Raw genomic sequence first — 125,009 nt, 5'->3', positions numbered from 1 at the left:
CTTTTTTTACATCCGTTATTAGACAGTGGCAACGATGATGATTATGAACATGGTCTTTTGCCTGCAATATAGTGAAGAAAACGATGACAACAATAACGTCTAATGTAACTGGCCCCTCTAACAGTACAACTGTCCCCAGCTAGGCCACCCCAGTTGAAATGGTCTAGAACCGCCACTGGAAGGTAGATGAGTTTCTCTGAGCTGTGAGATAAAACATCCTGTCAAATGGATCATTTCAATCAGTCTAGTCTCAATTTCTGTGTCGAGCACAAGAATGTTTACTTTAGATGTGTGCTGTTATGAATGCTATTTTATGGGTAATTGTCACATTCTGACCTTTATTTCCGTTTTGTGTTTATTTAGTATGGTCAGGGCGTGAGTTGGGGTGGGCAGTCTATGTGTGTTTTTCTATGTTGGGGTTTTGAGTTCAGCCTAGTATGGTTCTCAATCAGTGGCAGGTGTCATTAGTTGTCTCTGATTGAGAATCATACTTAGGTAGTGTGGGTTTCACTTTTGAGTTGTGTGTGTTTGTTGCCACGCGGTACTGTTTCGGTTTCGTTCGTTTCACGTTTATTGTTTTGTAGTGTTCAGTTTATGTCTTTAAATAAACGTTATGGACACTTACCACGCTGCGCATTGGTCCTCCGATCCTTCTCGCTACTCCTCCTCAGAAGAGGAGGAAGAATGCCGTTACAGTAATAACCTACATTTATTCTGTGGGCTTAGCCACATACAACCCTGTTGATGTAGCATTTATAGAACAGGCGGAATAAAACCGATGTTGTCAGATGTCCTCTGTAATCTCCATCTGAGATGTATTGTTTTTTAAAGATGAAATAAATGGTCACAAGTTCCCTTTATTGCAGTCCAAGACTGGAATATGAAATATCAATTCAGATTTCACTGTAATTTATCTCCCCTTAAATATCCCCCTTTGTGACAAAATCTTTAAAATCCAGTAACATTTTCCCATTCTCTCATCTGACCGAATTAAATGGGGTTACATAATTGTTCAATTGACACCTCTACAGTCCTTCATTCATGTCCTGGACATCGGTTGTAATGATACGACCTAAGGGAGTTGAATGCCCATCTCTAAAGACTGCTCCAGGATACTGTGGCGGGGAGCGTTCCACAGCTGGATCAATCATTCAGTTTCAGTGTCAGGTGCCCTTGTCTGGCTCCACGGGGCTGTGTGACATCATCGCCCACTGCCCGCCCATCTCTAAAGGAGGCATCGACTGGTGAAGGGGCTCGTGAATAATTTAGGAGCTCTGGTGCACTTTATAACCTGGCCTGCAAGGCTGCTTGGGACATTCATTGTAAGTGCATTAGTATGATAGTATTAGGGGGAAACAAGCCTTTATTGACTAATATAATCAATAGCACCACTTCTGTTGAAAAGGACTGGGGGTGCGCTGGACAGATGATTATATAGGATAAGATTAACGACAGAGCATTGGTGGCAATGAAAGAAACACAGTTCTAGAATACTTTTCTAATTGAGGTGAATTAGTTTCCTATATTCTGTTGAATAGTCCTACCAATGAACAGATGTTGGCTGCAAAACAGACAATAAGAAAAGTTATTCGTGTTGATTCACACTGAGTAATTTACCATTCATTTCCTTGTCTGAGCAAAGAGCCATCTGTGACAATATCCACACACAACATCCTCATGGCAAGGAGATTACTTTTTCCAACAAGATAAAATCAAATCAAATGTTATTTGGGCTCCCGAGTGGTGCAGCGGTCTAAGGCACTGCATCTCAGTGCAAGAGTCTACAGTCCCTGGTTCAAATCCAGGGCTGTGCACAATTGGCCCAGGTTTAGCTGCGGTGGGCTGTCATTTAAAATAAGAATTTGTTTTTAAATAGTTAAATAAAGGTTCAAACTAAAAAACATTTTTAAAATGTGCTTAATACAATAGGTGTAGAACTTTACAGTGAAATGTTTACATAGTAATTTACCATTCATTTCCTTGTCTGAGTGAAGAGCCATCTGTGACAATATCCACACACAACATCCTCATGGCAAGGAGATTACTTTTTCCAACAAGATAAAATCAAATCAAAATAAACAAAAGTAAGAAAATAGGTAACACAATTAAATAACAATAACGAGGCTATATACAGAGGGTACTGGTACTGGGTCAATGTGCAGGGGTACGGGTTAGTCAAGGTAATTTATTAATGTAGGTAGGGGTAAAGTGACTATGCATAGATATTAAACAGTGAGTAGCAGCAGTGATAAAAGCAAAGGGCCGGGAGTGTCAATGCATATAGTCCGGGTGGCCATTTGATGAATTGTTCAGCAGTATTAGGGCTTGGGGGTCAAATTTGTTAAGAAGCCTTTTGGACCTAGACTTGGGGCTCCGGTACCACTTGCCATGCGGTAGCAGAGAGAATAGTCCATGACTTGGGTGACTGGAGTCTTTGACAATTTTTTGGGCCTTCCTCTGACACCACCTAGTATAAAGATCATGGATGGCAGGAAGCTTGGACCCAGTGACGTAACGGGCTGTACGCACTACCCTCTGTAGGGCCTTACGGTCGGATGCTGAGCAGTTGCCATACTAGGCGGTGATGCAACCGGTCAGGATGCTCTCGATGGTGTAGCTGTAGAACTTTTTGAGGATCTGAGGACCCATGACAAATCCTTTCAGTCTCCTGAGGGGGAAAAGGCATTTTCGTGCTCTCTTCATGACTTTCTTGGTGTGTTTGGACCATGATAGTTTGTTGGTGATGTGGACACCAAGGAACTTAAAGCTCTCAACCTGTTCCACTACAGCCCCGTCGATGTGAATGGGGGCGTGTTCGGCCCTCCTTTTCCTGTAGTCCACGCTCATCTCCTTTGTCTTGCTCACTTTTAGGAAGAGGTTGTTGTCCTGGCACCACACTGCCAAATCACTGACCTCCTCCCTATAGGCTATCTCATCGTTGTCGGTGATCAGGCCTACCACCGTTGTTGTCAGCAAACTTAATGATGGTGCTGGAGTTGTGCTTGGCCACGCAGTCGTAGGTGAACAGGGAGTTCAGGAGGGGACTAAGCATGCACTTCTGAAGGGTACCCCCGTCAGGAAGTCCAGGATCCACTTGCAGAGGCAGGTGTTTAGTCCCAGGTCCTTAGCTTAGTGATGAGCTTTGCGGTCACTATGGTTTTGAACACTGAGCTGTAGTCAATGAACAGTATTCTCACATAAGTGTTCCTTTTGTCCAGGTGGGAAAGGGCAGTGTGGAGTGAGATTGAAATTGCGTCATCTGTGGATCTGTTGGGGCGGTATGCGATTTGGAGTTTCCGGGATGATGGTGTTGATGTGAGCCATGTCCAGCCTTTCAAAGCACATCATGGCTACTGACGTGCCAGGGGTCGGTAAGCATTTAGGCAGGTTACCTTTGCTTTCTTGGGCACAGGGACTATGGTGGTCTGTTTGAAACATGTAGGTATTACAGACTTGGTCAGGGAGAGGTTGAAAGTGTCAGTGAAGACACTTGCCAGTTGGTCCGCGCATGCGCTGAGTAATGTCTTGGTAATCCATCTGGCCCCGCTGCCTTGGGAATTTTGACCTGTTTAAAGTTCTTGCTCATATTGGCTACGGAGAGCATGATCACACAGTTGTCCAGAGCAGCTGGTGCTCTCATGCATGCTTCAGTGTTGCTTGCCTCGAAGCGAGCATAAAAGGCATTTAGCACGTCTGGTAGGCTCAGGTCACTGGGCAGCTTGTAGCTAGGTACGTAATAGTTTGCAAGCCCTGCCACATCCGATGAGCGTCAGGGACGAGTCGTCGATGCACTTATTGATGAATCCGGTGACTGAGGTGGTATACTCCTCAATGCCATTGGATGAATCCCGGAACATATTTTTTTTATTTAACCTTTATTTAACCAGGTAGGCCAGTTGAGGACAAGTTCTCATTTACAACTGCGACCTGGCCAAGATAAAGCAATGCAGTGCAACAAAAAACAACATAGAGTTACACATGGGATAAACAAAATTACAATCAACAACACAATAGAAAAATCTATATACAGTGTGTGCAAATGGAGTAAGGAGGTAAGGCAATAAATAGGCCATAGTACCGAAGTAATTACAATTTAGAAAATGAACACTGGTGCTAGATGTGCAGATGATGATGTGCAAGTAGAAATACTGGTGTGCAAAAGAGCAAAAAAGTAAATAAAAACAATATGGGGATGAGGTAGGTAGTTGGATGGGCTATTTACAGATGGGCTATGTACAGCTGCAGCGATCAGTATGCTGCTCAGATAGCTGATGCTTAAAGTTAAAGCGATTTTTACAATTTGTTCCAGTCATTGGCAGCAGAGAACTGTAAGGAAATACTTATTTTCCACCATAATTTGCAAATAAATTCATTAAAAATCCTACAATGTGATTTTCTGGATTTTTTTTTCTCATTTTGTCTGTCATAGTTGAAGTGTACTTATGATGAAAATTACAGGCCTCTCTCATCTTTTTAAGTGGGAGAACTTGTACAATTGGTGGCTGACTAAATACTTTTTTGCCCCACTGTATCTGAGGCTTTTGAGTGGGGCTAGGGGCTCCGCAATAAAATAAAACAATGATAACTACCCTAAACAGTATACAAGGCATATTGACATTAGAGAGGGACATGAAGCGAGGCATAAAGCAATCACAGGTATTGATTGGGAGAGCTAGCTAAGACAACAACGTGTAAGACAGCAACAGCTAATCAGCTAAGACAACAACAACAGGTAAAATGGCGATGAATGGGAAGTGAGGGTCAGTTAACTACACACAGGGCCTGAGTTCGAAGGCTGGGGCTGACAGATAAACTAAATAAACTAAATGGAATACCGTGATTAATGAACAGTCCAGCAGGCATCAGCTATGTAGCCAGGTGATCATAAGGTCCAGTGAACAGCAAAAGATGAAACAGGGAAGTTGTTACTACACTAGCAAGCGGGAGACACGGCGTTCATAAAGTTAGCAGGCCGCTGATAGCAGAAGCGTTTTCACCGACATCCGACAAAGGCCGGTTGAGGGCACATCGGAAGGAATTACGTTGGCAGACCAGTTGTGATGGATCGGCGGGGCTCCGTGTCGACAAAGGGTCCAGGCCAATTGGTAAAAGAGGTATTGTAGCTGGAGTAATTTTGTTTGTTAGCCGGGAGATGCGCCTGGCTCGAGGCTAACTGGTGCTAGCTTTGGGACAAGGGTGTTAGCCACTATAGACACTCGGTAGCAGCTAGATAGTTGCGATGATCTGATGCAAAGGTCCAGAGTTTACAGCAGGAATCCGGCGAGGTAGTGGCTTCTAGTCGTGTTAGTGAAGAGTGCGGGAGGCATCTGCTGTGTAGCCAAGTGATCATAGGGTCCACTGAGCAGGCCGGGAGTTGGGCCTGGCTCAAAGGCTAGCCTTGGGGCTGGGTCACTCGGTAGCAGCTAGCTAGCTGTGATGATCTGGAGTAATGGTGGAGAAAAGCAGTCCGAAATTCTCGGGTTGATATCGCGCTGTGCAGACTGGCAGGTATTATCCAGGGAAAAAGCAGCTGGTGTCTGAGCTAGAGGTAAAGGCCGCTAACAATGACTAAATAGCTAGTAGCTAATTAGCTGGTTAGCATCTGATGACTAGCTTCTGATGGAGGTTCTAGCTATAATAGCAGATTCGCATCACATTGGGTGAGGCGGGTTGCCGGAAGGTATATTTAATTTAAACATGGTAAAAGAGATTGAAATATATACAAAAAAAGAACAAAAAAAAGACTCAATTTACGCCATCTTGGATAGGGTATTCAAGTCTGTGCTAGCAAAATAGTCCTGTAGCGTAGCATCTGACCAATTCCGTATTGAGCGAGTCACTGGTGCTTCCTGCTTTTATTTAACCGGGCAAATCAGTTAAGAACAAATTCTTATTTTCAATGACGGCCTAGTAACAGTGGGTTAACTGCCTGTTTAGGGGCGACAGATTTTGTCAGCTCGGGGGTTTGAACTTGCAACCTTCCGGTTACTAGTACAACGCTCTAACCACTAGGCTACCATGCCACCCCTTTAGTTTTTGCCTATAAGCAGGAATCAGGAGAATATAATTATGTACAGATTTTCCAAATGGAAGGAGAGCTTTGTACGCATATCGGTGTGTGGAGTAAAGGTGGTTTAGAGTTTGTTTTCCTATGGTTGCACATGTGACATGCTGGTAGAAATGAGGTAAAACGGATTTCAGTTTGCCTGCATTGAGGTCCTCGGACACAAGGAGTGCCGCTTCTGGATGAGCATTTTCTTGTTTGCTTATGGCCTTATACAGCTTGCTGAGTGCCGTCTTAGTGTCAGTGTCAGTTTGTGGAGGTAAATAGAGGGCTGAAATGAAAATTCTCTTGGTAGATAGAGTACCTTATGATAAGCTGTAGACCACACTATCTGAGACGAGCAATACCTTGAGACTACCTTAATATTAGACATCGTGCACCAGCTGTTATCGACAAATAGACACACACCCCCACCCCTTAGCTATTCTCTCCTCCCGATGCACGGAAAACCCAGCCAACTGTATCGTCGTTCAGCCACGACTCGGTGAAACATAAGCTATTACAGTTTTGATGTCCCGTTGCTAGGATAGTCTTGAACGGAGCTCATCCAGTTTATGCTCCAGTGACTGCACGTTGGTTAGTAGAACAGATGGCAGAGGTGGGTTACCCACTCACCGCCAAATTCTCACAAGGCACCCTGATCTCCACCCCGGTATCTCCTTTTTTCATGTGAATGATGGTGATTTGTGCCTTGAATTTCCATCTTTTCTTCAAGCGAACAATGGGGATTTGGGCTTGGTCTCAGAGAAGCAGTACATCCTTTGCGTCCGACTCATTAAATAAAAAATCTTAGTCTAGTTCAATGTGAGTAATCGCTGTTCTGATATCCAGAAGCTCTTGGTTGTCAGACAGAGAAATCCCAAAAATCAGTCTTCTTACAAAACCATCTGAATGGTTTGGCCTACAAACTATTATGACCCCTCTATGGAAAGACACCATGGTCTACTCGTCTGAAGTCAGCACAACTGATCTGCCAACTTCTGTCTGTAGAAGTCTGAACAGTTTGGGTTACACACTAATATGACCCCTCTATGGAAAGGTGAGACTCTCACAAACATGTACCCAAGGCGTCACAAGACTTGTCTTAAAAGTCCTGGTACCAGTTTTTTTTTTAATTAATGGAAGTATACATGGAGACAGTTTAGTGCCAAAAAAATAAAATACAAAATCCTGATCTTTCATAGAGCTCTCAGATATAGGACAGACACTTCAGAACAAACTTCCTTTAGGTTTTGGGGGGGAACTATCTGTTTTTCCATGTAGTTAAATCAGTTATTCAATGCATTTGTATGAGCTAATAGCAGTAAAATAACATTTTAAAAGTATCAACTATTTGTTTTAAATATTATTTTTATACTTCACAGGGTCTTGAAATTCAAAATCAATTAGCTATATGATCATCCTATGAAATTCCATATAGCTTAGTATAGCTTGAAACTCAAACAAAAGAGCGAAGAGTACCTTGAATAAATAACACTAGCGGACAATGATTATCACATAGGACGAGACCCGTAATCATCTGCGCAATCCACAAGGGCACGAAAGCCAAAACACACAGCACAGGTACTCCCACGCACCAACAGACATTGTAAAAATAATCGACAGCACCATGGTGAACAAAGGGAACATATATACGAATGCAATCAGTGGGAATAGGGGCCAAGTGTGCACAATGAAAGTTCCAGAGGGATCCGTGACAGTAACACTAAAAATAACAAGGTAGATCAAAACACACAAGATATAAAAATAAGAAGAACACAAAGTAAGTAAGCATACCATAGACGGGGTCAGTTCCAGCACCATATTTACAATGTGCAAGGATACTTGATCGATAGAGGTAGATATGTATAGGGGTAAGTCGATTAGGCATCAGGATATGCACTATATATACAAAAGTATGTGGACACCCCTTCAAATTAGGGGATTTGGCTATTTCAGCCAAACCCTTTGCTGACAGGTTTATAAAATCGAGCACACAGCCATGTATTCTCCATAGACAAACATTGGCAGTAGAATGGCCTTGCTGAGGAGCTCAGTGACTTTCAACGTGGCACCGTCTTAGGATGCCACCTTTCCAAAAAGTCAGGTCGTCAAATGTCTACCCTGCTAGAGCTGCCCCGGTCAACTGTAAGTGCTGTTATTGTGAAGTGGAAACACTAGTGGCCCTAGTGTTGTACTGGGCTGTCAGCACCACCCTCTGTAGCGCCTTGCGATTGAGGGCGGTGCTATTACCATACCAAGCAGTGATGCAGCCAGTCAAGATGCTGTCAATTGCACAGCTGTGAACTTTTTGAGGATTTGATGGCACATGCCAAACCTTTTCAACCTCCTGAGGGGGAAGAGGTGCTGTCTTCACGACCTTACGAGTGTATTTGGACCATTTTAAGTTCTTAGTGATTTGGACACCGAGGAACTTGAAGCCCTTGACCTGCTCCACTGCAGCCCCATCGATGTGGGTGTGCTCGTCCCCGTTTCCTGTAGTCCACGATCAGCTCCTTGGTAATACTGACGTTAAGGGATAAGTTGTTGTTCCGGCCCCACACTGCCAGGTCATTGACCTCCTCCCTGTAGGCTGTCTCATCATCGCCAGTGATCAGGCCTACCTTCGTCATGTCATCAGCAAACTTGATGATGGTGTTGGAGTCTTGCGTGGCCATGCAGTCATGGGTGAACAGGAAGTACAGGAGGGAACTAAGCCCACACCCCTGTGGGGCCCCATGTTGATAATCAGCGTGGTGGAGGTGATGTTGCCTACCCTCACCACCTGGGGTCTTGTCGGCCGGTCAGGAAGTCCAGGATCCAGTTGCAGAGGGAGGAGTTCAGTCATCCCAGGGTCCTAAGCTTAGTGACGAGCTTGGAGGGGACAATGGTGTTGAACGCTGAGCTATAGTCAAAGAACAGCATTCTCACATAGGTATTCCTCTATAGGTGGGTGAAGGCACTGTGGAGTGCAATTGACATTGCGTTGTGTATGGATCTTTTGTGGCGATGTACCCAGGAGTACGGAGATCTGACTTACAGAATGGCGGACGAGGGAGGGCCTTGTATGCTTGCTTGTGGGTAGAATAACAATAATCTAGGACATTATCGCCCCTAGTAGTGAGAGAAATATGTTGATGGAAGTTAAGCATCACGTGCCTTAATGACACAGAATTCAAATCTGTGGCAACCAGAAAAGCATCCTCTGGATGTAAGTTTTTCTGCTTGGTTATAGCCTCGTACAGTTTAAGTGCCAGCCTGTTCTTGTCCTGAGGCGGAATGTATACAACAGTTACGATAACAGCTGAAAACTCCCTCGGGAGGTAAAAGGGTCGGCATTTGACCATCAGGTATTCGAAGACAGTTGAACAATGGGTTGGCTCTTCCACCAAGCTCGAGTCAGTGGTTTGAGGCTAACCCCCCCCCCCCCCCCTTTCCCCGACTCCACTGTCCTGTCGGCATGGTGAATGGAGAGTCTATCGAGTTGGATAGCCATGTGGTGTATCTTGTCCGACAGCCATGTTTGAGAAAAGCAGAGAATAATTGCAGTTTCGAGAGTCCCATTGGTAAAAAATCCTCGAATGGAGGTTTTCCCTTCAACTTAATCTTGCCAGGATCCCCCTCTCTTGCCTCTGTAACGTCGTCGTTTCCTCTTGGGTAGCCCGAAAATTGTCTGGAATTACAGAAAGAGCCCAGGGCAGATGAATCGAAGTTGAAGCCGGAATTGAGGTAAGTAAAAGTAAGAGAAAATAAAGTAAAAATGCACAACAAAAGAATGACAAAATAGCTAAGTTACTAAGTTGCCAAGGAGCTTGCATAACAACGGCCATTCAGTATGGCTCCATTTTTTATTTACATCTCGCATTCCAGTGTTCGAACTTGTAAAAAAGCATGGGATTTCTATCAATGTGACTATTTGCACCCAATGGCAATGTCCGGTTTAGGTATAATGCCGGGAGTCACTTATGGATTTGTAAGGTCTAATGCAATTCCACCTCCGACACAGCCAAAACAACCACCTTGTGGATGTCGGCTGAAGCAGATCTGATTGAATAGAGCCCATAGTAGGCTACCTCTATACTATCCACAGCAAACTCAGAGTCATTGAGGGAATGATTTATTAGTTGATTTATTTTTTATTTCCCCTTTATTTCACCAGGTAGGCCAGTCGAGAACAGGTTCTCATTTACAACTGCGACATGGCCAAGATAATGTAAAGCAGTGTGACAAAAACAACAACAACAACACAGAGTTAGTGGGACGTATTGGGATAGAAGCTCAAGGTAATTTCTGAGAGAATGATGAGAGATGTAGAATATAGAAAATCTCAAGAGCTTAATCATGTTGATAGTAATGGATTGTCTCTTGAAGGGAATTGCCTACTGTTCTTGTAAGGTGAAAGTAAAAGAAAGTGAGGCTCCACACCATTCTAATTTATGGATATGCTTACTCAGCAGTGTGCGTCCACACAGTGTTTTGGCGAGCTCTACGTTACAAATGCACTACACAAACACTCTGCTCTTACAATTAGGTCATCCCAGCTGATGCTAGTAAACTTTTACTGACATTTTGTTTTACATGGACATATTCATCAATTTAATTCTCCATCATGTTAGGTAGGGAAACAGGTAACGGATAGGCATGTGTTATCTCCATTCCGGTTAATTGAAACACAATCAAAGTCATGATTGAATTATGATGATGCATGGACAGCTGTTCTCTAAAGAATGCATTTTAGTTGGTAGAGAGGTGAACATACTCACAGGAACAGTGTCCAGGTGCAATGGCCTTCTCGGGGAATCTACTGCCACACACACTCACCAAAAACAAAGGAAACGGCCAAGTGACCCCAGAGGTAGATTTACAATGTGTCAGCAGCAGCAATCCCCCCCCACACACCACTGAGGATTTATAACATGACTGGAGAAGTTTTGGCTTGGCTGACTGATTTACCGAGGTCAAATTACAACATCTTGCAGCCTGCTCTAGCCACATGATGAAAGAGTAATCATACAGAATCCTAACGTCACTCTGTAATATCTACCCATAGACTTCCGGCTACATCTGGGGACTTTTACACTATGGTTTCAATGTTGGGTAGACTTGAAATCCTACGAAGTCAGAGCCAATAGCTCCTTTGCATTGTGGTGTATGTGTCTAAGTCAGTCTGGAATATAACCAGTCTGGTATTAATAAATTGTGTATAGGGATTGGGGTGGAAATATGGTTTTGGGAATCAAGAGTGGAGCTATCTTGAGCTTAGATTACAGTACAGGACATGGTGGGGATAGACTGATAGTATAGAATGATATGCTTTGGAAATCGGCCATTTTCTGTCAGATTTTGCACTTCCTTCCTGGTTGAAGGACATTTTCCACAGAGGGTTCTACATTAAACTGTCCCTGTTGCTACAAATCTTGTTGTATCCTATGTTTTACATGAAATGTTTGTTGATGTAGGCATACTGAGAAAGCCAGTGGTTCCAAGAATGAAGGGGCAAAAATGTTTGTTTAAAAATAACTAAATAAAACAAGACTTACGGGCAATCTTGGTCTCATTATTTCACATATCGTAAACTCAAAACATCAACAAAGTACATTGGCATTAATCCCTCAAAAATGTGACTATTACTTAGAAGGGTGTGATTCAACTCATGATAATAATGGAGTAAAATGTTAACTTACAAAACAGGCTCTAGCACAACAACACCGTGTCTTATCTTATCCAGAGCAACTTGCAGTAGTGAGTGCATAAATGTTTAATACTGGTCCCCATGGGAATCAAACCCACAACCCTGGCATTGCAAACTCCATGCTCTACCAACTAAGCCACACTGGACCTGTGTGTTCCACTCACTAAATTGGAATGAACCAATGAGTGATTCCTTTTCACACCTGGTTGAAATAGACCAGTGTTCAGGCCACAATAGGAGCCTTTCTTTCCTTCATGTGCCATTGAGCAGCAAAGGTTGGTAAAGTTCAGGAGGCACACCAATTTTTATTTGAAAATCTATAAATTGTGAAAATGAATGCCCCTGTGTTTATTTGTGCTTCACTTTCAGGGCCAGAGACTTCAGTCCGGTTGCCAGCTGCAGACCTATTAGTACCCCACAAAAACCCTAACATCACAGCTGTGGCGTTGTGTTTGTTTGACTTTGTCATTATTGAATTGAGACATGCAGGCACAGTGGATGTGAATTGAGAATGTGTATTGACTCATTTTGAAGGGTGCACTTGTTAAGTCCTGGCCATCTCGGATAATGTTTAGACTGAGAAACACTTCCAAACTGTTGACTCTGGTCTTGGACAATTCAACTTTGGGTGAGTTATGTATCTCAGAAATTTGAAAGGTGTTTCTGAGGCCAAGTTTTCCATTCTTTCTGGACCTCAATGCTGACTCTTGAATTCATTTATTGAGGAGGGCTTGAATAAACACAGAATATGGCATGAGCTTGTGTGCCTTAGTGTTGATTGAATATGTTTGAATAAGGATTATCCCAAAGTTGCCTTCAAGCTGTCATCAGAGAGTGTGTAATTTGATGTAATTCTTCACGAATCATAAATACAGTTTTGACATATGGTATATGGTTGTTATTCAATATTCAAACAATAGCACACAGGGTAATGAGAGCGGTCATTCACCACTACGGTTGAGTGGTCACTCCTGTTTTCTATCTGCTATTCCACTATGTCATATGACTGGTTTCTATGAAACTTCAAAAAAAAAAAAAAAAAAACTAAAGGCCAAAAATCCAGTGTTCCTGGCTGCTTCAACCATACGGCTTCAAGCTCCACAGGAGGAATCTGTCTTGTAAACTGATCTGGCTGGCCAGTCATGACCTCAGCCTTCAAGCATGAGTTCTCAGCAATGGTCTGGGTTTAAAAGAACAGCTTTCCAGTGTAACTGAGACTAATTAGCATCTGTCCCTACGGAGAGCAGCAGAAGGTACAGTAGAGCTGAAAAGATGAACCTATAGAGACACCCTTTAAGCAACATCCCCTTGTGCCTATGATGACAGAAGGTAGGCTAAAGAAAATAGGCTGAGGAGCCATTTGTTTAATTTTTCCCCACTTTGCATTTATTGTGCTCTTAACGCAATTTACTAAAGCAACGTTTTTGTTTTTTAATTCTGCAACAGATTCATATTTCTCTGAGTGCTGCAATGTTAACTGGTACAACTACAATAAACCAAGTTTTCAATGCCAAATAAAAACGTATCTTTGTAATATTGCTCATTTGGTGACAGTTTAATCACAGTATGTCGCCAAGCTGTTGTCCAACAAACAGGTTGAGAGCCGTCAGCAGATCTGTGAATGATGGTCTGTGATCATGACGGATAGAGGGAACTCTGTGAGATGACAGGTGGCCGTGAACAGCATTAGCTCTCTGAGAATCCTCTTGGGGGTCTCATGGAACAATGTTCCCTTGGCCCTCAGCTGTGGATGGGCTAAAGTGATAACTTTTGCCTCTGCTGTGTCCATTAGCTTGATGTGATGAATTGATGCTGCTTGTTCCAGGACAGATTGAGTCCTGTTCTTTTAATGGGATCCTCATATTTCTCTTGAGAATAAAGGTCTTATTCTACAGCTTTGCTTTACAATGGAGCCCCAGAGCAAAAATGTTCACTACAGTGCCTGAAATAAAGCAAGGTGACATTGTTCCTAAACCAGAATGTGGGTTCAGAGGGTAGGCTAAACTCATTAGAATGGCTGTTAGCCTCACTGGAAGTGTAGGAAACATGTTATTTTGAAGGTTGAACAACAAAATGAATGTAATTTCAGAGCATACAGATCAATGGAAAGATCTACATCCTATAGGAATAAAGAGTCCAGAACAGTTAAGACTACAGGTGGCAGATAGTCAAGTGGTTAGTGTTGGGCCAGTAAGCAAAGGTTGGTTTGAATACCTGAGCAGACATGGTGAAAATGGGCGACGTACCCTTGAGCAAGGCACTTACCACCAATTTGCTCCAGTTCTATGGCTAACCCTGTAAAAAAAAAAAACCCAGCTGGTGTGACAACACATTTGAGATTACCAGGTCATTGTTACCTTGGGTTCAGATCCCAAAATGGAAGGGTCTAGGTTACAAAAGCAGAGTACTTAATGAGATGGACCAGAGGCTGGCCAACAGCAGAATGGCTCTGACCTGAATAATGTCTGTGCAGATGCTCCTTAGAGTGCAGTGAGAGGCCTTGAAAAGGAGCAGCTCTGAGCAACTGGGTCAGCCCAGCCATGTTGTCCGAAAAATAAAAAGCGTAACAGCGTGAGTGTCTTGAATGCATGTGAACAGGCCATGCTCAGAGTTGCCATTTCCCCTTTAAGCCAGTCAAAATATCATACCTCAAGCAGTTAAATGCCGACCAGAATTTGTGCTCGTAGGCAAATGTACAAGTGATGGCTAGAAAAGGGCCAATTGTAAATGTGCCATGCATGCATGCACTAATAAAGGAAACTAGCTGCACGTCACATGAAATTGCTAAGACAGAAACTAAAGCACTAGCTCCTTCTAGTGGACAAGATGAGGCATTACAATATTAATAAAATAAAAGTATGAAACAAAAACAGGAATTAAAAGTTTATAAAATGTTTATTGGCATTAATATGTCTTGATCATACATGCAAGTTATTGATTGCCAGGCAGAACATACCTACTTTAGGTCAATGCATTTAATTACCAGGAAGTCCAACACCCAGGTGTTGGAACACAAGCTGTACACTTCAACACTAACATTTCTCCCAGTTGTTAAGACTTAACTAAAAAAATAAAAACATATAAGTCATACATTCTGTACAGTACAAGCAGCACATAGCTCCAGCAGGCATCTCATAGGGTGAGTTGTTTTGCAAGGTCCTTGATCAGCGAAGACTTTAGCTGTGAAATAGTTGCAATTCTCATCTGCTTCTGACTAGAGTACTTGTTCTTGACCGTCTGAAACAAAGAATTAAATCAGGGGGACAGGGGCCATTTGGTAGAATAATTTGAACTAATCATTGGTGCATGGAAAATCACAAACAAAGTGACATTCAAAGCAAGAGGCAGTACTTTGTATGATACTCACCATATGCTTAGTTTGTCCCTCGTTCACCTTCAGAACATTTTTAGCGATGTGCTGCATGGCATGGACCAGGCTGTCTTCTGTGTAGTTCATGTAATGCTGTAGTGTGGAGCTCTGGGGTGAGGACACATAGCAAGTAAGACTAAGCAATAGCGAACAATGACCTAGTTTCACTGGTCAGAATATCTTACAAAAAAAAAAAAAAAAAAAGTAGATGCCATTCAGAAAAGTGAAGAGAACTAAACAAACTGATGACATCTTACCCATTCGCCGCAGTTGAAGACCTTCAGGGTGAGGGCAAAGGCTGCACTGGCCACCTGGGAGGGAGGGAAGTGCACCATCTCGTAGTCCACCATGGTGAGCTCCACAAAGTACTTTGCCAGGGTGTGGTGCTCAGCAGTCACCTGGGGAGATTTTAATTGGTGTGAATATAGGCCAGGGCTGTCCAACCATCTGCCAAAGAGCTACAGTCCTATAGATTTGTTGCACCAAGGCCAATCCAGTGCACCAGATTCTAATTAGCTGGTTGATAAACTAAGAAAGTTACACCTATGGTTGGAGCAAAAACCTACAGGAAGGTAACTTTTTGGGAACAGGTTTTGAGCAATATAAATTGAAGTGTATCGGTGTTCAAGGAGGTTGGCATACCTCGCCAATCTTTGAGGCCCTTCTGAGGAACTGGAGGGGGAGAGGGCGGCCAAAGCTGAACTTCAGCACCCGTAGGATCTTCATCTCCATGTCCCTGATCTGTGCAGTGGTGTAGGCCTGGTCGGTAACAAAGGCAAAGTCTACGATCTCCGGAGGGTACATCTCCTCATATTTGGAGGCAATGAACATGGCTGTCACACCAACAAGCTGGAGCTGCTTTTTGGGCACTGGGTTATCCTGGTGAACGAGATGTCAATCAATTGGGACCACACACAGTAAATGGGAGCAAATTATTTGTGGTTGTGTCAAACCCATTTTGTTGCTCTGCCCAAACTTGAAATCCTGGATTGGCAAAAAATAAAATAAGCCTACTAGCAGGTTAAATGAAGTGTCTGCTACATCCCCACCATGTGGCCTCCCGAGTGGCACAAGGCACTGCCACTAGAGATTCTGGGTTCGAGTCCAGGCTCTGTCACAGCCGGGAGGCGGTGCACAATTGGCCCAGCGTCATCCGGGTTAGGCCAGCAGTGATAGCCTTGTCTCATCACGCGCAGTGCACACTGACACAGTAGCCAGGTGGTTCCTCCAACACATTGGTGCAGATGGCTTCCAGGTTGGATGGGCATTGTGTCAAGAAGCAGTGCGGCTAGGTTGTGTTTCGGAGGACGCGTGGCTCTAGACCATCGGCTCTCCCCGAGTACATACGGGAGGGAGTCACAGCGATGAGACAAGACTAACTACTACCAATTGGATATCACAAAATTAGGGAGAGAAAAAGGGGTGAAAATACATTCCCACCAAACTTCAAATGGTTTCAGATGAGGATGTCTAGGATAGTTGGTCAAGGGAAAGTTCCCACTGGCTTATTACCTGAAGGAAGCGATCAATGATTCCCACAGTCATGAACATGGTCTCCTGCAGCAGGCGGAACTTGATTTGGACCTGGACAAGCCAATCGATGAGGATAGCACGCATGTTGCCTGTAATTTCCTGTCCCTCCAGATAGTTGGGTTTGACAGCCTGATCAATCTGCAAGGGGAGATGACAGAGGGCCATGTAGGCAACAGGCACATGCAGTAAGACAATGCATTTGATGGACATAGTTGCTCAATTTCAAAACCAACCTCAAGTTTCTGGAGATATTTGTAGATGTCCTTCACATAGTCACTGCAGAGCATGGGGTTGTCATAGTCATCAGCATCTACATCCTTGATATTAAGTAGGACATCTGAGAAGGCCTGGCACAGCTCGTTGGGAGCACAGCCAGAGGTCTCCATTGGTGTGGGAGACATTGGCTCAGGCAAAACCTGTCAGATAAACACCAACGTTTGTATTCAATATGGGGTATATTAGGTGAACAAGGTCCAAAACGTGAATGGAGAGTTGAGCAGATTGAAGGCAAACAAAAAAAATGAAGCAGGCAAATTATTGCCCATCACTCCAGAAGTCTCACCTGAACAGGGGCAAAAACTACTATTTTTGGTGGTTGAACCACCTGGGCTTTTTCAGCTCGCGTGCTGATCTTCCTGTCAACCACTTTAGTGGTTTCTGCCTTTGCATTCTGTAGAACAATTGAATCGCAGTATTTTAGTACAAAAACATGGCAACTAGATCGTAAGCAATACATAGAGAACACGTTTCCGGAATCGCACCTTTTTCAAAGTCTGTCTGGGGACTCCAACATTTCCGATTTCGCCGAGCGCAGCTCGTGGTCTCAGTGTAGGCTTAGCTCCCAAAACAGCCTTGCCCGGCAGAGTAGTTTGGTTCTCTGAGGAAGCCAGGCGACTCTACAGCAATAAAAGACACCATGTAGCGAAATTTATTCACATAGGCAAATAAAACAAGGGATGTCGAATACTGAATGACTACAGTACGCAAGAATGTCACGAGAAGGAAACATTTTTTGCAGATGCACGAGGCGATTTCACTTATCGCCATCTGAGCTCCAAAACTAATGCATACAAGGAAAAAAAATCATATGCCACGACTACATTACAACAAAGAGAAATTCAGCAAAATATAAAACTTACTCTGGTCATAGGGAGAGCCATTTCGAAAGATGAGTTGATTTGCTGAAGACAGAAAACACTGCACTGTACAATACCAAAGAGTGAATCACCGTGGTTTAAATGTAGGCTTACTCGAATCCCATTCGCTGCGTTCCAAAATTAATTGTGATCTGATTGGATGATACGGAGCCACTTAGAATGCGTTCCTAGGACAACCAGTAATGACGACAGGATTCATATTTTTTTTAAGACTTCCGCCTCCTTATAAATAAGAAAAATACGTTTTGTTTCAGTTGAAAACAAAGGCACTTTATTATACTTAATTACGGGTTATCAACTTGTTTTGTTTGTTTGTTGATGTTTTCTATTATGTAATGAATTATATGTTTGCAAAGATATTTTTATTTATTTTATTAGGCAAGTCAGAAGAAGAACAAATTCTTATTTACAATGACGGCCTACCGGGGAACAGTGGGTTAACTGCCTTGTTCATGGGCAGGACAAAAACATTTCTATCTTGTCGGCTCGGGGATTCGATCCAGCAACCTTTCGGTACTGGCCAAACTCTCTAACCACTAGGCTACCTGCCGTGCCTAGGAGCACCATCAGCTGCTAATTTCCCCAAAGATTCTTAAAAACCTTTGATTTTGGCTCTGTTTTCTGATAACTCCACCATCACAGTTGCATTTCATGTAATAAAGTGTACACTTGTACACACTGTTATTTGACTATTTACGGTCTTCTTATTACTGCATTTGTGCTAGTCATGTAGGAAACAGGACATCATGACCATACAACACACATTTCCTATATTGTGTTAACCTCTGATCCCATAAATGTGCTCTGGAGGCACATCAGGCTCTGCAGTAGCCACATATCTAGTGCATAATTACTCTTCTAAAAAAATGGAGAAAGAATAATAGAAGAACATAATAAAGACAGTGGTTGTGGTTGATAAAAGTTATATATTCAATTTTTATTTCACATGAACCGCGCACACACACACACAAATGCAAAAAAAAAAAAAAATGTTATTTGGTACCACAGAATAAGTTACATGATACATGTTCCATCTTTCAGATAATTCATGGACTCCATTTGTTGTGTCATTGCCAGAACATCATGGAATCCAGTAGTGAGGCCAGACATGTGCTGGAAATAGGCCTCCTTCTCCACCTGGACAGATAGATTATTCACCCCGGCATCTTTCAGAATAGCAGTCACCTATAAAGAACAACATGAAAATGGTTTGAGATGTATTATTCATGAAAAACACAATTAACTTAACCCCAAAAATAATCAAGAAATTGTTTTTTCCACTCGCCTGCTGTATGATTCTCTGCTCCACAACGTCTGACATCAGCTGCAGGTGAATCGTTCCTGCGATGACACTGGCTGAGTGTCTCCAAAAGTGAGGGTCGCGGTAAGATAGCACACCTTCTACTTTCTCAATCTGAAAGAGCACAAAAATACCCAACCTGATTATTCATTGTATTGTCCGCTCTTCAAACACTATCAATCAACTGAATACAAATCTAATGTACTTAATTACAATCTTTCAATTTACTTTACTATGTAAGTAGAGGTTTTGCTATCCAACCTTTTCCAGGGCGATGTTGAGGTCCTTCTCATGTTCAGGAGGCGTCCTCAAGAGGAGGACTTCAGCTGCATCTGTCAGCAGCGGGATGACACTGAGGAAGATGAGGGTGGAGATGAAGAGGGAACAGATGGGGTCAGCGATCAACCAGCCAAACTGACGAATGAGGATTGTGGAGATGATCACACCAACACTGCCCAGGGTGTCAGCCAACACGTGCAGAAAGACACCTGGGAAAAAATATGCATTTAAAGCCGTGATTAAACACTGACTGTGGTCCGTCATACAGTTGAAAACAACGAAGAGCAAATGAGCACCTAATTTGGACGTACATTCATAACACCTCTCTTCAGCTCAGCTCTACAAGGAATTATGAACAGTTTTTATAATGTGGATCACTCACCTCTCATATTGGCATTCATGCCCCCGCCATGGGAGTGGCCATGGCTGCTTCCATGACTGTGTCCATGGCTGCTCTGCCCATGCCCGTTTCCACCGTGCCCATGTCCCCCATGAGAGTGCCCGTGCTCGCTGTGCCCATGCCCGTGGGAGTGGCCATGATCATGTGATGAACAGTTGCTTTTAGCAGCACCGTGGGAGTGGGCATGGCTGAAGGCACAGATACCCACTAGGTTGACGAGGAGCCCTCCAACTGACACAGGCTGGGGAAAAAACAGATGCTGTGTTATCAGGGTTACCAAACGAACATTTGTTTAAACTCTTTTGGACAACCTACATATTATTAGGCAGAGAAACTTGAATATGTTTGATACAAATGTTAACATGATGAACATAAAGAGGCATTATGAGAAGCTGTAGACATGGTTAACTTACTGTCAGCATGTCTGTGTTAATGTTGGGAGGGTCTACGAGTCGGGTGACCGACTCCACAAAGACAAAGAAAGCTATGACCATGAGGAACAAGCCATTGATGAATCCAGAGAGAATTTCAACCCGGCCATATCTGCAAATTTAAACAGAACATTGATCAATCACATTTGAATTTCTCAACTTGACAATACTAGCTCCAGATAAGAATGAAGACGTCCAATTAGGGCTGGGCGAAATGACGATATATATCGTGTGACGACAGAAAAACTTCTATAATTTCGTATTATGCTCCATCGTTTATTTCGTTGTGTCGCAAATCACACTCTTTACAGCAATATTTTTTGTTCGATTGGACGACACTTTGCGTTCTTCCACACGTGCGGAAGGAAATTTGCAACACAAACAAACATGGAGGAGAGTGAACGTGACACAGAGCACGAAGAGGAGCTCGTATCTAAAAGTGGGGCTACTTCGGTCGCTTGGACGTGGTTTGAGTATCAAAAGTCTGACACAGGCCAGAAAACCGTCCTCTGCAAAATATGCCGCAAGCCGGTCCTGACAACAGGCTCAAACACCACTAACCTCTTTCACCACCTATGCAAGAATATTGTGATGCATGGAGAGTCTAAGGATGAGACCCAAAACAGTACAGTCGAGTGCTCAAAACAAACCCCCGACTCAGACGTTGAAGAGGCTTTTGCCCGTGGCACACCATATGGCAACGAATCACAAAGATGGAAGGAGATAACAGCTGCCGTTACAACTTACATCTGCAAAGACATGGCCCCAATTTACACGGTCCAGAAATGGGGGTTTTGTGAGTTGGTGCTAACACTCGACCCAAGGTACCAAATGCAAATTGATAACTGACAAGTATTAATGCCAAAAGAACATGCAAAACATATATATATATAATTTTTTTTAGGCCTATATTTATTTTGTTTGCAACTATAGTTGAAGTGTTTTCTATTTATCTTTTTAGGTTTCATAAATTTGGTTACATTCTTAATTGGAAATGTGCACAAAGGTTCTAAATAAAAGGAGAAATAATCATATGAGTAAGTACCTTTTATTTATTGAGTATAACTCAAAATGTAATAAGAAATAGGCCTTTACATGTAGTCATTTCATATAAACTATTTATTCATTGAATTTACAGAAAATGTGCTATATCGTGATATGTATTGTTATCGGGATACGAAATTACTTATAAATCGGGATATGAGATTTTGGCCATATCGCCAAGCCCTACATCCAATACCTCTTAGAGCAGCTTATCTCCATTATACTGAGCTTACCCATAAGAGTATATCCTGGTTGCTTTCCAGCGTGTCATGAGAGCTGCAAAGAGGCCCAGCACTAGAGCAGAGCAGTCAAACAACATGTGGAAGCCATCAGAGATCAGGCCCAGGCTGTTGGTCCACACACCGTAGAAGAGCTCCACAAACGTGAAAGCCTAGAATGTGGAAAACAAGAAGTAACAAGCAATTTAGTCAACTAATCTTAATTTTTAGCCACCACAAAAAGCTCTGTAGATAAGACATGGTACTGAAATCCTCAAGTCTAGATCACCCAGTCCAGTCATCTGATATTCAGTCCTATGTATTCTCACACCTGAGGTTCTACTTACCAGATTGAGACAGAGGAAGTAGAAGATCTGTCTGGAATCATACTCCTCCAGAATCTGTTTGAGGGAGTCTTTGATGAAGCGGGGCAGAGACTGGGACGTGTGCTGCAGGGCGTCCCCCATGAAGTTATACAGAGGGGTTCCCTCTGGGGAATACCCCACCAAGGTCCCCTTCTGACCCTTCTTCGATGGTGACGACAAGATGCTGTCAGCTGAAAACAGTGAGAGGGGCATTTATGGTATATGACATGCTCAATGAATGCCACCTGAAAGTTAGACTACTTAATGTCACAGTCCTTACTCTGACGAAAACTGTCTAGCCACCATGAAGTCAGTCATTACTACTGCCGGTACTCTCACTCACCCATGATGAAGAAGACTGCACTGACCAGCACCCCCCCAGAGAGCACATGCTCGGTCTCTGTGCTCTCTTGCTGGGGGGTCTTGCTCATGGTCCGGAGCTGTTCCGTCAGCGGGTGGGTCCAGAAGTTGGCCAGCAGCAGCCCGCTGAGGAAGAGAAAGATGGAGCCGTAGCGGGCACACCTGGGAGCCTCCATCTTGGTGATGCAGATGGACTCTACATAGAACTCCAGGATCATCACAGAGAAGATGATCATCCCAAATGGCAGGATAAGAGCCGACCATGACTCCACTTTGCTCTGGAAATTTAGAATCACAGTTTAGGCACTTTGTACTCTTTATGCAGTAACAAATACCCAATTGTTTGGGCTCTTAACCATACTGAGACAAAATATTTGTAAGAAATCTGATAAACATGCATTATAGATGTCTTAGAATTGTGCTTTCCCATATTATCCATCTCTTACCTCTGTGGTGGCTGAGAGCACTATGACCCAGGGCAGCAGGACTATGGAGGAGACCAGGTTATCCAGGGCGTACAGGCGTTTGGCTCCCCCGATCTCCACAGACAACTTCCTGGAAGCTGTGTGGAAGCCAATCTTCAGGCAGAGAGACACCACCAGCAACACAACCCCACCCTGAGAAAGAGAGCATTAGAGGCTTAACTTTTCTAAAAGGTTGGAGAAAGGAGAGAAGATGGAGTTGAGACACAGGGAAGATTACATCCACTAGACAAGCAAATACTGTACTTGTGATGTGATTGATTTCCTTACCTTGTGATCTGCTACCCCCAAGAATGCAATAGCAGTATAGAGAGCATGAGTGAGGGCACTGTCATGGTGTCCTTCAGCTAGAAGAGCAGATGATTAAGGGAAAGACTATAGAGGTTAGACATTATGATCACCCATTCAGAGAAAAAAATGCACTTGTACTTCTATTCTATCGTGCATTTCAGAAAGGATACGATGTTCCGCCATCTTTGCCATGAGGTCATCATTGTCAAAGAGAAGGAGACAGATGACAGCGATAATGAAAAGAGCAGCACCTCTGGTCTACAACACAAACAGACATGTTGTCATTCACCACATCCACGGGGTTTTGGAAGACATTGAAATGAAGATTGATAAGACTGTTTAGAAAGAACATAAAAAAAACAGATGCACACGTGTGCTTACCTTGGAGGGGCCACCTCCTGAGCTTGTGAATATAACACTGAGGAGTGCGATGACCACCACATCGCTGTGCTCAAACAGTAACAGCGTCCTGAGCAAGAAGGGAAAAAATAGGATCTTATCAAGGAGTGTCTGAGGTCGTACAAGTAATGACATCAAGAAACCAGACCCTCCATTCAATCAGACGGTCACACGGATGACATGACATCTTACCTTAAAGGTCCACAGAGAGTGAGACCAAAGAAACCCAGGAGGGAAATGATGCAGCTGATGACCGAATGTTTGAGAAGCTTAATCCACTGCAATAAAGATGGGTGAGGGTCACGTGATTACTCCTGGAGTGCATATGCTGTCTATGACACATTATTTGTGTCTCCGAGTAAGACCTGAAAGCAATGCAAAAACATACCTGTCTCTTTGAAATTGCTTTCCCAGAAGAGAATGGTTTTTGGAAGAAAACCAAAATCACTGCACACCTACACAGGAACAAAAGACAGATGTATTTTCCATACATAACAGAATAAACTCATATTTTAATCGGAGGAGAAAAGGGTAACCAGGAGCTACTCACCCCAATTTTAGTATGAAGATGAACTGAACAATATGGACAACTTTGAGGAGGTCATATGATTCAAAGATCCCAAGTGCCTTCAACACCTTGGACACAAGCAGTAACACTATGTACCTGGTTAGCCTGAAAGAGAGAATAACAAGTCAAATTCAATCTCAGAACATGATCTTGCCCACCTAGCTAGGGAAGACTAGTGATGACAATCTGTGACATAAACACAGCCATGATGTAAACAATAGCCTCACGTCTACCGTAGGCTAGCACTGAACAGAACATACAAGCAAATACTCTGAATTCATCAACTAATCTGGTACAATCGTCACGGGATATATAGTTAGTCAGCGAAGACAGCAACTGACCTAGCTGAGGAACGCTCAACTCTGTTATATCTTGAGCATTCCTCAGCTACAGCTAACCTAAGCTGCCTAACCACAACAATTGAACATTACTAGAAAACTAGAGGGCTTACCTGGCATTCGGTACTTCAACCCTGCCAAGCTGTCCACTGGAAAGTACATTGCTACTGTATTTGTCATCCATTTGTATAGCTAGGCTGAAATTCAACAAATGTAATGATCCATGCGACCAGGCTGGTGGTTGCTAGCGAACGTTGGCCTTGTAAAGTTGTGTCAAAGAGATTACTATAGTAGCTGTTGTTAGCCAGCTAGCCGGCTAGCTTATCATATAATTCAACAAGACATCGTAGCTAGCTAGTTAGCAAGACCTCCCTCTTACAATACAGATGCAGACCATGTTCGTTCAAATATCCGGCATAATTAAGAATATGGTATCATAAACTATTTGTAAAATTGCTTCCAAAGGAAAGAATACCATCCCAGATGGTCGCGGCCACACTTCCGGATACTGTAAACATTTCCACGTCACAAATTCTCGAACCTAATGCCGCGTTCAAAACAGCTTGGAATTCGGAAAAATACGAGGTCAAATCATGACGTTAGTGAACTTCAGGTCGGAAAGTCGGAGCTCTAGGGATAGGCCCGAGTTCCCGAGTTGAATTCCGATTTGGATGACCGTTCAAATCGATATTTCTCAGTCGGAGTTCGTTTTTTCCGAGTTCTCAGTGGTTTTGAACGTACTAAAGTTCCCAGGTCCGAGTTCCCACCAGTTCTGCTTTGTGCAGCCAAAGTGAAATTTTAGCCTTTCCCCAAAAAGTTTTCTATTTAGACTTTGGATTACATATTTTATACTGCTGTAGGGTACCTAAACATATACATTGATTACTGCTCTTACAAATAGTTTTATGAATACATAATTCCAATATACTTATTTTACTAACAAACCACATATGAAGGCAGCACAAGCTGTCATGCTCTTATCTATGCTTTATGTATGCAGCTATTTGTAAACAGGTAAGCCTTCAATATTTTCAATAAGTTTTATTTATTTTAGTAATGCAGGAACATTTGGTATGTACAGTCTTCAGAAAGGTCCGCACAGTAAAAGCAGGATTTTCTCATAATATCCCTTGTGTCCTCCTGTTTCACAAAGGAAATGGGGTAATGAGTTAATGTCCACATCATTTAATTCAAGGGATATTATTCGCCCTGGAGAGGAGTTTTATATCTTTAAATATCTTTACCAAGTACACCATCTAATACAGGTAAGCACCAACGCACACGCATGGTATTCTCTCCTGCCTCAAAGACAGCCTAGGAAACCATTTTACCACATTAGAGACTGACTATGTGCCCAGACATTATCATTGAGTTATATTATTGCATCTACTATGTTGTTAAAGGTTGTGATGAGTGCTATCCTACCCTTGTGCCCTTTTTGGCAAGATCGATGTCCACGTCAGTGTCTTCACTCCTGTCAGTCTTCAGAAGGGCCAGAATTGCGGGGGTGAAGTCTTAACATTTAATGACCTTGTCCAAGTCCTTCTGGTATTCTGTAGGAGAAAGCGAGAGAGACATTTATAACGCTTCAATACATCCTTACACTCATGATAGATCCTGAAATGAACACATATTCACACTATCCATGAAGGACCTCTTTCTGCCAAATCTCCTCGTGTGTCCTTAATGCCATAATTTCTACCAGAATATCCTAATTTGTGCGCAAACTCTATTGTTACAAAACAAGAACAATATCGAATAGCAATTGAAGCATAGACCTGCCCCAGAGTACATGATAATATTGGTCACAATTGGTCATCAAATAAAAGGGTGTTTGTGAACATTTGCAATTTCTTTCAACATGGAGCAGGATAGACAGCAAGGGAGAGGAAGAAATCAAAGTGTTTGTAGACAAAGGGCCCGTCAAAGAGGTGGGTTTCAGAGAGAGGGAGGCAGACGGCAGGGAAAATGTGTCTAAAGTCCAGGTCATCGTCGTTGACCATGTGGTAAACAGAGGCCTTACCATGGCAGAGGCTGCCAGATTAATTCACCTCAATCTGAAAAGGTCAACTGTCAATTCAATCATGAGATCATTTCGCCAAGAAAGCCAGTAAGTCTGCAGAATATGCACTCTGCTTTATCATTACATTTACAGTACATGACATGTTATAGTAAATGACATACAGTAAAAACACACGTTAGTGTTCTTACAGTAGGATCTATTGACAGAATACACTGTTCTGCCCTTTGAATTGACAGAAGACCCCGTGGCCGTGTGCTGACTGACCAGCAGGAGTGGGCAGTGGTGGAAATGGTGAGAGCCAGCAATGACATACGGCTATTCAAAATAAGGCAGGCCATTGAGGAGACCGATGACACCTTTACCAATGTGGCATCCACCAGCGTAACAACAATCATCGGCCTTTCGAAGAGGCACCAGGTATCTATGGAACACATTTACCGTGTGCCTTTTGCGAGAAACAACAACTGGGTGAAACAACTGCGGGCCGAGTATGTTCAGGCACTATATTGTAAGGTTCTGTATTTATTTTCTTAGTCAACCTTGTGTTCTGTTTCTTTGTGTTCTTGAACATAGCCTCGTTTCTTTATGTTCTTGAACATAGCCCTGTCTTTCATTTTTGCTGTTGATTTCACCTGTGTTAGTTACTCACCTGGTCTCATCAGCTCCTTATTTGGTTCAGTTCATTCTGTTTGTGCCTTTGTGAGGTATTGTTCGTTTTGACTCTACTAAGCCTTTTCCTAGCTAGTTTGTGAGAACCAGTTATAGCCTTCAGTCCTAGTTTTGATTCACCTGCCTGTTTGCCTACCTGTGTATGACCATTGCCTGCCTGTGACCACGATTCCTGAAAACATCTGCTGCGATCTGCGCGTGAATCTACACCTTTTTCTCCCTGAGTATTCATTACATATGTACTGTATTACTGTTACTATTCGATGTACACGTTACTTTACAATATCATATTGGAACTATACTGTAAAAATAACTAACCATATATACCATATATTTTAGAGGGTGATAGTGCTTGATGCTGCTGTGAACTATCACAAGTATATCTTTGATGATGAAGCGGGCTTCAACCTGGCCAAAGCTCGGTCCAAGTGCCTGGACAACGTGGGGGAAACATCTCCATGTACGCAGCTATCTCTGAAGATGGTGTGGTAGAACGTAGGTCATTACTTGGATCCTACAACGCTGCACACCTCATTGTGTTTCTCAATGAAATTGAGCAGGTCTGTCAAGGTGGAAGGTCACCGATGACATTGTGTGGGACAATTTCAGGTTCCACCATGCAGAGTGGGTTCAGGCATGGTTTTGGGCCCATCCCCGATATATGACCCTGTTACTGCCCCCATGCTCTTCTGTCCTCAACCCTATTAAGGATTTTTTTTCAGCATGGATGATCGCCGTCCTCATGAGCGTGTATGAACACCATCCCCACGAGCTTGCCACCTTCCTTCTCGCAATGGACGAGGCTTACGACGACATCAATGCAGACCAAGGTCAAGCTTGGATTTGCCAAGCCAAAAGATTTTTCCCGCGATGCATGAACAATGAGATTCACAGTGATGTGGATGAGAATGTACGGCCAAATGCTCAAGACAAGCATGATGCAAATGAATGCGTGCTAAATGTTATTTTATTTTAATTAATTAAATTTGTTTCATTTAAACATGTATCTTGCATTGGATGAATTATGTTGTGTTTTGGTGATTAAACCAATGTTCTCATTACATTTCACAATAAACTTATATTTTTAATCAATGGTTGTGTGGTGAGAGATGTTTACAATCCAATTGAATGCACAATGAGAAGTTTTGAATGAAAGACTGGCTGTGTTACACGTGTGACCAGTTTGGAGTTTTGTACTAAGAGTTGTGAAAATATACCAAAAAACTGTATTGCTGTTTACCTTTGTAGCTTGTCTGAGCTGGTGGGCATCAAATTAGTCAGGGGTCATCAGCAGGGCCAAAACCACATCCTTCAGATCTGACCTCAGAGCTGAATTCAGGTCATCAGTCAGAGTCTGAAACAAGATAGAGGGGAGGGGGTTATTAAGGTGGTAACAGTTTGGGGAGGGGACGAGATGTGTAAGGGGCAGTTAGGAGTAGGGATTGGCTGAGGGGACAATGTTGTGACTCATATGCCCAGTAGACTGCTCATAGACTATTTAGATTTTTTTGTCTCTGCCCATTGCTCCTCTTCACCAGAACTGTCATAGTCATATCCTCATCCACTCCTGTAGAGGTAATATTGATCATGAATAAAAACACAATAAAACCGACTGAGTGAATAGTTAAGTAAAGGTTAAATAAAACATGTAAATTAAATAAAAATAGAAGCCCATTGGACAGAAACTGGTTGAATCAACATTGTTTCCACATAATTTGAACCAAAAATGTAATGTGAAGATATTGAATCAACGTGAATGTGGAATTTGTCATTGTTTATTTCACGTTAAATTCACGTTAGTTGACAACTCAACCAAATGTAAATCAAAACCAGACGATGAACTGACGTCTGTGCCAGGCGGAAGGGGGGCTTGGAGGTTGGAGTATTCTGATACATGGTGTTCTTACCTTTGGCTTCAATGGCTTTCTCAAGAGCTGCTGCATTGCTACTAGCACTAAAGTGTGGATATGGGGCTACGGTCCCATAATATACAGACGTTGATTTACCAAAAATTTGTGAGGTGTCTTCCATCTTTCCAGCTGTTATGTCTGTTTCCATCTCTACAGCTGACGCGACGGTTTCAATCTTTACTCTTTGCGACCGTTTCCATCTTTACAGCTCGGGAACCTAGTTATATCTGTCAAAATAATGCCTGTAAGTACAGTGTAACAGGTGTTGTAATTACTGATTGTTACACTGTACTTATCTCAGTCAACTTTAACCCTATCACTAGTCCTCACCCTAATCCTAAGTAATAGCAGTATAATTACAGTGTACTTGTTACACTGTACTAAATGGAATAAGTACACAGTAATAAGGGCAACTCTAATGTAAAGTGAACAAACAATTTCATAAACAGAATTGTAATTAAAGCTTCAATACGTAACTTTTTTTGCGACTTGACCAAATTCACATAGAAATATGAGTTATAGATATGTTATTCTCATTGATAGCAAGTCTAAGAAGGGGAAGACCAGCTGAAAATACAATATTCTGGGTTCTGGAAAATATATTTCACAGATGGTACAATGACTATCTACACTGTACTTCCTTGATTTGTCACATAAACTGAAATTAAGCAAACGTTTAGAATTTTAGCAACCAGGAAGTGGTGGAACGATTTCTGCATAGTGCACCTTTAAAGAGAATGAGCACAAGTGCATCAATACTTCTTATACGTTCCTTATGGTCACAAGGCCGCAGAGCCAGACGGATTACCAGGACGTGTACTGAGAGCATGCTCTGACCAATTGGCAAGTGTCTTCACTGATATTTTCAACCTCTCCCTGTCCGAGTCTGTAATGCAAACATGTTTTAAGCAGACCACCGTAGTCCCTGTGCCCAAGAACACTAAGGTAACCTGCCTAAATGACTACAGACCCTTAGCACTCACATCTGTAGCCATGAAGTGCTTTGAAAGACTGGTCACGGCTCACATCAACACTATTATCCCAGAAACCCTAGACCCACTCCAATTTGCATACTGCCCTAACATATCCGCAGAGGACACACTCTATTGCACTCCACACTGCCCTTTCCCACCTGGACAAAAGGAACACCTATGTGAGAATGCTATTCATTGACTACAGCTCAGCGTTCAACACCATAGTTCCCTCAAAGCTCATCAATAAGCTAAGGACCCAGGGACTAAACACCTACCTCTGCAACTGGATCCTGGACTTCCTGACGGGCCGCCACCAGGTGGTAAGGGTAGGTAACAACACATCCGCCATGCTGATCCTCCACAGGGGAGGTCAGAGACCTGGCCATGTGGCGCCAGGACAACAACCTCTCCCTCAACGCCCCCATTCTCATCGACGGGGCTGTAGTGGAGCAGGTTGAGAGCTTCAAGTTCCTTAGTGTCCACATCACCAACAAACTAACATGATCCAAGCACACCAAGACAGTCATGAATAGCGCACAACAAAACCTAATTCCCCCCTCAGGAGACTGAAAAGATTTGGCATGGGTCTTCAGATCCTCAAAAGGTTCTACAGCTGCACCATCGAGAGCACCAACAATGCACTTTTTTTAAACAAACAAAAAGGGTGGCTGTAGTCTTTGACAATTTTTGGGTGCATGACACCGCCTGGTATAGAGGTCCTGGATAGCAGGAAGCTTAGCTTGTACATAGGGCTAAGCTTCCTGCTATCCAGGACCTCTATACCAGGCGGTGTCATGCACCCAAAAATTGTCAAAGACTCCAGCCACCCTTTTTGTTTGTTTAAAAAAGTGCATTGTTGGTTAGAGGCTTGTAAGTAAGCATTTCACTGTAAGGTCTACACCGGTTGTATATGGTGTATGTGACTAATACAATTTGATTTGATTTGATTGATTTGAATGTTAGAAAACCTCACCTGTTCAGCTGAAGAGATTGTTCTGGGCCACAGATGTCTTGATTGTGTTGTTCACTACTCAACAACACACCTTGCAGTGTCTCCACCATTCACTTCTCAAACCCCTCAGAGCCTGACAATCGCTCAAGCGAACCTTGTTCAACCACAACAGATTTAGCATACTAGTGCCTGTGTTAAAGATTACAGTAAGAAGCATAAATGCTGCAAATCAGTGGTTATGTAGTGGGTTTGATTGCAGTGATGTCTGATGTTCTCCTCCAACACAATAAAAGTGATGAGTATTTCACGACATACCATGAAGACGTGTTGTGTTAATAAAATGTTAGGTCAAAGTCAGATTCATTGAGTGAAATACGAAGTCAGTAGGCATGTGCAGTATGTGAATAAAAGGTTGAAATGTGTTTTCCCAAACCTTTCCAAACACAACCATTCCAAATCTGTTATTCCAAACCATTTCAAACACAAGGCAAACTCAATAAAGACACAATAGCAGTTGAATAATTGTATATCGCTTTATACACTGAGTGTACAAAACATTAAGAACACCTTCCTAATATCGAGTTGCCCCCCCACACATGGATGCCGGCCCACGTTGTCTTCAATGCTTGTTGTCTCCAATGCTAACCACAGTTGTGTCAAGTTGGCTGGATGTCCTTTGGGTGGTGGACCAGGCTTGATACACACAGGAAACTGTTGAGAGTGAAAAAACCCGTTCTTGACTCAAACCAGTGCGCCTGGCACCTACTACCATACCCCATTCAAAGGCACTTAAATCTTGTGTCTTACCCATTCAACATCTGAATGGCACACACACACAATCCATGTCAAGTCTTAAAAATCCTTCTTCAACCCATCTCCCCCCTTCTCTACACTGATTGAAGTGGTTTTAACAAGTGACATCAATGAAGGATCACAGCTTTCACCTGGATTCACCTGGTCAGTCTATGTCATGGAAAGAGCAAGTGTCCTTCATGTTTTGTACACTCAGTGTACAGTCCCCAACCTAATCCAAAATGTGAATTTGTTCTTAAGCAATAGTAGCTCAAATCCAACACTTTCTTGTACAATTCAATACATTTGCAAATTCTTTAGTTAAACAATTGTTAGATTTACAAAAAATCTTGACTTTTATTTTTCATCTGGGTGCTAGCGCCTTGGAGGTGGCTGTCCTCTCCCCCGTCCCCGCCCTGGTCCCCCTCCTGGCCCCTGCTGACCATTTCCAGGCAGAGGTCCAGGCCCCCGGGGACCCGGTGGGCGGGTCACTGCGCCTCGAGCGTTGGGATTTGGTGATGACAGGGACACGTCTTTCTGCAGGTTCACATCCTTGCCTGCAGTTCCTGGCCTCACCTTTGTAGACTTTCCACCTTGGTCTGCTTTATTGTCTGGTCAGGGAATAAATAGAGGGAGTGCATTGCCTCAAAGTCTAAACAAGTACAACCATATTTTTGCTCATGCAACCTGGACATAACATAGTAAATCCAGGACTCTCCAATTAGTATGATATGTTATGTTCTGTATGGTATGTATTCATTTGTGGATGTCCATCATCAATTTCCTATGATATGTTACGAATTCCAACTTGCACATTGTACAATATGTTACGAATTTGCTAAACTTATGATATGATACAAATTCAATTTGTGGTGGCTAACATTATCTAGGTGGCTAGGTGGTTAACGCTAACGTTGGCTAGGTGGCTAGAGTTAGCTATGGTTTAGAGGTTAAGGTAAGGGTTAAGGTTAAGGGTAGGAGTTAAGTTAAAGGGTTAAGGTTAGGGAAATGGCTAGCTAACAGGCTAAGTAGTTGCAAAGTAGACAACAGTTGTAAGTAGTTGCAAAGTTGCTAATTAGCTAAAATGCTACATTTCCATCCGTGATGAGATTCGAACACGGAACCTTTGGGTTGCTAGATGTTTGCATTATAAACCTACCCATCCACCCCAACCAACCACCCTATTTTTGTTTTTGCCTTAAAAGTAACTTTCTGTTTTATGTAACCATACCAAACAGAACATATCATATTCATTTGAGTGTCCCCGGAGTTACGTTTACCATGTTGCGTCTAGTCTATGAGACCAGACTGGCTCATGATATCATTGATTTCAGCCATATTTAACATTAGGTCAAACAAGATCACCTGCGTTGCACTATCGGAGCTAAGGTTTCATACACATTTGAAGTGAAGGTATGATGCTCACCTGCACCTGTCTCTGGTGGGGGAGCTGGGGGCAAGAGAGAGCGGTTGGGGAGCAGGTCCTCCAGGTCCTTCATGACCTGGTCTGTGCTTTCAGTGTTGTTCCTCCTGTTCTTCTCCTCATCTCTTGCCTAAAGAGAGACAGAGAAAGTGTGTGTGTGTGTGTGTGTGTGTGTGTGTGTGTGTGTGTGTGTGTGTGTGTGGTAGATGAAAGACAGATATATACATGTAGATAGATCGATGATAACGAGCAAATTAGTATTATTTAAATACCGGTCAAAGGTTTTAGAACACCTACTCATTCAAGGCTTTGTTTTTTTATTTAGTATTTTCCACATTGTAGAATAATAGTAAAGACATCAAAACTATGAAACGGTTGGAAAAGCATTCCAGGTGAAGCTGGTTGAGAGAATGTCAAGAGTGTGCAAAGCTATCATCAAGGCAAAGGGTGGCAATAAAATATATTTTCATTTGTTTAACACTTTTTTGGGGACTACATGATTCCATATGTGTTATTGTATAGTTTTGATGTCTTCACTATTATTCTACAATGTAGAAAATAGTTTAAAAAAAGAAAGACCCTTGAATGAGTAGGTGTCCATCCATGAGTGACTGGTAGTGTGTATATTAACCACATAACATTTTTTACGTGAGACTGAATTAATTTGAAAAACCCTCAGACTCACCATCTGCATCTTCTTCTTCAGCTCCGCATTGGCATGTTGGTACGCCTCAGATACCGAGTTCAAATAGTAGATAGCCAGTCTGTGGGGAAGTACATATCCATCTGTTTACAAATGTAGATATGCAGTATCCTAATATATATATATATATATATATATATATATATATATATGTGTGTGTGTGTGTGTGTGTGTGTGTGTGTGTGTGTGTGTGTGTGTGTGTGTATGTGTGTGTGTGTGTGTGTGTGTGTGTGTGTGAACGTATGTGTAGCTATATACTTTTCTACTCACACCATCAGTAGCACAGCTGGTATAATGAGGCCAGGGTTGGCTGCGTAGCCCATCAGTGTTCCCAGAAAGGCAGGCAGGTCCAGGTCTATCGTCTCCATGATGACATCAAACATCTTGGCCTTCCCACTGTGAAGATCACAGATTGTGTGAGTCTGTATTTGTGATTTTTTTTTTTGTGAGTATGTAGCGACAGGTATGTGTCCTTACATATTGTATATTGTTTGTCTGTGTTTATGCGTAGAGATGTGAGTGCATTTGCAGGGATTCTCCTCTGTGAATGTGTATGTCCTACAGAACAGTAAACATGCCTGTGTGTATGTGTGTGTTACCTGAATGGCCCACAGTCAAAGGAGGGTGGCAAAGTCATGATGGTGTAGACCACAGGCAGTAGACTGAGAAAGAGGATGAGAAGGAGGAGGCCCATGTAGAAGTTGTTGGATTTGGAGGCTTTGAAGACCCTCTCATGGGGCACGTTAGTGGCCATTACGGCCCAGCACTGGTAGTACATGGAGGAGAGGAGACGCAGGACGTTTATCCCTACCAGCCCTGGAGCATAGAATGCACCCATCCTGAAAGAGAGAGAGCGAGAGAGAGAGAGAGAGAGAGAGAGAGAGAGACACGCACGCACACACACAGGGTCAGCGAAGGGAATATACGACATGAGTTCTATAGTTCTACAACCAGAATAGAAATATCTCTTACCAGATCATTCCTTGGTTGAAGACCAGACCAAGAACGTTGCCACTGATGTCAAACTCTCCATACGATGGCTACAGAGGGAGAGACAATCCATATCACAAACAGTGGTTCAAACTTCTGCCTGGCAACAAAAACGTAGACCTCATCCCCGCCAATAGACAAGATAAGACATTTGTAACAATGACCAGTGGAGCACGTACATATGTGGCTTCGAGGTCCCAGCACCAGCAGTAGTTGAGGAACCTGACAATGACAGCCCGCGCAAAGTCACCAATCAGGATGGTCAAGTAGGTCACCTGGATGTCTGACACGGTCAGCTTCACAAACTCCTGTCGCATGATGAACATCACAGACAGGGCTTCACAAAGGTACATTGCATACAACAGAAACAATTACCATATCACACCAGAGATGAGGATATCAGTAAGGTGTCAGTACTATGCCGACGGCGGTCTCCCAGCATGGCCCCCTGATGACGTCAGAAGGGTCCATGGGGGGCGGGGTGGTGTCCGTGTCATTGTTGTAGAGGGTGAAGTTAGCGTAGTATTCCTTCTGGGCCCAGATGGACGCATTCCTAATGGACACCTCCTCATCAAGCTGAGTGGAAGGAAGGAAGCCATCGAATCACAGGTCATCCATTACAATGCACTACCCATTCATCCCAATGACAATGCACCTCTCTGAGGAACATCAGTCCTGAGTATGAAACCAATCCCTCACTACAGGATGCACTGGGTTGTTTACAGAATACGGAACTCAACCGTCCCAGTATTAAACCTTATCCTTCTCGTTGACGCTTTCTTATTATCCTGAAAAGGATCCTGTAATCCCGCTCTCAGTGTAGATTTAAGATGAACAAGAAAGAGCTAACGTCTGGTAGTGGCCTAAAGAAGTCTGAGGCAGCCTTACAGTACCTTGTTGTTGACCTCATCAAACAGGGCAAACAGGAAAGTGTAGAGGTTTCCCAAAAAAAGGGCAAAGATGCGCCCCAGCTGCCATTTGAGGGCGATCCGGGGGTGGTACTCCTCCAGCTCAGCGATGGTCTCAAACAGGGGAGGACACACCAGGCCCAACAGGGACATGATGAGCTCCAACTACACAGTGGGACAATGGGAGGAATCATACCATCTCTCCACTACACCACCACTTTACACAACACCATATGATCAAACATATTTCGGTGATGAAATAGAGAGGGAAGTTTGTTTAGTCATTAATGAATGAGATTTTAAAAAATGCTACACTATTATGACATAATATCACTATAATTTATTCCAAATAGAAACGGATTCCATTGGTTTCAAAGGATGTACATGGCATCAACACCATTCTCCAAGCATTACCTCGTTTTTCTCGTACCAGCTCAGGTCGTCCCTGTTGGCAAATTCCTGGGACCTCTTCACCACAAAGAAGATGAGGTAGCCACTTCCTCCCAGGCAGCAGATGATCATGAAGTTGGCCAGCACACGCAGGAACCTCCTCAGGTGGATGTTCTCATCTTTTTGGTTCTCCTGCTCATCCACGATGGACTCCTGCACTCAGACAGACAGAAAGACAGTTAGCTTATGGGCCACTAACATGTGGTGCTGTGTAGTTAGTGGGAAATAATCTATGTAATTATATTGGATTTAATACAGTAAAGAATACTCAGAAGAACATCATTCAAAAGATCAGACATTGTGATGAAGTTGCGAAAATAGTACACAGGTCTCCATGGTTACCTTGAAGCTGGTGGTGATGGAGGCGTACTTGTTGTCAGCCGTCTCGGCGTTGCCGATGAGGTAATCCCAGCTGGTGAACATCTTCCAGGCAAAGGTGAACTCCCCGTCATCTCCGTCCCCTCCCCCCACGTCAGCATTCTTAGCCATTCTATCAAAACATATATGAATGACAGTGGGGAAAGGCCGTCATCCATTTTCAGATCAAACACCATGAACAAACAAAATGATTTGTATATATTTCTTTAATTTGATCCCCATGAGCTTTTGCAGAAGCAGCAGCTACTCTTCCTGGGGTCTATCTTGATGTGTTAAGCTGTGTTTGACATATGCGTGACATGGGATCATATTTTATAAGTGGGGGATTGGGTGGTGACTCACGTTCGTATCACCACCATCAGGCTGTAGCCAAAAGTCCCCACTCCTACCATGAGGTAAGACAGCGGGAGGCGGAACTTCAGCAGCCCAATGGTCCTCTGGTTGTTGTAGTAACCATAGAAGAGGACTGAGTATTTGCAATACCCCTGAGAGAGAAAGAAGTGATCGCAGGTGATGAACTGCGCTCTTATAGTGTACCGATAAACTGTGTCTTCTGATCTTCACGGGTGTCTCCAGACCCATGCTGATCATTTAAATAGTACAATATGAAATATCATCACATCATATGAGCCTGAACTCTTTGATATGGTAATATTTGATAGGCTTTCATGCAGAGTAAATAGAGGGTAGCCTATCTCGACTGCATGTTTTAACCCACGTTGAAGTCCATGAGGACAGAGTAGTCTTGAGCAGTGGGCTGCTCAGCTCTGGGCACTGTCTTTCTGGGAATGGATCCATACGGAAGTCCCATCAGAACCTGGAGCCATAAAACATTTCAATAATGATTGATAGACTGCTAGAGTATACATTAGAGTTGTATCTATGTGTTAAGACTCTTTGTGAGGCGGTTTTACCTCTGGGATCACAACCAGTCCGAAGGTTAAGCCAAAGAGGACCATGTTCATGCCATACATCCAGCGCAGGAAGATGAAGTAGGAAGCAACTGAGGACCCAAAGTGACCTGAGGGGAGAGAAGTGATAGTGTTTCTTCACTAAGTTGTAGCGTTCAACTGTCATTCAACTGGCCTTTGTCAATCAGCTCAGTATATTACTTTATCTTGTGTTGTGACCTGTGTTCAGGAATATTTTCAGTATGTTGGTGTTTCTAAAGTGTGGAGTATCAGGTAACTCACTTTCAACCTCTTTTATCTTTCGTTCCCATGGTATGCAAGTCGTTTTGAAATTTTCAAAATCTCTTTGGAATTTGATCCATTTCTGGCAAAAAAGAAAGACAATCATTATTATAGCCTCATATTTTGACAACCACAAAAAGCTAAGTGGCAGAAAATCCTATATTGTGCTCATGGTTCCATACCTTCGTCATCATGACTTTATAAGCATAAAACTTCCTGCCTTTTCCTTTTCCCAGAGCCCCTTCAAATTTATCCACAAATTCTTGACATTCTCTGAGAATAAATCATAAGGTTAGCAACAGAACAGTCAAGCTCAAATAAATTGATAAAAGTAACAAAATAGGGAAATAATTCTGACAGGAGGTGTAGAACATACTTTAAAATGGGGTAAAAAAAAACACAGCTATGATCAATGAATAGAGTTAATTATTATCTGAAAGTGTATCTCAACTTCATCCTGACAGCATATGTCATTTTTCCAGTAGCCTATGCGAGTGCAATCAGTCAACTCGTTCATTACTTCAGATGTACCAGCCTCCTCTTCATTCGCCAGGGCTTGTTCCTCATAATAGCTATGACCTTCTTCTTCTCCTCCACCTCCTCCTTCAGTCGTTCCATCTCTCCCTCTGACATGGACTCTTCCTCTGAGTCTGTGTTAGAGTCTGTGTCTGAGCTGGGAGTTAGATAGAAGATAGAGGAAGGGAGACCGAGTGGAGCAGAGAGAGCGGAAGACAGATTGTTAGGAGAGAGCGATCGAAGAGAAAGAGAGGTCAGTGATGGAGAGAGACAGAGAGAGAGAGAGTTGGAAGGGTTAGAAAGGATGTCCCTCTATTTCTCTTGGTGCAAGGGTAGCAAATATTGTATAATACAGTTAAATAAGGTATTTGACCCATTATTTTGATTCCTGCGCTGTTTAGTACTACGTTTAGAATCTTGGGCCCTGATTTCCACTCAAGATACCTGCTCTCTTTCTTCTTCTTCTTCTTCTTGTCCTTCTCGTCTTCCTTCTCCTTTCCTTTGCCCTTCCCTTTGGCATCTCCTTTCTTATCTTTGGTCTCCTCTTCTTTCCCCTTCTTTCCCGTGGCTCCCTTCTTGTTTCTCTTGTTCCCCTTCTCCTCCTCGCTGTCCTCGTCATTGTCCTGGGCCTTTCCTCCTTTCTTTTTGTTTGCTGCTCCTTTATTTGCTGCTCTTCCTTGTCTTCTCTTGGGGGTGTCATCCTCACTTTCGTCGTCGGTGTCACGTGACTTAGCAGCCTTCTTCTTGTTGGCTCCTCTGCGGTTTCTGGGGGCCTCCTCTTCCTCCTCGTCCTCATCATCCTCATCAGCTGGCTTTTTGCCCCTGCCGCGGGCTCCTCCTCTGCCAGCTGCCGGTCTTCTGTTCCCTCTCCTTCGACTGGTGTCATCTGTATACACACACACACACACACACACACACACACACACACACACACACACACACACACACACTCACACTCACACTCACACACACGCACACGCACGCGCACGCGCACACGCACACACACACACACACACACACACACACACACACACACACACACACAAATGTATGCGCGAGAACACACACACAACAGCTCAACACATGCAGGAATATACACTTTTAGCACAATGTAAAAAAACACACTAATACAGATAGAGCTGAAGCTTTTTAAATATCAGGTCAATTCTAACAGCCGGTGTCAGTAGCTGTCCTCCTCCTTCACAGAGAAAGACACCACTATAAGCTCTGCTTTATACGGGTCAGGTGAGAACTCATCTCCGCTTACCCTCACTGTCACTCACGTCCCCATCGATCTCGATTCCAACTAAATGACAACGCAAACAAATAAATGTCCACCACTCATTCAAACATCTCTAAAATGGCCCAGCATGAATCTATAAAGGCATTTTGATTTGCATCTCATATAAAGTCTTTATATCACCTCAAAGCCAGAGCATAAAAACATTAACAACTGAGATGCTGAATCTCAACTCACCATCCTCAATCTTCGCCGCCACATCACTCTTCCTAGGCATGGTGGTTGGTGTGAGATATTCTCTGAAGGTACTGGGACTTTAACTGGACTGAATGCACCAACCCCTCCCCAGGTACACAGAGCCAGAGCTCTACCGGGACCTGTACCTCGCTCTAGTAACTAACTCCCCATCACTATGACAACTACAGCATGTGACCTGCCTCCATAGGTGTTATATTGTTTTCCTGAAACAAAAACATGATATCATAGCGGCAGACATCAAGGAGTGTGTAACTTAATCACAGCAACAACGACAAAAAAGTTCCAGCATGATCTGGTGTTAGTTTTCTTAAATAAAACCCAGAGAACCTGAGGAACCATTTCAGTGGACAGCACCTGTGTCAGACAGAAGGTTAAGGGAGTGGACCTTCTCTACGGTCCATATAGCAGCAGAAGGACAAGGACATTTAAACAGTTAGAGACACTCTCACTCGTCTGGACATCAGACACCATGACCACACACAGACCAAGACGAACAGCCTTAAAGATTTAATGAAGGTTTAGGTTTCCTTTTCAAGACCCATTAGGCAAACCTCAAACACATTAGACACATCTTACATATTACATTTGCTATTGATACAATGCCTACAGAATATTGGAAAGCTATTGCCCACAATGACGGAGTGAGAATGTACAATGTACAGCGGTATGTGTAGTAACACATACAGTACACACACAAAGATACAGAGTGCACACCTCTGAGCCTGGCCCCCATTAAATAATGAAGAGGAGCTCATCTTCCACAGCCAAAACTACACCATCACACGCTCCTCCACCCTGTCAAGTAGAAAACACACACACACACACACGCACACATGCATAAAACATTGCATCTATCACCAGTATCATTTTTTTTTTTTAAGTGCAATCATAATATTACAATTTCATTTTCCCAACCAATATCATTCTAGAAATGATTCCACCTTCAATGATAAAAGGAAACCCCCATCATCAACAGCTTTCATGCCAACGTAGTCCTCATTCTAGTCTGAAAACTTCCTCGCCTCAAAATGACTCAGATGATTTTAAATCAATATTTAATGCATTTCTGCCATGAATTGTGCATGAGTATTTAATGTCAATGCTTCTAGTCTGGAGGATCCAGTAATATCACTTTAAGGGGAAGTTTACCCGTTTTTTGTTTTCTTACAGAGAAAATCGTTTTTTTTTGTTCTTGTTGCTGAGTTATGTTTGAATTATCCTGTTTACAACATCAATAACAACAACAACAAAAATAGTATTGAAATATCGATTTATGGGACAGTGTGGGACTTTAAAAAAATAAAAAATATTGTGCAGAAACATTCAGATTGGCATTCTGACCTAATAGGAGTTGGTTTGGAGTGTTTTCTAACATACTTTGGACACATTTCCATAATGCATTGTAATCAATGGGCAAGTGATGACTAATGGAACAAAATAAAAAATCATTTAAAAGGGGTTTCAGGATCAACTACAATCACAAAAACTGTGAAAAAAGTATATATGTAAAAATGTCAGACAGGATAGGAGGAATGTTTAGTCTGTGCTGAAAAAAACACTACAACCATGTAAAGCCACTCAGGATATCACAAGATCTTGAAAAGACAAAACAAATACACGGGTTGCATGCCTGTTTTGCAGGGGAATACAGCTACATGTCACCTGGACTTGTGCACAAATCAGCAAGAAACATAGATCTGATAAGGTGGTGACGAAAACAAATGATCAGTCAGAGCAGTCTCCAGCCTGTCCCCTACTGGACAAGAAGGATATTATCATTGGGTTTGTGATAATCTCCCGTGGGCACCCAGTTGACCAAATGACACGAGATTTTACTTCTGGGTTAATAAAGATTAGTTTTGTGGACAAAGAGGTGTTTTGTTCGAGAATCCGATGGTTTAGCAATCTTAGAAAATAAAGTGTGAGGAAATTCAATTTGTGTCAAATAAAAAGTACCTCTCTGTGCGGCCTGTTATTCCTAGCCTTATCATAACTGTGTCACTTGACAGTGTTTCTCACCACTTAATTATATATTGTAATAGTGTACAATTGATTTATATTACTGATCAATCCATACAACTTACATAGGAACTATGCAGATAAGCAGGTATACTAGCCAATGGACAAATAAACCTATTATGTGACTTGTAATGTAGGTACATATGTTTATGCTCTGTCAGCAGTGGTGTAAAATACTTAAGTAAACATACTTGAAAGTACTACTGAAGTAGTTTTTGGGGGTATCTGTACTTTATTTTACTATTTGTATTTTTCACTACTTTTACTTTTACTTCACTACATTCTAAAAGAAAATGTACTTTTTACTTCATACATTTTCCCTGACACCCAAATGTACTCGTTACATTTTGAATGCATAGCAGGACAGGAAAATTGTCTAATTCACACACTTATCAAGAGAACATCCCTGGTCAGCCCTACTGCCTCTGATCTGGCGAACTCACTAAGCACATGCTTCATTTGTAAATGATATCTTAGTGTTGGGGCGTGCCCCTGGCTATCCGTAAATTTTAAAAAATAATTTTAAAAATGATGCTGTCTGGTTTGCTTTATATAAGGAATTTTAGCAATTACATTTACTTTTGATACTTCACTATTTTTAAAGCAAATACTTTTAGACTTTTACTCAAGTAGTATTTTACTGGGTGACATTTTCCATTAAGGTATCTTGACTTTTACCGAAGTATGAAAATTGGGTACTTTTTCCACCACTGTCTGTCAGAGAACTGGCAATCACAAGAGGTCCAACTCATTGCCCAGAGATTTCTCTCTCCCACACGGTGTTTGGGGGCCTTTTAAAGTAATCCACAGGTTGCCTGCTGTGACTGTGACCCCTGTGTTGTTCTGTAGCTGAACACATGCAGCTTGTTTTAGGCTGATTATGCCTGCCTGCCCAACAGTGTGCATCATAACATACTGTACTGGTGGAAGCTGGGGGTGAGTATTTCATGTGAGAGAAGGCCACGCAGCTGCAAATCAGGTTGCCAGTCTCTATATTTACCCATAAGCAGAGACACACAGGGGTGTTGTCAGTCAAAATGGAAGTAACTTAATGTATGTTCCTCTGAATGACTCTGTCAATCCGACAGTTATTGTCAGCAGTAATCATGCGCCTACGAACCTGAGTTACACTGTTAGCACTGAGACGGTTTTCCCTAGCAGGAACCCCACTGTGAACAGTTCAACCTGGACTATCAGATCAAATACAAACATCACTGTCATGTATACCTCCGATAAGCCTCCCAGTAAAGCAATTAAAAACAATCAAGCAACCAGAAAATTTTAAAAATAGGTCGCATTAACATACAGTGCCTTCAGAAAGTACTCAGACCCCTTGATTTTTCCCACATTTTGTTAAGTTACTGCCTTATTCAACAATGGATAAAGAAAAGAAATCCTCAGCAATCTACATAACAGAATACGTGGACAACTAAATCTAGAATCGGCTTCCTATATCGCACAAAGCATCCTTCTCTCATGCTGCCAAACAGACCCTCGTAAAACTGACCAGCCTACCGATCCTCGACTTCGGTGATGTCATCTATAAAATAGCCTCCAACACTCTACTCAACATACTGGATGCAGTCTATCACAGTGCCATCTGTTTTGTCACCAAAGCCCCATACACTACCCACCATTGCAACCTGTACGCTCTCGTTGGTTGGCCCTCGCTTCATACTCGTCGCCAAACCGACTGGCTACAGGTTATCTACAAGTCTCTGCTAGGTAAAGCCCCGCCTTATCTCAGCTCACTGGTCACCATAGCAGCACCCACTCGTAGCACCCGCTCCAGCAGGTATATCTCACTGGTCACGCCCAAAGCCAATTCCTCCTTTGGTCGTTTTTCCTTCCAGTTCTCTGCTGCCCATGACTGGAACAAATTGCAAAATTCTCTGAAGCTGGAGACTCACATCTCCATCACTAGCTTTAAGCACCAGCTGTCAGAGCAGTTTACAGATCACTGCACCTGTACATAGCCTATCTGTAAAACAGCCCATCTATCTACCTACCTCATCCCCATACTGGTATTTATTTATTTATTTTGCTCCTTTACACCCCAGTATCTCTACCTGCACAGTCATCTTCTGCCAATCTACCATTCCAGTGTTTAATTGCTATATTGTAATTACTTCGCCACCATGGCCTATTTATTTCCTTAACTTACCTCATTTGCACTCACTGTATATAGACTTTTTGTTTTCTTTTGTTCTACTGTATTATTGGACTGTATGCTTTGTTTATTCCATGTGTAACTCGGTGTTGTTGTATGTGTCGAATTGCTACGCTTTATCTTGGCCAGGTCGCAGTTGCAAAACTTGTTCTCAACTAGCCTACCTGGCTAAATAAAAGTGAAATAAAAAGAAAATTAAAAAAATACATACAACACCCCAAATAAAATATAAATATAATACCTTATTTATTAGAATTGAGCTCAGATGCATTCTGTTTCCATTTTCCATCCTTGAGATGTTTCTACGACTTGATTGGAGTCCAGCTGTGGTGAATTCAATTGGACATGATTTGGAAAGGCACACACCTGTCTATATAAGGTCCCAAAGTTGACAGTGCATGTCAGATCAAAAACCAAGCCACAAGGTCCAAGGAGTTGTCTGTAGACCTCTGAGACAGGATTGTGTCGAGGCACAGATCTAGGGAAGAGTTCCAAAAAATGGATGCAGCACTGAAGGTCCCCAAGAACACCCTGGCCTTCATCATTCTTACATGGAAGAAGTTTGGAACCACCAAGACTCTTCCTAGAGCTGGCTGTCCAGCCACACTGAGCAATCAGGGTAGAAGAGCCTTGATCAGGAAGGTGACCAAGAACCCTAGAGTTCCTCGGTGGAGATGGGAGAATCATCTCTGCAGCACTACACCACTCAGGCCTTTATGATAGAGTGGCCAGACAGAAGCCATTCCTCAGTAATAGGCATATGACAACCCACTTGGAGTTTTCCTAAATCAAATCTAATGTATTTATATAGCTCTTCTTACATCAGCTGATATAGTGCTGTACAGAAACCCAGCCTAAAACCCCAAACAGCAAACAATGCAGGTGTAGAAGCACGGTGGCTAGGAAAAACTCCCTAGAAAGGCCTAAACCCATGAAGAAACCTAGAGAGGAACCAGGCTATGAGGGGTTGCCAGTCCTCTTCTGGCTGTGTCGGGTGGAGATTATAACAGAACATGGCCAAGATGTTCAAATGTTCATAAATGACCAGCCTGGTCAAATAATAATTATCACAGTAGTTGTCAAGGGTGCAAATGTCTGTTGGCTTTTCATAGCCGATCATTGAGAGTATCTCTACCGCTCCTGCTGTCTCTAGAGAGTTGAAAACAGCAGGTCTGAGACAGGTAGCATGTCCGGTGAACAGGTCAGGGTTACATAGCCGCAGGCAGAACAGTTGAAACTGGAGCAGCAGCCTCTAAGGTGCAGGGTGCAGTAACCAGGTGGTAGCCGGGTGCAGTAACCAGGTGGTAGCCGGCTAGTGATAGTGACGAAATTCAGGGCAGGGTACTGAGTGGATGGCTATTTAACAGTCTGATGGCCTTGAAATAAAAGCTGTTTTCAGTCTCTCTGTCTAGCTTTGTTGCACCTGTACTGACCTTGCCTTCTGGATGATAGCGAGGAGAACAGGCCGTTGCTCCGGTGGCTAAGGTCCTTGATGATCTTATCTTTTTGGCCTTCCTGTGACATCGGGTGCTGTAGATGGCCTGGAGGGTAGGCAGTGTGCCCCTAGTGACGCGTTGGGCAGAGTGCACCACCCTCTGGAGAGTCCTGCGGTTGCGGACGGTGCAGTTGCCGTACCAGGCGGTGATACAGCCCAACAGGATGCTCTCAGTGGTGTACCTGTAAAGGTTTGTGAGGGTCTTAGGGGCCAAGCCAAATTTCTTCAGTACACTCTCTCTGTGGGTGGACCATTTTAGATTGTCAGTGCTGTGGACCCCGAGGAACTAGAAGCTTTTCACCTTCTCCACTACATTCTTGTCAATGTGGATTCGGGCATGCTCCCTCTGCTGTCTCCTGAAGTCCATGATCATCTCCTTTGTTTTGTTGAGTTTATTTTGCTGGCACCACTCTGCCTGGGCCCTCACCTCCTCCCTGTAGGCTGTCTCGTCGTTGATGGAAATCAGGCCTACCACTGTTGTGTCGTCTGCAAATTTGCTGATCATAGTAAAACGAGTCCTATATCGACATAACCTGAAAGGCCACTCAGCAAGGAAGAAGCCACTGCTCCAAAACCACCATAAAAAAGCCAGACTACGGTTTGCAACTGCACATGAGATTCAGACTCGAGTCGCACTTCAATTGCAAAGAAAATGACTTACGACTTGACTTGGACTCGTGATCAATTGACTTGAGACTTGACTTGGACTCTAGACGAGAGACTCGTGAACAATGCAAGTCAGTACTGGGATAAGATTTTGTTGTGCATTCTGTCAGATAACATTGAAGAGGCAGAATTGTAACACGGAGAACGTAATTTAATACAGAGGGATGAAAAGCGTTCTAGAACATCTGTGTTCTGCCAAAAATATGCAGACAAGGACGTATCTATTTCAATGGAGGGATAACGGTTACTTATATTTACACTTTGTCCTTATTTGATTGAGCGGACATTGTGTATGCTATTGCTATAGATCGGAACATTAAAACACAAGCAAAAGCTATCGTTTATCTTAAGTTAAGCTTGTTAAGATAAGCAAACATTAGCTATCGTTTATCATAGTATGTGAAATCGTGCCATATTTAAATAATATGCTGTAAATTATATAATTATGACAGTGTTTGGCAACTAACTTTAAATTTATGAAATTGTTCCTAAAAAGAACGTTGGACATTTCTGTTAGTTTTTTTAAGCGGACATGGTTTCACATTGACTGTTGACCTAATGAACCGTCTTAGTAAACTTAAAGAGCATAAAGAAACTTAAAGACCATAAAGAACTATGAAGTGTTAATTTAAAAAATAGGTTATTGGACTAGTCTAGGTGGCATTATTAAAAAGGAAAGAATATTTATCAAATGTTTCTGCCCACTATGCTGTGCCTGCCACCAGTGCCCCAGTGGAGAGTAGTTATGGGGGCCTCATGCGCCCTCATCATGCCAGGCTCAGTGCAAGAACACTGACAAACTTGATCTTTCTGAAAAGTAACCTGTCTGCAATAGACATGTTCTCCATCTTAGGGTACAGGACATAAATTGTTTCTTGTTACAGGAAATTGTATTTCTGTTAAGTGCCCAGGTCAGTAAGTATATTTTAGGGATAAAGGTCATTAAGTTTGATATATAGGACACTTTAGTAGTGCAGTTATTGAACAGTTGTCAATCATTTTGGTTTAGATTCATACTTGTCATTTATCTTCCCTCACCTACAGATTTTCAGTTTGTGTGACAGAATGAAGTGAAATATAGACAATGTCTTCCACAAATTACCATACACTTTAAAATGTTGCGTTTGCTTTTTTTCATATGCAGTACAATTACTTTTATTAATGTAAACCGTCTACATTTCAGAAGGAAATGCATTTTGATTTAAATAGCGCCCGATGTGCTTCCTTTCATACAAGTATGGACTAATGAACAAGGGAGTAATTTACAAGGTTCACAAGACCTTACCCACATCAGGCAGAAAGCCATTCCCAAAAGGGACTTGAGACTTGACTTGGACTCTACCTCAAAGACTAGTGACCATCTCTGATGTACAGAGAGCCAACATCAATAACATGCATGTCAATATCTCTAGCTCGAAGCTGGAGAGGTTGACAGTATCACTACTTATCTTTGTGAGAGGTATTGATAAGAAGCAGCAGCAAATGGGGATCCTTAATAAATTCAAATACAGACTTAAAAGCAGCACCTCCACAGTTTTGGGGATTTTGCCCCTCTGCATAGTAAAATACCATGGGCCGTGTAGCAAGCCATTGCAATTACGTACCGGTACTTGCAAAGACATTGGAGTCTTAGAGACATTGGTAAATGCATCACCTTCACTGTTGCGACATGTTAAAAGCTTCAACGTGAAAACAGACTAAATTAGCTTATAGCACGTTAAATAAAATGGCCACGGGTTACATGATTCTATATCTCTGTACATCATTTTATTTACATGATACAATTTTGCAGTAATGTTGTGTAACAAGATTAAATGCGCAGTACATAAATAATGGTTTGTACAAACTTGCATAACTAAAAAAAAGGGTTAAAAATATTAAAAACATAGATATTAAAGTGAAATCTCACAGCAGGACCAAATAAAACAGAAAAACTAAAAGAATCTAAATCAAGAGTGAGTCCACTGGACCAGTTCTGACTACTGAGGAACACAAGCACGCACTTGCATACATACAAACATACACAATACTCATCCACCATCCATCCAAGTCTACTACACTTGTGTTTAATACATAGCATGTGACACGCACTCCACAATATATCAAACATATCAGCACACATACATTAAAAAGAATAACAAAATTAACAAAACAGAAGTGAAACATTCATCAAAAGATTAGTGGACCTAACCCTTCCAACCTCAGCAATCTGGTTAATTTAGGCTTTTTGTCATTGATACAACAACCCATGCAAAACACTCCATATCCTCATAAAAACATGGACACGAGAAGGGAGAAAACAAGAACACAGAATGGGCATCAACACTGTCACATGACCCGAGTGGCTGGATGAGTGAGGTCAAATGACCTGACCTTGATCTCATTGCAGGAAGTCTTCCTCCAATTTCCCATCCACCCGGTCAGAGGCAGCGCCAAGTATCCCCTGCAAATGAGCATCACAGCATCGAACCTAAATACTTCTTTAGGAAATAATCTTTAACAGATACAAGTAAACCTAAGCAATGTTTTTTTTAGTGCAGCACACATTGCCAGAAGAATGAACCAGTGGAGCAGGCTTGTATGACACAATGATATTCGGTTTGATTCAGATGCATCTCTGATGAGAGCCAATAAGGTTGGAATAGAACACATCCATCCAGCCATCGTCCAAGTGCCAGGGGTCTGGTTTCTACTGGATGATAACTTCATAAGCTCCTCCAAGATGTTCTTTAGTTGCCTAATAAATCAAGCTTTTTTTTATGTCACTACTTCACATCTTATCTCACAATAGGGAAATGTGCTTGAGGACCTCCCCTGAACTGAGGCCCCATGCAGCACAGAAACAAACGTGTATGGTAGTACATATAAAACACAGACTCCATGGAGGACACCATGACACGTTATGAGAAGTTGAGCAAAAACAGCTATTCCCAACATAAGCCAGCTGTGACCTGCCACTGCGGGAGTGATCCGGTCGGGGCTGTAACAGTCTCATAGGCTGGTGTCCCCCACTATCCTCAGAAAAATCTCAACACACAGATAGCCAGTTACAAAAGTAGTTAACACATCAGCTCGCCTACTTGACAACAATCAGACTCCCCCATAAACAGTGAGAATTAAGCCAGGTCCAGGCATCACTGGAAAAGCAACATTTCTAGTCTGTAGTATTCTAAAAAAACATTTTTGATCTTTCTCATTTTTCTTTAATCATAAGCACAGACACAAACAGAAAACAAAATAAAAAATGTGATCGTTCATGCATTGCAGGAAACTGGACCCCCCCATACTGTAATTTAAAAAACTAGTCCTTTAGAACGCAGGTCAGCACGAGTCCTTTTTTTAATCCAATCACTCAGTGTTCAAGGTCAAAGTGAGAAAAGGTCTTATATTCTCTGGATCTTATCGGCCACCACCACAGGGTTCTCCTTGCGGATCTTGGCGGCGGCCTCTGCTTTGTAGTCGTATGGGCAGTTGTGCTCGTCTGAGTAACGGTGGAGTCCACAGAACAGGTTCCCACAGCGGCAGTCAAAACCTGGCAGATTAAAAAGGGTACAGGGAGTCACACTAATAGACCTGGCTCATACCAACTCTGTACAGTGTATCACACTCAAATCATAAAAGCACATAAGCCACAGCCTTCTTGAGGTGTAACTGACTGAATAAGCAGTAATGGAATGTTTGTCCTCACCTGTAAGGCCAACCTTCTTGCGGCACATGAAGCACCTGTTCTTCTTCGGTTTGGCGGGTTCAGGTAATTTGGATTCGTCACTCCCGGCAGCGCTGGGAGGGGAAGCGGAGGCGATGGGTTGAGTGACCACTGGAAAAATAGGGGAACGCAAAATAAGACCTCAAAACAGCCCCAGAGAATATTCACAACCACCTCCCATCACAGGCGTGTAACCACTCACAAGTGTGTGCCCCCCCCCCTCCCATGAGGCTCTGAACACCCATATGAGTCAGACACCTACCAGGTTCTGCAAGCTCTGCTTTAGGCGATGCTCCTTCCTCCTCACAGGAAATGCTCATCTCGGTCATCTGTTGGGTAACAGGAAGAGCAGCTGCTGCCCCACTACAGTGAGAGAGAGAAGCTACAAAGTTTTACTCCAAATCGTCCACTGCACACTAGCCATCTCATTCAGATGTAATGATAACAAACGTGGTGCAAGATAAGCGAAAGTCATTTGGTGTGGATTGGTCTTAAAGAATTGTTTCCATGGTTATTTCTAAGTAGCAACTGACACTCACCTGGCAGCTTCCGCATCAGCTTCAGCAGCAGCCGCCGCAGCATTATTCAATGTGGCCTCAATTCTCTGGATGGCAGAGGCCTCCATTGTGGGGCTATTGGAGACACTGCCACCTAAATGAAACAAATTATTGGATTTACTAGGAGAAAAGATCATGACCGCAAACCTGAGTCTTAAGGCATCTACTTCTCGGATAAAAATGAACAAAAACGATTAACAGCTTATGGAGGAATGGCAGATCTTACCCATTGCACTCAGGGGGCTCACTCCTCCATTGTTCTGTCTGGTCAGGTGGTCCTTATAGCAGACAGAGCACATGCCACTGGTCCTGGGGTTTCCAAAGAAACCACAGCCGGTAGCACAAAGCATGGGCGCTTGACTCTGATTGGTCTCCTGTGCCATCTCTGCTGGGTAAATTGCCCTGGACAGAATTAAACAGACATGCTCATTAGAGAGTGAGACGTGTGGGCTACAAACAGTCAGGCAGAATTTCATGTGTCAAAAACAGGCAGACAATGGTTCTCTTATTGGGGGGGCTTATGACATATGGCGACATATGGCGAGCCCCTTTAATATGATTCTAGTACAGTTATTAGCCTATCATTTGCCAAATGTCTAAACATAATCAATTGTTAGTGAGACAAAGCGGTTTACAGTTTTGGTCCAGCCACGCATCAGACAACATTCAGTACCAATAGAAGAAAATGAACCCTTAACAAAGAAGCAATATTATATTCCAGCATTTTAATCTCGTTGGGCTGTCCTGGCATGTGGCCTTGAACTGCTTGCCACCATTCTAAAAGCACTGCCACTTCAACAGTTGAACCTGAATGATCTCACTCACCCTGTATATCAAGGTCAGAGTGGGTCATCAGGAGGAATCAGACAATTATACTTGTGCGCAAACATTCAATAAGTGTAGGAGGCAGTAAATCGCCATCATTGGCTTAATACCAGTTTAAACAACACACTAGGATGACAGTATGCACCCTTTCAGTTTGTTTACTTTAAAATTGATATGTTTTCAACGGTGCTGCTGGTGTGTTCAGACGCAATAATGGGACACAATATCTATGTTTACCACATACGACTGGGAAAAATCCACTTGAACGGCCCCCCAACTGGTAATTATTAGGGTTGTGAAGGAATTCTTTGACACGAAAAAAACAAAAAGGTTTGGTTTTATGGTCCAATACTCTAACCACTAGGCTACCTGGCAAGTAAAGCCACGTGTGTGTGGCCATGTTCGCGGTATTCCTGCCAAATCTGGCTCCTTTGAATAAGATGTCGTGGACAAAAATCGATTGGTCATGGGTTGTAGGTTTTTGGGCTATTTCTAAGTTGCACCGCAGCCACCGTGGCATTTCTCTTAAAATATATACATTTCACTGTGACCTGCTCCAGACCGTCAGGTAGTTCCTGAGTGAGTGGTGGGGAGGGCCAGAGGGGTGCATGTGGGTTGAAAGACCACTACAGTTATTGGCTGAATCACGTGAGCGAGAGGAGAAGAGAGCAGCAGCACACACACACATTGTGACATCTTTTTACCAGTTGTGGGTAGGCTATTTAGATTGTCATTACGGAGACACCTATCCAACCCTTTTTACAGAAAACATTAAAACTCTAGAACTGATGCACATCAAGAAATAATGGAGACAAAGCACTGGAAAATGATTTTGGGCACATGACATAAATCCACTCAGAGGAGGTTTAAAATGCATTCTAATGTTGACTGCTGTCAAACGCAGTGATTTATGCATGCTCAATTCTTGGAGGTTGCCAAGTGGAGTGGAAATCTGAAATGGAAGTTGTGGAACTCCCTCGTGTGATTCTTTCTTTTTATTGGGGGGGGTCCTAAATGTGGATAATCACATATTTGTCTCTGTTAGCCATCAGGTAGCCCATTAACGTATACGCCCTTGAAATTAGCCGTTGAAATTACAATACCACTGGAGTCAAATCAATTTCTGCCACCTGTATAGCCTACCTGGAGCTGGCAAAACAATTGAATAAATGGTCTATAAATTCAGTTTATTGTTGTTGTAGCCTGGTGATCTTATGAACGCATTAGGTTGATGGTAACAGTAGTCAGACTAGGCTACAGAACCTTGGCTGTTGACAAGCATATTGAGTTAGTCTGTTCATTTTAACTAAGTAAGCTGCTAAATCGTTCAGTTTACATCTAGTCTAGGCTACTGTAGACTGAAATGAGATGTGGGCCTATAGGCTACCTGACTTTATCTAAGCAAACAATGGCATTTAATTAGAATCATAAACCCAGATTTTAGTCTGTGTCCTACGCCTATTGAAATAACAAGTAAATCTCGCAAATGGAGCCGTTTATAACAGTTTAGTCTTAACACCTACCGCATAAGAGAACAATTGCCAGAAAATAGCTTAACATTAGTTTATGTTCATCCAAATGTTTCTTGCTCAGAGATTGAGATTCTCTGTCCAACTTTCATATCTCAAACTCCTGACAGATTTATCTATAGTTATGCACATGCTCAAAGGGGATTTATATACAAATATAAACCTGGTTTGAGCCCTGAATGCAGATTGGCTGAAAACAGTGGCATATCAGACCATATACCACAGGTATATCAAAACAGCACTTATTACTGTTGGTAACCAGTTCATAATAGCAATAAGGCACCCTGGGGGTTTGTGGTATATGGTCAGTATAACAAAGCTAAATGGCTGTATTCAGGCACTCTGCGTTGCGCTTAAGAACAGTCCTTAAAAACTTATTGCGACTAGGGGGAGATATTTTAATTTTTTGGATGAAAAACGTTCCCGTTTTAAACAAGATATTTTGTCACGAAAAGATGCTCGACTATGCATATAATTGACAGCTTTGGATAGAAAACACTCTGACGTTTCCAAAACCGCAAAGATAGTCTGTGTGCAACAGAACTGATGTTACAGGCGAAACCCAGATAAAAATCCAACCAGGAAGTGACGCATTTTTTAAAACCGCCTCATGCCAATGACTCCTTATATGGCTGTGAATGAGCTACGAATGAGCTTACGTTTTTTCTACGTATTCCCCAAGGTGTCTACAGCATTGTGACTTCTTTTACGCATTTCCGTTGAAGAATAGCCGTAAGGGACCATATTTAGCAAGTGGTCACATGGGGTCTCCCGCAGAAAATCTTGCGTAAAATACTGAGGTAGCCATTTTTCCAATCGCTTCTTATGAGAAACCAATTGCCTCGACGGATAGATTATCGAATATATATGTTAAAAACACCTTGAGGATTGATCCTAAACAACGTTTGCCGTGTTTCTGTCGATATTATGGAGCTAATTTGGAAAAAAGTTTGGCGTTGTAGTGGTAGCATTTTCCGGTCGATTTCTCAGCCAAGCATGATGAACAAACGGGAGCTATTTCGCCCACAAAAATAATATTTTTGGGGAAAAAAACGAACATTTGCTATCTAACTGAGAGTGTCCTGAGTGAAAACATCCGAAGTTCTTCAAAGGTAAATGATTTAATTTGGTTGCTTTTCTTATTTTCGTGAAAATGTTGCCTGCTGCCAGCAGAGCCTAGCATAGCATTATGCCATGATAAACTTACACAAATGCTTGTCTAGCGTTATGCTAATTTGTTTGAGGCCATGATTACGCTCCCGGATCCGGGATTGCTAGTCGCAAAAGGTTAACCGAGCTCTGGATAAGAGCGTCTGCTAAATGACTTAAATGTTAAATGTATATTGGCAATATACCATACCTCCTTGTGCCTTATTGATTAATCACAACAATCAAGCGAGTTAGTAAATCGACATCCATTAATGGAAAAGTTTAATAAGGGCAAATTCTTTGCTTGTCACATTCAAATTCCTTTATTACGTCATGTCGCAGCTTGCAATAATTATTTTGAGGAACCCTGAATTTTGCTTCTAATTTCTTTAAAAGTTAATATTCCTTCTTAATTACCTTGATAACGGTATGAAAAAATTGCTCATTGTATAGATATGGCAACTCCTCCCTTGCTGTAAAAATAAATAAAATAGGCTTAGTTATCAGGTCATTTGGGCAGGTTTTGATTGGTCATTGGACAAAAAACATTTGCTTGAACTGGCAACCCTGGACGAAGGGCGTCTCTTCACTATCAGTTGAAGCAGCAGACTCAAAAAAAAAAAAAACTGAGTTGTTACCTACTGGAAACAGATGTCAGTTCAACGTTTAGTTTTGATTTAAGTGAAATTACGATAAAATTCCCTTACATTGATGCAAATCCAATAATTTTCCCATCATAGATTTTTGTTGTAGTAGAATGACGTAGAAACAAAGTTGATTCAAACAGTGTAACAGTGGTGTTACTAGTCTACACGTTCAACGAAAACATAGTACAAAAATAAAGTATTACCTACACCAATTAAAAGTGTTGCAGGGTGGGCCCCATTGAAACTATGCATCAACAAATTCCATGTCAGGTTTTTAAATATCTTAATTGGTATCGGTAATGGGCACAATCTGTCATTGGCATCAAACCAACACTAAGATGATAGGTGTCTGTTAACGTTACACATGGTAGCTCTTTAGAATACTTTGGTTTAAGCAATTATTTGCACTCGCCCTCTTACAATAATGCTGTTACACAAGTTCTCTGAACATTTAAATGAGGCATATCACCTTTTCTGTGACAGATCTTTCAACATCTCATAAATGTCTGTCTTTTCAGTCCAGCGCTCACAAACACAGCCTGATTAAACACATACGTTCCTCAATGAATTAGTCATTGTGATCACAAGAAACTACAGCTTAGTATTGTACCTCACCAGACTGATCAAACAACTCTAAAGCGCCTGCTTGTCATCTCTGTAACCCCTTCAAAATACAGTACCAGTCAAAGGGTGACACCTACTTATTCAACGTGTTCTAAAACACGTTGACGAACTGTACTTTGAAAACAGCCACTGCAGCATTTTTCTAATAGAAATCGCAACTCGCACTTACTCATACTCAACTCTCTATTCGCACATGTAATGCTCGCATTAGAGCTCTGCAAATTGACCACCCGCCAATGTGGCTGGTAAAATAAGCATCCGTAGCTTCCAATACCTAAATCTACTCTCATTTGGCAGGTGTTCATTTTATGCCCTGCCATTTTTAAGTGTTGCCATATATTTTCAAGCAGATTTAAGTTAACACTAACTAGGCCATTCAGGAACATTCAATATCATCTTGGTAAGCAACTCCTGTGTATATTTGCCTTGTGTTTTAGGTTATTGTCCTGCTGAAATGTTGTATGTATGAGTGGTACTCGCTTCATATTCAAGACAAAAAATAAATAAATTCTCCACGTTTTGCAAGCCATTGGAAAACCTCCCTTGGTCATTGTGGTTGAATCTGAAATTCACTGGTCAACTGAGGTACCTTACAGATAATTGTATGTGTGGGGTACAGAGATGTGGTAGTCATTTATAAATCATATTAAACAGTTATTGCACAGTCAGTACATGCAACTTGTGACTTAAGCAAACAACTTATTTAGGCTGGCAAAAGAGGTTGAATGCTTACTCAAAGTGTCCGCTTTTCATTCAAACATATATATAAAAAAAATCCACTTTTATATTATGGGGTAGTGTGTGACATTTTAAATTCAGGCTGTAACCACAAAATGTGGAAAAAGTCAAGGGGTGTGAGTACATGTCCCATTGTGGCGTCTGAGCACACAGGCAGTGACATTGAGGCCATCTCCAGATTGAAGAAGTCAATTTTCTTTCTACTACTTCTTAGTAGGCAAACAAACTGAAAGGGTGCACACTGCCAGCTAGTGTGTTTGAACAGGTATAAAGCAAAGGTTGGAAATGGACTGCCACCTATAGTAATGGAATGTTTGCTCACAAGTATAATTCCTTGATTGCACTCCTGATGACCCATGTGGAATCCTGTAATCCCTCTTCACCCATAGGAAGGCCCACCCAGTTGGCTACTTTAAAATTGTGTGGAAGCACTCAATGGCAATGCCAAAACAGGTTTTATCCATCTAGAGTCCTCTAACTCCCACCACACTGAATCACATGGACAGGGGTATTCACTTTCGCCTGTTACAAGCAAGGTTGACACACTGATCTCAAACAACCTCGCTAGCTAACAGCTCGGCTGACTATATTTAGGCAACCCTGGAAGCCCCACTAAGGTTTGGTTACATCACAAAAAGCCGGCTGGCACAGCATTGGTTGTTTATTTATACAGGAACGAATGTAGGGCGCTTAAAGTTTGACTGAGCAATAGATTACAATCTTTAGCTACATTACCAGCCGATTAAACTCAACTATACAATAGTGTGGGCGGACTGGAGATCCGACGTAACAAAAATAATAACCCACATACTGTATAATGCCGCGTTCAAAACAACTGGGGAAAAACTTTTGAACGGTCATCCAACTCCAGACCTGAAGCTCATCGGCGTCATGAACACGGAATATTTGGGTGTTATTCTGTGCGCTGAAAATCAGTCGTTTGATAGAATGTCGCTCAACTCCATTGTACATTACATTTAAGTCATTTAGCAGACACTCTTATCCAGAGCGACTTACAAATTGGTGCATTCACCTTATGACATCCAGTGGAACAGCCACTTTACAATAGTGCATCTAAATCTTTTAAGGGGGGGGGGGGGGGGGGGAGAGAAGGATTACTTTATCCTATCCTAGGTATTCCTTAAAGAGGTGGGGTTTCAGGTGTCTCCGGAAGGTGGTGATTGACTCCGCTGTCCTGGCGTCGTGAGGGAGTTTGTTCCACCATTGGGGGGCCAGAGCTTTTAAATCGTGGAGTTGGCTAGCTACATACCTACAAGTTGCAAAGCCACATGCATATGTCTTGCATTGATAGGAAATGTGTGTTGCTAGCTAACTGATAAACCAACAGTCATATGATGTTTAGCTATAAATAATATATTACATGAAAATCAACATGAAGGAATATGTGCTGCCTGCCTACTGCCACGACCACCATCCCCCCACGTTAGGGTCCAAGGACAAGTTTACTTTATATCGAAATAACATTTACATTTAAGTCATTTAGCAGACGCTCTTATCCAGAGCGTTAGCCAACTGACAACGTTATATAGACAATAAAACTATAATGCATCTCAACATAATAAATCCACCCAGGCAGACTGGCGAACAAGCTGGAACGAAAGCTCAGGCCAACGATTCAGACATTGCAGCCAGTGGAGGCCTCGACTGCTCTGTAAATCCACTGAGTCATGCTAGCTAACGTTAGCTAGATGTCGGAATGGCAAACGTTAGGTAGCTAACGTACTGTACTAGATATAGCAATAAAGCTACGGCGTTGCTTCCTACCTATACATGACATGATCATATTGCAGTAGCTAACTACTCAATGATCAATAATATATGATTCAACAATATATCCAACGTTAGCTAGCGAAATGTGGTTCTTCGCAAATCACCACTATATCTTACTAGCTAGCGTTAGCACTTTGATATGTCTTTGTTCCTGCCACTCTTCCTGTTTTGACAGTTCAAGATGAACAAATACTTTCGGTACACCAATAACTAGTTACCTACATCTAACGTAGGTTAAATAAAAATGGATGCCCATTTCGACAGACGTTGTTTGCTAGCTACGTTAACCATATAAGATATTCGAGGTTGCCTCGAGATGATCCGCACATCCCTCTCGACAACCATCATCGAACTCCGATGTTTGCCGGTTCAGGTAGTAACGTTAGTTAGCCGGTTCTGTCGTGGTTACAGTAACTCCAATGTCCCTAACGGTTGTTTTCCGCGGTGAAACTGTTCTGACCCCCCCAGTGGAAAAAACTAGATATACGGGACGCTAACTAGCCATTTTCACTTCGTGAACAAAAATAGTAAGTTATCTAGTTAACGACGTTAGGTAGCCAGCAGTTTGCCCTTAATAATTCACCATACATTAAACTGGATAACAATTGCTTATACCTGTATAGTTAAGACATTTTACCTTAACTAGTAAAAGTAAAAACTAGCTGGTTGTAACGTTAGCTTGCTAATACATTTTCGATATCCTTTCACTCACAGTAAACAACTGTTAGTCAGCTAAATGACAGTAACTAACATAGGCTGGCAAATATTTTTTAAAGTCATTTCACTTACCTTTATTATCGGTGTAGTTTTATAGTAGCTTAATTGAATAAGCGGGTTCTTGCTCCGTGGGTCGTTCGGTGTTAGAAAAGCCCTGGCAGACTCTCCGTTCCCCCTTTTTGCGATACTAAGGACTCTGTCGGAGTTGAATCCCTCCAGCTGGTTAGCCTCGCTACTGTTGTCCACCGGTTTTGCGTTTGTTGCCTTAGGAGGAGTGGCAATACACGTCATGGAAGATAGCGACCCGATGGTTGGAAGAGAGGAAAGTAGGGGCATGCACCCCTTTTGGTCGTCGCTAATAGTTTAACACATACAGAACAAGTGTTAGCTACAATGTAACCATTGTGAAGACGGTCAGTGGATGTTTTGGAAATCAGTGAATTTGAGCAGTCAACGCCCCCAAAAAGCATCTGTAATCATTCGTCATCGTTTTTACGTCAATCGTGGCTTGGACACGGTGTAAACAACAAAACAACGGAGTAAACAATGACTGTATATTAGGTAAGTAAATCATGTCGAACTTGAGTAATACCTGGTTTGCGTTACACAATATCATACTAATGTTAGCACTGACTTTAGTAAATAAAATAATATTGGGTAGAGTTTAATTTCGGTAATGGCATTGAACAATCATTTGAAACTACACGTGGAACAATATAAGAACACAAGAAAAAACAAGACAATATAACATATGAGGGTTATCAGGGCCCCAGCCTTTGAGGACCTAAGCGAGAGAACATTTTTGCAGTATTACAGCTCATTTCCTGTAATTCTACCCATTCTGCCACAGGTGGAGTTAAGTTAAGCAAATTTCCTGCAAATCTACACATTTTGACTGGTAAATTAGTGTGTCACAGAGGCTCTCCACACTGCCAAAACGGACACTCTCCTCTGTTCTCATCCTGCTAGATCTATCCGCTACCATGAACCATCAGATTCTCCACCCTTTTAGGACTGGGTGCCTCAGGCTCTGCTAACTCTTGGACTGCATCCTACCTGGTGATGTGGAGAGGATCTGTGTCTGCATCAAGTACTCGCACTACTGGTGTCCCCGAGGGCTCGGTTCTAGGCCCCCTCCCCCTGTCAATACACCAAGTCACTCAGGCTCTGTCATATCCTCACATCAGGGATGGGCAACTTTGATGGGGGTGGGGGCCACAAACAAATCTGAACTCATCACGAGGGGCTGCAATTGCGCACGGGTGTCTGCGTACCCAGATCCATACTCCCAACATTGCAAGCAAAACATGTGGCCCCACTCTTGACAGCAAATAAATAAATACATGTTTTGCAATCTACACATTTTGCCATGGGGTGGAGACAATGTTACAGTTTTAAAGCAAGTTTGCTGCCATTCTACATAGTTTGCCATAGGGTGGAGAGAAATGTTTTAATATATATCTGAGTGAGACAGACTAACAGAATCAATGGGGGCCCCCCGGCAGGCAATTTGACCATAAGTTTAGATAGTTGAGCGGCCAGCTAATTGAACAATTAAAAAAATGCAAAGAACCTTGACGTGACCTTGGACAACACCTTGTCATTCTCTGCAAATATCAAAGCAGTGGCTCCTGCAGGGTCATGCTCTACAACATCCATAGAGTATGACCCTAACTCGCACAGGTCCTAATCCAGGCACTTGTCATCTCCCGTCTGGACTACTGCAACTCGCTGCTGGCTGGGCTCCCTGCTTGTGCCATCAAAGCCCTGCAACTTATCCAGAATGCTGCAGCACGCCTGGTGTTCAACCTTAAGTTCTCCCATGTCACCCCGCTCTTCCGTCCATTCTACTGGCTTCCAGTCGACGTTCACATCCACTACAAGTCATTTACATCATTTACATTTAAGTCATTTAGCAGACGCTCTTATCCAGAGCGACTTACAAATTGGTGCATTCACCTTATGACATCCAGTGGAGCAGCCACTTTACAATAGTGCATCTAAATCTTTTAAGGGGGACCATGGTACTTGCCTACGGAGGAGCAGCCCCTCCCTACCTTCAGGCTATGCTCAAACCCTTACACCCCAACATGCCGTTCTCCCAACTCTGATCTCTTGGCCCTCCCACACCTACAGGATGGCAGCTCCCGCTCAGCTCTATCACTTCTTATCCTGGCACCCCAATGATGGAACTAGCTTGCCCCTGAAGCTAGGACAGCAGTCCCTGCCCACCTCCGGGAAAACATCTGAAACCCTACCTCTTCAAAGAGCATCTTAAAATAATCCCACAGGCCCCCCCCATAGGAGGCTTTTCCAGCTCTTTTGCACTATAATGTGATCAGAGGTGATGAGCGCAACAAAATGACAACATTTTCACTCTGGTTTATAGACAAAAGGTATCCAAGTTTATCAAGAGGCCATTGATACAAATGGGAGGGGGTGAGGGAAAAGCTTGGCGATTTCAGTGTCTGATGTCCTAAGCACTCAGCAAAAACCATTAGCTAACATACTAACATGCATAAATTTTTTTTTATAAAATGTGTCTTTTGCCACGCTGAATTGCTAGATGTCACTGAAATATAAAAATATTCCATTATTAATTTGTTTGTCCCAAAATTGAACAGCGCTTGTGCGGCAGATAGTTTAGCAGTTACAGCTTTGGGACAATAACCGAAAGATTGCTTGTTCAAATCCCCAAGCCAGCAAGGTGGAAAAATACGCTGTTCTGTCCTTGAGCGAGGCAACAGCTGCTCCCCGAGCGCCGATGACGTCAATTAAGGCAGCCCTCCGCACCACTCTGATTTAGGGGGGGGGTCGTGTTAAGTGTGTTATACACTTTTCGGTTTAATGCATAGTTGTGCAACTGACTAGGTATCCCCTTCCCCACTTGCATCTAAACAATTGACAATTAACTTTTCTTAGTCCTACAAATCTGAAAGAAAACATTTATTTGAACAGTGTTTCGAACAGTATATACAAAATATTTATTAATTTGACGAGAGTAAAAAAACAAACAAATAAAATAAAAACAAACAAATAAGTTGAGCAAATGTGTAAGGGGAGCAATGCCAAAATAAACTGTGCATACTTTTTTTCTGTCAAACCCGAAATTAGGGCACGAGATGGCAGAGAGCGTTAACTGGTAATCTGCTCTACCAGTTGCTTAAGAGGGTTCAGCCAGCACTCCTTAGCATGTCAACAGAGAGGGCGAAGGCCTCAGGAAGGAAACATTACTCTCTGTAAGACAACACACTTGAACATGCACTTTGAGGCAAGTACACTAGCACACACAGATTTTCTAGATTGTGTATTTTCAGAGACCAATTTTGCACCTGCTTTTTTATGACGCATTGAAATAACAAAACATATGAAGGAAAAAGATAACGCAGGTTCAAATCAGGTATGGAACTATTTAAAGGCAATTTCACATTTAAGCTTTGTTTTTGTAATCCTCACAACAACAAAAAAAAAAACAGGTCAATCTTGCGCAGGTGCAAAAGCCTAGTAAATCTGACCAATCCAAACACCTCTGATATGTTCTGTCTGTAGGTGTCAAGGGCATTGCTCTTGTCATCCAGCTCTTTCTCCGGGGGGGGGGTTAAATAGTGAGGTAGAATCTATGATCTCAGACACACACGCCAGTGGGGCATACTGCAAAAAAAAAAAATACTTCCTACAATTCCACACATTGCGGTGGGGCAAAGAGGAAAAAGTGCAGTTTTATAGCTAATCTCATGATATTTTACACATTTTCCATGAGGCTGAGGGAAAATGTTGCTGTTTCAAAGCTAATTTCCTGCTATTCTACACATTTTGCCCTGAGGCTGAGAACATTTCTGCGGTTTTACCCCCCTGCGGGGGTGTGTGGTATGCCTGATGCGCGAGCACACTGCATGCTTTGAGGAGCCTTCCAACTTACATTTTCACAGAGGCCAGTGAAGCACTCTGCCCTGGACCTCTCTCCTCATTCAACATGGCATCCATCTCATCCAGAGTGTTGGGCATCTGACTGAAGGCCTACACAACACACATGAAGAAATACACAAATGAATGAATAGAGGAATGAATTTAACCTGGTAGAATGAATGGAATGTGCCAAGGTTACTGTACTGACCGTGTGTAGGTCTGGGGGTACAACACTCTTCCCAGGATCCATGTTACAGATCTCCCTGGCCCTCCTCAGCATGCCCTTACATTTCTCCAATAGACAGGCCTTACACTGCTCCAGCATGGCACACGCTTGCTGCGAGGGGGAGAAGAGGAAACACACACGGTTAGCACTCAGCAAAACATACATTAAATATTGTGTTGTGTAATAGTTTAGTGTGCGCGCGCGCGTGACCTCTAGGACCCTGAGCTCAGCCGAGCCCTCCTTGCAGTCAGTCTCCAGCTTGGTCTTCTCTGCTGTCATGCCCACGGTCTCTAGAGCCATGTACACCTTATCCATACTCAACCTAGCCCTCAGCTGGAGAAGGGAAAAGAGAAGGAGAGAGTTGAATAAAAATAAAGGGTTTTAGTATACGTGTATATAGAGCCTTCAGTATTAACCAGTGACAGTACCTTCATGTGGGCCATGAACTCAGCCACAATGGACACCTTCTGGGAGTGACTGCAGAGATCTGGGCCTTAGTCTCTTCCTCAGCCCCCTGCGCCATCTGCCAAAGACTACACACAGAAGAGTAAATGGTATGTGAGAACAAATACGAAGCTGATTGTCTAAACGTTTACACTGTGTGTGTCTGCCACCCACCTGTCCTGCTTGGTGCTGATCTTCTGTTCCAGCTGTCTCTTTTTGCCCTTCAGCTCAGAGAGCGCCTTCTTCTGGGCCCGCAGCTCGTTGTCACGGCGATCCCGTTTGGCAGCACGTTCCTGCATGGCTATCATCTGTGCATCGATGGCCTGCATGCTCTTCTCAGCTGCCTGGGCATGGCCAAAGGTTACACTTCACTTTCAAGGTGTAATGCTATGCTAAGCATCTGGTTATTACTACATTACTGCAAGTTATCTATGCCAACTAGCATCAGTGTGTCTATGATATAAATGTATTACTATGGCAGGTGTCAAGTAAATCTTAAGAAAGTTCCTTTCCTATGCGAAATGACAAAAGTATACAGACTGCTAATGCACAGTTTACAGCATGTGTTATTTCAAATTCATATTTTTCCTGGCCTCACACTGATCTGCTCCTCCAGATGGCGTTTGTCCTCGGCGTCCACGGCCATGGTGAGGTACTGGGAGGGCCGCACAGCAGAGTTACTGGTGCTGTTCTTGCCTGAGTAGAAGGACTTCTTCAGGGAGTACTTCCTCAGCCGTGTAGAGCACCTTCAGATAAGGCTCCTCAATCACCTGACTAACATATATGGTCAAATGATTGTGGTGAAAGTAGGGATGTGACAAACTGACCAAATTTTTCGTTAAAACGATAACCCCAAAAAATAAAAAATAAATAAATCATACAATTCCACGCCAATTAACAATGCAGAATAATTTCCCTATTATGCATGCATGACTGCTAGGGCTATATTATATCTACCAGACAGGACGCAGCTACAGTAACGTGTCAATAGCAACAATTGATAACTTTTCAGACAAAAATACATCAAAAAAGCTGCATTAAAATCAGAAGCGTCTAACTTCTCAGAATTCTGCTCCGGCATAGAATGTTCTGTATCGTTTCCCTGACAACAAACATTGGGGATTGATGTGCTGCTGTGATTTTTAATGGTAGGGTAGCTAGATGTGTTTTTTTCTACTAAATGTCTTTGTATGTCACAGTATTTAAATGTCTGTGCGCAGGCAGTTTGAGATTATTTGATTGACAGTTCTGGTCGCCTAGTGATGAATGTTAGTCCCGCTTCGTGGCATTCCTTTACAGACAAGTAAAATGCCGGTTCATATGTCTAGAGGTTTCATGCCGATATTTAAAAAGCCTACCCTAACAGACAAACATGCCAGTAGCCTAATGTAATTTCATATGAGACAAAAGCACCCCCACCCACTCAGTAACGAAGAGTAGGCTATTCTATGCTTGTTAGACTGGCCTGAAGATACCTCTGTATCCCGGCAACATCGGTGTCATGAAAAGGCTAGGATATTCTACACGCAACAGACCAAAGAATGAACACACACACTTGCATCATTAGTGAAGAGAAAAAGCAGGCAGGCCAACACGAGGGAGAAAGAATGGAGCAGGGAGAACCATGAGCATACAGTGGGGCAAAAAAGTATTTAGTCAGCCAGCATTTGTGCAAGTTCTCCCACTTAGAAAGATGATGCCTGTAATTACAAAATGAGAAGAAAAAAAATCCAGAAAATCACATTGTATGATTTTTAATTAATATATTTGCAAATTATGGTGGAAAATAAGTATTTGGTCACCTACAAACAAGCAAGATTTCTGGCTCTCACAGACCTGTAACTTCTTCTTTAAGAGGCTCCTCTGTCCTCCACTCGTTACCTGTATTAATGGCACCTGTTTGAACTTGTTATACGTATAAAAGACACCTGTCCACAACCTCAAACAGTCACACTCCAAACTCCACTATGACCAAAACCAAAGAGCTGTCAAAGGACACCAGAAACAAAATTGTAGACCTGCACCAGGCTGGGAAGACTGAATCTGCAATAGGTAAGCAGCTTGGTTTGAAGAAATCAACTGTGGGAGCAATTATTAGGAAATGGAAGACATACAAGACCACTGATAATCTCCCTCGATCTGGGGCACCACGCAAGATCTCACCGCGTGGGGTCAATATGAACACAAGAATGGTGAGCAAAAAACCAGAACCACACAGGGGTACCTAGTGAATGACCTGCAGAGAGCTGGGACCAAAGTAACAAAGCCTACCACCAGGGACTCAAATCCTGCATTGCCAGACATCGTGTTTGGAGGACAAAGAATGCTGAGTTGCATCCAAAGAACACCATACCTACTGTGAAGCATGGGGGTGGAAACATCATGCTTTGGGGCTGTTTTTCTGCAAAGGGACCAGGACGACTGATCCGTGTAAAGGAAATAATTAATGGGGCCATGTATCGTGAGATTTTGAGTGAAAACCTCCTTCCATCAGCAAGGGCATTGAAGATGAAACGTGGCTGGGTCTTTCAGCATGACAATGATCCCAAACACACCGCCCGGGCAGCGAAGGAGTGGCTTCGTAAGAATCATTTCAACTTCGTAAAAGAGGGAAACGTAGCGGTCTTCTGGTCAGACTCCGGAGACGGGCACATCGTGCACCACTCCCCAGTATACTTCTCGCCAATGTCCAGTCTCTTGACAACAAGGTTGATGAAATCCGAGCAAGGGTAGCATTCCAGAGGGACATCAGAGACTAACGTTCTTTGCTTCACGGAAACATGGCTCACTGGAGAGACTCTATCGGAGTCGGTGCAGCCAGCTGGTTTCTCCACGCATCGCGCCGACAGAAACAAACATCTTTCTGGTAAGAAGAGGGGTGGGGGCGTATGCCTTATGGCTAACAAGACGTGGTATGGTCACAAAAGCATACAGGAACTCAAGTCCTTCTGTTCACCTGATTTAGAATTCCTCACAATCAAATGTCGACCGCATTATCTACCAAGGGAATTCTCTTCGATTATAATCACAGCCGTATATATTCCCCCCCAAGCAGACACATCAATGGCTCTGAACTAACTTTATTTGACTCTTTGCAAACTGGAATCCATACATCCTGAGGCTGCATTCATTGTAGCTGGGGATTTTAACAAGGCTAATCTGAAAACAAGACTCCCTAAATTGTATCAGCATATCGATTGCGCAACCAGGGCTGGCAAAACCTTGGATCACTGCTATTCTAACTTCCGCGACGCATATAAGGCCCTGCCCCGCCCTCCTTTCGGAAAAGCTGACCACGACTCCATTTAGTTGATCCACGCCTACAGACAGAAACAAGAAGCTCCCACGCTGAGGTCTGTTCAACGCTGGTCCGACCAATCTGATTCCACACTCCAAGACGGCTTCCATCACGTGGACTGGGATATGTTTCGTATTGCGTCAGACAACAACATTGACGAATACGCTGATTCGGTGTGCGAGGTCATTAGAACGTGCGTTGACGATGTCGTTCCCATAGCAACGATTAAAACATTCAGACACAAGAGGTATGTGGCAGGGTCTACAGTCAATCACGGATTACAAAAAGAAAACCAGCCCCGTCACGGACCAGGATGTCTTGCTCCCAGGCAGACTAAATAACTTTTTTTCCCGCTTTGAGGACAATACAGTGCCACTGACACGGCCTGCAACGAAAACATGCGGCCTCTCCTTCACTGCAGCCGAGGTGAGTAAAACATTTAAACGTGTTAACCCTCGCAAGGCTGCAGGCCCAGACGGCATCCCCAGCCGCGCCCTCAGAGCATGCGCAGACCAGCTGGCTGGTGTGTTTACGGACATATTCAATCAATCCCTATCCTAGTCTGCTGTTCCCACATACTTCAAGAGGGCCACCATTGTTCCTGTTCCCAAGAAAGCTAAGGTAACTGAGCTAAACGACTACCGCCCCGTAGCACTCACTTCCGTCATCATGAAGTGCTTTGAGAGACTAGTCAAGGACCATATCACCTCCACCCTACCTGACACCCTAGGCCCACTCCAATTTGCTTACCGCCCAAATAGGTCCACAGACGATGCAATCTCAACCACACTGCCCTAACTCATCTGGACAAGAGGAATACCTATGTGAGAATGCTGTTCCTCGACTACAGCTCGGCATTTAACACCATAGTACCCTCCAAGCTCGTCATCAAGCTCGAGACCCTGGGTCTCAACCCCGCCCTGTGCAACTGGGTACTGGAATTCCTGACGGGCCGCCCCCAGGTGGTGAGGGTAGGCAACAACATCTCTACCCCGCTGATCCTCAACACTGGGGCCCCACAAGGGTGCGTTCTGAGCCCTCTCCTGTACTCCCTGTTCACCCACGACTGCGTGGCCACGCACGCCTCCAACTCAACCATCAAGTTTGCGGACGACACCACAGTGGTAGGCATGATTACCAACGACGACGAGACTGCCTACAGGGAGGAGGTGAGGGCCCTCAGAGTGTGGTGTCAGGAAAATAACCTCACACTCAACAAAACTAAGGAGATGATTGTGGACTTAAGGAAACAGCAGAGGGAACACCCCCCCCTATCCACATCGATGGAACAGTAGTGGAGAGGGTAGCAAGTTTTAAGTTCCTCGGCATACACATCACAGACAAACTGAACTGGTCCACTCACACAGACAGCATCGTGAAGAAGGCGCAGCAGCGCTTCTTCAACCTCAGGAGGCTGAAGAAATTTGGCTTGTCACCAAAAGCACTCACAAACTTCTACAGATGCACAATCGAGAGCATCCTGGCGGGCTGTATCACCGCCTGGTACGGCAACTGCTCCGCCCACAACCGTAAGGCTCTCCAGAGGGTAGTGAGGTCTGCACAACGCATCACCGGGGGCAAACTACCTGCCCTCCAGGACACCTACACCACCCGATGTTACAGGAAGGCCATAAAGATCATCAAGGACAACAACCACCCGAGCCACTGCCTGTTCACCCCGCTATCATCCAGAAGGCGAGGTCAGTACAGGTGCATCAAAGCTGGGACCGAGAGACTGAAAAACAGCTTCTATCTCAAGGCCATCAGACTGTTAAACTGCTGCCAACACACTGACTCAACTCCAGCCACTTTAATAATGGGAATTGATGGGAAATGTAAAATATATCACTAGCCACTTTAAACAATGCTACCTAATATAATGTTTACATACCCTACATTATTAATCTCATATGTATACACTGTACTCTATATCATCTACTGCATCTTTATGTAATACATGTATCACTAGCCACTTTAACTATGCCACTTTGTTTACATACTCATCTCATATGCATATGTATATACTGTACTCGATACCATCTACTGTATCTTGCCTATGCCGCTCTGTACCATCACTCATTCATATCTGTATGTACATATTCTTTATCCCCTTACACTTGTGTGTATAAGACAGTAGTTTTGGAATTGTTAGTTAGATTACTTGTTGGTTATTACTGCATTGTCGGAACTAGAAGCACAAGCATTTCGCTACACTCGCATTAACATCTGCTAACCATGTGTATGTGACAAATACAATTTGATTTGACTAAATACTTTTTTGCCCCACTGTACATCTTGGTATTCTGCGTCTCACAATGTCTTAGCTCGCATGCTTTGCAGTAGCCTAAAGTTCACCTCTTCCTCTCTGGTTTTACTTACATTACACAACTTTCCCCAGGCCTTTATAGCCTAAAAAAATATATTTTGTTAGGGATTTTCTTAACATTGGGGATCCCAATTTAACAGTCACACTCCTAGTTTGGCGCATCTTATATTCCAGTCTGTTCAGAAATCAAATAAAATATGAAAGTGACATTTGTTGAAATTCCAAATAACTCTCCATCCTCCCAGCCACTCTGGGGTATGGAACGTACCGTCTTGATCATGGCTTTGGTTTGGTCCGTTCCCACGGGAACATTGTGCACTTTGTACTGGTTGCAGAGGTAGCTCATAACCTCTTCTGGAGCATCGAAGAGTTACGCAAAGAACCCGAAACGCCTACAGACAGGAAAAATAAAAAAATGCATCTTTATTATTATTATTATTTTTTAAATCACCTTTATTTAACCAGGTAGGCTAGTTGAGAACAAGTTCTCATTTGCAACTGCAACCTGGCCAAGATAAAGCGTAGCAATTCGACACATACAACAATACAGAGTTACACATGGAATAAACAAAACCACACAGTCAATAATACAGTTGAACAAAAGAAAACAAAAAGTCTATATACAGTGAGTGCAAATGAGGTAAGTTAAGGAAATAAATAGGCCATGGTGGCGAAGTAATTACAATATAGCAATTAAATTATTATATATATATTATTATTATTATTATTATTATATAATAATTATTATTATTAATATTATTATTAAATTATCTTACACATACAAATGGAAGGGTTAGGATTACGGTTGAGGTTAGGTATAGGCTTGATACATTTTACAATCCATATTGGGACAGTATGAGAGGACCACTCACTTCAGGGACTCAATGGGTTGGGAAGGGGGGGTGTGTGGCACAGGACTCCTCAGGAGCAAAGACTGAATTCACCCTCAGGTTCTGGCTGTCACGTACCTGAGGCCAAGGACAAATCCATTAGAACTTTTCCCACTGTATATAGTTCCTTTAACTAGAGCCTATCAAATCAAAATCAAATCAAATTTATTTATATAGCCCTTCGTACTACAGCTGATATCTCAAAGTGCTGTACAGAAACCCAGCCTAAAACCCCAAACAGCAAGCAATGCAGGTGTAGAAGCACGGGCCTGGGCAGGTGGGTCACATGGTCAGTAAACTTTTGACTTTACCAAATTTCCATGACCAACAATTGTATATGTATAAACATATGTATGTATAAAAAAGTAAGCGTAATGTGGTATCGACTCTGGGAGGACGCTCTCTGATCCCATGTACCATCACCTGTCGTTGTGCAAGGCATTTCAGCCCCCACAATGCAGAACACCTGTTAGGTAACTACATAAAACACGTGGTCAACCCTCAGTGAGCTACTGGGTGTCAAGGCTTTTGATCAAGCTCTGCTCAAACACAGAGCCAGTCTATCAAGGTCCGGTTGAGCAGCTCATTTCTAAAAATGTTGTTCGTTAGAGGGGGACTAGAAAAGCCCTGCACACCCAGTAGCTCTCCTGGAGGATGGTTGACCACCCTTGATGTAGAACATTGCAACATTATAACCAAAAACTTTATGCCTTTTGAAATAATTAGCTCACTCAATATATCAAAGATCAAATCTTTGATATAGATACAGCATCTATTGAGTTGCAATGTCCCATACATTGGATGCCCAAACAAACTGGAAGTATCCACATAATTCAAAAAGCTACATCAAATATTTTTTCCTAAAATTACTATTCGCAAATTATAATTTTTATTCACATGATTAGATTCACCACAATAGAACCGAATCCCAACTAATGGCAAAGTGAATTGTTAGTTTTGTCAAAAATAATCGTTTGAATTGTTCATAAAAGTTAATCAACTTCATATGGCCTTTTTTGTGATTGTCGGTGAAAAGTTCTGGGATATGACGAAAACCTTAATACACACTAATAACAGCTAAACAGTTAACAGTTTTGAATTGGCTACCTAGTTATTAGTCTGTTCTCTATAATATTTTATAGGCTAGGCCTATCTGCTGCTACAATGTCTGACTGTCCCGCTTCTCCTTGAGCAACAGCCCACTTGTCTCGAACCCCTACGAGTGACGCTGACATGTCTGTGGTTGCGCGCCAGGATTGGAATGACACTGACGTGTTATCAATTAAATAAAAATAAACATATTTAAAAACTGTGCCTAAATAAATTACATTCATTGAAATGTAATTGTTTGTTACTTTTCCAAACCTTTTAGAATTGTATCATTTTCCAAAACTTTTCCAGGCCTGGAAAACACCATGTAAAAATGTTCATGAACGTACAGGATTTTCAAAAACGTACAAACCTTGCCTTATATCATTGTAGACAGAGCATTTTGATTTTCTTGTATTGGCAGTTGAATTTCTTTATGAATCTATTGCTGACCCTTCTCACCTCTGTCATGAACTTCTCCATGTCCTCTCTCTTCTGGAAGGTGAAGGCCCGCAGGTCATTGAAAGGAATGTGGTTCTCCACGTACTTGGCATTTTTCGGGCTGCGGACACTGATCTGATAGAACAGAACATTTAATTCAACAAAATGCTACTACGGGCTTTCAAATTCTTTTTACATAGTCATACATACTGTTCTTCGAACCAAGTAGTCTTAATTGAAAAAAGACCTCCGTGCTACAGCAAACAAACAAAAGTATGAGGGGTGCTCAACAACGACAATGATACTTCAAAGTATTAGGACATGGCCAGGAAAATAGTATGCTCTCACCACTAGCATCATTGGTTCATAGACGGTGCCACTGAAGAGTTTTTTGTTCTGCCTCAGCCACTTGAGAGCAGCGTAGGTGTCCTTGGAGCGCCCTCTCAGCTTCTCCTCCTTGATCTTCATCATGTCATCCAGACTTCTCAGCCTGTTCTTCAACACTACAGGATGTTTAGCACCAAGTCAAATGGTATGTGTAACACTTCACCATGGTTAAAATGGTGCAGTAAGGCACTGTGCCAAAACTCCTCAGAGCCTGTGCCTCTCTTACGTCTACACTCTCTGTTCAGCTTGTCATTTTCCCTGCGTAGGTCGGCCTTCTCCTCATGGATGTGCTTCAACTCGGCGTTCCCCACGCCGAGCCGCGGCATCACGTCCGATCGGTTGGCCAGGTTAGCCACCTCTGCCCGCAGGTCGTCAATCATCTATCGGGTGTTGCTGATTCGCTTCTGCCGGTCCGCCTCCTCAGTCTGCTTCAGGCTGAATGCCTGCTTGATGTCCTCAATCTAGAGGGATAAGGGAGGATCAAGCATTTGTACATGTATTTTTATGTCATACGTTCTCATTGGTATCAAGAGAGTATAAAAATAAGGCAGAAAAAGAGAAAGAAAACAGCGCCAGACGTCTCTGTGCTTACTGTCCAGGTGGTCCCGTTTCTGTTTACACTTCTGAGAGGCCTCCCTGACGCTGGCCGTCTGGAACACAACAAGGATACATCACCACCAGTCCACGGGCTACACAACACACTGGTTCACAAATGTCTTTGCAGTATCACCCACCAAGTAAATATAACCCATGCTTCTACCCGGGGCCCCGTTTCAAAATTAATCGACCCTGGAACTAAGTGGAATAAATGGACATCCCCATCCAGCCCAGCTACACAGCCCAGGGTGCCTGTCTGACCTTGTCTTTCATTTGGTTCTCGATGGGCCTCAGCTGGCTGACGATGTGCTGGATCTTCTTCAGCATGGGGGCCTGGGACTCCCTCACGGTTTTTAGCTGCTTCTTGGCATCCTCCCTCTCCTTCTTCACACCCTCCAGCTCATTACAGGCGGTCTCAAATTCCTGGAGAGGACAGAAAGGATTGACAAAGATGAACATATTCACATAACATTCATATAAACACACTCACATGCAATTTGTTTTTACATTGAGGATAATCTACCCATGTCCAGTGTCTTATTGCAAGCTATGAATGACTACAGGGTTGTATTCATTAGTGCACAACATAGCAAAATGTTTTGCAACAGAAACAGTTTACATCACGTTGTAGTGTCTGGAGTAAGCGGTTTACGTTGGTGTGCATAATAAATACGTGTGTCAGATGATCTTGCTATTGAAACTCACCACCCAGGGTTTCTTCTTATCCAGCATCTTAATCATGTCCAGGTGCCTCTTCTTCTCATAGTAGCGCCCCACGCCATGCTTGTTCCGTTCCTTCCTCTGCTTGAACTTCTCCAGGGCGCTGGCCTTCTTCCTTGCACACATTCTACCAAAAAACAATACCAGCATACCATTGAACTTGCTCTCCCCTGAGCGGTCAACACCGCAGCAAAAACGTTTTTATAAAAGAAGAAGCAATGAGTCCCCGTTCATCCATAGAGCTAGAGTTAAAACTGTGCTCACCTCCAGTTCTCTCTCTTTGGTGCGGAAGATCTTGAGCTTGCAGTGGAACTCGTACATCTCTGGAGGCCCCACTGACTTCTCTGTGGCCTCTAGCAGCTCAATCTTGGTCATCTTGGCAAATTCACCCACCTTCTCCTGCAAAGTCACAGGGCAGGAGGCAAAGGGTGGTCAGACAATTGGAAGGAGTAGGACGTTAGCATACTTGGATCTGGATCTGTAGAGCCTTCACCTCCTCCACAGCCTTCTGGCTGGAGTGTCTCCCATTCAGCAGCCACACTGACTGGTTATTCTCCACGTGGATCTCTCTGTTGATCACCAGGTTCCCCCCCGGCCTTGTACCTGAAAACACAGGTGGGGTTCCATCCAAGTTATTATACCCACTATTGGAAACATGGGAATCAGTGTGATGGCATTTCTGAATTAATCAATAACAGACTTACAATTTAATCTCAACCGATCCTTTGTTGCACCCATGCCTCACGTACAGTCCAACCTAGTCAGAAAAATACAAGTTATCAATTAAATTCTGTACAATCAAATACAAAACCTAAAACAAATAGAAATTAAGTACAATATAGAGTGCCATACATGCAACAATCCAAAATAATGCTACGGAAAGTTTGAAGCATATCCCAGTTGTAGCTAGCTAACATCAGTAATGTTACACTTGTTAATAAATAGCCAACTACCTTGTCCCCTCTGCCCAGATTGGTAGTCTTTCCTGCTAGACCCAGACATATGGCACAAACAATACTGGACTTCCCGGTTCCATTGGCTCCCACAATCATGTTCGGGTTTGGTCCAGGGTGAACTATGGAGTGGTCGTAGGTTCTGTGTGAAGGAGTGAATTGTGTCAGCTTAATTTAAGTGCAGCAACTTTATCTAATAGTTAGCATATTCAGTTAGTTAACTTTAGGTAGCCTCGGCTACAATACAACAACCTATGTCGGACACAAGCACATTCAGCAACTTTGACGCTTGCTGGCACATTTAGTTAGCTACAAGACTTGGTCATACATAGAATTACCATAATCTTTGACTCGGTTGTTCATGCCAAGTAGGTGTCTCTCTGCAAAACAACAACATCTCTCACAGCTAGCTAAATTACCTAACTAGCTAGATTAGCTTACTTCAAACATTTCACAAGGATAACGTATGCTTGCACACAAGAGACGTAGCTAACGTTAGGTAAATCGCCATCACGTCATTGTGGTTACCTAGCTTGTTTGTTTGTGAGCATTTCAAAGGGGGAGTTGACTCACAGGAAGTTCTGCATTGATGCAAAGTATGGATCCTTCGACAAAACCAGCCATTTTACCATCTCCAACTGGACGTGGGTCAGTTTCAGTACCAGAGGACGAGCTAACTTCATTATTTGATGTTTGTGTGTTCGTTACGTTACTTACTCTTTTCGCCCACAGAAGCCATGTTGTTCTTGAAAATTATAAGACGCCCTAGCAGTCTGTCACTGCGATTCGAGCGCCCTGTGTGGAAGGTTTTGATTGATGATTGGACAAGGTGGATCACGTGTAGTTCATCAACAAAACAACATGCAACACATTCTTCTTCTGTGGGTTTTATGGCGGACTACACCCCAAAAATGTGTATTGCCGCCACCAACTGGACAAGTTGAAACCAAAACAAGGTAAAAAAAAATCGAATCCATACGTGATAGGGAAACTAACTTACTTCACCCAAATAAAAATAGTACATTTACAAAACAAAATTCCTACTTCTCTCTTCTTTCAATACTCCATATCTCCCTTCTCAGGCTCTAGGACCTAAGACGGTGGTACGGCTTGTGATAATATCCATGTTACTCCTTCACCGATAAGTTTTTCAGCCCCAGGAGCCGCTCCTCCTCTTCCACAATGATTTCTTTCTTCCTGGACTTGCTTTCCACCTTGGCAGTGCTATTTATCACCATAGCTATAAAGGCCACAAATTCCACCTTCTTAACCTTTGAAATGGCAGGATCCTGCTGGTGAAAGGCAACCCCTGCAGCCTGCAGTGAAGGCATATCCACCACCATGGACTCTTCATGTGCACCATTCCAACCCTCAACCCTTTTAACAGCTGCTGCATATGATATGCTCTGGATAGCCCTGACTTTGGCCACCTCATTCTCTTTCACCCTTGTGGGGCAATCGAAAGATGTAGCTTCATGGTTCCCACCACAATTGCAACATGTCACATTTATCACTTTTATAACACATACTATGATATTTTCCACAACTTGGACATCTCGGCTTCTCCCTTCTGCAAACACTTGAAACATGACCAAAATCTTTACAATGATCACACTGTATTGGTCTTAGGATAAATGATCTAACTCTGTAGTTAATATAACCTAAATGCACTTGAGTAGGGAGAGACTCCATATCAAAAAACAAAATAACACTTTTTCTTCACACAATTAATCTGTGCATCACTCACTCCAAGAAGAGTTTATTTGTATTTTTTATTTAACTAGGTAAGTTGACTGAGAACACATTCTCCTTTACAGCAACAACATGGGGAATAGTTACAGGGGAGAGGAGGGACGAATGAGCCAATTGTAAGCTGGGGATGATTAGGTGACCACGATGGCCAGGACACCAGGGTTAACACCCCTACTCTTACAATAAGTGCCATGGAATCTTTAGTGACCACAGAGAGTCAGGACACGCATTTAACATCCCATCCAAAAGACAGCACCCTACACAGGGCAATGTCTCCCATCACTGCCCTGGGGGTAGGGATATTTTTTGTAGACCATAGGAAAGGGTGCCTCCTACTGGCCCTCCAACACCACTTCCAATAGCATCTGGTCTCCCATTCAGGGACCAACTAGGACCAACCCTGTTTAGCTTCAGAAGCAAGCCAGCAGTGGGATGCAGGGTGCTTCATCTCTTCAACATCTACTTCCAACAAGATATAACCCCCTTGAGGGGTGCCCTGTTCCTAAGAGACACACACAACACTTCAAACGTATTAAATCGGGAAAGACGAAATACACGTTTCTTCTGGAAGCGCAAAAAATCAAAACCAACCCGTCTCTTGTGATCCTCACAGCCTTCACTCTACCCAGCACTCTCTCCACCAGTTTGGATATCTCAAATGGATTCCTCAAGGTGGGTAGTTTGATCAGCTGCTCCTCATTTACAAACCGTACTCCTACAAGATACTTACTCCTACAAGATACTTAGTGACATTCTCATCATTGTACTCTACTGTGATCTGTTTTCCATTCTTTTGGACAATATTCCAATTCTGCTTGATTCTACGGCCATTAGATTAATAATCCACTTCATCATCCGCTTCCGCCATCTTTTCTTTACGGCTCCTGTTACCACATGCAACTCATGTCCACGAAGTGGGGCAGTAACAGTTTGTTACAGTAATTACAGTAATTCATTAGGTCGGCCTTCCGCATCAGCAGTGAAAGGTGGCCGAGTTACAGCGGTTGGTGTTTGTCAGACAATGAGGCATCCCGAAATTCGGTATTCTCACGAAAAAGTCTGTTGCATCCGAAAGGTTCTTGATAGCTTCTCCGTTTTGAAGTTAAAGGCATGCTTTGTGATTTCTGATAAAATTAAGACAAGGACACATGTTGAAAAAGCTCCCTCTTTAAAAAAAATGTTTTACCATTAATCCAATTCATATTCATCTGAAGACAAAGTATCCTCTATTGCTGGGGAAATGTTGACTATGACTATTACCAGTTTCTATACAAAGAGCAAGTATAGTCAGGTGTGACGTGGTTAAAACGTTTACAGTGATATAGCAATTTGATTGGTTGTAAATGCAGGAGCTCTTTTACTCATCATGGCAAAGTTGTATTTTGTGTTTGACATCATTATGTCTTTATATTATGTCTTTATATAGCAGGCCTTTCTAATCGACCTGACCCGGGTATCCTGGAAGGATATTGACCTCATTGACAGTAGAGGATGCCTGGTTATTCTTTAAAAGTGCTTTCATCACCATCTTAAATAAGCATGCCCCATTCAAAAAATATAGAACCAGGAACAGATATAGCCCCTGGTTCACTCCAGATCTGACTGCACTTGACCAACACAAAAACATCCTGTGGCATACTGCATTAGCATCGAATAGCCCCCGCGATATGCAACTTTTCAGGGAAGTTAGGAACCAATATACACAGGCAGTTAGGAAAGCAAAGGCTAGTTTTTTCAAACAGAAATTTGCATCCTGAAGCTCAAATTCCCAAAAGTTCTGGGACACTGTAAAGTCCATGGAGAATAAGAGCACCTCCTCCCAGCTGCCCACTGCACTGAGGCTAGTAAACACTGTCTCCACCGATAAATATATGATCATTGAGAATTTCAATAAGCATTTTTCTATGGCTGGCCATGCATTCCACCTGGCTACCCCTACCCCGGTCAACAGCCCTGCACCCGCCACAGCAACTTGCCCAAACCTCCCCCATTTCTCTTTCACCCAAATCCAGATAGCTGATGTTCTGAAAGAGCTGCAAAATATGTCTAGCCCTGCTGATTTGTAGGGGTCCAATCTTGACCCTCTCTTTCTAAAATTATCAGCCAAAATTGTTGCAACCCCTATTACTAGCCTGTTCAACCTCTCTTTCGTATCGTCTGAGATTCCCAAAGATTGGAAAGCTGCCGCGGTAATCCCACTCTTCAAAGGGGGACACTCTAGACCCAAACTGCTACAGACCTATATCTATCCTACCCTGCCTTTCTAAGGTCTTCGAAAGCCAAGTTAACAAACAGATCACTGACCATTTTGAATCCCACCGTACCTTCTCCGCTATGCAATCTGGTTTCCGAGCTGGTCATGGGTGCTCCTCAGCAACGCTCAAGGTCCTAAATAATATCATAATCGCCATCGATAAGAGACAATACTGTGCAGCTGTATTCATCGACCTGGCCAAGGCTTTCGACTCTGTCAATCACCACATTCTTATCAGTAGACTCAACAGCCTTGGTTTATCAAATGACTGCCTCGCCTGGTTCACCAACTACTTCTCAGACAGAGTTCAGTGTGTCAAATTGGAGGGCCTGTTGTCTGGACCTTTGGCAGTCTCTATGGGGGTGCCACAGGGTTTAATTCTCGGGCCGACTCTTTTCTCTGTATACATCAATGATGTCCCTCTTGCTGCTGGTGATTCTCTGATCCACCTCTACGCAGACGACACCATTCTGTATACTTCTGGCCCTTCTATGGACACTGTGTTAACTAACCTCCTTGCGGGTTTCAATGCCATACAACTCTCCTTCCGTGGCCTCCAACTGCTCTTAAATGCAAGTAAAACTAAATGCATGCTCTTCAACCGATCGCTGCCCACACCTGCCCGCCCGTCCAGCATCACTACTCTGGACGGTTCTGACTTAGGTATTTGTAGTTGTCCACATATACTAGGTGTCTGGTTAGACTGTAAACTCTCCTTCCAGACTCACATTTCTCCAATCCAAAATTAAATCTAGAATTGGCTTCCCATTTCGCAACAAAGCCTCCTTCACTCATGCTGCCACTATCCTACAGATCCTCGACAATGTCATTTACAAAATAGCCTCCAACACTCCACTCAGCAAATTGGATGCAGTCCATCCGTTTTGTCACCAAAGCCCCATATACTACCCACCACTACTGCCTGTATGCTCTTGTTGGCTGGCCCTTGCTTCATATTCGTCACCAAACCCCACTGGCTCCAGGACATCTTTAAGTCTTTGCTAGGTAAAACCCTGCCTTATTTCAGCTCACTGGTCACCATAGCAGCACCCACCTGTAGCACGCGCTCCAGCAGGTATATCTCATTGGTCACCCCCAAAGCCAATTCCTTCTTTAGCTGCTTTTCCTTCCAGTTCTCTGCTGCCAATGACTGGAACGACCTGCAAAAATCACTGAAGCTGGAGACTCATATCTCCCTCACTAACTTTAAGCACCAGCTGTCAGAGCAGATCACAGATCACTGCACCTGTACATAGACCATCTGTAAATAGCCCATCCAACTACCTCATCCCCCATACTGTTATTTATTTGATTTATTTTGCTCCTTTGCACCCCAGTACCTCTACTTGCACACTCATCTTCTGCACAACTATCACTCCAGTGTTTATTTGCTATATTGTAATTACTTCGCCACTATGGCCTATTTATTGCCTTACTTCCCTTATCCTACCTCATTTGCACACACTGTATATAGACTTTTTCTATTGTATTATTGACTGCATGTTTGTTTATTGCATGTGTAAATCTGTGTTGTTGTTTGTGTCGCACTGCTTTGCTTTATCTTGGCCAGGTCGCAGTTGTAAATGGTTAATAAATAAAGGTGAAATAAAAATAAAAATATGTGCAAAACGAGTTGGTGCCATCAGTAAGACAGAAAATGTTTGTCCACATGTGCAAGTTTCAACTCAGTTTTGATGCATGCATCATATTCTGCACCATTCCCCTCTGCTGCTCCTTCACTCAATGTCATTTGCGTTTCCAGGGGAATGGGTCATTTTGACTTCAATATCTGTGGACAAAAAAAGACAACAAACTGGAGTAATGAGTTCCATGAAAGACAATCTCGTCCCCAGCCAGATCTCGAACTGAGCCTGGGGAAAAGGTTATGCAAGACAACATGAAAGCAAAACAATACATTTTTGGAGAGGTTGTATGACCCTTATCGGGCAACAGATACAATACCTGGGCACAGTCCACTTTCAAACACAATGCTGTCAATGGCTATATCACTTCTTATTGAGGAACCCCTGATGGCCTCAAATACGATCCAGAACAATAGGAGAAAAAGAACAAGTGATGACTCAGTAAAAAAGTATTTGTCCAGAGCACGTTGTGAATAAGACTGGGTGCAGTAGTAGTGTAATTCTTCAAACCCTTGCCTTAATATCTTTTTGTAATTTGGAGATGGTGTTATCAAAGAAAAGATGGTGAATAAATGAATATATACTGAACAAAAATATAAATGTAACATGCAATAATTTGAAATATTTTACAGAGTTACAGTTTATATAATGAAATCAGTCAATTGAAATAAATAAATGATGCCCTAATCACATGACCGGGCATGGATGGGCCTGGGAGGGCATAGGCCCACTCACTCCTGACTGTCCCCAGTCCACCTGGTCGTGCTGCTGCTCCAGTTGAAACTGTTCTGCCTGCGGCTATGGAACCCTGACCTGTTCACTGGACTTGCTACTTTGTCCCGGACCTGCGGTTTTCTCTCTATTCTCTCTGCTGTCTCCTGCTGTCTCGACCGCTGAATGCTTGGTTATGAAAAGCCAACTCCTGAGGTGCTGACCTGTTGCACCCTCTACAACCACTGTGATTATTATTTGACACTGCTGGTCATCTATGAACGTTTGAATGTCTTATAGAGCAATCTGGCCTTAAATGGCCCTGTACTCTTATAATCTCCACCCAGTACAGCCAGAAGAGGACTGGCCACCCCTCAGAGCCTGATTCCTCTAGGTTTCTTCCTGGGTTCCTGCCTTTCTAGGACATTTTTCCTAGCCACCGTGCTTCTACATCTGCATTGCTTGCTGTTTGAGGTTTTAGGCTGGGTTTCTGTTTAGCACTTTGCGACATCTGCTGATGTAAAAAGGGATTTATAAATACATTTGATTGATTGACTTGGGAGCCATCAGCTGTCTGGGTGGTTGGTCTCAGACAATCCCACAGGTGAAGAAGTCAGATGTGGCGGTCCTGGGCTGGTGAGGTTACACGTGGTCTGCGGTTGTGAGGCCAGTTGGACGTACTGCCAAACTCTCTAAAACGACGTTGGAGGCAGCTTATGGTAGAGAAATCAACATTTAATAGCAACAGCTTGGGTGGACATTCCTGCAATCAGAATGCCAATTGCATGTTCCCTCAAAACTTGAGACATCTGTAGCATTGTGTTGTGTGACAAAACTGCACATTTTAGAGTGACTTTTATTGTCCCCTTCAAATGGTGCACCTGTGTAATCAGCTTCTTGATATGCCACACCTGTCAGGTGGATGAATTATCTTGGAAAAGGATGAAAAAGCATCTGCTAAATGGCATACATAAAGGAGAAATGCTCACTAACAGGGATGTAAACACATTTGTGCACAAAATTGCATATGCTTTTTGTGCATATGGAACATTTCTGGGATAATGTATTTCAGCTCATGAAACGAACACTTTACATGCTGTGTTTATATTTTTGTTCAGTATAGTTCACTGACGCCGTTTACCATTGGGGAAAAAAAGGTAAGTTCCGGTTTACTTAACTGGGTGTATCTCTCATAGATATGAATGCAATAGCAGTTACTTAATTCATTGACTTACATTGAACCAGAAAACCCCCCCAGAATAAAACAGTGAGTGGGGTGTTTCATTTCCTCTTACGTCTCAGGTGTTATGGTACAGAGGAGGAGAGGGATTATGGGTAGTGATGTTTTTCACCACTTGCCTGATGCTGTTGGTCACTTTGGTATTCCACAGTGGCTGTCAGCCAGGTGATGCTCTGCTCTCCAGTGCGTTTCCATAGCAATTAGTCCTCTCCATTCTTGCTCAGATGAACACTGAGCTCACCTATGCCCGAGCCATACATGTGGTAGAAGAAACGCAGGCACAGAGAACCCCTGGACCTCCTCAGAGGACTGGAGAATAGTTGGGCATTTTGACCAGGCAGCATGTTAGAGGCCTCAATGTGCATGTAGTACCCTGACAAACAGAGTTTCACAGGGTTAAACTCTAACTATCATGGTATAACATGGAAACAGACTACAATGATGTCACATTTACACTCCTTCAGTGAATGCTAGAGGGAGTTGGATACTCACCGACTCCTGTGGTGTGATCCACCCTCGGCCCGGTGTAAGAAGTGGGGGTAGGCCCTCTCACCAGTACCCAGTCACCCATATCACCCTCTTTGTCTTGAATGTACCCACAGTGACCCGTCTCAAAGTTACAGAGCCCAGGGACAGACAGGAGAAGACCTGTAGATGGACACCCAAAATGACTCAAGGAGCTAAATTATGTTTATCACAGAGGCACTACTTCCGGAGATCTCCCAGAGGCCCCGTGGGCATCAGGGATCAGTGAAGGTAAAGTTACCTTCTGTAAGATCACAATCCCCGAGGCTCACACTGATGTCATCCAGAGCGACTGACCCACAGTCAGAAGTTCGTACATGTGCTGACAAACACCACCTGGACAGCAGGGGCAGAGTGGGTGACATCATCAACCACAGACATTCTCAGAGGATATAGCTTCTGGACAATGTAACTGCATAATACATTTCCAGACAGTTACATCTATGTAATATATTATGATATGTATGATCCATGTTTTAACAGGGCAAAAGCGGTTTAAAAAGAAAAACCAACGAGGAGAATCCGTGACTACGGACTTCGGCATTCCTGTTTCATTTGAAACTGCTGCTCCTTATGAAGCTGGAGCCAAACCAAAGGACTGACCATTTTAAAAAACGATGTCAAAGATACAATGTAAGGCCGAATAAACACAAGGGGTTCCGTCACAAACATTATGAAACACTATAGGCAAGGCATGCACAGGACAGTTGTTGTGACTGAGGAATGAAAATAACTGACTAACTAAAAAGGAAATGAATACATGTTAAGTCATTTTACATTGGCAACATGTGGACTCTGGATGGTGACCTCTGTCGCTATCCAGACACCTTGTCGTTCTGGGTCCATATACTCTCCTGTGTGATTCCGCTCTGATCCTGAATGTAAACGGTGAGAGCCTGGTCTGTCTGGATGAATCCACAGAGAGAGTAGTGGAACTTCAGACAGTACTTCATGTTGCCGGGCAGAAGAGGCCCGAGCAGGTGGCTAATATAGCCAGCGCATGGATTCAGCCGGGAGTGGGCCAGAAGGAAGGATCCTGTGTGAAGAGAAAGAACTGTTATTATTGTCTTGAGCAATATTGTTTTCTGTCAATTGGTTTGCCGTGGAATATTTTCACTTTGCACACATTGGTTAAGTCTCAAAATACGCCGTTGTTTAAGTGTCTTTCTGACACTTGAAATACTTCAGGTTTTTACCAAAGCCAAATGTAACGCAGTACAAATTGTAAGCAGGAGAAGATAGAGAAGCCATCTCTCGTTCACTAATTACGCCTCTAGCATCTCTTGGTGATCAAAATCGTATCATCTCTTACCTGCCCCCGTTGTGTGGTCCCCAATCCTGTAGATGTTGGGCTTGACTGACACCCTCTTCCATGGGGATCCTTCCATTTGATCCTGGGTGTGTCAGCAGAAACCACCCTCAAAGTCACAGTTGGCGATGGAGGGAGCAAAGGTTGGCTCTGCGGCACACATGGGAGACATTAGGAGGCTGCATCCCAATACCCTTTAATAGCATGCTTTTCTCCTCTCTTACCTTTCAACTAATCTGTAAAAGTCATGAGAGGTAGGAGAAGAGGAAAGGGACACTCTGAATCTACTCTGTGATCAGGTGGACTGGGATATGTTCCGGGTCGCCACTGGAAATAACATTGACGATTACACTGACTCGGTCACTGGGTTCATCAGGAAGTGCTTAGAGGATGTTGTTCCTACAGTGATGATCAGAACATATCCAAACCAAAAACCGTGGATAGATGGCAGCATTCGCACAAAACTGAAAGCGTGAAACACTGCATTTAACCACAGCAAATTGACCGGGAACATGGACATATACAAACAGACAAGCCATGACCTCCATAAGGTAATCAAAGAGTTGACAAAGTGGAGTCGCAATTCAACAGCTCGGACATGTGACGCATGTGGCAGGGACTTCAGACAATTGGATTATAAAGGGGAAACCAGCCACATCGCTTAAATCAACACCTCACTCCCAGATAAGCCGAACGCCTTCTTCACCCCCTTTGAGGAGAATAAACACAGAGCCGCCGACGGGGGCCCACTCTGCTCACGAGGACTGTGATCTCTAGATCTCTGTGGCCGACGTGACTTTCAAGAGTGTTAACCCTCGCAAGGCTGCTGGCCCGGATGGCATCCCTAGCCGCATCCTCAGAACATGTGCAGACTAGCTGGCTGGAGTGTTTATGGACATATTCAATCTATCCATATCCCAGTTTGTCGTCCCCACTTTCTTTAAGATGTCTACCATTGTTCTTGTACCCAAGAGGGGGTGCCACAGGGTTCAATTCTCGGGCCGACTCTTTTCTCTGTATATATCAATGATGTTGCTCTTGCTGCGGGCGATTCCCCGATCCACCTCTACGCAGACGACACCATTCTATATACTTCCGGCCCGTCCTTGGACACTGTGCTATCTAACCTCCAAACGAGCTTCAATGCCATACAACACTCCTTCCGTGGCCTCCAACTGCTCTTAAACGCTAGTAAAACCAAATGCATGCTTTTCAACCGTTCGCTGCCTGCACCTGCACGCCTGACCAGCATCACCACCCTGGATGGTTCAGACCTTGAATATGTGGACATCTATAAGTACCTAGGTGTCTGGCTAGACTGTAAACTCTCCTTCCAGACTCATATCAAACATCTCCAATCGAAAATCAAATCAAGAGTCGGCTTTCTATTCCGCAACAAAGCCTCCTTCACTCACGCCGCCAAACTTACCCTAGTAAAACTGACTATCCTACCGATCCTCGACTTTGGCGATGTCATCTACAAAATTGCTTCCAACACTCTACTCAGCAAACTGGATGCAGTTTATCACAGTGCCATCCGTTTTGTCACTAAAGCACCTTATACCACCCACCACTGCGACTTTTACGCTCTAGTCGGCTGGCCCTCGCTACATATTCGTCGCCAGACCCACTGGCTCAAGGTCATCTACAAGTCCATGCTAGGTAAAGCTCCGCCTTATCTCAGTTCACTGGTCACGATGGCAACACCCATCCGTAGCACGCGCTCCAGTAGGTGTATCTCACTGATCATCCCTAAAGCCAACACCTCATTTGGCCGCCTTTCGTTCCAGTACTCTGCTGCCTGTGACTGGAACGAATTGCAAAAATCGCTGAAGTTGGAGACTTTTATCTCCCTCACCAACTTCAAACATCTGCTATCTGAGCAGCTAACCGATCGCTGCAGCTGTACATAGTCTATTGGTAAATAGCCCACCCATTTTCACCTACCTCATCCCCATACTGTTTTTATTTATTTACTTTTCTGCTCTTTTGCACACCAATATCTCTACCTGTACATGTCCATCTGATCATTTATCACTCCAGTGTTAATCTGCAAAATTGTAATTATTCGCCTACCTCCTCATGCCTTTTGCACACAATGTATATAGACTCCCCTTTTTTTCTACTGTGTTATTGACTTGTTAATTGTTTACTCCATGTGTAACTCTGTGTTGTCTGTTCACACTGCTATGCTTTATCTTGGCCAGGTCGCAGTTGCAAATGAGAACTTGTTCTCAACTAGCCTACCTGGTTAAATAAAGGTGAAATAAAATTTAAAAAATAAAAAGCAAGCAAAGGTAACTGAACTAAATGAATATCACAATATAGTACTCACTTGTCATCATGAAGTGCTTTGAGAGGATTATCAAGGATCATGTCACCTCCACTTTACCAGACACCCTCAACCCACTACAATTTGCACACCACCCTAATAGTCACTGCTCTGCACACCGCCCTATCCCACTTAGGCAAGAGGAATACCTAAGTGAGAATACTGTTATTCGACTACAGCTCGGGTTTTAACACCCAGCAACTGGGTCCTAGACATCCTTACGGGTCGCCCCAGGCTGTGTAGGTAGGCAATAACACCTCCGCCACGCTGATCCTCAACAAGGGGCCCACCAGGGATGCGTGCTCAGCCCGCTCCTCTCTGTTCAGCCATGACTGCATGGTTATGCATGACTCCATCAAGTTTTCTGACGACATAACAGCAACAGTGCCTGATCACCAATAACAACGAGACAGCCGACAGGGAGGTTGTTAGTGCCCTGATGGAGTGGTGCCCGGGGAAATAACTTCTTCCTCAACGTCAACAAAACGGGAGTTGGTCGTGGACTACAGTAGACAGCAGAGAGAGCACGCCCCCATCCACATCAACGGGCCGCAGTGAAGAGGGTCAAAAGCTTCAAGTTCCTTGGCGTGCACATCACGTAGGACCTGAAATGAGCCCACCACACCGACACCGTAGTGAAGAAGGCACAACAATGCCTCTTCAAACTCAGGAGGTGGAATAATTCAGCATGGCCCCTAAGACCCTCATGAACTTCTACAGATGCACCATCGGGAGCATTCTGTCATGCTGCATCACTGCCTGCTACGGCATCTGCACTGCCCACAACCGCATTGCTGTCCAGAGGGTAGTGCGGCCGGTCCAATAGGGACACACTGCCAGCCCTCCAGGACATCTACAGCACCCTGTGTCATAGGAACTTTGTCTGGTCTGTCCCTTCATGTTCACCTTTCCCTCTTTCCTGAAGGTGCAGTGAAATGCTACATGGGAAAACAGGTCAGTTCTAGGTGAAATATTACAGTATACACACTTTATTATGTGAAGAAGGACTTCAGCAATCAATGGATCTCTTTTGCTAAGAGAGAAGAGTGGGGTCATTTACAGTGTTAGACCAAGTATTGAGAGAACTGAACCAGCAAGATACACAGAAATCAATTAGTGCAGAAACTACCACAATCATCATAAAATGACAATCAACAAAAACTGTAAAATAACATGTCCTTTCTCAAGCACCTTGTAAACACTGTGAGAATGTTTTCATAAAAACCTAAGTGTGCTTGAAGAATATGATATCTGTAGCCATCTGGTTTGAAACAGTGCTGTTGTGTGTTAGCTGATACCCTGACGGGTTCTGAGCAGAATGTTTATTTATTTTTTATTTCACCTTTATTTAACCAGGTAGGCAAGTTGAGAACAAGTTCTCATTTACAATTGCGACCTGGCAAGGGCAAGGGGAATGTGGCAAGGGACCAGAAGGACTCTATGTGTCAGGTCTTTTTGGGTGTCTAGGCCAGCATTGTGTGGAGTTTCCAGGCCGTCATTGTAAATAAGAATTTGTTCTTAATGACCTGGGGAAATTATTTCAAGTCCCTGTTTTTGAACGGCACCAAAGATCCTCTGAGTAAAAATATTATTATTAACATTATAATGCAAGAGGTAGGACACAAGCTTTGAATATATATTCAAACAATGTCCCACACTTATTATGGGAGTGTCATGGATTGTTATGGGAGTGGTTTGAGCCTTGCAATGATGTACAAATTCTGTAAGCACAAACGATTGATAGGACTACCATATGGTTGGTCAGCTCATATCAAAAGATTAAGAACAGTTCAGCCATTGGACAGCACCACCTGCAGCCCAGCACAATGACAAGTACTGGGAAGATAGGAGAAGAAGAGACAATACTACACCATCCAACCCTTTTGCTTTCTTCAGTGCAGTCTAAGCCAGTCATACTGGAGGTCTTGCATGTGGGCCATGGGTTTTGCGTGACAACACTGCAATGGCTCTGATCAAACATTTATGAATGATCATTTCAAAGATGGGTTTTAAACATGCACTTAAAGCCTGTCATGTTCCTAAATAACTTAAGACAGAATATATACCTTCATCAATGAATGAAAAGGACCAGAAATTATTGATGCCCAGATTTAAAATAGAACAGCAAATGTGTGAATGAGAGCAGGAAATGCTCGGTGGCACCAATAAGAAGGGGGTATATGATAGGCTACTTTATGAATCCAACATGGATGAATCCACACTTGCCAAACAAATCACTCCCTTACTGTTAATCAAGAATGAGCTGAAATGATGGATGTGCGGGAAAGAGAGAGGGAGATGGGACAATTAGGCCCCTCTAGGTTTAAATGCTGACACCGATTGGATACCATGATGACTACTCACATTTATTGCAATCCGGGAATCCTTGAGACGTTCCTGCCTAAAGCTAAAGTTAAATTAACCATACATTTTACCCCAGCATTAACCGTTTTACACTTCAACAGGTTGACATCAGAGTTAGGACGTCCCAATGATCTCGTTTAGACTGTAGAGAAGATAGCAATAGAGGTGTGAGTGCGTTCTCGGGAATATTTTCCTAATAGATAATGTAGGCTAGTCTACATCCATAGGCTATTCTGATAAAATGCTGTGAGCGAGGGTCCTTGAATAGTTTGCTTTGTGTGCTTGACAACCGTGGTGTCGATATTTTGCTTACACCGGTGTTTCTTAGCCCTAGGGGATGCATTGTGCGCAAGGGAAGAATTTGCGGGCTCTAATATCTCACTGCGCGTGGGAAAAAATAAGAATTTGCGGGCTCTAATATCTCATTGCGTGTGGGAAAAAGTGGTGCAGACCAGAGCAGTGTAGGCTACGTAGAACACACGATCGTTGCAGCGCCATCGTGTTGAAACACAGCAGTCTAAAGTCGCTTTGTGCATCGGTAATCCGCTCAAATGTCACGATGCAGCAGGAGTTGACCGATCGGGCCTAATCCATGCAAATTATTTGAAGGTATCGAGCAGAGGGACCAGTAGGATAAAGATGGTGAAGCGGAATGTTACGCGATCTACCAGTTCCTAGTCATGAACAGGTAAGCGCCTATTTATGATCCAGGAGATAGGGCAAAGAGCCTACATTATGACGAATCGCATAACACCACCGAATCGATGAAGGTACCAGTGGCGCCGATGTTTTGACCATGAAAGGCACCCGGCGGATCATTTAATTAAGAGACGTGTCACATCGTTTTGGCTTTCATCGTCGCCGGACATTCAGACAGGTGTCTGTTAAATAGGATAATAGCCCGTTCGTTGAGCAGTTGTCAATAAGTAAACATGTATTGGGATATTTCATTACAGGAGCGCCAACTCGTTTTGCTTTTCTTTTGGGTTACGTCCCACTCCATACACGGTGACAGAATCGGAAGAGCGTTTTCTGCACAAGCTACCTGCTGTCCTACCCTTTTAATTTCCTCACGTTCAGGCAAAACAAAGTCATCCCAGCGGCCATTCAACGTGGGACTTGAATAGTCTACAAGCTTTTGCCACTCGTCACACCACTTTACTTAGTCTATGCATTAATCCTGTCCTGCTGAAACCACAAATATATCAACAAAATATAACCAATAGGCCTATTGATACTAGGGGAGAGTGGGGTATATTGAGCCAAAGGGTTAGTTGAGCCACTCCTTGTTTTTAAGAAACCACGCACAAAATTAATCATGTGACCAAATATTTAGGAAGAGGTCAGAATAGGTCATAATTTCATGTCTGTGAAGGAAGAAACCACATGGAAAAAGTGGTAAACAAGTTAGGTTCCAAAAAATTGAATTGTATCTAAACCAAATATTGTTTTATACATCAATTTGGGTCTTTATAAACTACAAATGAGGTCCTTAATCTAGCATGAAAGTGCATCCTTGTAGCTGTGTGGGCTAATACAGTCAAAATGTTTGCCTTGGGGTAAATTGAGCCAATGTCCACAATACTCTATACAAATTATGATAACATTTTGTCAGTTTTATGCATAGTATTTTTGCAATGTGTCATGCAAATGAGCTCAAGTGCATTTTGTTGTTGTTACAGAGCTGACATCATTGAGGTTCTTGAGAGAGCAGACAAGGAAGTGAGAGAAGAGAAGAAGTCCATTTGAACAGCAGCAAGGGATGTAAAATTAGACTGAATGACACTGAAGAGATACATTGATACAAAAGGAATATGTACCTGTGTGAAAGAGTAGCAGATAGGTCTCATCTGATGACATGGAGTCTGAGCTTGCTAAACATATTAACAATCTCGCGGACCAGTTTCATGGGCTTAGTATCCTCAAATGCAGATAACTTGCCTACGAGTTGGCACGTTGAAACAACATCCTTGTCCCAGACAATTGGTCAAGAAATGGAAGGGGAAGTGAGATCTATATCTGAATGTAGGCATACATTTCATATATACGATATACCACACCCCCATTCCATGACTTCAACTTTGACCTACCAGCACCATCACCTGCTGTCACAAGACACTATCACCCACTTACCCTCAAGGCGGCTCAATTTACCCTGTACATGTGCTCAACAAACCCCCTTACCCCGGGGAAGTTGTGCCAAGAGACAACTTTGTTTTGGACAAGCTATGTTTTGAAAACTGTTAAGTTTTACATTTAATTCTGGTTATTTCCAGGGACACACAATATCAATAACCATTATGATCACCTGCTCTTTCCATGGCATAGACTGACCAGGGGAATCCATGGGAAAGCTACAGTATGATCCCTTATTGATGTCACCTTGAATCCACTTCAATCAAAATGTAGATGAAAGGGAGGAGACGGGTATAGAAGGATTTTAAGCCTCGAGACAATTGAGACATGGATTGTGTATGTGTGCCATTCAGAGGGTGAATGAACAAGACAAAATATTTAAGTGCCTTTGAACAGGGTGGTAGTAGGTGCCAGGCACACCAGGTTGAGTGGGTCAAGAACTGCAATGCTGCTGGGTTTTTCATGCTCAACAGTTTCCCGTGTGTATCAAGAATTGTCCACCACTCAAAAGAACATCCAGGCAACTTGACACAAGTGTGAGAAGCATTGGAGTCAACATGGGCCAGCATCCCTGTGATATGCTTTTGACACCTTGTAGAGTCCATGCCCTGACAAATTTAATTTGTTCCTAATGTTTTGTACACTCAGTGTAGATATCTTTTAGACATAGTACTATATTTCCCTTGATGTAGCGATGCTGAATGTAGAAAATGGCTCAACATACTCTCCCCTACATGTAAACACTGTTTTAACATTGGCCTGTGTGTGTTAGGCTAGCGTAAGATCAGTGAGTCAATGACTTGGTACTGTAAATCCCCTCCCTGTGGCTTTCACTTGGGCCCCCAACAGATGGAGGAGCTGCTCACAGCTCCTGCCGCCTGGCCGATGTTGCCCACAGCCTGACCATCTGTGACCTGGGCACTGCCCCCCAGGGGCCCACCCAGTCAGCAGCACCAATCACCGGGGAAAGGGCATATTTCTAGCATATAATCTATACTCTTTGTCCTCCCACATGTCTCCTCTTTGTCGGTTCTCACCTGCACTCAGATTCCTTTTCATTCTGAGGTTCTGCATTAACCTCTGCCCCTAGTCTCCAGATATCCAGCCTTTATTAAACCTGTGCACTCTCTGCTTTCTGTATCCATCAAATTTGAATTTCAGCCACTAATTCATACAGTACAATGGGCTATAGCTCTTAAAGCTACAAAATACTTTTACCTGCAATACTGTGCACAATTTTGAAAACTGATCCTATACGATACTGTGAAGTCAGTCTTCTGATTGATGCTGAGTATACTGCACAGTCTATCTAGAGTTCAGACATCAATATTCTGTACACTGAGCGTAAAGTTTGGTATTCAGCCTGACCTCTCTCTCAGGTCAGTGACGTCAGGGCTTTGTCCCTCCTCCTGCTCCTCCTCCTCACGCCATCTGCCAGCTGCTTTGGTGTGGCGTGGTGTCGCTGCTGGTGCAGGGAGAATATGCCTGAGATTAAACACACCCAGATGAATCCCATGGGATTTAGGTTTTACCCTGGAGTATAGGGAGCCCCTGCGGCTCTGCTTATCTATCAGGATCTTGTGCGTGTGTGCTTTGTACTTTGTAGATGTGTGGGGGATTGGCAGATCTCTGAAATTGAGGATATAATTTATGTTAAAATGGATATTGGGAGAGTGATACATAGATCTACTTCATAACCACAGGGGTGCTCGCTCACAAACACAATGTCCTGTTTGTAGACATGCCTTCCTGATCCTTCTGTTTCACCCCTGAACTATCTGTTCACATTCATTTCCTGTCTCCCTGCAGGCAGTGCTGTGAGTGGTGTCTCCTAGGACACGGAAGAACCATGTTCTAAAGGTAAACAGACCACAGCAGAGTGATGAGCTACAAGCAGCAGGGGGAGGGGCTAGGTGATGCTATCTTGGAGGAGCATAAGGCTTCACCTGCTTCCAGAAACCGGCAGCCCAATAGCACAGGGGGAGAAGGAGAAGGGGTCCCTGTCCGGAGAAGTTGGAGACCCTGCCAAATGCTCGGTCAGGATGGGCAGGAACATCACCACCACCATCATCCTCCTATTCCGCACCAAGGCTCGGGCCCTGCACGGCACCGTAGACGAACTCCCTCAGGGCAGGGCCCATCCAGACAGTGGGAGGGAGCAGACATGGAGCCTCCTCGCCACACCCAGCCGCCTCGCCCTGGCGTGGCCCGCTACCGCCGCCAGGGAGAGCCCAGGGTCAGAGTTCACAGACAGAGACTGCCGACGAGAGATGGCCAAGACACCCACGCCCTGCCATTTCAACAGCAACGGTCATCTGGCGCTCCCCTGACTGAACAGAGGGACATGACTGGTCCCGCAACAATGAAGCAGCAGCACCCCCCACACTCCTGTCCACCCCACCACACACAGAACAGTAGAGCACCTGACCTTACTGCTGGTACCTCTCCTACCCCCACACACCACACACCATGTCCTACTGCCCCTGATCCCCCTTCCCAAGACCTGCATCAAACCCTTCCCAACATAGAGTCTCCCCAACCTCAGGAGGAAGAGGAGGAAGGGTACAGCTCATCCATAACGCAGTCTGTTAGTACTCAAAGTGGATTTGACAACCAGACAGACCTAGAGAACCAGAGGGAGGGGGGCCATGGAGAGGGGGCTAAAAGAGACCGGTCTGGGAGAAGAAGACAGGAGCAAGAGGGATCTGGTAGAGGATGATCAGGAAGATGGAACTAATGAGTACTGTTCTGACACTGAGAGTGCTGCCTCGCTAAGCATGGAGGCTCCGCCCCTGAGTTCACCTCCTCACCAATCACCATTCTTGCCCCCTCCACTTCAGTCTGAGAACTCGGACCAATGTAGTGACGAGTTTAGCCCAAGTCCCACCTATGAAAATGACATAATGCCTGATGATGAGAGCTACACTGATTCTCCACTGTCCCACCCCAAATCCTTCACCTTCAGAGACTCGTATCCTAAGACCTATGCAGAATTCTATAATGAGTCCTACCCACAGTCAGAATCTATCACAGAATCCAACACAGAGCCCTATGCAAAATCCTACCCTCAGTCTTTCCCTGCACCCTTGAAATTGATTAATTATCCAGACAGGAGATCTGAGGCTGACCCTGATGAGCCATATTCAGAACCTCACCCAGGGCCCTGCAGTCGTAGACAGAGGGAGCATGTTTATAAGGGAGCTACAGACACTGAACCCCAACCCCGTGACTCCTGGCCAGGTAGGGATGTGGGGTTACCACAGACCAGCCCCCATTGGCAGGGACGCTCAGTCGGCTCAAGGCTACACCACTACAATGACACAACGTCTGATGGGGAGGACGACAGCCTCAAAGAAAGCCCCAGATCCCAAAGCCTGGGGCCACCTCCCTGGAACGTGCAAGGTGAAGCCCAGTCAGAGCATCCCAGCTCTGGGCAGCCTGGTTCAGGTGAGTTCCAGGATGAGCAGGCTGGGATGGAGCTCCGACCTCCAGCGGAAGGCCTTTCAGAGGACAGTGTCACAGGCTCAGGGGATGCTATCTCTCTGGCCATCAGGGACATCCGAGAGGCCATAGAGGAGGTGAAGACAAAGACGGTGCGCTCGCCCTACACTCCTGACCAGCCCATAGAGCCTGTGTGGGTGATGAGACCGGAGGTCAGTCCTAATGAGGATGAATCCTCCCCAGAGCAGACACCGGGTGGCGAAGTGAGTATGAGCCAGCCCTGGATCACTACAGAAATCACATTTTTGAAATGTTTACATAGTGGAGAGAATGGATGTTTATCCATTCATTGCATCAGTGATAAGAGTGATTTCTGAGGTAATAATGTTATCTACTCCTGTTTAAATGTGCCACCAGAAATCAATTGAGGTTTTCTCTCATGTATCTCTTAATCTGTCCTACAGCCTGTCTCTCAGTCTCCTTCACACTATAACCCAGTCCCAGCCCGAGTTCCTTCCCCTGTCCATGTTCCAGTACCAGCTCCAGCCCCACCCCGAGTTCCATCCCGAGTCCCAGCCCGAGTTCCTTCCCCTGTCCATGTTCCAGTACCAGCCCCATCCCGAGTTCCATCCCGAGTTCCGGTGCCAGTCCCAGAGCATGTCTGTCCTGTGAGGGTAGAGTCCTCCAGAACACACCAGGTTCAGCAGAGGGAGCATAGAGAACAGAGGGAGCCGCCTAGGCCACCATCCATTGAGGAGGTAAGTGACTGCTCTGCACTGTGTCACACGCACCACTGTGGAAAGAGAAGTGCTATTCTACTGTTACTGTCACCATTACTGATGTATAATAGTAATATTCTGTTTTTATTTCAGATCCAGAGGCATATGCCGTCCTTCCCTACATACGTGGAAGGTGAGTGTCTCTGTGGTTGGGGGGGTCATTAGTGAGATAAGCGGAATGTTTTTGTAGATTAAGCTTGGCTGTGGTATAAAATGCACTTCAATTACTTGATGGAAAAGGTTAGGCATCAGTGGCATGTTGTCATGTTGGGCATTTGATTTTGTTTTCACTCAAATCAAAAGTGATGACCATTGATTGTCACCAACCTCAATGACCGTCTTGTCCACAGTCCCAGGGCCATGTGACCCAGAGGACCTGATTGATGGCATCATTTTTGCGGCCAGCTACCTGGGCTCCACCCACCTGCTGTCAGAGAGGACTCCCACTAAGAGTGCCCGCATGCAGCAGGCCCAGGAGGCTATGAGCCGTGTCAGGGTGAGCCACACGGGGGTCACATCAGCTAGGACCGAATACTCTTCCCTTTCTCCTTCCTTCACTCTTCCATCTTTTAAGTGACAGGCAGTAACCATTCTCATGTCCTTAGTTCCATATAATTATGTGCAGTATATTGTGCATTACATTTTTACTAAATAGCTATTGACACATCTGCCAAATAACATTGTTTCATGTCCATAAAGAAGTATTGGGGAATGCCCATGGCATCTGTCAGTCTATGTTGTTATCACATGCAGTCTGTTTGTTTCTTGAGGGGTGCTAATGTCACATTGATGAAGGGGAAACTTTTGAGGATGTTTGCTTCATAACCTCTGGGCCAGTAACTTTTGTCAGATGTGGTAGACAGCTTAAATCACCACCTGCCCACACAAGGCACGTGTGTACACACATATACACACACAGCCCTAATACACCAAATGGGATGGCCAATCTTCTGTGAGCCAATCCAGTGTCGTCCATACCCTAGCCCCATCTTACTATTCTTGGCGGAGCACTGTCTTGAACGCTCTCGCTCTCTCCCTCTTGCTTTTGCTATTCTATACGGCAGACCGCACAAAAGCAAGCTAAAAACAGAAAGAAGGTACAGTGACAGTATTACGGCTGTAACATATATATTTTTCTGTCTGTTCTGTGTCTTAAGTCATATTTTCTGTGTCTTAAGTCATAATTTCTGTTTGTCTGTAATGGTTGTTTGAATGTCTTCTGTTGTTGAAGTGATGCTCTCCTCTCCCTAAATGTGCAGACTGGGGGTGAGATTCCTTCTTCCACTGAAGTGGATCTCTTCATGTCTACACAGAGGATCAAAGTGCTGAATGCAGACACTCAGGTAAATACTGTATAATATTGACCTTAGCATGGACTCACTCAAGGATAGCTGCTGCTATGTTACATGTACCAAACAATCGCTATAGTGTTAGTAATCCCGGTGTTAATTTGGTCGTTCCATGAAATGAGTGCCTGTTGTGTGCAACCCTTTTGATATTTTAAGTAGAAATTGTGCACCAATATTGGATATTAAAGCCTGTTCTATTAAATTAAGTGAGCTTTAGTATAGACCACATGGAGAATTCAATAAATGCTAGTGCCAAAATTCGGCATATTGATATTTCCCTCCGTACACCCGCTGTGACTTCTAGAACGATTTTAAACTTCTTAGTTACGCCCCTTTTTTCCCTCGATTTCTGCATGAATGACGTGCCCAAAGTAAACTGCCTGTTGCTCAGGCCCTGAAGCCAGGATATGCATTTCATTGGTACCATTGAAAAGAAAACACTTTGACATTTGTAGAAATGTTAAAATAATGTAGGAGAATATAACAAAAAAGATATGGTCTCTTTTTTTGAGAGACCATCGTCTTAGAATGGCAAGCATAAGGTCATACTGAAAATTAGTTCCCTGGATGCAATTTCTATGGCTTCCACAGGGTGTCAGCAGTCTATGTTCAAGGTTTCAGGCTTTTAATTTAAAAAAAATGATAAGAAATATCAGTTTTAATACAGGGACACAGTCTTGGAAATTCGTGTCTGTGAAGAAGACAGGATACACCTGCTAAAAAGTTTCCTATTGAACATACTTCTTTCCATACTAAATATTATAGTTTGATTACATTTTAGGGTATCTGAGGAGTAGATAGAAAAGTATTTTGACTTGTTGAAACAAAGTTTAGGGGTAGATTTTCGGATTCCTTTCTCTGCATGTTGGGACAGCAGATAGCCGTTGGACTAGTAACCGAAAGGTTGCAAGATCGAATCCCCGAGCTGACGAGGTAAAAGATCTGTCGTTTTTCCCCTGAACAAGGCAGTTAATCCAAAGTTCCTAGGCCGTCATTGAAGATAAGAATTTGTTCTTAACTGACTTGCCTAGTTCAATTAATTAAGGTAAAAAAAAATGTTGAAGGAGGGGATTACTCAAATCGATAGCGCCAACTAAACAGACTTTTTGGGATATAAAGAAGGATTTTATCTAACAAAACGACACTATATGCTATAGCTGGGACACTTTGGATGACAAATCAGAGGAAGATTTTCAAAAAGCAAGTGAATATTTAGTCGCTATCTGTGAATTTATGAAACCTGTGCCGGTGGTAAAAATGTTTGATGTGGGGCGCCGTCCTCAAACAATCACATGGCATGTTTTTGCTGTACTAGCTACTGTAAATCTGACATTGCAGTTAGATTAACAATAATTTAAGCTTTCAACTGATATGTACCTAAATGTTTAATAGCCATAATTTTAATGAGTATTTGTTTTAATTGCGCGCCCTCCAGTTTCACCGGGATGCCTAGCCCAAACAGGTTTTAACCCACTTAAACCCAAAATGTCTCCAAGTATTCACCATCATTGTAAATAAAGATTATTATGTGATTAGTGATTCATTTACATCTGTCCCTCATTTTAAGGTTAACCCTGTTACGTGAACTGAACTCTCATTTTTAATATGGTGAAACTATTCCTTTTAAAATATTTTTTCAAAAGAAACATTAAACAGCCAAATTATAGTGATAAAGCAGGTGAGCTGGTTCTACCCTTTGTCCATTTTGTGATGGAAAACTGAGTGGGTCAAGCATAACACGTCAACCCTATTACCCATAGATAGGCAGGCTAGACATTTTTAAATTTCATTTTTATTTTGCATTAAATTGCCCCTCCCTGTTGTACACAACAAGCTTCCATTCCCCCTATCACAAGGGGATTTATGGCTGGTTTAAGATGAAATTGTCACTTACTAGTCATTTTTTTAAATTTAGCCTCTTGAGATGGGAAAAAAGTTTTTTTTTAATGAAGTGGAACATGTGCTCTTAATGACAATGTTACAATTAGGTGAACATTTAATTTTTATTTGCCACCTAATTGGTGGAACGGCGCAGTTATCAAACTTACCTCTCCACACACTTAAACTACATCCACATACAATACTGCCAAACACCTCTTTCCCTCTATACCCACATAACCATGTCCTTATCCTGTGTTCCTATCAGGCGTCCATGATGGACCTGCCACTGAGGACCATCTCCTACATCGCTGACATAGGCAACATGGTGGTGCTGATGGCCAGGGGGAAGATGGTACGCTCCAGGAGCGCTCAGGAACATCTGAACCATACAACTGACCACACCAACAGCCCTGCCCGCGACGACCTCCCCCAGTACAGGATGGTCTGCCACGTGTTTGAGTCGGAGGATGTAAGTGTGTGTTTACAAATGATTTGTTTAACTCGGACACAAGTGTGTGTATGAAGGAACTTTATGACATACAACGTAATATGTGCGTTTCTGTGGTGCCACTCTTACCCTCTGTCCAGGCCCAGCTCATAGCCCAGTCTATTGGCCAGGCCTTCAGTGTGGCGTACCAGGAGTTCCTGCGGGCCAATGGCATCGACCCAGAGGACCTGAGTCAGAGGGAGTACAGCGACCTGCTCAACACTCAGGACATGTACAACGATGACCTCATCCACTTCTCCAAGTCAGAGAACTGCAGAGATGTGAGTCAACCACCAGGGGGCAGGCCAGTGTTGGGTGCTTAGAATTTTGATATGGGATTTTAGTGACTATGCCAATTAGTTCTAAAACAGCGAGCTATACCCGTAATACACATAGCATTAACAAGAAGGGCTAACTGAAAGACATGAAGACATTCAAGTGAACAGTTGCCTTGACCTTATTGGTGTAAGTAGTGGCATTTGTTCTGTGTGTATCCTATTGCAGGTTTACATAGAGAAGCAGAAGGGAGAGATTCTGGGCGTGGTCATAGTGGAGTCAGGCTGGGGCTCTATTCTGCCCACCGTCATCATTGCTAGCATGATGCATTTTGGGCCTGCGGAGAAGTCTGGTCGACTCAACATTGGTGACCAGATCATGACCATCAATGGAACCAGTCTGGTTGGACTGCCCCTCTCCACTTGCCAGAGTATCATCAAGGTTTGCCTTTCTCTTGTCTCTGTGTTCTTTCAGCCTCTTTCCCTGCCTTCACCTTTTCTCTCTGTGTCACTGCAGCCCAACTCTGCATTTCTGCTGAAAATGCAAATGCACTTGTGGTCAGGCAGACAGTCTGTTTTAAATCTAAATAGTCTACCCCTCTGCAAGCTGGCACACACTGAAAACAATTGACTTTGACTGCTTGACCAGGCGGTGCTGTAATTGCATTTTTTCCCTCTTCTCTTGGCTGTCTCCTTCTGTTATAATCTGTCCCCCCAGGGTCTGAAGGCCCAGTCCAAGATTAAGTTGAACATCGTCAGGTGTCCCCCCGTCACTATGGTGCTGATCCGCAGACCAGACCTCCGATATCAGCTGGGCTTCAGCGTACAGAATGGCATTGTGGGTATCATGACAATTGGGGGTGGGGGGGGGGGTGCTTTGAGTGCTTGATTAGATTTATTGCTGTTTGTGTCCCTCTGTCCTGTAAAGATCTGCAGCCTGATGAGGGGGGGCATTGCTGAGAGAGGAGGGGTCCGTGTCGGTCATCGCATCATTGATATCAACGGTCAGAGTGTGGTGGCTACACCTCATGAGAAGATTGTTCAAGTCCTGTCTAATGCAGTGGGAGAGGTACAAGAACACACGCAACAGTCCAGTGTTGAGGTCAAGAACTTAAATAGTCATGAGTTGAAATAATCCTAATTGAATCTGTAAATGGCGTTACAATTAACTCTATGCTCGGCTGTGTTTTGATCACGCAACCTGTGTGTTTTCTTTGTGCTGCAGATCCACATGAAGACGATGCCTGCAGCCATGTACCGTCTATTGACTGCCCAGGAACAGCCGGTCTACATCTGAGACTTGCTCTCTCTCCCTGGACAAAACTCTCCATTCCAGTTCACATCAAGGGGATTTTTCTTCGCTTTTTATTTAATTACATTCATCAGCCACGTATTTGATTTTCACATCACTGTTTGCTTAAAGTCAAAGTATTTTCATGCCACTCCGCACTGATTTGCCTTAATCTGAACCTGTTAAACAGGTGCATCCCTGAAGTAAAACGGCACAGAGTAGTTTACCAGGCAGATTAATGAATTTAAATATGCGTATTGAGGAGAAACTATTTTGGTCTTTCAGGATCCTATGAATGTACTGTAAACTGTCTCCATGGGGGCGTGGTAACCCAAATGTGAGCTTTTCATTGGACCAAAACCACTTCTACAGCCTTGCATGTAACTGCGATGTTGCAGCTGTGCTATAATTTGCACCTGGTTGAATTAACTCCCAGAAACCATCCTGCCTGAGGCTGCATTAGAAACAAAACATAGTCACCACGACACAAATGAAAGTTTAAAATAGATTTATTTGAGAAAGTTAACGACTCACTAGTCGATTTCAGCCGCATGAGGAGGACCATGAATCAAATAGTAGATGCATATACAGATGGTTGATACACCCTGGTAAAACAAGAATGGCGCATCTGTACTGTATATGCCATAAAAATGTGATTGTCTCAGGTTGTATGTAAACTGGCATGTTTTGTCCATCACCTCAGAGCCTAGTGCTGACTGCTTCTTTCAGTGGTCTGACACTGCTACACTATAAAAGGCACTTTGTATGCACTGATCTCTAGTATTAAAATACACAAAAATGACAGAGTACAGTAAATCAAAGGGTATGCAATGAGAGATTACCCACCACTCACTAACAGGCCAGCTGGAGACAGAGTACCCCCATGTCTGTCCAGATTTGTTACATTGAAATAAACAAGATTTAAAACATGTAAAAAGATAATATATATACATACACGGTTATAAAAAGTGTATTCGAACCCTATTGGTTTGGATAAATATGACTGTGGGGTTGGGAGGTTAAAAGGCATATAGGCCATCCCACACAGTGAGGCAAACAGTCAATGTCAGGACACACCTGAATGGGATATATCGTCCTGCCACTAGGTGGGGCCACAGGACAGGGTGTTCGAGTAACCACAGTGAGAACAATAAGGTGGATCTGTCTGTCCTTACATCTCAGTGTCTTTGTACTTCTGGGGGTTGCTGTAGTAGCCTCGTCTGGTCTGGTTGGCCAGCTGTCTGCGGTACTCTTCCTCATCGTCGTCATAGTGACCCCTGCCTTCAGAGTATGGTGGCCTGGAGGACGGGGTCTGGGGCTCTGGGTTGGAGCTGGAGCTGGACACACAGGAGAGCGGGAGAGACATTTTTGTTCATTCAGATTGTTGGGCATTGAGTCTGTAAAAAAAAAAAAAGTATTGAACCCAACCTGACAGGCAGTGGAAAGTTAAGTAAAAATGCAAATTTGTGTGGTGATCGACAAGGTTAAAAACATGAACTTACCCTATTGGCTGTGGGCGGTTGTGGTTGGGCTTTGGTAGTTTCACTGGGACTGCATAGATGTCTGGGTGCTTCTGGGCTATTTCCAGCTACAGTCAAGAGAGCAGGAGGAGTTTGACAGTTGTGTCAACGCACATACTGTACATTAAACATAAAGCAACATACAGTTGAAGTTGGAAGTTTACATACACCTTAGCCAAATACATTTAAACTCAGTTTCAGATCACCACTTAATTTTAATGTGAAAAGTCAGAAAAATAGAGAGAATTATTTATTTCATCACATTCCAATGACTCCAACCTAAGTGTATGTAAACTTCCGATTTCAACTGCATGCACTTGAATATACCTTTTGGTACTTGAAATAAAACATTTAATCAGAATATATGAAATGATCACTTTTCCCTGTAGATCCATTTGGTTCTTTAATGGGCATTACATCTTACTGCTAGGGGCGTTACTGTCTGTTTTCCACCAGTAGTACTGACCCGTGCTTGCTCGGCCTCCTGGAGCTCCAGCATCCTCTGGGCTCTGGCCAGGTGGTCCATCTTTTCGAAGGCCTTCACCTTGCCAATGAATGAGCGGTTAGCCGGGTCCTCTCCCCCCTGGACACTGTGGTCCTCAGATGACTGGCCGGGGGCCTTTAGGGTGGGCTTGAGGGCCACGGGGGGAGGGGCGGGCTTGGACCCCCCGGCCGCGTCACTGCTAATGGTGCTGCTGGAATGGGAGTCATAGCCCCCCCGAGACTGCACCCTCACCTGGTGCAATAGAAGAGGATATTCTGGTCTTAAAAGCAAGCACAAAATGTGGTACAGGGTTTGAGAGCTGAGGGTGGGGTTCAAGGGGGTCTCACCTTGGGGGCTCAGGGACGAAGGTGGGGGGCGGGCTGGGGTCTCTCAGCACCTCTCTGCTCCCTGATCTCCTCATACGAGGTATGGGGGCAGGATGGCGTCTCTACAGGTGGGAATGGAGGGATGTACGTATGTCAACAAACAGACTAGGTCAACACAACAAGTCAAGATTGTTGACTGGCAATGAGAGATTAATGGAGTACACTTGAGAGAGACAGATGCCAGTCTCCATCTCTGACACTGGATGAGTGATTGACAATGAGGGCTAGTGATTGACAGTAGTAAAGCACACCCACCTCCTCTGGCAGTACGGGCTCTGAGGAGCGGCTGATGGCCGACACCGGCTGATGGGGCTCGTCCATTGGCTCGTCCAGCTCGTTGTCGGTGTAAGCCCCACCCTCGTCGGCCGTGTCGTCGAAGTCGCTGGTCAGTCGGCTGTCCATGCTCAGGTAATCGGCGCTCATCGCTGACAGGTATGACATGTGGTCATCATGGATATCCAGTTCCTCTTCAGAGCCATCCAACTGAAAGAAAGACGGAAGTTGGTATGAAAGACACTACATACAGTACATAAATTCACATATTCAAGTAAATAAATATGTTAGAAATTGTTGCGGTTGATATTTTTGTTCTCTCTCTGTGTGTGTGTGTACACACACCAAAAATATTTTAAAAACGCAACATGCAACAATTTCAAAGATTTTACTGAGTTACAGTTCATATTAGGAAATCAGCCAATTGAAATAAATTCATTAGGCCCCAATGTATGGATTTCATATGACTGGTCACAAAAACAAAAGTAGCGGCGTTGATCAGAAAACCAGTCAGTATCTGGTGTGACTCATGCATCTCATTTGCCTCATGCAGCGTGACACAGCTCCTTCACATAGAGTTGATTAGGCTGTTGATTGTGGCCTGTGGAATGTTGCCCAACTCCTCTTCAATGGCTGTGTGAAGTTGCTGGATATTTTGGCATGAACTGGAACATGCTGTAATACGTCAATCCAGAGCATCCCAAACCTGCTCAATGGGTGACGTACTACCAAATTCTCTAAAATAACATTGAGGCAGCTTATGGTAGAGAAATTAACATTAAATTATCTGGCAACGGCTTTTGTGCACAGGCCTGCAGTGCACATTTTAGAGTGGCCTTTTATTGTCCCCAGTACAAGGTGCACCTGTGTAATGATCATGCTGTTTCATCAGCTTCTTGATATGCCACACCTATCAGGCGGATGGATTATTTTGGTAAATCAGAAATGCTCACTAACAGGTATCTAAACAAATTGGTGCACAACATTTGAGAGAAATAAGCTTTGTGTGTGAAAATTTCAGGAACACTTCAAATGTTGCATCTATATTTTTGTTCAGTGTATATGTATTAAATAAAAACAGAGCTTACCTTGCCCTCACAGATCCACACAGCCCGCTCCTGCTGTGCCCGGATAGAGTCTTTCACACTCCCATACCACCCGTCATTGGCCGAGTTCAGGTCAACAGTTGCTGTCCAGAGAAACAAACCAGAATGATTGGCACAACAGAAACAGAAGAAATACAGCGTAATCATTGTTTCAGTAATAAACTATGTGGCCTCAATAGACCAACCCTAGTGTTTGGGCTTCATAATACTAGGGATTCACCTGGGGACTTGCATCAGTGACATGTACAATGCCATATACAGAGGAGCTGCTGTGTGTGACTGACCAGTGAAGAGGTGGGAAAAGGTCTTCCTCATTTTGACCGCCTGCTCGTAGAGTTTGCGGGCGCTGCGACTGGAGCCGGGCACAAGGCGGTTCCTCATGGTCTTGATGCCCCCCTTGCTGTCCGGGTTGAGGAACACCACAATGGGGTACCACTGGGTGTAGTTCAGGGTGTCCACTGCCTTGGGAGTCACGTCCAGCAGGGCATGGCGGTCCTGGGGAGACAGGGTCAATGTGAGAGGGAAGCTGGAGAAGATGACAGTGAAGAGGAAGAGTAAGGTGGAGGATGATGACTACGGTGATGAAGGTAAGAGGTGGATGAAGATGATGGTAATGATTAAAATGGGGAGGATGAAGACGCCGGTGGTGGTCGCGTTTACCTGTTCGATGATCTGACGAATGGTATTGAGTCTCACCACACCGGAGGACTTGTCAGCGCCTGCGTCCTTGGGCTCGGTCTCTGTGTGGTCAAACAAAAACATCAGCTTCTCACCAATTCTACATAAACACACATGATCATAGAAGCCATAAGGAAATGCTCAATTTAGAATGCCCGGTCAGCGCAGGGTGAACAAATTTGGAACTATTCCATTGAAATTAAAAATACTAAATTGAGCGCACCTTACGTAAATACATGATGCACCTTAGTTTACAAGCAGAAGTTAGGAGCACCATACTCACTGGCTATGACAAACTCCTCAGGCAGGTCGTTGGCCAGTTTCTCATTGACTGCGTCTGCAATGGGCCCAAACACAACCACTGGTCTCCTGAAGCCAGCTGAGGATCAAAACAGACACACGGTTAGTATCTCACATCTGTAATATACAGCTGAAGTCAAGAAGTTTACATACACCTTAGCCAAATACATTTGAACTCAGTTTCACAATTCCTAACATTTAATCCTAGTAAAGATTCACCGTCTTAGGTCAGTTAAAATTAAGTGGTGATCCTAAGAATGTGAAATGTGAAAAATAAGACAGAAGGATTTATTTCAGCTTTTGTTTCATTCATCAAATTCCCATTGGGTCAGAAGTTTACATACACTCAATTAGTATTTGGTAGCATTGCCTTTAAATAGTTTAACTCGGGTCAAACGTGTCAAGATAGCCCTCCACAATCTTCCCACAAGTTGAGTGAATTTTGGCCCATTCCTCCTGACAGAGCTGGTGCAACTTAGTCAGGTTGTAGGCCTCCTTGCTCACACAAGCTTTTTCAGTTCTGTCCACACATTTTCTATAGGATTGAGGTCAGGGTTTTGTGATGGCCACTCCAATACCTTGACTTTGTTGTCCTTAAGCTATTTTGCCACAACTTTGTAAGTATGCTTTGGGTCATTGTCCATTTGGAAGACCCATTTGCGACCAAGCTTTAACTTCCTGACTGATGTCTTGGGATGCTGCTTCAATATATCCACATTATTTTGTGAAGTGCACCAGTCCCTCCTGCAGCAAAGCACCCCCACAACATGATGCTGCCACCGCCGTGTTTCACAGCTTGCAATCCTCCCCCTTTTTCAAACATAACCATGGTCATTATGGCCAAACAGTTCTATTTTTGTTTCATCAGACCAGAGGATATTTCTCTAAAATGTGTGATTTTTGTCCCCATGTGCAGTTGCAAACCGTAGTCTGGCTTTTTTATGGCGGTTTTGGAGCAGTGGCTTCTTCCTTGCTGATTGGCCTTTTAGGTTGTCAATACAGGACTCATTTTACTGTGGATATAGATACTTTTGTACCTGTTTCAGCATCTTTACAAGGTCTTTTTTTTTTTTTCTGGGATTGATTTGCACTTTTCGCACCCAAGTACATTCATCTCTAGGAGACAGAACGCGTCTCCTTCCTGAGCGGTATGACGGATTTGTGGTCCCATGGTGTTTATACTTGCGTACTATTGTTTGTACAGATGAACGTTGTACCTTCAGGCGTTTGGAAATTGCTCCCAAGGATGAACCAGACTTGTGGAGGTCTACAATTTCCTTGGCTGATTTCTTTTGAGTTTCCCATGATGTCAAGCAAAGAGGCAATGAGTTTGAAGGTAGGCCTTGAACTACATCCGCAGGTACACCTCCAATTGACTCAAATGATGTCAATTAGCCTATCAGAAGCTTCTAAAGCCATGACATCATTTTCTGGAATTTTCCAAGCTGTTTAAAGGCACAGTCAACTTAGTGTATGTAAATTTGTGACCCATTTGGAATTGTGATACAGTGAATTAATCTGTCCGTAAACAATTGTTGGAAAAATGATGTGTCAGGCACAAAGTAGATGTCCTAACCGACTTGCCAAAACTATAGTTTGTTAACAAGAAACTTGTGGAGTGGTTGAAAAACGAGTTTTAATGTCTCCAACCTAAGTGTATGTAAACTTCCAACTTCAACTGTAGCTCTGGTTAGACATGCTATATAGTTTGTCTGTGCATTCCATTATGAGAAAGTTCCTAATAAATAATTCAGTTGATAGTTAAGTTCAATCGAAAGTTTAGAACTTATTCTGTTCTATCCAGTCAAGTGGCTCTTAGACCACACCCCAACAGGAGATAGGAGTCTTTTGCGTTGGGAGACGTACCTTCTCGTAAGACCACCCTCTCGTAGGCAGAGAAGCGAGTGGTGACAGGGGTGGCAGTCAGATCCTCTCTGCTCTTACGGAGGTCCTTCTTCTTTGCCGCCCTTTGACCCCTCAACCTCCAGAAGTCTCCTCTGTCATTGGCTGTTCCTCTCTGGGCATTCTGCACATTCGACATTTGTTCCGCCCTGAGAAGCAGAGAACACCAGGAATCATAAAGTACTTAGTCTCAATCTCACACACACACACGGGTGAAAACTTGGTAATTCCATCAGACATGGTTAAAACTACTGTCAAGGTAGAGAACTTCTAAAATTGAGATCATATGAATAATTACTACATACGGTGCCAACTGAATACAAAACCAAATTAAACAAATACATTGTTATAGGCTACATACAGTATGATAATAGATAGGATTATTACACCTACATATTAACAGACATACATTTTTAACACGATCCAAATATAGTCTGCTATAAAGCACAGCACTAATTCATTAATAACATTATGAGTTCCTATTTCACCATTATGAGTTCTTAAATAACCTAAGTGAATGATTTATTCAGGCAGCCATTGGCTGCAGATGGAATAGGAGTCTTATGACTGTGTAATTATGTATAAGTAGCCTCAATCATTGTTATAATTTTAACTATAAGTCAAAGTGCCTTAAAATCATGTAACACGTTGCCTACCGATTGCAAGGTGCAGCCGGTGTCCAAATATTGAAGTCTGATCCGCTCATTCAATGGGACATGTTTCAACGTCTGCCTTAAAATGTGTTATACACTGTTGGGATGGTGACTTGGGAGAACTATGTGCGAGATGGGATCTTGTAACCTCCTGTCCAGCTTGTTAATCATCTCTTGAAGCCGTCTTTGCGAACTGTACAAATAGCAACCATGTCTTTGGCTATGTGATAACCTCTGTGATTTCTGTTCTGCAGGACGTTTCTTCGTAGGCCTTACACTTGAAAATGCGTCGGCAATCAATGCCTGTTTAACTGCACACTAAGCGGGGATGATTGTGATTGGCCAGCATGTGCAAGCCATGCAGAGAGCGAGAGACCCTGCTTGTGATTGGTCAGCATCCTCTGTGCAAGTAGAGAGTGAATGAACAGTCTAGTGCATCTCATTGGAGGAGGTACCGTAGTCTAGTTTTTGCAGTATTAATAGTGTCAAAAAAATAGGAAAAAATCATGGCCTCTTGCGATATGGATATTGCACATGTCAATAGCTCAATTTCAATCTGAATTTGATTCCACGTGCAGCCCTAACTCAAAACACTACAAGTTCTCCTGCAACAGAGTGATCAATACTGTAAATTAAGATCTTACATCTGTATGCGCACACACACCTGCTCTTGTTGGGGATGATGCCCTTCTCCAGCAGCTGGTTGTCTTTGTCAGTGCGGATGGCTAGCCAGTTGCCCAGCTTGCCGTCATAGAGTGTGTCAGTCACATTGAAGATCTCCCCTCGGGAGAAGGGCAGGCTCTGGGGAACCTCTTTCTCATACTCAAAGTGGGTCCTGATGAAGAACGAGTCCCCCCTGCCCGATGCCAGGATGTCCTTATAGACTGGAACAGAGGACAGACACCACAAACATCAAACCACTTCACCTGCGACATGAGTTGAAATAAAATGACAGATGTGTCTTTATCTACAGAGTGAAGGCGTGACTCACCATCAGGTTTGCTCTGAGCCAGGATGGTGACATCCTCTCCCTTTGGAATCTCCAGCAGGTATAGGACAGCATCCTCACGCACCATGTCCCTGAAGTCCATGTTGTTCACCTGACAGACACAAAGACATCAGAAGACATAACATTAGCGATCATATGTAAAGCACTCATGAACAGACATGAGGAATTTCACAAACATGACAAACATTAAAACCTCTTAAGGATCCGCACGTTTTTCTTTTTCTACGCCTAAAATGACATACCCAAATCTAACTGCCTGTAGCTCAGGCCTTGAATTAAGGATATGCATATTCTTGGTACCATTTGAAAGAAAACACTTTCAAATTTGAAAGAAATGTGAAATGTAGGAGAATATATAGATCTGGTAAAAGATAATACAAAGGGGGAAAAAAGCCATTCTAGCTACTGTAAATTGGACAGTGCTGTTAGATTAACAAGTTAAGCTTTCTGCCAATATCAGAAACGGTGGGGCAAAAAAGCATTTAGTCAGCCACCAATTGTGCAAGTTCTCCCACTTAAAAAGATGAGGTCTAATTTTCATCATAGGTACACTTCAACTATGACAGACAAAATTAGAAAAAAAATCCAGAAAATCACATTGTAGGATTTTTAAAGAATTTATTTGCAAATTATGGTGAAAAATAAATATTTGGTCAATAACAAAAGTTTCTCAATACTTTGTTATATACCCTTTGTTGGCAATGACAGAGCTCAAACGTTTTCTGTAAGTCTTCACAAGGTTTTCACACACTTGCTGGTATTTTGGCCCATTCCTCCATGCAGATCTCCTCTAGAGCAGTGATGTTTTGGGGCTGTTGCTGGGCAACACAGACTTTCAACTCCCTCCAAAGATTTTCTATGGGGTTGAGATCTGGAGACTGGCTAGGCCACTCCAGGACCTTGAAATGCTTCTTACGAAGCCACTCCTTCGTTGCCCAGGCGGTGTGTTTGGGATCATTGTCATGCTGAAAGACCCAGGCACGTTTCATCTTCAATGCCCTTGCTGATGGAAGGAGGTTTTCACTCAAAATCTCACGATACATGGCCCCATTCATTCTTTCCTTTATACGGATCAGTCGTCCTGGTCCCTTTGCAGAAAAACAGCCCCAAAGCATGATGTTTCCACCCCCATGCTTCACAGTAGGTATGGTGTTCTTTGGATGCAACTCAGCATTCTTTGTCCTCCAAACACAACGAGTTGAGTTTTTACCAAAAAGTTATATTTTGGTTTCATCTGACCATATGATATTCTCCCAATCATTTAACATTTACATTTAAGTCATTTAGCAGACGCTCTTATCCAGAGCGACTTACAAATTGGTGCTTTCACCTTATGACATCCAGTGGAACAGCCACTTTACAATAGTGCATCTAGGTCTTTTAAGGGGGGGTGAGAAGGATTACTTTATCCTATCCTAGGTATTCCTTAAAGAGGTGGGGTTTCAGGTGTCTCCGGAAGGTGGTGATTGACTCCGCTGTCCTGGCGTCGTGAGGGAGTTTGTTCCACCATTGGGGGGCCAGAGCAGCGAACAGTTTTGACTGGGCTGAGCGGGAACTGTACTTCCTCAGTGGTAGGGAGGCGAGCAGGCCAGAGGTGGATGAACGCAGTGCCCTTGTTTGGGTGTAGGGCCTGATCAGAGCCTGGAGGTACTGAGGTGCCGTTCCCCTCACAGCTCCGTAGGCAAGCACCATGGTCTTGTAGCGGATGCGAGCTTCAACTGGAAGCCAGTGGAGAGAGCGGAGGAGCGGGGTGACGTGAGAGAACTTGGGAAGGTTGAACACCAGACGGGCTGCGGCGTTCTGGATGAGTTGTAGGGGTTTAAAGGCACAGGCAGGGAGCCCAGCCAACAGCGAGTTGCAGTAATCCAGACGGGAGATGACAAGTGCCTGGATTAGGACCTGCGCCGCTTCCTGTGTGAGGCAGGGTCGTACTCTGCGGATGTTGTAGAGCATGAACCTACAGGAACGGGCCACCGCCTTGATGTTAGTTGAGAACGACAGGGTGTTGTCCAGGATCACGCCAAGGTTCTTAGCGCTCTGGGAGGAGGACACGATGGAGTTGTCAACCGTGATGGCGAGATCATGGAACGGGCAGTCCTTCCCCGGGAGGAAGAGCAGCTCCGTCTTGCCGAGGTTCAGCTTGAGGTGGTGATCCGTCATCCACACTGATATGTCTGCCAGACATGCAGAGATGCGATTCGCCACCTGGTCATCAGAGGGGGAAAGGAGAAGATTAATTGTGTGTCGTCTGCATAGCAATGATAGGAGAGACCATGTGAGGTTATGACAGAGCCAAGTGACTTGGTGTATAGCGAGAATAGGAGAGGGCCTAGAACAGAGCCCTGGGGACACCAGTGGTGAGAGCGCGTGGTGAGGAGACAGATTCTCGCCACGCCACCTGGTAGGAGCGACCTGTCAGGTAGGACGCAATCAAGCGTGGGCCGCGCCGGAGATGCCCAACTCGGAGAGGGTGGAGAGGAGGATCTGATGGTTCACAGTATCGAAGGCAGCCGATAGGTCTAGAAGGATGAGAGCAGAGGAGAGAGAGTTAGCTTTAGCAGTGCGGAGTGCCTCCGTGATACAGAGAAGAGCAGTCTCAGTTGAATGACTAGTCTTGAAACCTGACTGATTTGGATCAAGAAGGTCATTCTGAGAGAGATAGCGGGAGAGCTGGCCAAGGACGGCACGTTCAAGAGTTTTGGAGAGAAAAGAAAGAAGGGATACTGGTCTGTAGTAGACATCGGAGGGATCGAGTGTAGGTTTTTTCAGAAGGGGTGCAAACTCTCGCTCTCTTGAAGACGGGAGGGACGTAGCCAGCGGTCAGGGATGAGTTGATGAGCGAGGTGAGGTAAGGGAGAAGGTCACCGGAGATGGTCTGGAGAAGAGAGGAGGGGATAGGGTCAAGCGGGCAGGTTGTTGGGCGGCTGGCCGTCACAAGACGCGAGATGTCATCTGGAGAGAGAGGGGAGAAAGAGGTCAGAGCACAGGGTAGGGCAGTGTGAGCAGAACCAGCGGTGTCGTTTGACTTAGCAAACGAGGATCGGATGTCGTCGACCTTCTTTTCAAAATGGTTGACGAAGTCATCTGCAGAGAGGGAGGGGGGATTCAAGAGGGAGGAGAAGGTGGCAAAGAGCTTCCTAGGGTTAGAGGCAGATGCTTGGAATTTAGAGTGGTAGAAAGTGGCTTTAGCAGCAGAGACAGAGGAGGAAAATGTAGAGAGGAGGGAGTGAAAGGATGCCAGGTCCGCAGGGAGGCGAGTTTTCCTCCATTTCCGCTCGGCTGCCCGGAGCCCTGTTCTGTGAGCTCGCAATGAGTCGTCGAGCCACGGAGCGGGAGGGGAGGACTGAGCCGGCCTGGAGGATAGGGGACATAGAGAGTCAAAGGATGCAGAAAGGGAGGAGAGGAGGGTTGAGGAGGCAGAATCAGGAGATAGGTTGGAGAAGGTTTGAGCAGAGGGAAGAGATGATAGGATGGAAGAGGAGAGAGTAGCGGGGGAGAGAGAGCGAAGGTTGGGACGGCGCGATACCATCCGAGTAGGGGCAGTGTGGGAAGTGTTGGATGAGAGCGAGAGGGAAAAGGATACAAGGTAGTGGTCGGAGACTTGGAGGGGAGTTGCAATGAGGTTAGTGGAAGAACAGAATCTAGTAAAGATGAGGTCGAGCGTATTGCCTGCCTTGTGAGTAGGGGGGAAGGTGAGAGGGTGAGGTCAAAAGAGGAGAGGAGTGGAAAGAAGGAGGCAGAGAGGAATGAGTCAAAGGTAGACGTGGGGAGGTTAAAGTCGCCCAGAACTGTGAGAGGTGAGCCGTCCTCAGGAAAGGAGCTTATCAAGGCATCAAGCTCATTGATGAACTCTCCGAGGGAACCTGGAGGGCGATAAATGATAAGGATGTTAAGCTTGAAAGGGCTGGTAACTGTGACAGCATGGAATTCAAAGGAGGCGATAGACAGATGGGTAAGGGGAGAAAGAGAGAATGACCACTTGGGAGAGATGAGGATCCCGTGCCACCACCCCGCTGACCAGAAGCTCTCGGGTGTGCGAGAGCACGTGTGCGGACGAAGAGAGAGCAGTAAGAGTAGCGGTGTTGTCTGTGGTGATCCATGTTTCCGTCAGTGCCAAGAAGTCGAGGGACTGGAGGGAGCCATAGGCTGAGATGAACTCTGCCTTGTTGGCCGCAGATCGGCAGTTCCAGAGGCTACCGGAGACCTGGAACTCCGCGTGGTCGTGCGCGCTGGGACCACCAGATTAGGTGGCCGCGGCCATGCGGTGTGGAGCGTTTGTATGGTCTGTGCAGAGAGGAGAGAACAGGGATAGACAGACACATAGTTGACAGGCTAGAGAAGAGGCTACGCTAATGCAGAGGAGATTGGAATGACAAGTGGACTACACGTCTCGAATGTTCAGAAAGTTAAGCTTACGTAGCAAGAATCTAATTGACTAAAATGATTAAAATGATACAGTACTGCTGAGGTAGGCTAGCTGCGTTGTTGACACTACCCTAATCAAGTCGTTCCGTTGAGTGTGAAGTTTCTACAATGCTGCTATTCGGGGCTAGCTGGCTAGCTAGCAGTGTTGGTTACGTTACGCTATGCTTAGGAGAACGACAATAGCTGGCTAGCTAAACTAGAAAATCGCTCTAGACTACACAATTATCTTTGAAACAAAGACGGCTATGTAGCTAGCTATGTAGCTAGCTACGATCAAACAAATCACACCGTTGGGACTGTAATGAAATGAAATGAAAATGTGATACTACCTGTGGAGCGAAGCGGAATGCGACCGGAATGCGAAAGTTCTATTCAGTAGACGTTGGCTGGCTGTTGGCTAGCTAGGAGTGTCTCCTACGTTAAGGACGACAAAATAGCTGGCTAGCTAACCTCGGTAAATTAAGATAATCACTCTAAGACTACACACTCTAAACTACACAATTATCTTGGATACGAAGACAGCAAAGACAACTATGTAGCTAGCTAATACTACACTAATCAAGTCGTTCAGTTGAGTGTGATAGTTACTATAGTGCTACGGTAGACGGTGAACGTGTTGGGCAGATAGGAGGACGACGAAATACGATAATTACCCAATTATCTTTGATACAACGACGGCTATGTAGCTAGCTAAGAAGAAATTGCTAAGATTAGACAAATCAGACCGTTGTACTATAATGAAATGTAATGAAATGTAATGAAAAAGTTATACAACCTGCAGACCGAAGGAGACCGAAGCGCGGATGCGACCGGCTCGCTCCAACCCGGAAGTAGATCTTCTTCTGGATCATCCAAATGCTCTCTAGCAAACTTCAGACGGGCCTGGACATGTACTGTCTTAAGCAGGGGGACACGTCGGGCACTGCAGGATTTGAGTCCCTGGTGGCTTGGTGTGTTACTGATGGTAGGCTTTGTTACTTTGGTCCCAGCTCTCTGCAGGTCATTCACTAGGTCCCACCGTGTGGTTCTGGGATTTTTGCTCACCGTTCTTGTGATCATTTTGACCCCACGGGGTGAAATCTTGCATGGAGCCCCAGATCGAGGGAGATTATCAGTGGTCTTATATGTCTTCCATTTCCTAATAATTGCTCCCACAGTTGATTTCTTCAAACCAAGCTGCTTACCTATTGCAGATTCAGTCTGCAACTTCAGAAGTTACAGGTCTGTGAGAGCCAGAAATCTTGCTTGTTTGTAGGTGACCAAATACTTATTTTCCACCATAATTTGCAAATAAATTAATTAAAAAATCTTACAATGTGATTTTCTGGATTTATTTCTCTCATTTTGTCTGCCATAGTTGAAGTGTACCTATGATGAAAATTACAGGCCTCTCATCTTTTTAAGTGGGAAAACTTGCACAATTGGTGGCTGACTAAATATTTTTGCCCCACTGTATGTCTATGTCCTGGGAAATGTTCTTGTTACTTACAACCTCATGCTAATCGCATTAGCCTACGTTAGCTCAACCGTCCCACAGAAGGGACACCGATCTCAAAGAAGACTAAGACTAAGAGTTAACCCTTTCCCTACCTTCATGATCTGGTCCCCAGTGTGAAGACCCTCCTGTTCTGCAGGACTGTCCTCCTGAACGCCTGCGATGAAGATTCCCACATCGTTTCCTCCCGCCAGCCTCAGCCCCACGCTCTCCCCCTTCTGGAAACGCACCATCACAGTGTTGGGCCTGGGCAACACACAATCCATTTAAGACAACAGGCAAGTTAATAACATTTGTACATTTCTATTCATAATCTACATTAGAGTACACAACTCTGTTGAGTTAATAGTGAGTCTGTGCCCTAGACCCATTCGCTGTAGATGTGTTAGTGGAACCAACACTTACCCGTATATCTCCTGATCCTCTATGCTTGGTGTCAGTGGTACCTTTGGGACAGCGTGGACTTTTGGGGCAACAGTTACTACCGGTGCTGTAGAAACAAAATGGAAATCCTCATTGGTGAGCATTGCTACGATGGTAAGTTAACTGATGCACTGCTTATATAACAGATAAATGTGATAACGGGAAATAAAAAATGTCCCATATTCAGTTATTCAAAGTCATTGTGCTTACCTGGGGGTGTTTCCGGGCGGGGCTCCACCCTCTCTACTGGCAGAAGGGGTGTGTCCTCCACAACTCTATCCTTTTTTCGCGCCGGCATGGCGAACGGTGTCGGCATAGCGCCCATTTTAGCCAGCCTGCTGGGAGGTTCCTCCCTGATCGTAAAACACACATAATCCCATGGTTCTCAAACAGTACAACACAGCTACAGTAGGCTTTCATCTTCTCCGAAATGCCATAGTGATGGTGTACAGATACTCAATGTAAATATCATCTCAACAATATTATATGGTACAGTACATAAGAGTGATCCATACAGCAGGTGGGAGCAGAGGGTGACTGTTTACCTGGGTTTGTCTCGGAGCCTCTCATTGGAGGAGTGGGAGGACAGGTCTGAGTGGGGGCTCGTCGGTCATCCTGTGGCGAGTAGGAGCGGTAAGACTCGATCTCCGAGATATCTGGAACACAAAATATTACCAACATCTAGTTCATCTTTAAGACAGATAACCCAAGTCGACTTTTCCCATAAGAAATGTTACATTTGGTATTAGTGGAGTGGAGAGAAACAGACAAACACAGCAAACCACAGACAGATACATTTCTTGCAGATACCCGTCACACAGACAAGCACCCCTGTTCTCAATACAGAAGCTGCAGTTCCAATCTTAGATCGCACATTTATTTGCTACATTTCAGACCATAGCATAATGAAATTCTGTCATATTCAATAAGTGGATTATCGGGGGGGGATTATATTCCCCTGCCAAGCGCTCACACACCACGTCCCTGAATGGACCAAAGTGGGTCAGAAGTCCCCGGGTGTGTGACAACGCCCCCCTCAAACGCTTTGGGTTAGCGCATCACCCCACCCTCCCATTTAATTACACAACCCAATCATAACCTGCACTTTGATCACGTGACAAATATACTGAAATAGAGCCAGTAGCCATAGAGACGGCCAGGTGACACTGAAGAGAACACGGTTCTCTTTTTCATACATTATTTCGATAGAAATGTGAAATGTTATTGATGGAATAGACTAAATGTCATCAAAACGGTGTCTGTTTGGCTGACATGCATGGGTATACCGTTTCATAATCTCTCTATACCAATGACAGGTCAGGTGGAAGGTGAGTAAAGTTGAAACAAAACTTTATTATCCCTAAGGGGAAACTTTTTGTTGTTGCCAGAATCAAACAAAAAGAAAACAGACAATTCAATAAAACCAGATATGGACAGGACAATACAACCGAAAACATACATTTTCATATCAGTAGACAATACAGTAGGTTAAAACACTCTCAATTAATAACTTCTACAAAGCACTGGGACCGTTCTGAATCTGTCCACATAAAAAGGTATTTTTCCTTAAAAAGGAAAGGAGCTGCTGCCACAGAGACTGAGAGTGGAGGGTCTCTCACCATCGAGCTCAGAGTCGCTGTCTGCCAGGGGAGGAATCCTGACCAGGACCTGTCTCCTGTCTCTCTGCACCACCAGCTGCAGCTTTCCTCGAGACTTCTCGATCAGCTTCCCTGCATCGCTTAGAGACAGGTTCTCGGTCACTGTACCATTGATCTGACACAGAGTGAGAGAGAGAGTCAAATCACATTCATAGTGTATCGTAGCAAACACACATAATATCTGTAGCCCACTGTCTGAGACGGATCATTCTTAAGTAATATGTGGGGGGGAGGATAAATCCCATTATAGGCCAACATAACATGCGACTTTTAACGAGGCAGCAGTGAAACAACGCTTCCCCCAGAGCAGAGATGAAACAGTGGTCTGTATGTGAGGCCCTTCCTACCTTCAGTATGATGTCTCCCTCCTGTAGGTTGCCATCCCTGCAGGCCAGACCTGTGCTGGTCATCTCCTTAATAAACAGCTGACTGCCCAGACGCAGACCATACTCTATAACACACACACAAAACACATGGTGTAAACATAAAAACATGGTTTAACTGATAGTAAACATTTAGCACAGGCTGTCTTAGAGGAATGAGCATAGTAGAGATAGATCACTGTAAATATGGAGTGTTAGTACAGTATGTATGTATGTATGTATGTATGTATGCATGCATGTAGACCTTCATTGGGCCTGTTCTTCAGCAACAGCACGTTGAGGGGCTTCTCCAGGGGCTCCTGCTCACGAGGGGGGCGGGCCATGGGGACTGGCATGGCGGTGGGGGAGGGTGAGCGGTCCAGACGCTCCCTGCTCCCGCTCCTCTTCATCTGCTCTTTCCTGTGGTCGCGGTCACTGGGAACACGTTCACGGTTACGCTCAAAGCTGTGGTCGCGACCATGGCTGCGGGCGGGACTGTGACCAGCCCTGTACCGTCGGTCGGGGCTGTTAGCGCGGTCCAGAGTGCGTTCACTACGGAAACGCCTGTCGGGGCTGGGGTCGCGGTCAAGGGCCCGTTCGCTGCGGTAACGCCGATCGGGGCTGTGGTCGCGGTCAAGAGTGAGGTCGCTTTTGTAGCGGCGGTCAGGGCTACGTTCACGGTCCAGAGTGCGACCCATGCTCCCGTCTCGTCTGTACTGCCTGTCTGGATGGAGGTCCCTCTCCACACTTCTGCCCCGGTCATCTCGACCGTAATCACGGTCAAAGCCCCGTCCCTGATAGCCAGCGTCTGTGTAACCACCCCTCTCCTGGCTGTGGTCGCGGTCTTGATGACTGCTGCGTCCGCTGTACACACTGCGGCGGTCCTGGTCGTAGTCATAGTCATCGTTGTAGTCGTTACTGAAGACGCGGTCATCGGGGGAAGGGGCGCGTTTCAGCAGGTTCACCGGAACCTTCCTGGGCCTCTTGACCGTCTGTCAAAAACAAAGACCACATCAGGCACTGACTGAACCATCAGGAATCATTCACAACTGTTATTTATTCAATTTGTATTAAAAAAATGTTTGTTTTTTTTTTAAATCAGGGGAATCCATTGAGAACAGGGTCTCATTTTCATTGGGGCCCTGAGGACAACAAATTCAACATGATTCATAAACATCATGCAGCCCATATACGTTTTGATTTAAAAGGTTTGTATATCATTCTTAACTATAAGGTGCCAAATAACCCTAAATTCTGTTCTTTTAAATTTGACTACATTTTATTCATGTTTCTTTAGACCTGCCCAAAATAATAATGGATTTATTATATGTGTATATTAAAATAGATTTGACTTTTTAAAATGTAGATGCTCCCAATACCGAACCCCAGCGCTACAGCTTCTGTAACATCCAGGAAACGAGACTTAACACCATCAGAAATCAGACATTGTGTCCTGTCTGACAGTTCATTCTCAAACCACTTGCAAGACGCCTGATCCAGACCCATTTCAGTCAACCTTTGAATGAGAATGTGACGGCCAACAGTGTCGAAGGCAGCACAATGATGATTTTTAGGACCTAAGCAATTTAGCACATTTAAAACAAGTGTAGCAGCTGAAACGGTGCTATGTCCGGGCCTACCCTCAGATCCCAAACCGATCTAATTGGAATCTTTTGCCACCATAATCAAAACATTTTTTTATATATATACAGTGCATTTGGAAAGTATTCAGACCCCTTCCTTTTCCCACATTTTGTTACCTTACAGCCTTCTTCTAAAATGCATGAAATGATGTTGTTTTTTCTCTCCATTAAATCGACACACAATACCCCATAATGACAAACCAAGCCATGAGGTCGACAGAATTGTCCGTAGAGGACTGAGACAGTACTGTGTCAAGGCACAGATCTGGGGAAGGTTACCAAAATGAAGGTCCAAGAACACAGTGGCTTCCATCATTCTTAAATTGAAGAAATTTGGAACCACCAAGACTCTTCCTAGAGCTGGCCGCCCAGCCAAACTGAGCAATAGGGGGAGAAGGGCCATGGTCAGGGAGGTGACCAAGAACCCAATGGTCACTGACAGAGCTCCAGAGTTCCTCTGTGGAGAATGGAGAAACTTCCAGAAGGACAACCATCTGTGGCCAGACAGATGCCACTCCTCAGTAAAAGTCACATGACAGCCCGCTTGCAGTTTGACAAAAGGCACCGAAAGGACTCTCCGACCATGAGAAACAAGATTCTCTGTTCTGAAGAAACCAAGTTTGAACTCTTAGGCCTGAATACCAAGTGTCACATCTGGAAGAAAGCTACGGTGAAGAATGGTGGTGGCAGCATCATGCTGTGGGGATTTTTTTGTTTGTTGCTTTGTCCTTATTGGGGTAGTGTTTAGATTGATGGGGGGGGGACAAATATTTAATCTATTTTAGAATAAGGCTGTAACGTAACAAAATGTGGAAAAAGGCAAGGGTCTGAACACTTTCTGAAAGGACTGTATGTCAAACACTCACAATTTTGGCTACTTTTCCACACTTTCTGAGGGTCTGTACAGCGAAGGAGTGTGGCACGCTGTCCATGGGAATGGCGTTCACCTGCACCACCCGGTCATTCTCACTACAAAACACAATTTAACATATGAGGATATACAAACTGTACACACATTAGCTCCTCAAAATGACAGAACACTTGATTTCTCATGATGACTGATTGACAAGAAGTACGTACAATAGCAGGCCATCGGCGGGCCCTCCCTGAAGTACGTCAGATACCACTATGGACATCTCCCCGCTTTCCTCGTTGGGGTTGTCCCGCCCCCCGGACACTGCAATACCAAAACCCATCTTGGGGTCCTGCAGTGAAGAGGACATGTATTAGAGATGTGTTTGTATGGGTGTGCGAGTGCCTGTGTGACCTCGTCTGTTCAGGTTAGTGTGTGAGTAAATGTATCTGTCTGTCTAAGTTTGTGATGAAGTCTTTATGTAAGATAAGCCATACATCCTACCTAGTGTTTAGGTGTGTCTGTGTGTGTCTCTCTCCTTGTTGTCTGTGTGATGTACCTGTCCCCGTGCTGACCAGATGAGATTAGAGCAGAGATTTAAACACCCCCATCTCCTCTCCCATCTGTACAAAAACATTCCCTGCTCCGCCCGCGAGAGTTTGGCCGACAGAGTCGGCATGTGAAGGTCGGTCGAAAACTCTCTATGCTATACCCAACAGTCCCTATCCTGTAACGGCTAAAGGAGCATCACATTAGCCCGTTACACTCTCTCTCTATCCTCGCTAGCAGATTGTATGACAGCTGGATGTGGAAGGGTCAGTGATGTGGTGGTTAAAAAAAAGCAGAGCAGAGTGAGTGGAGGAGACAATGAGCAATGACAATGAGCACGAGCGCCACACGATTAACTGTCCTGGGCAGATGTGATTGCATGCATGGCATTATTCCAGTCTGTGTGCTATAGATGGGTGAACATGTACTAGAGTGCGTCAGATGTTCTGAAACACATCTTTAAAAAAAGGACCCACGGTGTATTGCATTGTAATCTGGTGGTGTAGCTGCCCATGACAATTAGAATTCAATTAGGTTTTGGTTATAAAAGTACACATTGAAATGTGATACAGTCGCAGTGAAGAGTGGTGTAGTGTGTTATGGTTGCAGTACTTAAACGGGTTGTATTGTGTAGTAATCCAGTGTGGTGCTGTGTGTGTGTTGTTGTAAAGCTGGACTCACCCTCTGCAGCGTCACTGTGTACTGCTCCCACACGGTTTCCTCCATGACTGGGCTCTATGGGAGAAGGACACGTTCCACAATGAACAGGAGATAACCATGTGTTTCTCTCAGTTCAACAGGACATACTGAGGTGCACACTATTAGCTCAATCATGAGGGACCATGCCAAACATCATGCTCAAAATCTCACATACCCAACAGAAAGGTCACATAAGATAACCCTCCGCTATACCCGGCACAAACAAATTCCATGTTCCCAACCAATACCCTCTGAGCACATGGTACAGTACACACCAAATAATCAGCAGAATCACACATGGACTACTGCTTCCGCACACCCTCAGCCTTACACGAACCATCCAATACAGTACACATACCAGCTGAAAACAGAGAACTTGACCAAAGTACCCACCCACATTTTAACCAACTGCTACACCCACCATGAAACACCTGCTGATCGGTCTACCTTTCCACCCAGAGACCACCTGTCTAACTAAAGCCAAGCTGAAGTCACTCACAAGCCCCTGGAGGATACGGATGGCCTTGTAGGTGTGGATCCACTTTCTGTGCAGGTGTAGGACAGTCTTCATGGTTCCTTCTCTGCTCTATCTACCTCCACTGACTATTTGCTCTGGCTGCCTGAGCTGCTACGCCACAACCTCATCCATTCCCACAGCGGCCACACCCTGCATTTATCTGCCTGCCTAGCTTTGACGTAAGCTCTATTTTGCTGGCCTACATTCAGCGCAAATCCCACCGTCCACAGAGTGTAAACACACAATTGCAAACGCGGCGATGATTAAATACACATGCACACAAAATAACGTGCATAGAAGCACCGAGATAAATCGCACACCGACATATACGAATGAGTATATGCAGATGTACGTTTGAACGCATTTAACTCAAATAGGGTAAATCCATTTGAATTCAATCACTTTTTGACAGCATCCCTTTTGATTTAAACGGAACCTAAATTTCCCATTGTAGAAGTGGTCAGAAAGTGACTTTTTGGACCCGAATGCCAAAATATTCAAGAGATAAAGGTGCTCAAAGTTGACCCATTTTGCATACCCCATCATACCATGTTTTCATCACTGAAAAAGATAAAACGGTTGAAATTGATGTAATTTAAAACTTACAAACAGGGTTGTCAAACTATTTTATAATGTATGTAAAACTATGACAAACATTCATTTTTGAATAATTAAAATGTAATTTCACAATGTTTCAACTTCATATTCATAATCTAAAGCACCACCCCAATATCAACATGTGAAAATGGCAAGTTTCTATGTAGTAAAAACAATATCCTTTCTCTAAGTGTTTGGAATGACATAATCAACCAATTCGTAGACAATTAGTAGGCAATGCCTAGTCACAATTGGTCCCCCCCAAAAAATCACACGATGAAAACGAGGTCACTGGAAGCACTCATCTTTGTGGGGTTTAAAAAAAAAGAATTAACTACAGAACTTAGACACACGCCATTTTCAAATATGCGGAAATGGTGCTGGAGTTGATGAATATGAAGTTGAAAAATGGTTTAGTTCCCCTTTAACGTCAAGTATCTAAAAACACAAACTCTGATTGTTTACATAGTCACGTACATTTTAGCGTAGACCCTATTTTACATTAGCTAACGTGTTCTGCCTGCCATTGGTTGAGACACAACATGCTCTTGAATACAGGGTAGGTGTCATGTTTTGGCTGATAAATGCACTACTATGGGAATAAAATTGACATTTAAACTTTCAAAATGATACCAAGAAGGATGGTTGGATGTCCACACATCAGAGAATGTTGACTTGAATGGGAAAATCTGCTGTTTTGAATTATACTGTCAACCCTCTAAAGGAAATCTATTGAAATCATAGAAATATAATTAATAGAATAGATATCAAGACCTATCATTTAAAAAGATTATCTGGTACTTTTGTATACTTTAGAGTCAGTAGCTCTGAAAGTAGCACTCACCAGCCAAAAGTGGTCCCCAAAAATGGGGTACTATATCACATACAGTACCAGGCAAAAGTTTGGACACAGCTACTCATTCAAGGGCTTTTCTTTATTTTTTACTATTTTCTACATTGTAGAATAATTGTAAAGACATCAAAACTATGAAATAGCACATACAGAATCATGTAGTAAATCAAAGTAAAAACATTTTTTAGATTCTTCAAAGTAGCCACCCTTTGCCTTGATGACAGCTTTGCACACTCTTGGCATTCTCTCAACTAGCTTCACCTGGAATACTTTTCCAACAGTCTTGAAGGAGTTCCCACATATGCTGAGCACTTGTTGGCTGCTTTTCCTTCACTCTGTGGTCCAACTCATCCCAAACCATCTCAATTGGGATGAGGTCGGGTGATTGTAGAGGCCAGGTCATCTGATGCAGCACTTGGTCTTTTACCAAATATGGTAATCTTCTGTATACCACCCCTACGTTGTCACAATACAACTGATTGGCTCAAACGCATTAAGACATTCCAGAAACTAACAACGCACACCTGTTAATTGAAATGCATTCCAGGGGACTACCACATGAAGCTGGTTGAGAGAATGCCAAGAGTGTGCGAAGCTGTCATCAAGGCATAGGGTGGCTACTTTGAAGAATCTCAAATATAAAATCTATTTTGAACACTTTTTTGGTTACTACATGATTCCATATGTGTTATTTCATAGTTTTAATATCTTCACTATTATTCTACAATGTAGATAATAGTAAAAACAAAGAAAAGCCCTTGAATGATTAGCTGTGTCCAAACTTTTGCCCGGTACTGTATGTGCACCACCTCATTGCACTCTCCCTCTGTTGTGTTGACAGAGACGTTGGGCCTGCCCTGCAACCTTATTGGATATCGCTGGGCAGACCTCTTGCTAGCTGTCACTCAAATGCCAGGGGCTGAAGCACATTGGCTATAACTCAAATTGCTAGGGGGCTGGCCCACGTGGGGAAAATTGCACAGCATAGCTTCAAGAGAACAGTTGCTTTCAAATGAGGTATTTCTTGGCTAATTGAGGTACAGTTATTATGCATATATGAACTACACATTGACACATCCAGCACAAAGCGGATAAAAAAAAAAGAAGCTTTCTTAGTCACCAAAGTACCAGAGCATGTTTTTAAGTTAACATTCGCTTGGTGGGTGGACCAGCAGTCATCTTTGTTTTTGGTATTAATTAAAAGTTACAATTTCTATTAAATTAAAATGTCAAATGGTCTACCAGCTAACTTGCAGTGGTTTGAAGGGATAGGTCCAGTCTATGAATTATATTTTTATGTTTGAAATAACACCCACCCTCTATTCAAGAGAATGTTGTGTCTCAACCGATGGCAGGCACAACACAAAAATCTCAGATGTGAAATGAGGTCTAAGCTACAACATATGCGAAAAAATATGAGTTTCTGCATTTAGACAAATTGACATTATGAAAAGGATTGTTTTGTACAACAAAACAATACACAAAATTGTTTGACAACAATTGTTTGTAATCATTTAAATTATATATGTGTTTGTCATTCAGTTCCAAAAACTCACTTCTTCCATGGGCAAACATGTATGGAAGGTTTAAAATCAAAAGAGACATCAAAAAGAGATTGAATTTAAATGGATATACCCAATATGCACACACAAAAGCAAACGCTTTAACCACATGCTATATTCTTGTTCAGACAAAACAACAAATGTCATGCACACACACAATATAATAAGACAACACAAACAAGAATACAAATCCACTACAAAGCCTTACACAAAACACATGCCAGGTATGCCTACAACTCCAGCACTGCAATTCTAAACAGTTCTCATTATGGCGTGTTTTTCTCTACAGGGCAGCCATCAGACTAGTCCACTCTAGAATGTCTTCTAGTAGCAGTACGCCCTCTACTTGCAGAACAGCTAGCTACACTACACGGTGTGCCCAAATGCACTCTATCAAAGACACTAACAGATTTCAAGGGGTAACATTTACCTACACTACTGGATTAAAACCACTACTAGGCTCGGACTTTATAGTGATTTCCAACCTGTCAGAAATGTCCAGATCAACCAACCCATGTCAGCTAACATTTTATTGTAATGTTTGACTCACCCAAATATCACAAAAACACATGGCAAAATGTGTAGAATTGCAAATGTTCTATCTGCCAACGAGGGGGGTGAACAGTTTGTGTCATGAACAGTGCTTGTGCCCATAGAAATAGACGTGGGGGGTGTTGTTACCCAATGCTGGAAGAAGGGTCCGAGTTAAAACATTTTTAAAGACTCAGTATGTTGAGTGAGTCCGACTGCCGAAAGAGACGACAGTATTAGGATGTACCAATTCAAGATGGAGGTAAGTGTCTCGATATTTTATCTCAACAAATACGTAGACCTATAAAACGCAGTCCATTACCACAACCAAATAATTTATATAAAAACACCCAACTAATGTTCAAACCTGTCACGCCCTGGTCTAAGTATTTTGTGTTTTCTTCATGTATTGGGTCAGGCCAGGGTGTGGCATAGAGTTTTTGTATTGTGGTGTGTTTTGTCTTGGGATTTTGGAATGTGTGTATAGTGGGATTGTAGCTTAGTGGGGTGTTCTAGGAGAGTCTATGGCTGTCTGAAGTGGTTCTCAATCAGAGGCAGGTGTTTACCGTTGTCTCTGATTGGGAACCATATTTAGGCAGCCATATTCTTTGGTTGTAATTGTGGGTGATTGTCCTGTGTGTCTTGATGTCCTGGTTAGAGGTTAGTAGACACTTGTATAGGCTGTTTTCGTTTTGTAGTGTTAGTGTTTTGTTGTGTGTTACGTTTGTTTATTAAAGATGAATCGCAATAGACACGCTGCAGTTTGGTCCGACTCTCCTTCACCATTAGAAAGCCGTTACAAAACCAATAAAATACAACACGCATTCATTATCATTTGGAATTCTGTCAATTTTATTTTGACAAAATGGATCCTTCCAGATGACTTTAATAGATTTTTCACCCCTGGGTGTCCCAAGACTAACAGAGGCAAGTCAGTCAGTTCCAAAATGGACAGAATGATTGTTAGTTGTAGAGTTTCAGTGTTGTAAAAAGGACAGGTTTTTCAATCTAACAATGCAAGCTGAATAAAAATATTAATATGCTGGTGTGTCGTTCCAATATCAGATTCAGAGCTGTCAAGTTATGTAGCCATCAAGCGTATCTCCATATCTTTGCATCAAAGTAAAGTAGATAACAGTGCTTACTAGTAGCCTCAAGATCAAACAGCATTTCCGGTTGCACATGCATTTAGCGCAATAATCT

The 125,009-nt window shown here is 43.6% G+C and overlaps 3 protein-coding genes, 1 long non-coding RNA gene and 4 pseudogenes across 4 annotated transcripts in view; 1 reads left to right on the top strand and 7 right to left on the bottom strand.

The window, feature by feature from the left end:
• Positions 1-14,611: 14,611 nt before the first annotated feature.
• On the bottom strand, positions 14,612-24,804 carry slc30a5 (solute carrier family 30 member 5). The gene is made up of 25 exons (XM_029620389.2): positions 24,384-24,804; positions 23,915-24,037; positions 23,753-23,819; positions 23,557-23,642; positions 23,347-23,434; positions 23,136-23,223; positions 22,945-23,021; positions 22,639-22,809; positions 22,176-22,470; positions 21,815-22,023; positions 21,483-21,640; positions 20,188-20,317; positions 19,757-20,015; positions 19,357-19,583; positions 19,081-19,209; positions 18,813-18,980; positions 17,778-17,912; positions 17,400-17,534; positions 17,201-17,308; positions 16,872-17,054; positions 16,618-16,776; positions 15,748-15,984; positions 15,363-15,503; positions 15,103-15,213; positions 14,612-14,972 (listed from the first exon to the last, which is right to left on the bottom strand). Exons 1-25 carry the CDS (start codon positions 24,452-24,454, stop codon positions 14,868-14,870), a joined length of 3,660 nt encoding a protein of 1,219 aa, XP_029476249.2. The 5' UTR covers positions 24,455-24,804; the 3' UTR covers positions 14,612-14,867.
• Positions 24,805-31,320: 6,516 nt separating this feature from the next.
• tmc2a (transmembrane channel-like 2a) lies at positions 31,321-39,999 on the bottom strand. Its single transcript, XM_029689008.2, has 20 exons — positions 39,629-39,999; positions 39,419-39,457; positions 38,596-39,037; positions 38,156-38,308; positions 37,818-37,908; positions 37,636-37,717; positions 37,357-37,463; positions 37,161-37,259; positions 36,785-36,927; positions 36,407-36,554; positions 36,029-36,217; positions 35,600-35,779; positions 35,124-35,282; positions 34,886-35,014; positions 34,689-34,756; positions 34,316-34,555; positions 33,987-34,112; positions 33,699-33,777; positions 33,017-33,143; positions 31,321-32,201 (listed from the first exon to the last, which is right to left on the bottom strand). The coding sequence occupies exons 1-20, from the start codon at positions 39,666-39,668 to the stop codon at positions 31,966-31,968; spliced, it is 2,877 nt and encodes a 958-aa protein (XP_029544868.1). The 5' UTR covers positions 39,669-39,999; the 3' UTR covers positions 31,321-31,965.
• Positions 40,000-47,744: 7,745 nt separating this feature from the next.
• Positions 47,745-71,744, bottom strand: LOC115101140 (structural maintenance of chromosomes protein 5-like; annotated as a pseudogene).
• LOC115101142 (structural maintenance of chromosomes protein 5-like) lies at positions 71,663-74,364 on the bottom strand (annotated as a pseudogene).
• Positions 74,365-75,348: 984 nt separating this feature from the next.
• Positions 75,349-83,165, bottom strand: LOC115146905 (MAM domain-containing protein 2-like; annotated as a pseudogene).
• A 4,804-nt stretch (positions 83,166-87,969) lies between these two features.
• Positions 87,970-100,760, top strand: LOC115101139 (amyloid-beta A4 precursor protein-binding family A member 1-like). Its single transcript, XM_029620382.2, is given in 13 exon segments — positions 87,970-88,377; positions 91,635-92,480; positions 92,482-93,529; positions 93,731-94,024; positions 94,139-94,178; positions 94,396-94,541; positions 95,305-95,388; positions 97,541-97,744; positions 97,864-98,043; positions 98,267-98,479; positions 98,756-98,875; positions 98,966-99,106; positions 99,263-100,760. Coding segments are annotated over 12 exon segments (3,315 nt in total). The 5' UTR covers positions 87,970-88,377; positions 91,635-91,707; the 3' UTR covers positions 99,335-100,760.
• On the bottom strand, positions 99,820-120,371 carry LOC115101138 (tight junction protein ZO-2-like; annotated as a pseudogene).
• Positions 120,372-124,214: 3,843 nt separating this feature from the next.
• Positions 124,215-125,009, bottom strand: part of LOC135562393 (uncharacterized) — a 15,317-nt gene continuing 14,522 nt past the window's right edge. The window contains exon 3 of the long non-coding RNA XR_010459906.1: positions 124,215-125,009. This exon is cut by the window's right edge and continues 256 nt beyond it. This is a non-coding gene — a long non-coding RNA (uncharacterized LOC135562393).

The sequence above is a fragment of the Oncorhynchus nerka genome, linkage group LG19, assembly GCF_034236695.1.
Source record: "Oncorhynchus nerka isolate Pitt River linkage group LG19, Oner_Uvic_2.0, whole genome shotgun sequence".
In the NCBI taxonomy this organism is placed as follows: Eukaryota; Metazoa; Chordata; class Actinopteri; order Salmoniformes; family Salmonidae; genus Oncorhynchus; species Oncorhynchus nerka.
This window is presented reverse-complemented; position numbering and strand designations above follow the sequence as displayed.

Coding starts and splice junctions, on each gene's coding strand:
- slc30a5 (XM_029620389.2), bottom strand. CDS start 24,454: ATGGATGACAAATACAGTAGCAATGTACTTTCCAGTGGACAGCTTGGC. Junction 24,038..24,383: donor GTTGAAGTACCGAATGCCAG/GTAAGCCCTCTA, acceptor TCTCTCTTTCAG/GCTAACCAGGTACATAGTGT. Junction 20,016..20,187: donor TTAACACAGACATGCTGACA/GTAAGTTAACCA, acceptor TTTTTTCCCCAG/CCTGTGTCAGTTGGAGGGCT.
- tmc2a (XM_029689008.2), bottom strand. CDS start 39,668: ATGCCTAGGAAGAGTGATGTGGCGGCGAAGATTGAGGATG. Junction 36,218..36,406: donor CCATCACCACCAGCTTCAAG/GTAACCATGGAG, acceptor GTCTGAGTGCAG/GAGTCCATCGTGGATGAGCA. Junction 35,015..35,123: donor GGGAGACCGCCGTCGGCATA/GTACTGACACCT, acceptor ATCATGCGACAG/GAGTTTGTGAAGCTGACCGT.